We start from the raw sequence: 144,179 nt of genomic DNA, 5'->3' as shown, positions 1-144,179 counted from the left end.
ATGGAGCATCAAATAGGAGTTTCCAGAAGATAGGATTGGAAGTGTAATGTCTAACTTTTGCTATGTTCCAAGAGGGAGAGAGGTCAGATTTAGAGAGCAGCTAACTAGTCTGTACTGAAATATCCAAAAAGTCATTTCAGAGCAGAATACAATGTATAAATTCTTTAAGCCCCAGTTCAGGTCATTTTCGTTCCATAAAAATTTGCTTGGTTACCACAGGCCTCAACAATTCACTCCCCCTTCTAACCTTTTTATCTGTACCGTGTGTTTTGACACTTTATCATATTGTCTTCATATTTCTTTATGAAAATATGTCTCCTCTGTTAATACTAGAAGTTCTTGAGAACAGAGACAGTCTTAAACTTTGTACTTCCTATCTCCTACCCTCTCCCTTGTCATCCAGCACAATGCACTTAATAAAAGCCATTAAATGAAATAAATGTGATTCATTAATCTTGATGAGGTGAGTTCTTTCAAAATACTAATAAATGTAAGCTATATTATGGGAATGGTGGGAGGGATCATCTGTTTTGTTTTGTTTTTTTTTCCAGTCCCACTGCCAAGGACAATGCCTGGCATGTCAAGGGCACTCAAAATTATTTGTTGCCTGAAAAACAAAAGTTCTATGATTGTACATTCTGTGATCATCATAGGGCCCTGCTACTTTTCTTGTGGTCAAATATATAAGACAAATTCTAGTAGAATAATTAATAATAATAATAATAATAATAATAGCTAACACTTCCATAGCGCTTACTGTATGCTAGACATATAGAAAAACTCATTTAATACAACAATATTTTGATAGTTATTAATGTGAGTTCCTTGTATATATGTACCTTTTGAGCCAATGCTGGCCTTTAGGGAGGCTTTGTGTAAATTAGAAAAGGCACCACAGGCTGCATCTTTCACTAATCTATATTATCAAAGAGTATCCAGAGCAGAGACTTGCTCATAAATGTTGAATGGATGAATGGATCAATGAAAAAACTATATTGTTTGAGTGGGTCTGAGTGATAGTAATTCCATTTACTTTACTTTTTTTGTCTGATTTTTTCTAATTTTTCTACAATGTTAATATGTCACTCAATATATAAACTTATTTGATAGAGACAAAAATCTATAAATAATAAGTGAGAATAAAATGCATCAATCTGAGTGAGTACATTTTTAATTAAGAAAGAAAATCAATATAATGCTCATATCTAATGTATTTTAATTTCCAAGATATATTCTTTCTGTGATAGAATTTATAATTACAAATGGTCACTTGTAAATCTTTTTTTTTTAAGTTATTATTTATTTATTTGAGAGAGAGAATGAGCAGGGGGAGGGGGAGAAGCAGACTCCCAGATAAGCAGAGAGCCAAACACAGGGCTCCATCTCAGGACCCAGCGACCAAGACCTGAGCCAAAGGCAGATGCTCAACTGACTGAGCCACCCAGGTCACAGGTCATTTGTAAATCTTTTCATACTTCATTTCTGCAGTTGAAGTTTGTACAAGTTGAGTTAAATGATACTTATAATTAAGTTTTCATTTTTAAATAATTATTCAAGTTACATAAAAATCATACAGGGGATTCACATGTACCTCTCACTGAATTTATCCCAATGGTAACACCTCACATAACTATAGCAAAATATTAAAACCAGAAATCAACATTGCTACAACCACAGACTTAATTCAGATCTTAGATATTTCAAATATTCAGATTTCACTAGTTTGTTTGTTTTTTTTAAAATAATTTTTATTCATTCATGAGAGATATAGAGAAAGAGGCAGAGACACAGAGAGAGGGAGAAGCAGGCTCCCTGAAGGGAGCCCAATGCTGGACTCCATCCCCAGACCCGGGATCATGACCTGAGTTGAAGGCAGATGCGCAACCACTGAGCCACCCAGGTGTCTCCAGATTTCAATAGTTTTATGTGTGTATTATGTAGTTTCATGAAATTTTATCACATATGTAACCACCACCAAATTAAGATATATCTAAAGAATATAATAAGAGTATTTTAAAATTAAAATATCCCAAAAATAAAATTGTTAAATCTCTTTCTTAATGTTTCATCAGACAGTTGGTAGAATTATAATTAATTGCCAAAATAATTTGAACAAATAGGGAGTATTCTCACCATTTTTCTATTTAAAAATACATTGAAATTTTAAGGAAAAATTCATTTTAGATGCTCCCAGGGATTTCTCTTTTTAGAAAGGAATCTGGAGGAGAATATTTACACAATGAATAATCATCTCTTATTTCTAATCATGTTTTTTTTTTATTATTTTATAAATAAAAATTAGCAGTTTGAAACTTCAGAATGTTTATTCATGTCTTAAAGAACAGATGATGCAATGTAAGTACTCTGCCACCAGGTGGTGGTCCCTCCAATATTTGTTTTGAGATTCACATCAAAACTAGGGATGATTTTCCGTTAAACTCAAGGAAATATAACCTTTCATGCTCTTTATATTTAGTTACTTTAATAATCAGATTTAGTCTAGCATTCAAGGACCTCTACCATCAGTCTTAAATTTCCTTCTCAGGTTCATCTTCTACAGTTTCCCTGTATAAGAAACATTTGCTAAGCAGAATCTGGTATGTTCACTATATCTTATATATGTTTTTCCTCATTACACTTCTGTTTTATATTCATCTTTTTTTAAAACTAGTGCAGGAATATAATGCCTACTACATAGAGGGAGCTAAATGAATGCCTACTAGAAGACTTTGCTTATTCATTCCTTGTATCTAAAATGCTTTGTCATCTATCTAGCTTTAAAACTCCTCCAATGAATGCTCAATTTCAGCATCACCTCTTCCACTCTTCCAACATCATCACAGTAGGAAGTGATCTTTTCCTGCCATACATAAGAAGTACTCTGTTTTTAGCACAAATATGGCTCTTCCACATTGCTTTAAGTTGTAGCTTTTTCATATTAATCCCATATTTTAATATTCCCTTTGCACAGTATTTGGGTATTCAATGACTGTTAGTTGAGTTAATGCACTTCAATAACACATTTTAGAGAGAAATTTGAAAAAGGAAATCCCTATACCTATTATCATTTTTATTGATCTTTAAATTTTCTTTATTATTTATCCTGAATCTAACTTGAAGTCAAATTCCCTGCCTTGTTGTTTAAAAGTCAGCAAAGTGTCAAGTCTTCAAACATTGGATGGGCTGGAGTCAATATTCCTTAACATATTAACACTTCCTTGAGATACTCAGTCCTTCTGTTGGGCAGTTATTCATTCAGCCTCTTTACAGTTTATCCCACTTACTACTTGAACCAAAGAAACTCTTCAATTCTAGCCCCCTCTGCTCAGGAGTCTCTCTGCTTACTGTCTAAGCTTACTTTTAACATCTAACACTAGAATCTTTAAGAAAAACATTACTCTTCTTTTTTCTTATTAAAAAGAAACATTACAAGCACTAGCTATGTTTTTCTTTTATTAGAATTAGTAGCTAGGTGACCTTGAATTGTATGTCCAATAGATCTTCTTTCAGAAACACTCTAGTAATAACTTGAGTTCCCAACCTGTCCTAGCACAGAGTTCCCAGAGCTGCTTCCTGAAAGAGTTTATGTTCTTCCTAAAGAAAAGAACATTTTAAAATAAAACTATTTTAAAAATGAGGTTTGGGGATGGAAATTTAAGGCAGTTTCATGACAGTAACATTGATCTCTTTTGGCAGTTCTGATATTTATGTATTGGGTTTTCTCAAAGCTAGGTCACCTTTCTCTGCAACCATTTGGTCTGTTTCAAAAAGTGATTTCCTAAAGACCAAAAGACTACCTTTTTCTATTTAGAGTCCAACTTCACACTGTCAGAATTTAAAATTCTCTAGACTCCCATGGCAGAGCTGCTTTAGGTCAAAGTACAGCCAGAAATAAATGCCCAAATCTACCCTCAAAAGGGTCTCAGCCTTCAGAAGGGTTAACGGTACCACTTATGACAGACTCCATAACAGGTCCATTCAACTGTTGTGATTACAGACCCCCATATCTAGATCTCAGACTTGGCTTTTGTTAGTTCTGCAAATACTGAATTGGATAAATATTTATTCAGCACTATGCCACATACAGTCCTGGGCTCTGAGAATGCAAATTTAAATAAGACGTGATTCCTACCCTAGAGAAATGGACTATATTCTGGTAATTTCGTTACTCTGCCAGATAGTCTACCCTCACGACTATGTTTTCCCTGGTCCCTGACTCCTAGCCTAATGTCACCTAAATAATCGATTTTCCAGACATCCTGAATTCTAGAATGTTCCAGAGCTCACTGGTGCTATGACCTGTGGACTAAAAGTTTTTCTTAGAGTCTTAATTCATTGAGATCTGATACACACCCAACAGAAGGAATAAAAATGCTTAGCAAATACTAGATAATACTAGATCTGTGCTCACTCTAGGGATCACAAATTTCCCAAAAGAATAAGAGCAGTAAGATATCATCTTAAATTGGTGCTCCACATGCATGCATTTTAATGTGCATAATGATCACTTGGAGAAGTTGCTAAAATGCAGATTCTGATTCCTTAGGTCTGTGAGGGGGCCTGAGACTCTGCATTTCTAATAAACTCATAGCTAATATCCATGCTGCTGGTCCATGGATAAGCTTTAAGCAGCAAAGCTATATGGTTTTTTCCCACTTCTGAATGAAAGCAAATCCATGAGAGATGTTCAGGATCCAGTCAATATGGTCTTAAATTCAGAAAAAAAAAGGTAAACATTTTTAAATGAATTTAGTCAACCAGTAGAAGAATTAGATTTTTAAAAAGTCAGTAGCAACTTTAGTGGGTATGCAGTGGACGATCAGAGTTCTCTCTACCTAATCAAAACATAAAATTAAAGGAAACTAAAAACTGTATTGCAGCTTGTTTAAAAATTCAAATAGACTTACTATATGATTCAGTGATTCTGCTTCTGGGTATATGCACAAAAAATTGAAAGCAGAGACTCAAAGAGTTACTTGTACATTCATGTTCATAGCAGCATTATCCACAATAGCCAAAAGTTAGAAGCACCTCAAGTATCTATTGACAGATAAATGACATACCACAACATGGACCAACCTTGAGGACATGATGTTAAGTGAAATAAGCCTGTCACAAAAGGACAAATACTATATGGATTCATTTATATGACGTACCTAGAGTAGTCAAACTCATAGAAACAGAAAGGAGCAAAACAAAGTGAATGCCATTGAACTGCACACTTAAAATGGTTAAGATGATACATTTTATGTTATATGTATTTTACCATAATTACATTTTTTTAATTAAATGAGGTTAAAAAAGATTTACAGGAGAGTGTGAACTATCCAATGAAATAACATTAAAGATATCTTTGGAGTCAGATTTGTCTTACAAGAGTTCAAGTTCAAACCAGCAGTAGAGGAAATTATAAGATTCCTCTTTATTCAATTCAGACAGAAACTCAATTAATGGTATGACTTGTACCCAAGATTATGAACGATAGGACTAACTTTTTTATAGGATGTGAGTGTTGTGAAGACCACAAACCAGAATTCAATACACCTGTCAGCATTGAAATTAGAATTACCCTGTTTATCTGTAATCCTAGGTTTTGTGTCCTCGCCAAAATCCCCTGGGTCTAATTTTCCTGGAATAGATAGCCACAACTTTCTCAGAAAGATAAAATTGTTCACTGGTGGATAAATGTCTTATAACTCTAAGAAGTCTTTTTTAATTCAAGAAGATGTATTAAGTAAATCAAAACTCTATGAATAATTTGTGTAAAGATTACTCTGCAGATTTGGTATTTAAACTATTTGTAAGTTAGATAAATATCTTTAAGATTCAGCCCCGTGATCAAATATGTAAACTTGGATTTATAACCAAACATGCAAAATATGTAATTAAATAATTGATTTCAGTTTTCTTATTTTAAGTTGAAAGGTATGTTTATTTAATTTCAACATTCTTGAAATGATTAAAAAAATGTTGTTCACTATATTCATAAATTTTAATTGTTAGACATATTGGCATTCCAATATGTTTTACCTGCTAAGTTGAATATTTATAAATGAAACTTGAATGTATTGAACTTATAAACACAATTTTAAATGTTTAGAGATGGGATCCCTGGGTGGCGCAGCGGTTCGGCGCCTGCCTTTGGCCCAGGGCGCGATCCTGGAGACCCGGGATCGAATCCCACATCAGGCTCCCGGTGCATGGAGCCTGCTTCTCCCTCTGCCTATGTCTCTGCCTCTCTCTCTCTCTCTGTGACTATCATAAATAAAAATTAAAAAAAAAATGTTTAGAGATATTAAACTAATGAACTTTGGAAATGAACTGATTATTAAAGGTATTTATTGTGTTCTATCAAAGTTGATTGAACATTGATCAAAGTAATTGAAAATAATTGCTAAGATTTACTACATATGAAAATCAAAAAGCTTAAGTTAAGTAAGATTTTGAATTTAATACTGTTATAAATTTAGTGTTAATTTCAAAGACCAAGGAAACATCAAAATCTTTTCTGTGCTCAAAAACCCACCCAAAAACTTCACATTGACGCTCCTAAATCATCTTAGACATTCAGCCTGCTTGATATGATGAGGGAAGTAGATTCCAAAAACTTGTTTGATGGAGTTACATAACCTTTAAATATTTCCTCCTTCCATTTGCAGTGGTTGCACAGCCAAAACTGATTAAAAGGCTTCAGGCAACACTGAGGCCCCCATAAGCCTGTTTAAAGTACCCTGGGTCTAGAGAAAGTCTGAGAAATTAGTTGTCAATGCCACACTGAGCGTCAGCAACCAACTGTGTGGCATGAAGGATTTGAAAGTCAGAAATCAATTATGTAAATCATAGTTGAGGAATGGAAAAATATCAGTTAGAGCTTGCATTGGGATAGCAGCCAGTCAGATGGATCAGAAGCCAAAAACCAGACAAGAAGCTCCTTGAGAGCAAAGAAAGCGTTGTTCTTGCTCACTGCTGTACCCAGGGGACTTCAGGCAGGGATCACATCTTATTTATCTCTTCCATCATCAGTTCCAGGGGCTCAAATATCTGTTGAATGAATGAAAGACAAGACAACAGACTTAAAAAAGATTTGGTAAGCAAAAATTAATGGAGAGGACAAAGTAAAAAGAATGCTCTGTGTACAAAGACTTTAATAACCAAAGAAATTAACATTCTGCCCCTTGATCTGCCTTCAACTGTGGTCAGCATGGATTCAACAGGCAATTGAAAATAAAATGATTGGGAGGATTTGTGGAAACTACAGCTGGTAGACATCACTGAAAATCTCCATAGACCTTCAGCAAACCTGATTTCTGAAATAGATAGAGTTTGTCATTCCCTGAGATTAGTATTTCTGGGAATGTTCTTTCCACCATAAATCCTGTGGGATGGTAGTGATTATAACTTGAGAAAAAGATGTCCATGGAAGATTTCTTAAGCAATTAATCCCTAACCCTAAGATATTCAACCTTAGTTAACTAACTTTTAAAAGCTCCCTGGATGGGATCCCTGGGTGGCGCAGTGGTTTGGCGCTTGCCTTTGGCCCAGAGCGTGATCCTGGAGACCCGGGATCGAATCCCACATCAGGCTCCCGGTGCATGGAGCCTGCTTCTCCCTCTGCCTATGTCTCTGCCTCTCTCTCTCTCTCTCTCTGTGACTATCATAAATAAATAAATAAAAAATTAAAAAAAAAATAAATAAAAGCTCCCTGGATGAGCCTATATTCAGCTTAAAAACAAACAAATATATGAATAGGTGTTACTTTCTGCCAAATAAAAGTGAGAGGGGATTCCTCTCATCAACCAAATTTAAGAAATGTTGGTTAAACAAAAATAAACACAATGCCTTTTTTCCTTTGTAGGACTCCTTGGAGTCAGTAATATTTTTATTTTCGTTGTGAATTTTTAAAGAACGTATTCCATCGTTTTCTAAATCTTTTGACCCTTGATTCCAAAGTGACTTGAAGAAATAATGCTTCATAGAACCTGCTTGGGTCCTTAAAATCAAGCCTAAATCAGGTTTGAAAATCAGGCTAGTGGGGATCCCTGGGTTGCTTAGTGGTTTAGCGCCTGCCTTTGGCCCAGGGTGTGATCCTGGAGTCCAGGGATCGAGTCCCACATCAGGCTCCCTGCATGGAGCCTGCTTCTCCCTCTTCCTATGTCTCTGCCTCTCTGTCTCTCATGAATAAATAAATAAAATCTTAAAAAAGAAAGAAAGAAAGAAAGAAAGAAAGAAAGAAAGAAAGAAAGAAAACCAGGTTAGCGAACAATTCTTCATAGGACCTCACTGAAATTTGGCTTTGTGAGATATAAAATTTTATTTAATGTTTTAGTTCATTGATTCCATTGTTGGTGAAATTTCCCCTTCAAGTATAGCTCTCAAAGGTTAATGATGCAACTTCACAGAGAAATTTTAAATGTAATGCCAATTTTTAAGGACTTTGCAGTAATAGATGAAGTCTGCATGGGACTCACATTTTTCAAAGAAACTTTGCTCATTTATTTAGGTCTCTCCAGTACTCTTGTGAAACAGTCATGATGCACAAAACAGCAATAGAACCAGAGCTGTGGCACCTTATGGACAAGTTACATCTCAGCAATATTTCTTGATTTACAAGCCAGGCTGTGTTATTTATTTCTGAATTGGTTTTGTCTATCAGCTATGTAAATGTTTATTCACTACCCTTATTAAATGTGGTATAAAAAGAGGCCATGATTATACACTAAAATGAATATTTAAAGAATTAAGTTGATACTTGAAGAATTTTTCACAGACAGAACAAGTCTAGCAACCTAGCAATTGATCAACCTGGCAATTTTAATTCAATTTTTTTTTCAAATGAGTTGCTCTCTCACTCAGAATATGCAAAGTGTATTTCTCCCATTTCCATGTACTTTACTTTCTAAATCAATGTTCTCAACTTTCATAAATGACATAATCAGTTAAACCATTTCCCCTCACTGGTCTATCTCTTGAACATTAAGCTATCCGGATGGTTCAGCAAGAATACAATCCAACATGATTTAGATGTTTTCTTTTTTTCTTTTTTTTTATTGGAGTTCAATTTGCCAACATATAGCATAACACCCAGTGCTCATCCCATCAAGTGCCCCCCTCAGTGCCCGTCACCCAGTCACCCCCACCCCCCGCCCACCTCCCTTTCCACTACCCCTTGTTCGTTTTCCAGAGTTAGGAGTCTCTCATGTTCTGTCTCCCTCTCTGATATTTCCCACTCATTTTCTCTCCTTTCCCCTTTATTCCCTTTCACTATTTTTTTATATTCCCCAAATGAATGAGACCATATAACGTTTGTCCTTCTCCAACTGACTTATTTCACTCAGCATAATACCCTCCAGTTCCAACCACGTCGAAGCAAATGGTGGGTATTTGTAGTTTCTAATGGCTGAGTAATATTCCATTGTATACATAGACCACAGCTTCTTTATCCATTCAGACTTAGATGTTTTCTAAATAATTTTTCTTTCTGACGTTTGAGTGAAATGTCAATAAGTCTGGGCCTCGCTCACACAGGATGTCAGAGTCAGAATGAAAAAGCATCCTAAATTCTTGGTTCTTCAGGTGACCAAATCTAAACCATTCACCAAACATCTCTTTTTGTAATAGATATTACAGGAAATGTTTCATTCCTAAAGATCCCCCAAATCAGTTGGCAGTTCCATACTTTGAGTACCTAAAGGATTCTAAAGTAATGATAGATGCTGATATAAATTCCCCAGCATTTCAATTTCCTCTCTATAGACTATAAATATGAAATTTTGATGCTTACAGGATAGGAATTTTATTTTATTCATTTCATATTTTCCAAGCACTTGGTACAGTGTTTGGCCCAAACTATGGGTTCAAGAAAGGTTTATTATTCTTATTAAGTTCTCTGCCTGACAAAAATAAATAAGTTTCCATCATTTTTTGGCCCAATCCCAGCATGAAGCTAAGGCACTAGGATAAATCTAGCCCCATGATATATAAAATTCCTTTCCCCAAAATATTCAGAGCATCGGATCAGCTGACGACACATAGGCCCGAGATAAGAGGGCACCCATCAGGGTTTTGGTGTTTTGGTTTCATAAAAACCTTGAGAAATTCTGTTTTGAAGTTGATATTTTCAAAAAAGTTCTTTGAATTTTTTAGAACATTTCAATCACTGCTTTTCAAGGGAAATTTTAGTAATTTTTTCCAACTGCATGGAAAGCTGTGCTATGCAAACAACAAAGATTTTTTTCTTTTGAAAGTTATTCATGTCCTGCTTCTAGGATTGCCAGGGGAATTGAATTTTCAAAAAAATTTAACCAAGCTGAATTACATTGTGCTAGAAACAACCTAAACTCTAAAGTTCAGAAGTTTTATGTTTCCTTCTCAACTTAGAGCCCATGGTTTTCACATGAGTTCTTAAGTTAGCCATATAAGTTTGCATGACCTATAGCCAAATTTATCTTATTTTTCAGTGTGTCTTTATTTGTCCTAATTTTTATTTTCTTACTTTTGTCTTATGTGAGTAATACAAAAGGGTTTGAATTCGCACATGCCCCTCAGCAATAGGGCAAACTCAATTTGTGATAAATCTATATCCAACACTTTTTAAGAAATCACTTTTTGGGGGTGCCTGGGTGGCTCAGTGGGTTGAGCTTCAGCCTTCAGCTCAGATCATGATCCCTGGGTCCTGGGATTGAGCCCCACATCTGACTCCCTGCTCAGCAGGGAGCCTGCTTCTCCTCCTGCTACTCTGCCTGCTTGTGCTCTCTCTCTCAAATAAATAAATCATTTTAAAAAATGAAATCACTCTTTCACTGCATTTCCTCTTGCTTGCATGTTAAAATTTTTCCATAATTGCCTGTGTTATTATCTATATTTTAAATAAAGAACACTGAAGTTCAGCATCAAGCAAGCAGCTTAGTAGAATGACTCTGCCTCAGACCTAGAATTGTTCAGCTCCAAGGCCTACTGGCACTCTACTTTCCAGTAGTTCTCAAACTTAGGTGCATAAAATCACCTGAGGTAGTTTCTATAGACACACATTCTCAGGCACTATTTCTGGGGTTAGTGACTCAGTGGATCTTCCTTGGGCTCAGAAATCTGAATTTTGAACAGTGATCCTGATTGGTTGTAAAGCAAGTCATCCACTTGCCAACTAATTGGATCACATTCCAATTAAGATTTGACTACACCTGCTTCCTCTCATCTGCCTCTAGAGATGAAGCAAGATTATACACATTCACTGTCTCAGCTCTACCACCAATCACCATATGGTATAAAACAGAATAAACCACTTTCCCTGTTTGAATCCTGGTTTCTTTAGCCCTCATAAATAAGAAAAATTGTATTCCCCTTACCTCAAAGGATTGATATAAAGATAAAACGACATGATGGATACCACACATTTATAACAGCAGAAAATGTGATTTAAATGTTTTAAAGCTATTCTAATGAAAAAAAAAACATAAAATGCAAGCTTATTTGTATGTTATTAAAACACACAGGGGAAAAAATAAATAAAACATACTGGGTTATCTGATCACAATATTGCAAAGAATAGTTAGACATTCAGTCTACATTTATAATCAGTTCAACCTACTTAGCCTTCATCTATAACCACTATGGAGTGCAGAAAACCCTCTGCTAATGCATGCACACACATTTGGTTGCCACTGCCAAGTTAGTAGCAGATTTTCCATTGTCTCCACCCTAGACATTACCAAAAGATTAAAGATATCTCTTTTTAAGACAATACAGGTGGATTAACATCCAAGTGTTAACTGTTAAAACTGTTACTAACACTCCCATCAACCCACATAGGAATTGTAGGACCCCCACCGCCATCACCTAGATGACTCCTTTTTCAGGTGTTTGGACTTCCACTATCCTTTCAGTGGAAGGAAAGTTCTGAAACAATTGGTATGACAAAAGAGACTGACACCAAACAGACACAGCTTGATTTCATGGCACACCACATGGAATTTTTCTAAAAATGAAGAAACTTTAGCATTTCCTTGTTATTTGGGGCTACAAAGCCATAAGCCTCCCACCTATCCTGGTCGGCTTTGAAATGAGCAGACCGGCTGGAAAACAAGAGGCAATTTGCATGTGAAGAATAAACAAACAGAAGTCTGCTGCATACCATGTCAAAAAAAAAAAAACAGAGTTAATGTCTTTGTTTAGAAAGCAGAAGCAGCAAAGTTTAGCAGGTTAGTAACACAGCATTTTTCTCTTCCTGCCTCCTAATACATATTCTAAATAAAACTGATTTGACCTCAATACATCATCAATAGCCTTCTCCCAAGCCTCACTGATTCAAAGCTTTTGCCCACTTCAATATATCAGGCACAAAGCATCAAATGTCTTAAGTAATGATCTCACCATCTCCCCTGCACTCCAATCATGAAATCACTTTATAGTCTATAGCATCGAGTCTATATCACTTACTTTCCACAAATTTTTTCCTCTCTCAAATTTCCAATTATCCCTCAATTTGCACTTACCTCCCAACCCCAACCCCTACCTTATATTCTGGAATTGGACCCCTGTTACTCATTATGTGTCACCCTATTATGCACTAGTGAATTGGATTTACTCAAACCAGTCAAAAAGTATTTAGCCATGGGGCATCTTGAGAGGCTTAGTTGGTTGAGTGTCCAACTCTTGGTTTCAGCTCAGGTCATGATCTCAGGGTCCTGAGACTGAGCCCTGGGAGGGGTTCCACACTCAGCAGTCTGCTTGTCCCTCTCCCTCTGCCCCTCCCCCACCATTAGCTCTCTCTCTCTCTCTCTCTCTCTCTCTCTCTCTCATAAATAAATAATCTCTTTCTAAAAAGCATTCAGTAAGACTCCATGTACTTAAAAGACAGTGCAAGGTCAGTAGGGAGGGATTCCAGACATTAAGGTTTAAGGAGCTGATCTCTGACATGGATAGCAAGACTTTGATTCACACACATAACCACGAATACATGCCAAAAGGACAACTTAAGTGGTCACTAAGATCCATTTTCTCTTTCTCCTGAGCACACACTTATTTATCTTCATGTCCTGGGAAAATGAGGCCATATGTCTGATTGCTGGCTAGAAGACTGGGACAAAAGTGATCTATACCTCTTTCAGGCCTGGCTTATAAAAGCTTATGATTCTCTGCACTGTTCCTTCTGTCTTCCTCCAGCTACAGAAGATTCAAGAGAGAACTTTGGGACAGTACAGTCTAAGAGAAATATAATAGAAGTCACACGTGGAGTTTTAACTTTTCTAGTAGCCACTCCAAAAAGTACAAAAGTAAAAGTGAAATTAATTTTAATAACATATTTTATTTAACTTAATATGTATAAGATTATCATTTCCACATGTAATTTAAAAACTATTAATTCAATATTTTACTTTCTCTTTCATTATATGAAGTTTTCAAGATCTATGTGTATTTCACACTTCCTGTACATCTTAGTTCAATAGTGCATCCATTTCAAATGCTCAATAACCACATGCAGGCTAGTGACAACAATGTTGGACAGAATAGCTCTAGGGGATGGTGAAGTCTCAAGATAGAAGGAGCTTTTTCTTTCTTTTTCTTAGCTTATTCCACCACTAGTATTCCCAATAAAATGTTGAATAGAAGTGAAAGCTGATGTACATTTATACTTTCTGCCTTAAGCATCTAGTCCTTCACAACTAAAAATTATGTTAGCTGTAAGTTGTACTATTGAATTCAATTTGCATAAATTTTGTTTAGAATTTTTGATGTTCACAAGGAATTTGGTCAGAAGTTTTCTTTACTTCCTATATCTTTGTCTAGTTTTGGTATCAGGGTAATGCCCAGCTCATGAAATGAGTTAGGAAGTATTTCCTCCTCTTCAATTTTACAGAAAAGTTCACATAGAATTGGCATGAAATGTTTTTGTAGTATTCACCAGTAAAATCATCTAGGCCTAGAATTTTCTTTATGGAAAAGTTTTTAACTTAAAAATTCAATCTCTTTGATAAGTATAGAAATATTCAGGCTACCTGTTTCATCTTGACTAAACTTTGGTAGTTTGTGCATTCCAAAGAATTTTTGATTTTGTCAAAGATGTCGAAGCTATTAATAGAGTTGTTGATAATAACCCCTTATTGTTTTGGTAATACCTGTATAGCTTTAGTGATACTATCTTTTGGATTTCTATTATTGGTAATTTGTACCTCTCTGTTTTTTTTTTTTTTCTCATCAGTCTCTCAAGATGTTTCTCAATTGTATTGATCTCAAAAAAGCAGCCCTTAATTTCAATTATTTTCTCTATTGTGTTTCTATAATGTATTTCATTGATTTCCAATATGGTCTTTAGTTTTTTCTTTGGGTTTTATATTTATTTCACTTTTTCCAGGTTTTTGTTTTTTGTTTTTTGTTTTTTGTTTTTAACTTTTTCTAGTTTTTAAGGTGGAAACTAAGGTCATTGGTTTAAGATCTTTCTTCTTGGGACGCCTGAGTGGCTCAGCGATTGAGCGTCTAAATTTGGCTGAGGGTGTGATCCCAGCTCTAGGATGGAGTCCCACATCCGGTTCCCTGCAGGGAACCTGCTTCTCCCTCTGCCTGTGTCTCTGCCTTTCTCTGTGTGTCTCTCATGAATAAATAAAATCTTTTAAAAAAAGACCTTTCTTCTTTTCTAATATGCGTTTAATGCTATAAATTACCCAAGTACTGCCTTAACAGTATTTCATAAACTCTATATTTTGTGCTTTTGTTTTCTCTCAGTGCAAAATAATTTTCCTTTAGATTTCTTCTTTGACCCATAGGTTATTCAAAAGTATGTTATTTGATTTCCAAATGTTTTTATTATAGTCCAGAGATTTTCTCTTATTAATTTCTGAATCAACACTATTGTCACAACATATTTTGTATGACTTAAATACTTTTAAATTTATTTGCATTTGTTTTATGGCCCAACTCCGATCTACCTTGGTAAATATTTTGTGTGCATTTTCAAAGAATAAACATACTTCCATAATTAGATAGACTGTTCAACAAATACTAATTAGATCAAATTGGTTGAGTATTCAAATCTTTTCTAGTCATACTGAGTTTCTATTTGTTTTGTCAGTTATTAAGAGGGGAATGTGAAATCTCTAACTATAATTGTGACAGTGTCTATTTTTTTCTTGTAGTTTTATCAGTGTTTATCGTTCGTTATTAGGTATGTGAACATTTAGGATTACTATATCCTCTTGATGAAACGATTCCTTTATTATTATGAAATGACCTTCTTTATCACTGGTAATAGTCTTTGCTCCAAAATCTACTTCTTCTGATATTAATATAAGCACTCTGGGTTTTTTTTTTTAATTACCGTTTCCATGTTATATCTTCATCTAACCTTCATTTTTAAATTGACTATGCCTTTATGTTTGAAGTGACTTTATTGTATATAGCATATTTGTTAGGTCTTGCTTATTTTATCCAATCTGACCACTTCTGCCTTTTATTTATTTTTAAAGATTCTATTTATTTATTTATTTATTTATTTATTTATTTATTTATTTGACAGAGAGTGACGGAAAGAATGCAAGCAGGGGAGCAGGAATGGGAAAAGCAGGCTCCCCACTGGATGTGGGGCTCAATCCCAGGAACCTAGGATCATGACCTGAGCTGAAAGCAGATGCTTAACCAATTGAGCCACCCAGACACCCTAATTTCCACCTTTAATTGAAAGTTTAGACCATATTTATGTTTAATGTGAATATTAATATGTTTAATCTGTCATCTTGCTATTTGATTCTATTTCTCCAATCTGTTTTTCTTCCATTTTCCATTTTTCCTTCCTCCTCTTGTATTATGTGAGTTTTTAATGATTCTATTTTATCTTCTTTGTTGGTTTATTTGCTGCAACTTCTTATTTTATCATGTCATAGGTAGCTTTAAATATTTACATCTTTATACATCTTTAACTTATCATAGTCTACTTTCAAGTGATAGTACATCTTATATAATGTAAGAAATTCTAGCTATCTCGCTTTACATGTCTCCACTCTCAACCCTGTGCTATGGCCATTATGCATGTTACATTATCATCCCCTACTACACTGTGAGTATATATGTTAAAGTAGGCATGTTTTAAGGTGATTTATATATCAAGAAAATATTTTGTATTTATTCATGTTGTTACCATTTCTGATAATCTTCATTCCTTTATATAGATCCTTATTTCCTTCTGTTACCATTCCCTTCTGCCTGAAGACCTTGCTACAATATTTCTTTCAGTAAGCATCTACTGATAATAAATTGTTCAAATTTTGTTATATCTGATATATTCAGATACTCTGACTAATTGCCAAGATTAACACACATTCTCAAAGGTAACTTTGTAAAAGTCCCTTTCTTTTTTTCCCCTAAAACTTTTAAGTTGAGTTTTTGCATTACAAATACATCTCTTGCAGATTAAGTCATCATCCTCATCGACAATGCCATTTATTGAGCACTTAATATTTTCCAAGAATCCCAGTGAGTACTGTAACATACAGTATCTCATTTAATCTTTATAATAAAGATGAAGAATTTTTATCCTCACTTTACCTATAGGAAAATTAAAACTCAGGTAGATTATCACTGTCAACTTTACACAATAGCAGAGAAAAACGAGGCCTTTCTGGACTTGTCTCATGCTTTTTAGTCAATATCTTACACTACCCTACACTACCACTGTAAAGATTCTTATTTTGCTGGTTTACCAGGAAGTTAATTGGATGAGATTCTAATTAACTGAGGTACAGCAAATCTTATTAATTTTAAAGCACTAGCAATTGGAATTCATTTTATGGCAGATCTTATAATTTATCTTAGAAATCTTGTTGGGAAGTTAGCTTTCATGATGCAGCTATGATTGCTTCTGCTTGTACATTTTTTAATAAGATAAAAAGAGCACTATTGTCAAAATTTGAAGAATGGACATCTATACCTTGAAAGAAAATTTCAATAATAATAGTAGGATGTAATTTTAAGAAATACTAAATCACCAAAATTCTTGATGATGCAGAAGACAGTGTTATTCAGAAAAATACAAACATTGACAACTCTTAAGTTTAAAAGTTATTCCAAATAAGATAGACTCAGTGTGAAAAGACTTAAGAATATCTTGAACAATTCATTTTGCTTATATTTCTCCTTTATCTGCATGCCCAAGTGTGATTGAATATAAAATTTGTGTCTAAATAGATATCAAAACCTGTTTTCAATATATATAAAATAAATGTTTAAGCACTAAGGAAGTATTATGTCATATATAATTCACATATTTTTCTTTCTTTGTGATACATGACATGAGGGGGCATGTTAATCATCAAAAAATGTTTAAGCACTAAGGAAGTATTATGTCATATATAATTCACATATTTTTCTTTCTTTGTGATACATGACATGAGGGGGCATGTTAATCATCAAAGGCATTTTAGATACAATAAAATGTGATACATCACTGGACAAGACATGGCTTGTGAGTTTTTTTCCAAATATTAATAGAATCAATGGTATCCGTACACATTATAGCCCCTGAACACCTTGTGAAAGAGGATGTATTTTCTTAAGATAAAGAATCAAGGTTGAAACTGGGCTGTACTCTGTGAGTATAAAACATAATACTGTTGAATTAGATTCCCAAACTCGGCCTCATTAATATTATATTAATGTGTGATAAAAAGCATTTCTCTCACATAGAAGCTATTTTGCCAAATTTATTGTTGTTTTATTCTTCCTTTTATTCTTGAAAGTAGGGGGGTAAAGTATAGATGAGGCTTATTAAATAATTCATAAATTGACCCTCTTGACCTACTAGCAAAATCCTTAAGCATGAAACTTTTCAAAACAAGAAGAAAATAAATAAATAGGACAAAATCCCAGCTAAATGCAATTCCCTAAAGAAAATACCTAACATAGAGTAAGACTAAAATAGGTCTTTCTCTTATTTCCATAAAAATAGTCATCTGGGACGCCTGGGTGGCTCAACAGTTGAGCATCTGCGTTTGGCTCAGGGCGTAATCCCGGAGTTCCGGGATCAAGTCCCACATTGGGACTCTTTGCATGGAGCCTGCTTCTCCCTCTGCCTATGTTTCTGCCTTCTCTCTGCGTCTATCATGAATAAATAAATAAAGTCTTTAAAAAAAATAGTCATCTTCTAATTATTGAATCGAACTCCAAGAGATATACCTCAGTATATCTTGAGAAATCAACTGTGTCAAGCTATCAGTAGTATGTTGGGACAGGGGGGATGCAAATGGTATGCCATGGGTGCAAGCAATAAGAGATTATGTTGTCTATTGAAAATCTTAAAACAATAGTAAGACCAACTAAAAGTTAGTCTTCGTTTCTTTATCACCATATACCAGCAATTCTGAACAATGCTAGTAATACTCCTCCTTGCCACCATAAACTACTCTTACACATCATTTCCCCTTGGTTCCCAATTGGATCATCAGAGAAAGAAGAAAAGAAAGAGAAAGAAAGAAAGAAAGAAAGAAAGAAAGAAAGAAAGAAAGAAAGAAAGAAAGAAAGAAAGAAAAAATAAAAGATGCTTAGGGGAGAAGCTTGTCAATCATTCCAGATACCCTACAGAAGTGTTAACTGATTTCTAGTATATAGAAATCCAAATATTCACAGAGCTACAGCTTCATGCAGAAGTTTTCTTTAAAGGTTTCCCTACCCACACTCATACAAGATTAAGAAAATTATTAATATCAAGCATTTGTGTAATTAATGAATTAAATTAAAATTGGCAATAACACACTTCCTTCTTGTTCTTTTCTGTCATACACCACACCCTAAGGCGGAAGCAGATCTCACACAACAGCTTTCTCTGCAGCCTGGAGGACTGCTTGGCACCTGGGTAATGAGACAAAAGCTTTAAATCGAAGGGTTTTGAAGCCATACAAACTGAAAAGTAACACAATCATTGGTCAGAAACCAAGGAAAGTGGAAAAGTGGTGATCTTTATACATATAATTTGCATTCTTCTGGTCCCTGGATTTATATACACAGTTGGTAATCAGTGTTGATAAACTATGTTTTATATACTTTTGGGGCTAGTTGCATAGGAATATGTGTGAGCTTTATTGTTGTTGTTGTTGTTTTTTTAATTTACCCCTCTGGAACCATGTGGGTAGACAGGTGTTAGGGTTAAAAATTCATATGGTATGTGATAGGATTTTGGTGAGGAAATGGAGCAGAAGGGATGGACATTTTAACAGCTTGTGAGGTTTTAGAAGTGAAAAGGGAAGGGGGAGAAGTATTTTGCCTATTGAAAAAAATCATTGAAATATACAATTGTGCATACCAAGGAATCGCTCCGAATCAAAAAGGTCTAGCTCTTAAAGTTAGAGAAGAAATAAAAAGTCAAAAATATTTTATAAGGACTAAGAAACTATGTAAACTGAGGATTTTTTTTCTCCAGAGATTTTTCTAACAAAATAGCCCAAGGACAGATTAATTCCATTATTAATCAATAAATCAATGTGAGATACCACCAGAAAGAGAAAACAGATTCTTGTTGGAATTTTAGTTCTTAGGATAACTTGTCTGGAAAAAAAGATAGTTTGTTTATATCTATTCATTTATTCTAAAAACATTAATTGTGCTCTTCATATATGCAAAAAATTCTACTGGTGACTAAAGTATACCAAGAGATTTTTTTAATTAGTAAAATCCTCATTTAATTTATAAATTAATTATAATTAATTGGTAATAACCTCATTTGATTTATAAACAGGAGATTATGTAATAATAATAAACAGTTGTTATTTTTGGAATCCTACGTATATACCTTTGGATAGGCATTTTACAGGGTACTTTACAATACTGACAATAATGACACAGTGAGGCAGATATTTTTAATTCACATTTCACAAGAAATTGTGGCTCAGAGAGTCTCAAAGATCACAGGACTGATACATGATGGAATCAAGATTTGAACCCCAATTTTGTTGGCATTTTGTTATATGAATAACAGCAAAGGTACATGTCAGAAACACACTATCACAATACAAAGTAATTAAAAGTACAAGGGAATGAGAGAAGTGCATTTTCAATCATTTTCTTTACATCCTTTTATGTCTATATATGCCTATATCATTAGCATTAACTTTTACTTTTCCATTTACTCAATAATTTATTTAACAAACATCAGTTGAGCTCCTACTGTCTATCTGGCACTATTCTAGTTTTGGAAGGCATGGCCCTTGCCTTTATGGAGCGTATATTCTAATGTGAGAGTGGAGCCAATAAACAAACAAGTATAGTATCAGGTAGTGAAATATGCCATGAAGAAAAAATAAGTAGCACAGATATAGAGAATCAGTACTATTTAGAATCAGACCATTTAGAACAATCATCAAAGGGAACAACCTCTCTGGGGAAATGTCAGTGAAGATGCTGTAGTATAGTGAATCATGTGATACCTGGATAACAGGAAATACTAGTTTAAAGGCTGTGGAGAGTTCAAGTACGGCAGGGAGGGCCAGTATACATGTGGCTATAGCAGCATGAGTGATGGAAACAGTAACGGAACATGAGGTCAAATACAGAAGCAGGTTATATATGAACCAAGTAATGTAGCTTCTTGTGTGTCATGGGATTCTTTAATTTTATTTATAGTGTAATGAGTAGCTATTAGAGAGGTTTGAGCATGGAAATATCATACAATGCACAATTTTTAAAAATCACCCTGGTTGCTACATGAAGAACAGACTCTATAGGAGGCAAAACTTGAGGCAAGTAGACCAGTTAGGAGATTGTTTCAGTTCTGTAGAAAAAGGATGACCTCTTCAATACATGGCTCTGAGATGTGGTAATCTCTATGGGAAAAGAGTGAATCTTGATCTCTAATACACATAAGACACAAAACTTGGTTTGAAAAAGCTCATAAGCCTAAATGTGAAAGTTAAAAATATAAACTTCTGGAAGAAAATATAAGAGAATATAGCCATAACCTTCACATATCCAAAGATTTCTTTAAAAGAACACAAACAACAACAACATAAATAAATAAACAAACCTAACCCTTAAAAGATTAATAAATTGGACTTCCTTAAATTTAAAAATATCCATTCATCAAAAAGAATAAATTAAGAGAATAGAAAGTTACATGTATGTGTAATCCAGAAAAAACATAGTAATAGTAATCCCTAGATAGTAATAAGGCAAAGAAAAATAATATAATCATAGAAGTGATAACTTATCATCTTTGTCATATTCTATCAGTTTCAAAGGAGTTACAGTTCCCACCAACATTCAATCCATTACACAAAGGCATGAGAACCAGGAGGCGAGGACTGAGGATCCTAGTAGATTCTGTGCATCACATATCCCACCCTTCTTACACAAAAGGAAGCCTTCTATACACACTATTCTCACCTGGCTTTTTTTTTTTTTATGACACTATGTATTCCGTTGCTCACTCTAAAACAGGATATAGAAATTTTTCCCATTCTTTTTTATAGCTTCAGAGTAGCCTTTGGTGTGAATGTGCCATATTTTTTTTATCAGTCCCTTATTAATGGACATTTTGGTTGTTTCCAGTCTTTTGCTCTACATATACCATGGTAATGAATAGCCTTGCACATACATGATTCATCTTTCTGTTTTGTTTTGTTTTATTTTGTTTTGTTTTGTTTTGCCAGTTTACCTATAAGATAAATTTTTAGAAGTAATTTCTTGGTCACCGGCTTAATGCATATGTAATTTTGTATTCCCTTCAGTAGTATCTGAAAGTGCCCATTTCCCCACATCTTTGCTAACAGAGTGTGTTCTTAAACTTTTGGATATCATATCTCATTGTAGTTTTCATTTGCATTTCTTCAAGAACAGCTAACGCTTAATAGCATCTTTTCATACATTTTTAAAAAGATTTATTTCTTGGGATGCCTGGGTGGTCAGCGGCTGAGTGTCTACCTTCAGTTCAGGCCATGATCCTGGGTCTGGGGATCAAGTCTTGCATCGGGCTCCCTGCAAGGAGCCCATTTTTTCCCTCTGTCTGTGTCTCTGCCTCTCTCTGTGTCTCTCATGAATAAATAAATAAATCTTTTTTTAAAATTTTTTTTAATTAAAAAAAGATTTATTTATTTATTTGAGAGAGAGAGAGCAGGGAAGGGGCTAAGAATGAGGGAGAAAGAGTCTCCGATAGACTCCCCACTAAGCACAAAGCCCCAAACAGATCTGGATCTCATGACCCTGAGATCATGACTTGAGCAGAAATCATGAGTCAGAAGTTTAACTGACTGAGCCACCCAGGTGCCCCAATGTTTTCATTCATTTAAGGCCATTTGTGTTTTTATGAGTTTTCTGTTTCACCCATTTTGCTGGCCTCAATTTATAGAAGCAAATTTATAGTGGAATAATTGCCTTTTGTCTATGGTATGAGATACAAATATTTATGCCTTTTTGTTTTGTTTAGATGTTTACTTGCTTGTTGTTGTTGCTTGCTATGCAAAATGAATTTTTTTTAATGTATGCACATAAATGTGTCAGTCTTTTCTTTATCACTTCTAGATTTCAACCCATGGCTAAGAAAGTTTTCCCAGTCCACTTAAAGGATTTCACCTAGTTTCATCCAGAGATTGTACTTTTTTAACCTTTAGACCTTTCTTTTAGAATTAATCTTGGTAAAAAAAAAATTAATCTTGGTGTATAATATGAAAAATAAAACTAATTTTAATATTTTCCATATGCTTATCTAGTTGTCCCAGCTTATTTGAGATGCCATATTTACTAAATTTCCCTGTGCACCTGGGTCAATTTTTTATCCTGTTCCAAGGATTTCATCAAGCACCAATATACAGTGTTTTAATTACTGAGATTTTTTTTCACTGCTTAATGTATGGTAAGTTCAGTATTCCTTCCCAAATGGCCTTTCTTTTTTTTTTTTTGTGATTTTTATGAGTTACTCTTGCCAATTTATTTATTTTCCCAAATAAAGTTTTAAATAGAGTTGTCTATCAAAATAAAGAAGCAACAACAAAATTAATGTCATTTTTTCCTATTTGCTTCATCTTTATAAATTAACAAGAACAGAATCCCTTATGCTGTGAGGCTTCTCACCGAGGAAGAAGGGATAACTTTCCATTCCTTCAATTCTACTTTTTAGACATTATCATAGTTTTCTAGAATAACTTTTACTGATTTCTTATTAGGCTTCTGCATAGATATCTTATTCTTTGCCATTGTAAATGGGATCTGTTTTTCTACTATTTCCCCTAACTGGTTATTTGAATTTATGTAGGCTATCAATTACTAAACAGTATCTTTAAATTTTATTTTATTAAATTTTCTAATTATGTGTAGTAGTAGTGTTTTCTATCAATTGTTTTTGCTTTTCCAAATAAATAGTTATATTCATATGTAGACAAAAAGGATTTTATTTCTTCCTTTCACATTTGTATGTATCTGTTTGCTCTCTCTTATCTAAGTTCACTGAGTAATGTATTAAACAGTACATAGCAGGCATCCTTGTCTTTTTCCTAACTTTGGTAGAAAAGAAAAGCCTCTGGTGTTTTCCCATTAAGAGAGATGTTGACTATTGCACTACTAGGTATTTACCCCAAAGACACAAATTTAGTGATCCAAAGGGGCACTGGTACCCCAATGTTCATAGCAGCAATGTCCACAATAACCAAACTGTGGAAAAATCCAAGATGTCCTTCAACAGATGAATGGGTAAAGAAGATGTGAGATATATATATAGATATATATATAGATATATATATATACACACACACACAATGGAATATCACCCAGTCATCAGAAAGGGTGAATACTTAACATTTACATAGACATGGATGGAACTGGAGGGTATTATGCTAAGTTAAGTAAGTCAATCAGGGAAAAACAGTTATCATATGGTTTAACTTATACAAGGAATATAAGAAACACCGCAGAGGATTATAGGGGAAGAGAGGGAAAATGCAATGGGAAGAAATCAGAGAGGGAAACAAATCATAAGAGACTCTCAACCATAGAAAACAAACTGAGGGTTGCTAGAGGGGAGGTGGGTGGTGAGACAGGGGTAACTTGGTGATGGACATTAAAGAAGGCACATGATGTGATGAGCACTGGGCGTTATATGCAACTGATGAATCACTGAACTCTACCTCTGCAACTAATGATGTTTAGCCAACTAAATATGTTGGCTAATTGAATTTAAATTAAAAAAAAAAAAAGAGGGGCACCTGGTTGGCTCAGTGGTTAAGCATCTGCCTTTGGCTCAGGCCATGATCCTGGAGTCCCGGGATCGAGTCCCACATCGGGCTCCCTGCATGGAGCCTGCTTCTCCTTCTGCCTGTGTCTCTGCCTCTCTTTCTGTGTCTCTCATGGATAAATAAATAAAATCTTTAAAAAAGGGCAGCCCTGGTGGCTCAGCGGTTTAGCGCTGCCTGCAGCCCAGGGTGTGATCCTGGAAACCCGGGATCGAGTTCCACGTCAGGCTCCCTGCATGAAGCCTGTTTCTCCCTTTGTCTCTCTCTTTCCTCTCTGTGTATTCTCATGAATAAATAAAATCTTTAAAAAAAATGCTTTAAAAAAAAAAAAAAGAAACGAAAGATAGATGCTAACTCCCTAGGGCTGAGGTGTGAATGTGTATATAGGTGAATGTAAAGGTAGGTACATAATCAGGCTAAGGTAGTAACTACCAATTGATAACTGATTGTGTATTTTTCATATTAACAATTGTTGAATTTTTTCAAATGCTTTTTTCCTGTCAAGTGATAAAATGTATTTTCTCCTTAGCTCTATTAATAATTTGTTGAATATTAATGGCTTTCCTATTGTTGAACTGCCCTTGTATTCCTGAAGAAAAATCCCCTTGATCATTATGCATTTTTTAAGGATTTTATTGATTTATTTTAGAGATTAAGAGTGGGTGAGCATGAGTAAGGGGGAGGGGCAAAGGGAGAAGGACAAGCAGTCTCTGGGCTGAGTGCAGAGCCCAACATGGGGCTGGACCCCCATGACCCTGAGATCATGACCTGAGTTGAAATCAAGAGTCAGATGCTGGACAGACTAAGCCACCCAGGCTCTCTGATCATTATGCATTTCTGACTGTTCTTGGAATCTGTTTGCTATCTCCTGATTTGTAAATTTGGCATTGATAATCTGTAGTTTCTTTTCTGGTACAATTTTTGTTGGGTTTTTGTATCTATTTATAGTTGTTTCATTAAAAGAATTAGGAAGCTTCCTTTCTTTTACTAAGCCCAGAAAAAATATAATTAGCTTTGGAATAGTCTTGTCTCTATATATTTTATAAAATCTTTCAGCTCATACTCATACCTCGACTGGAAATTGGAGCAATCAGGTAGAAAAAGAATATGACTTGTGCTGGCTACGTCAATAAGGTGTTGCTGAAAAGAGAGACTCTTCAGACTGATACAGTATCCTTTGAAAAGAAAGAAGATTAACAGCAAGAATCTTTGTTATAAGAGACCTTTTTTACCCAGACCAAGACATTCAAGGCTACTATGGATCATATTAATTATGCATTTTTCAGAATTTGCAAAAACTTAATAGACCATTTTAAGACAAATAAAGTGTAATCAAAAGGGAGATGTAGAAGGGAAGGATATAGGGGAAATTAAGCTGTGATTTGGGAAGGGTCAGAGCAGTGGGGGAACATGATCTGACAGGCTTCTCCAAAACCTTCTTGTAAGGTGCTTCAGCCTGACTTAAGTACTATCTACATTATGAACACCAGGTATAGAGAAAAAGCTTAGGGGCAGGCATTATAAACCTGTTGACCTAAGGAACAGGGACAAACTAAAGCCAATGTTAGGAGGATTAGGGAAATGGACAGAGTTGAAGCCAGTTGCTAAAGAAGAGAAACTACAAAGGGAAACAAAAGTGAAGACTATGATGGTAGTCTACATTCAAGGACCATGACTGATTAAGAACACCAAGATTGGTGAATAGCTAACAGTTGGAAGAGGAATTCAATAAAGTAGCAAGACAATTAATTCTTTACCTGCTGCCCCCAACAAATAACACCCACAGAAAGTGAGTGGATCAAGTGGTGCATGCTCTAGAATAAAAATCGCTCTGTGTCTATTTTAGTTGTGGTCATGGAAAACAATGAACAAGGCAAAGACTTCTTTTGGGCTCACCAAGAAACATCTCCCCTGCAACAGCAGAGAGATTCCTAGTTCTTCCTGCCCAGGAGAGAGAGACAGTGAAATTGATTGTCAGATCCTGTGGCACCAAATCTGGACACAAACTCAAGGAAAACTTACCTGGAGTAGGCACTAGATGCAGCAGCAAGAAGTGACACAATGTATCTCCCATTGGGGAGGACTGAGTATATTTTTAGTTGCAATCTAAGATGGCTCTTAAAATCATAAATGCCAAAAAGCGCACAGGTGCTACCGTGTATGTTGCAATATGTATGTCTTACCTTGAGTGTGTAAAAAAGCAGAAGTCAAATATAGCAGACTGTTACTTTATCTTTCTAGCAGCTCTTATCTCCTAGAAGAAAATTCCTCTTTTCTGATGGAGAATCTTTATGTGTTGTTTAGATAGGGCTGACCTCACCTTTTCCTCGCCTAGGTTCTGGGTACTGGGGATACAGCAGTGAATGAAATAGACCGAATCCCTGGCCTCTTGGAGCTTTCATTCTAATCATTAAAGAAAAGCAGTAAACATAAAAATTAATTCATTTCAAATATGTCTGAAACATTATATACTAAGAAAGAAAGACATAAAAGGGAGATGGAAGTGAATTATTTAATGGCTCAATAAATGTTCTGGAAATAACATTTGTTGGATTTTTATGCACAATACACTCAATTTTGAAATGTAGGAAAACACAAAACAAAAATCACACATGGGATGCCTGGGTGGCTCAGTGGTTGAGCATCTGCCTTTGGCCCAGGGTATGATCCTAGAGTCCCAGAATTAAGTCCCACATCGGGCTTCCTGCATGGAGCCTGCTTCTCTCTCTGCCTATGTCTGTGCCTCTCTCTCTGTGTCTCTCATGAATAAATAAATAAAATCTTTTAAAAAATAATTCTTGAGTAACTTTTGCAGATTTTTCTCCTCTTGGGGTGCCTGGGTGGCTCAGTCAGTTAAGGATCCAACTCTTGGTTTCAGCTCAGGTCATGATTTCATGGGTCGTGAGATCAAGACCTGTGTCAGGCTCCTCAGGCAGTGGGGAATCTGTCTGAAGTTTCTTTCTCTCTCTTTGCCCCTCCCTGCCCCTTCTCTCTCAAATAAATAAATAAACCCTTAAAAAAGAAAAAAGAAAAATTTCTCCTATCAAAAATTTATTTTTTTGAAAAGTTTTCTCCTACATTTAAAGCTTATTTGCTCAATACTGAAAATATTTTGAAGCTGATGTATTATAAACACCAAAATATGCCTTTCATCTCATTTATAAGATGTTAAAGAGATCAGCAGATATTCCAAAACTCATTTTTCTTTATGTAGAACTGTCAAAGTGGAGTCTGTGACTTTTAAGTATCTTAAATCCATCTCTGCAGACTAGTTCTACTTTTTTTGAGAAATATACCATTCGTGTGTAATCATTTGGTTTCAACCCATGTGCAGAGGAAACAATAGAAGGAAAGGTTTGCCATGTAATCATTTTTAAAGAATACATTTTAAACCATATTCACAAAAATTCATGAAGCTTTAAGAAGAAAAAAAAAGATTGTATGTCATCAGCTTAGCCATTCCAAATAAGAAAACTCATGCATTAAACATCGCAAAAGGAAGTAATACAGCTTTAGTTCAATCTGTAATTTGTGAGCTATCACAGAGATTCTGGCTTGGCACCACTCAGAAATGTTCACTGAATGTCATTGTAAAGGTTTGAGAGGACTCTCCAAGGACCAATTAAAGGAATGGAGAACTAGGGAAGATTGCTCACCAGTAGGAAAAAGCAAGAATAATGGTACAAGATGGATGTGGTTTTCCAATTTTCTTGTTTTGACTGTAAATATGGAAACCCAAGCCAAAAATAAACAATAATAATAAACATCTCATCCCGTTATTTGTTTGTGATCATTAAAAACGGATTTTCATGCACTCCATTCTGTCCTCAGCCTCTCTAACTCCAGTAGCCTTCACCTCCAAACATCAAACTAAGTCATTGACTACATTGTCACTGCTCCTTTACCATGTGTGAGTGTACACATACACACACACACACACACACACACATACACACACACGTTTCGAGCTTATGTTCATTTTATTAGCAAGCAGTATATGACACAAAAAAATAGAGACCAAAAATTCTTATTTAAGTATATGGACAAATTTTTTTAAGAAATATTCTTTATCAACTTAAACTCATTACTAACCATCAATTTTTATGTTTTATGTATTATATGCATGGCCCATTCATACATATATTTTAGCTTCTCAAACAATTCAGAGCATATTATAGAAACACAAATGTTGATTTAATAATTAGTCAGCTAAAAAAAAATAAAAATAAAAAAAAATAATTAGTCATCTAATTGAATAACTGGACTGGTTGGACTATGAGTTTTTGCTATGTCTTTTAGAAAAAAAGTCTTTCTTGGGCACCTGGGTGGCTCAGTGGTTGAGTGTTTACCTTTGGCTCAGATTGTGATCCTGGGGTCCTGAGATGGAGTTCCACGTCAGGCTCCCTGCAGGGAGCCTCCTTCTCCCTCTGCCTATGTCTCTACCTATCTCTCTGTGTCTCTCATGAATAAATAAATAAGATCTTTATAAAGAAAAAGAAGAGAGAAAAAGTATTTCCTCTTTTTTCATATGTATTGTTTACCCAAATCCAGCTGATATTTTCAGAAATTTAGGGAGAAAGTTGCTGACTAGGTTCATTGCACAGAATGTTTCCTTTTACTTATGGATTTATCTAAGTCTAGAATATGAATGGAGGAGACCACAAAAGAAAGAAAGACAGAATGGATAGAAAAGCAGGTTCCTACAAAGTAGGAAAGCCTACTGCCACTTCCAGTTAGAATAATAAGAATTACCACAGAGCCTTGGGTTGAGCAAAGTCCTGGTCTGGAGATAGTAAAGTGGTGAAGCAGAAAGAGCCCTGGGCTGAGTTACCAGACATGTACTTTCACATGATTTGCCTTTCCTGTCTGAGATCCAGCTTCTTCATTTGTAAAATTAAGGGATGAGCCATGTTTCATTCCAGCTCTAATTTTCCATAATTCTAACAATTTCCCTAAAGTGCATACTTGGCGGCGATTTATAAATACCACAGATACATTTTGCACAGACATGCCAAATATCGAAGTGAATAAATATTCCTTGAAGATGTTTTTTTTAAACTTTGCTATGACCAATTGGTATGTAAAAGACTGAGTTCCACTCTGTAAAATAAGAGTGAACATGCTTTGTACAACTACTATAGAAATTGTTAGAATACTTCATTATCAATTTACAGGTCCTTTAAATTTAGTAAACTATAAGCTCCTCTGGGGCAGTACTGTTTCTTAGTCATTTTTATATCCCCAAGTACATGCTGTTTAGCATGAACAAATTAAATGTTTTTAATAATTAATCTGAACAGCTTAGCCAGGCTGGAGAAAAGCACATGGAAGAAAAACGTGACCAATCTGATTTCCAAGGCATGACCAAAAGCTTTGAGGGTCCTCAGTGTTGCCTGGAAATCATACTATATTTCCCTAGCTCGTCCATGCTACACTCATAGAGTTCTATTTCCTACTTCATTTTCTATCCTCTAATCCTCCAACACTTCCTGCCTCATACTTGCTCCAAAAGAGAACATTCACAAGCTCCCAAATGCATTCCTATCAGCATCTGTACCATATGATAAGTCTTCCTGTTACTATTAAGATTGAACTTTTTATGCTCTTGGGCAAGTCAACGAGCCCACCTATACAATAGATCCATCCTCTTACATCAATACAAGAATAATCATTCCTTCTGGGATTCTCCTCACTCTATTGAATCACTTGGATTCTTTCTCTCCACGGGATCGTTTCCATCAGTGCACAAACATATTATTGTTTCTCTCACCTTAAAAAACAAAAACAACAACAACAAAAAAAACCTCTCTCTTGACTCTCATTTCTGCCTCTAACTGCTGCCCTATTTCATTTTTAAATTTATTATTGAAGTATAATTGGCATACAGTATTATATTATTTTCAGGTGCACAATACAGTGATTTGACAACTTTATACATTATGTTATGTTCACAACAGTAAGTGTAATTATCAAGTCACCATAAAACATTATTACAATATTATTGACTATTCTCCCTGTTTTACTTTTCTTCCCTGTGACTGATTTATTTTATAACTGGAAGTTTGTACTTCTTAATCTCTTTCACCTGTTACACGCATCCCTCCTACTCCCTCCTCTCTGTTTGTTCTCTATATTTTTGAGTCTGTTTCTGTTTTGTTTGTTTGTTCCTTCATTTGTCTTGCTTTTTAGGTTGCACAGATAAGTGAAATCATATGGTGTTTGTCTTTCTCTGTCTGACTTATTTTATTTAATATAATACCCTCCAGGTTCATCCATGTTATTGCAAATAGTGGGTTGCTTCCATATCCATACCTACCTCAATAAATTTGTTCTCAACCTCCTTTGTGGATCTCTCTTCTTCTTCTCAGACTAAATAAACAGTGGTGGATACCAGAGCTGAGGTTTTGGGCTTCTCCTTTTCTATTTCTCAATGTTATCTTAGCCAGATCCATGGGTTTCTAAATTATCAAATGCTCATAATTCAAAAATTTAAACCAAATTTATAATTCAAGAGCCAAACTCCCCATATCCAAACTTGTATATCCAATTGCCTTCTTAACAACCCCACTCTGAAGTCTGATAGGCCTCTGAAACTCAATACATCCTCAAATCAAAGTCATAAATTTCTGCTTCAAGCTGCTCTTCTCTTAAGCTTTTCCATCCTGAATAATTATAACTCAACATTCCAGTTGCTCAAGCCAAAAACTTGGGAGTCATTCTCGAATTCTTTCTTTCTCTCACAACTGTAATCAAATCCTATTGAATACAGTTTTAAACTATATTGAGAATACAACTGTCTCTCATACCTACACCTTCACCAATCTGACTGGGACAACCATCAACTCCCATCTGAATTATTGCAATAGCTAATTCTTTCCCTGTGTTTGTCTCAAGATAATTTTCATATAGTAGCCAGAATGATGCCACAATATCAAATTAGGTTAGAATTATGCAATTTTGTCTTATCTCACTCAAAGTAAAAGCACAAGAAAAATAAATAAATAAAAGCCTCATCAAAATCATTTGACCCCTTAAAACTCCCCTGACTTCCTCCATTTTCCCCTGCTATATCCCACTCAGCCACAATGGTCTGCTTTCTGTACTTTGAACACTTCTGGTACATTCCTATTCAGGTCTTGGCACCTGCTATTTTGTGCCACCTATCACATTCCTCTCCCACATGGCTTGCTCCTTCTCTTCCTTTATGTCTTTACTCAGATGTCAACTCAATAAGATCTTCCCTGTCCTACTTACCTAAAATTCTAACCTCTCCCCACTAACCTCCAGCAGGTCTCTCTCCCCCTTTCCTGCTCTATTCTGAAGCAAAGTAGGATCTTCTATAGTTAGTAAATGAACTGAAAGAAAGGAAGTAACAGGGGAGCCTGAGTGGCTCAGTTAAGCATCTGCCTTAGGCTCAAGTTGAGATTCCAGGATCCTAGAATCCAGCCCACATGTGTGTTCCTTGCTCAGCAGGGAGTCTGCTTCTCCCTCTCCCCTGTCCTTCTCTTCACACAAGATCAATAGCTCACTCTCTTTCTCTTTCAAATAAATAAATAAAATCTTTATTTTTATTTTAAAAAAAGAATGGAAGTAGCAATAACACACAGTCAGTATTAGAGATAATTTTTGAGAAATGAAACTTACTTTCAAATGCCTCCAACAATCATGAAGCATTGCCGAAGAGAGAGGACCCTGAAATCTTTCTACAATTAATAAATAAGAATTGTCTGTAATGAGTATATAAACTTTTTGGAAACAATTGGATGTTATTAACATACTTAAAATAGTTTGAAAAAATTCTCAAGAGATTATTAACAGATGTAAATATCACAGAATTAATGATTGTTCATCTTTGCTATAGACAAGCAGGAATTTATTCATTTCTCTGTCATAGGAAGATGTAGGGGGGATCCCTGAGTGGCGCAGCAGTTTAGCACCTGCCTTTGGCCCAGGGCATGATCCTGGAGACCCAGGATCGAGTCCCATGTCAGGCTCCTGGTGCATGGAGCCTGCTTCTCCCTCTGCCTGTGTCTCTGCCTCTCTCTCTCTCTCTCTCTCTCTCTCTGACTATCATAAATAAATAAAAATTTAAAAAAAAAAGGAAGATGTAGGAAAAAGAGGAAGCAGTTTAAATCTAAATGGAATTTTATTTTCACCAACCAAGAAAGGAAAATTCATTAACACACTGAAAATATAGACATAGCACCTACCTATTACATGCACAGTAGGGAATTAGTAAATGGAAGTCCTCTTCTTCCAGTGTATTACATATATTATTATATTGTAAGTATTTTTACAATTTACTATCTAAACTATTTATCATATCATAATCAGTGTTTTCTTAAGCAACCGAAAATGTCGCACATATACAACTTTCTGCAAGAAAAAGATTTGATCACTAAATAAAATAAAACTTAAGACTTTCTTTTTTACTCATTTCACTGTTGTTGTTGTTTTTCTTTTTTTTTTTTTTTCAGGAAAGGGGATTTGCTACTTTGACATTACCTTCCTGAATTATCTTATTTAATTACTACTGCAGATGTTTAACACTTTAAATAATAAAGGGTCTAAAACACAAAAATCATGAACACAGTAATAGCTGAATTCAAATTTTAAATTGCACCCTGGATTTAAGCATCAAGGAGGTGGTAACTTGGTTAGCTTCTCATCATATCATGTAAGTAACTGTTGAATAAAAAGAAATGCAATCATTATTTTTCTGAAGAAAGAAGATGTTGGGCCACCTTCTGATGATTTCTTAGCCTGGAGGGAAGCTTCTGAATATAAGCTACTAGAATGACAGTGGAGAACTGAAGTTCAGCAAAATCTGGAGAGATTTAGGAAAACAAAGAAAGATGTTTTTGTTTTTGTTTTTGTTTTTGTTTTTAAAAGAAGTCTGAAATTAGTTCTTAATCCAGAGGGCCAAACTCTCCTGGTTTCAAATGAGCTCTTGAACTACAGTCAAGCTGCTCAAAATGGGGGTTGCCGATTAAAATGTCTAGGAAGCAGAAAGTGACTTGCTCCTTCTGTTTGTTTTAATGATTTACCCTTCCTCCGGACATTGTATTACTTCCTTTCAAAGATGTGGCTAAATCTATTGTTTAGTAGACAGAGGTTTTTCATTTACCCATCAAAGCACCTTCCCTCCTTCTTTTCAGAGTATTGTCCAGGGGTGCGTCCAGGAAGATGAAACAAAGGATATAAGGTCAATGGTCACAGGCAGAAATTAGCTACAGTTATAAAAATAAGTAGTAGATATCCAGTGGTTTTGACTTTCTGGTCTTTGAAGATCTCCCTGGAGAGATGAGGAAGGGAGAAGATATCCCTTTAGTTCTTACAGAGTTTTCCTCTCTAGTTAGTCATAAACTTGAGTGACAGAGAAAAGATGATCCAAGGCCCCTGCTGCTCCTAGAAAAAGAAATCAGTATAAGAATGTTTTTACATACTCTTGCACAAAAACCATCATTATGTGTGTGTAACCTCTTGCTGCACCCCAAACCAATCCCAATTAAAGTAAGAATAGTACTAAAAATCACACTGAAAATCATTTCTCCAACCTCCACAGTGTTTCTTTTTCTGAATAGAAGAAATAATTTCTCCTTTCTTTCTTTTGGTAATACCCCTGTGCATTTCCACTGGTAGATGAAGTAAAAATCTTGAACTATTTTACTAGCCTCCATTCCATGACAAACTGCCATATAATGGATGTCACATGCCCTATATTTTCATAAAAGGCTGTGAACCCTTCTTACAAATATAAAATATTAAATGTAAAAGTTACATTTACCATTAAGATGGATGAAGATGAATTTTTCATTTTTATTAGTCTATTTGCACTTGTGAAAAGCCAAGAAAGGGGATGAAAATAAAATCTATCTAGAGTAATGATGTTATCACATAATTGGTCTTGAGCCCCACCCAAATCACAAATTTGTGAAAGGTTATCTCCAAGAAGTAAACATCTATATTAGTAGTTCAGTTGCAGGGAACACAGGTCAACTATGTATGAGTGCATGTGCGTATCTGTGTGGTGTGTTTATCTTGTTACTTTCTATACATACACTTTGGAAGGAAGGCCTACTTCATCACTATGCAAACTATCCAACACATTCCCACTTGCTTCAGTGACAATGAGAAGTCAGATAAGTCATAATTTACAGACCCTATCCTCAACCAAATCTCAGCCCCCAATCCAATCTATATATTAGATTTTGCTCTGCTTTAGGTTATATATATATAATTGCTTTTGATTGGCCTAAGAAAACATGAATCACCTGACTACTGTCATGATATTTATGTGCCCTCTCTTGTGTTTGTCACAGCTAAAAGAAGATCATGGCTAGGCGCACTGTTTTCTTTTACTCTACAACTCACCACCACCACCAAACATACACTTTGGCAAGGATATGCTTGTAATCCTCCTGTTACATGGCATTTATCAGGAGCATTTCAAAACCTGCTATGGTATACATGGGTAATCCTTCATCATTTGCATTATTAAACCAATAAAATCTTGCCGTAATCTAAGCATCCTTACCACAGAGAGAACTCACTGTAACTTAATAGAAAGCTTATTTTAGGAAAAGTAAAGTATCACTGGTGAAATGTGACCTAAGTGCTGCTGAAAAGTTCAGAAGATGAGCTGAAGTCCTTCTAAAGAGTACACATCACATCCCTGAAGATGATAAGGCCAAGGCCTGAGATCCAGTGTTTTCTTTAACAATTCAATTACACACTGAGAATTCTTTTTCCTTGCCTTGATCAATGACTTTACCTTCTGTATAGTCAGCTATTGCCACAATAATGCTGCATAACAGATAACCTCATATTCTTGATGGATTACATCAACAAGTATTTGTTTTTCTTGTTCACAGGAGTTGAAGCTTTGTTGACTCAGCCAGACTTGGTCCTAGGACAAGGGATGGGTCAAGCTGGTTCCATGAGTCTGATTCTGGGGTCAGGTTGAGGGATAGCAGCCACCAGGACATATTTACCTGCAAATGGCAGAAGTCCAGGAGCAAAGCAAAATTATGAAAGCATATTCTAGACTTTTGTAACACTCCATGGGCCAAAGCAAGTCACATGGCCAACGATGACATTGAATGAAGCAGTATACTCTACCCTCAGTAAGAGAAGAGAGTGAATATGTGTTGAAGAATAATCCTAACTATCATATCAACTGATATCAAAAGTGAGAAGAATTTTAAAAGAAAGAGTAGTATGGGGAGGAAATTCAGCTACTTGCAACAACATGGGTGGACTTTGAGGGCATAATGCTAAGTAAGAGAAGTCTAAGGCACATACTATATATCACTTATATGTGGAACCTAAATAACTTGAAAAAACAGACTAGAATGGTGGTTACCAATGGTGAGGCAAAATTGGGGAGATATAGTTTAACGGTACAGACTTTTAACTAGTAGATAACTAACGCACAGCACAGTGATTGTAGCCAACAATACTGTATTATAAATTTCAAAGTTGCCACCTGCCTGGGTGGCTCAGCCGTTGAGCATCTGCCTTCGGCCCAGGGCGTGGTGCCAGAGTTCCAGGATCAGGTCCTTCATCATTTCCCACATCTGGTTCCCTGCAGGGAGCCTACTTCTCCCCCTGCCTGTGTCTCTCCCTCTCTCCGATTCTCTCATGAATAAATAAATATTTTTTTAAAAAAATACATTTCAAAGTTGCTAAGAGACTTGATCTTAACTTTTTTAAAAAAGATTTTATTTATTTATTCATGAGAGACACAGAGAGGGGCAGAGGCAGAGGGAGAAGCAGGCTCCCTGCACGAAGCCTGGTGTGGATCTCGATCCTAAGGATCCCAGGATCACAACCTGAGCCAAAGGCAAATACTAGACCACTGAGCCACCCAGGTAGCTCTGATCTTAACTTTTATTACTTTTATTACCACAAAGAAGGAATGATACTCATTTGACATTATAGAGGTATTAGATAATGCTACATGGCAATCATGTTGCAATACGTAAATGTATCAAACCAACACATCCCACACCTTGAACTAACACAATGTTACATCTCAATGTTTTTTAGAAAAGAGTAGCATGGGGAAAGACTTTCATTGTATCTCATAGATACATGAAATCATACTCAAAATCTACTTTTTACTGTATAGTGAACAGTCACATTTGATAAATACATAAGGAAAGTATAATGGGAACATTTGGCTATTCCCAAGGAGATCCAATAAACCCCAGTATCTAGAGTTTCCAAACAGAGAGTGGCATGATTCAAAAGTGTCCATCCCATTGACATCACAAAAATGGTCATACAGTTACTCACTTAAGGAATCTGCTCTGTTCAACAGTGTGCTTATATCTTTAAATTAATACTCATTATAGGAAATGTCTACACTACTCAAGTAAATGTAACAGAGCCTGCGGAACCATGACATGGCCTAATCTGTCTTGACTATAACATACTGTCCAAAGTTTGTATATCAATAATAGCAGCAGCACAAAACAACAACACACAGCCTCCCTCATTAAAAAATATTGGAAAGAAGCAAGGTCTTGAAAGAGATAAAAGGATAGAGGGATCATACGTCCAGAAGCAACTGCATCACGCCAGGTCTCTGGTCAATGATACTTTATAAATGAATTGGAAGTCCTAATTCTGCTTTAGTTTAGAAATCTGATTATCCTAGAGCTTGTAAGAAATCAGCTTTAATCCTCTTTTAAATGTCATTCAACAGGTTCTCTGTTGTACGTGGGATGCAAATGAATTTCTCTTATCAGATCTTTTCTAATTCATTTTCCTTCCACAGGACATTCTCAGAAATAATTTAAGACTGGACTCTGAAAATTGTTCCAATCTTGAATAACATATGTTTGAAGCATATTGTCTCTCCAATCAGCAAATCACTCCTGAATCATTATTCAAAAGCAGAAATCCTAGTTACTCTACATGAAAATTAAACATAAAATTTTTCTGACATATTATGTCCACATCTAAGGGGCTCTCTGTGTATTTCAGTGTCAGCTCAAGATGAAATTTTAAAATCCCAGCATTGTCTACTATATTCAAAATACACCAGATTTTCTTGTTATCCTTACAATTGTAGCCAAGATCGCAAGGATTTGGGGGATGTAACTCAAGTTTTGCCTTTTTCAGATAGAGAAAAATAGTGCTAGCCATGACTCCTCAGACAAATCAAAAGGAAAAAGATAATTGAAATGGAGTCCAAGTCATAGTTTCAGGCCCAAATCTGTAAGATAATGTGGGAAAAACTCCATCTTTGTAAATTATTCTATGGTGGAAAACAAATTTTGCTTTTGTTTTGATAATTAGGTCCTTTAAAGAGGCATAGCTGCTTAAATGTGCCATTAAACAGTATGAATTATATATATATATATATATATATATATATATATATATATATATATATAATATGTTCAGTCTAAAACTAAATCCATATAGTTGTTGAATCTAATTTAGAGATTTAAGATGAGATTTATTAAGTGTTATTAACCATGTGTGGACCTTCTAAGAAAGGCTTGGGATGTGTGATTTGTATTTCTCTCATTGCTTAGAATGTAGACAATTACACAGGTTAAATGATTTCATTTACCCTACACCAATGTTACCTTTTTGATCTTTAAATAAGTTATTCATCATTGAAGATCAATATTACATTTAGAGTTAGGAGGATGTCAGTAATTGTCAGTATCTTTTACCCCTAAGATAGAGCTTTTTTTATATCATCCAGTCATTTTATTATTATATATGTATATACTAGATTTTATTATATATAAAATACAGATGCAAAATGGATAACCATGTGAAATTGACATGTGTGATTCCCAGTATTTTAATCCTAGTTCTGTATTTTAGGAATTCCCTATTTTGTAGTCCTGTTAGGGGGGAAAACCTGTCCCTTGATGGAGAGCAAAGAACTAGAAATCTGGATACTTGCTTTTTTTGGCCTCTTACAACTAAGCAAGATCCATGAACTAGGACTGGTCAATCAGACATAACTCTTCTAGGTCTGATTCCCAGAGCTTCTAGCAGAACAAACCTTGGAAGTGGTGGAGAATGCATGTTGGAGGTGGTAATAACGGTTCAGGATAGCCTCCAGTGCACAAAAAAGCAGGGGTAATCTTGCCTTCAACAGAATGGTTCTAGACATTATTTATGTCTGAGGTTCACATTTCTTGGCTCCTTTACCTTGCCTTTTCTCCAACTTAATTTATTCAATCTTCTGGTAACTCAGTGAGCCACTCAAAATCTTTTCAATAACTCCTTTCTGCATAATTAGCTAAAATCTATTTGGGTCGCTTATGACAAGGAATTTGAGTAGTCACACAGTCCTGTGAATAATGGAAGACTTGGGCTTTGCTGGAAAGATATCAAGGTATGAAATATGTTAGCTGTGGTACCTGGCAATGTTTGAGGGAACTATGACATACAATCTTCTGGTCTTAATTACCTTAATAAAATAGTAATAGTTGGTCATCTAGCATTAAACTAAGTAAGTAGTGGATAGCTCTCCCCTGACATACTTCTTCCACCATTATTTACTGAGCTCAGGAGGCCACTGGAAGCCTGCCTATCTGTTCTATTAAGTAATGAGGTAGATTTTAGGTAAAGACTTAAAATACATTCCTAAAATTATATTCTGTCTACCAACACATAGGATCATTGCCCCACTCCTACCTCTAAAAACAGACTATAAAAATCCTATGCTTGTTTTTCTCAATTAGCTTCCTTTGGGAACAAAAAGATTATTCCCTACCCTTCTATGCCCTTCTCTGTACTCCACAGTAGGCTCACCTTGTAATATGAACTCTGTAACCATTATTTTTTCCCTTTGGATTGCTCAATGGGTGGCAACAATGGCACAATGTCTTCAGCAGAAACTGTTGCTCAGCTCCTCCTCAGAGCCCCCTTCTATCTGACTCAGCTCTCACCAGTCTCTGATAACATTATTTCCTTGATTTTCCCCTTTGATCTTAACAGTAGTCTCCTATTATTATGTCTACTGATTGTTTTTCCTAGGGTAACTCAACATCCTTCATTCCTTTAACCCTAGTGACATCTCTAGAAATAGTCCTTCATGAAAGTCTCATTATCTGAATCATCTTAGCTGATTTTTTTTTCCCCACCATAACCCTGACTGACTTGGCAGTCCGAAGATAGAGGCTAGATCTTAATCACCTTTTAATCCCAATGATCAGCAATATGACTATCACACACAAAGTTCTCAGAATATGTTGATGGGTCTGAACTAAGCATACAAGGAACGCTCCCAGACTGCTTCCATATTTAGACTATATATGTCTGCTTTACAGTGAGTTCCCAAAATCTATTTCATTGTCACTCCTAGGACTCTTCCCATTGTGTCTGGAGCTGGGGTGCTGGAGTAAAACAGCATGGAATTTGAAGTTAAGCAGATGGGTCTGTGTAATCTTAGAAAAATCATTTAATTTTTCTCAATCATTTAAATTCTCAGAAATAAAACTGACGTTAAAAGTCCGAATTGATTATTTTATAGGCTGAACTGTTGTACCAAATAAAAATAAAAATACAATAGCTTTTATAAGAGTAGTTTATTTCTCTTGCACATAATAGTCCACATACAAAGTGGCTTGCAGTGTGGAGCAATTTGTTCAGTATGGTCATTTAGAGCAAGGTTTTTGTCCTCTCGTTGTTCTTTTAAACGTGGGATAGTATTTTCCTCTGCTTGACAGAAGCTGATTGATGACTACCATACAAGTGGCTAAGCAAGAATATGGAAAATGTACAATTTCCTTTAAAAATGTTTTCTTCTTTTTCCATTTTTTATTGTAATAAGATACACATAACAAGATTTAGTATCGTAACACTTTCAAGCTTACATTTCAGTGGTATTAACTGCATTCATATTGTATAATCATCATCATCTATCTCCAAAATATTCATCTTTCAAAACTAAAACTCTAGACCCATTATATCATAATTCCTCATGACCTCCTCCCCCAGCCTCTAGTAACCATCATTCTACTTTCTGAAACTATGACTTCTTCTCCTTTCCCTTCTCCTCCTCCTCATTCTCCTTCTGTTTTTTTTTTTTTTTCCAGATTCCATATATAAGTGAGATCATACAGTATCTCTCTTTCCATGTCTGGCTCATTTTACTTAGCATCATGTCCTCCAGATTTATCATGTTGTCACAAATGGCAGCAGGATTTCCTTCCTTTTTAAGACTGAATAATACTCCATTATATACATATAAGATTAATACAATAGTTTTAATTTGAACAATAATGGAGGTAATAAAAATCCATATCTACACACTAATAAAAACTATATAAAACCTAATAAACCTAATAAAAATCCATATATATGTATGTATATATATACTTTTGCACATACACACACACACACACACACACACACACACACACCACAATTTCTTCATCAATTCATCTGTTAGGTTGTTTCCATATCTTGCTATTTTGAATAATGCTGCAGTAAACAGGGAATTATGTGTATCTCATTCAGGTAGGATTTTATTTACTCTGGATGTATACCCAGAAATGGTATTGTTGGATCATATGGTAGTTCTATTTTTACTCTTCTGAGGAACCTCCATGCTATTTTTCATAATAGCTATACCAGTGGCCCTGTGTGTATCTGTGTGTGTGTTTTGCTTGACAAGATTCTAAGAAAATGAAACAATCTCAGACTCTGGAGTAAAATAGTTAGGCTTAAATCCTGACTCATATCTTTATCATACAGGCTGTGTTGGGCAAGTGACTTAATCTCTTTAAGCCATTTCCTCATGTATGACTTTTGGAAAACAATAATGAATACTGCATAGAATTTTGGTGATAAATAAAAAGACAATATATATAAAATAGCACAGTATCTAGAACATAATATGTGCCAAACCAATCACTATTAAGAACTGCATTTCTGGGACGCCTGAGTGGCGCGGTGGTTGAACCTCTGCCTTCGGCTCAGGGCGTGATGCCAGGTCCTGGGATCGAGTCCCGCATCGGGCTCCCTGCAGGGAGCCTGCTTCTCCTGTCTCTGCCTCTCTTTGTGTGTCTCTCATGAATAAATAAATTAAAAATATTTTTTAAAAAAAGAACTGCATTTCTGCGAGGCTGAATAAGGCAAAGATAGGTCTGTTTATTTCGCAAGAAAGGCAGGTCAGAGTGGGATACCATGGCAGTCAGTTGTTAGACCAAATAGCTTACAAGTAGTATTAAACCTCATAAAGATAGTCATATTGTTATGTTGACCTTCACCTAGGCTGAAGATGGCATAGGACTTTAATATATCTAGTCGAGGACATCAAAGGAAAGAGAAACACAGAAACATGCAAAAATAGGAAGAAATAAAAAATGACCATCTTGAACTATAAAATTTTGTCTGAAGGATATTACAAAACTCTAGCATCACTTATTTCTTCTTCCCCACTTTAACACTTTTTTATAATACTATAGGAATTCTTAGGCTGAACAAGAAAATAAAAAGCTCCAAAGCTTTTATCCAAAGCAGTGTGCCCAGGTGGCTCAGTTGGTTAAGTGTCCGACTCTTGATTTTGGCTCAGGTCATGATCTCAAGGTTGTGATATCAGGCCTGACTTTGTTCTGCACTGGGTGTGGAACCTGCTTTAGATTCTCTCTTCCTTTCCCTCTGCATCTCCATACCACCCCCATTTTCTATTTTAAAAAGGGGGGGGGGCTCCAAAGCAAGAATCTCAGCCCACAGACAGGATGGAAGCCTTTTTAGTTTTGTAATTCATGCCATATCTCTTCCACAGCATTCCGTTAGCTAAAAAGAATAACTAAAATCAATTTAGATTCAAGGATAAGCAACACACACACAAACACACACACACTTCTTGATGGAGACTGTAATTAATTTTGCAGATAAGTTTTAAAACTTCTATATGATGTATTATTATATTTTTGGACTCAGGTCCTAAGTGGTTATATTATGTATTCTGGGCTTATGCTGAATTTACCACATACTTTGAAATTTAAGACTACAGCTCAAACAGTATTTAAACAAAGTCATTATATGGCACATAGTATATATTTTTTAAATTATTATAGCACCCATTACCCTAAATTCTCTTTCCAGAATTTGTAAATAAATATGTATCAAATGTAACAGACAGAATATATTAGAAAAAAAAGTGTTTGTCATAGCAAGAACTTTCTCAAAATGATTGTTAAAAATACAAATTAGATGTAAATGCTATGTATTTTTGTAGACAACAGATGATATTAAATAGTCCTGTAGATGTTTCCCCAAAACTCCCCTCCCTAGAATTACCAGTGCATTAGAAATGATGTACTTGCTGAAAAGCAGTATCCTTAACTTATTTTTTTTAAGATTTTATTTATTTATTCATGAAAGACACAGAGAGCAAAGAGTGAGAGAGACACAGGCAGAGGGAGAAGCAGGCTCCATGCAGGGAGCCGGACATGGGACTTGATTCCGGGTCTCCAAGATCACGCCCTGAGCTGAAGGCGGGGCTAAACCGCTGAGCCACCCAGGCTGCCCAGGATCCTTAACTTAAAAGCTCGTACAATCAATTTTATGGTTCACATATTTGAATTATCATTATTTTGATTAGGATTTATTAATCCTAATTCACTCCAGATCACATCTAATTTCTGAGTCTGTGGTACTCTATTTGCTAGATCATTGCTTTAGAAAAACTCAATTTATTGTTCAATGACAAGAATATTATCTTTATTTAAGGAAGATTAAATAGAGTTGGTCTGAAAATTATCTGATGTAAGCAAAATTCACCAAACTTGACTCTAGCCTTGGTTTGTTATGATATGATCCACACTTCTACCCTAAAGTAATTCTCTTATCCAGTTATCATCCAAGCAGTACCATGGGAAGTTGGGGTTTATACTTTGAATGCAAGTATCATTTCCCTCCTTAGAGCAAAGTAAACATAGATTTTCCTAAAAGATAAAGGCTTAAAGAATAAAATAGAAATGATACCCATGTTCTAATATAAAAGTGGGGAAAAAATTATCTGTCAAACAAGAGTTAGAGGTTGAAAATGTGAATACATTATTATGATTCTATAACTTTGATTTTTAATGCTGTATATCAATGCTTAAGCTATGACCATATTGTTTTAGAATATCCCTCTCCACCAAGTCCCAGAAAACTAACCTAAACCCATCTGCCCTAGATCATGATGTCATATTGGTTATATTTTGACATTCATATAATTGATTTTGCATTCTTAACTTTTTTAATATGTGAATATGATTTCCTCAACTGGATTGTAAGTTCCCCAAATTCTGAAAATTATGCTTTATACACTTTTTAATGCCTTCCTTCCTATCTACTGAGGTATTGAGTATAAATGAGTGTTTATATAGTTTTTTGGATTTAATTAAATTTTTGAGAAGTAACATGTGTAATTTATATCTAACAGAGGGCAAAATACTAGGTTTGAATACCGGAATCAGTTTAATTTTGTATAATAAGTCTTTTCAAACAAAACAAAACTTTGATGATAAATAAATCATCCTGATCCTGATTAGTTATTAAGAAAGCAATAATAGGGATGCCTGGGTGGCTCAGCAGTTAAGCGCCTGCCTTCAGCTCAGGGTGTGATCCTGGAGTCGCAAGATCAAGTCCCACATCGGGCTCTCTGCATGGAGCCTGCTTCTCCCTCTGCCTATGTCTCTGCCTCTCCCTCTTTGTGTCTCTCAAGAATAAATAAAATCTTTTTTAAAAAGCAATAATAATCTTTTACATTTTGACAAAGAATTAATTATTCAATAATAGTACAAATAAAGGCGATGGGAATGAAAATAACAGATAAACCATACATTGTCAGAGAAAATAAGTAAAAGCTGAAATAATCTGATGATTTCAGCTCTGATTGTTGACCAAAATTTCCATATTATTTACCTGTATTTGAAACAAACTAAAAAGAGGGATTAAACGAAGACATCTTTTTTTAAGATTTTATTTTTAAGTTATCTCTGCACCCAATGTGGGGCTTGCACTCATAACCTGGAGATCAAGAGTTATATCCTCCTCCAACCAAGCCAGTCAGGCACCCCAAAGAATGCACATTTTAACTTAAAAAAAAGTCACAATAGGACATGCAATGAAAATTTTAGAAGTTGAAGATGTTCAGTTAAACTCATTGAAGGTCAAAACATGAGGAAATCTTAGATGCCTGATTTACCTCCTTAACATAAGAGATGAGGATCAAAGACCAAAAGATTTGCTATGAGTGTGAAAATCAGTGACTGAACCAGGAATAGAAAAAACACCTCACTCTCTGTAAGTCTGCTTTTTACCACAAAGTGCACTTTTTGCCACAATAGAGAGAAATTCATTCAACTATCATGTATAACAATGCACACTGGCCCAATTATAAATGCTGTTATTTTGAACATCCCTAAAAACCTTCTTCTATTCCAACGAATGCCTCAAATTGACCATTTATCTTCTTTTCTCACCACCTGCACAATGTATCAGTAGAGTCTTTACTGCTAACCAATTTTCTGTGTCATATAGTATGTCACAGACAGAGGAAAAACCCAAACTGAAGTGGACCCTTCCAATCTGAGGCTACCTTTCATCAGTAGATAAAATTTGCACAATCAAATGTTGATTTCATAGTCAAATATCTTGTTGTATTCTTAAAAATGAATTCTACTAATTTTTTTAAATGCACTTAAACACAATAGTTTGTATTCCATGAGCATTCTGGCAAAAGAAAGCAAGAATTAACCCAAATTAAGGGCTTCTTTCATTAATTTGGGATGTGTCCCAAATATGTAATCAGAAAATAATTTCAGAAAATATAATATGAGTAAAAACCAGCAGAGTGCTCACACAGAGTAGTTAATCAATGAACATGTATTTAATGAATAAAATTATTTTTCTAGATGCTATTAGAGTTTTGATCCCTTTTGCCTGGGGACTTACTGTCCAGTAAAATTAGAAGAACCATGTAACAAAAATAAGTAGGAGCACCAAAAGGTAAATTATCAGGGCCAGATGTAGATGCATAATACAGACAACAATGCATGCTCCAGTAGTTCAGTGAAAGAAGAAATGTTTGGCAGGGGGTGGGGACAAGGATGGCTCATATAACTGGACTGGATGTTGTTGCTACAACAGAAATGTCTCAGAAGAAAATAAGAATGATTCTGCAATTAAATCCTTTGAAAGTTGTTTCGCTGTTTCCATATAGACAGCTTTTGAATGCAATATGTAGGACAGCTTACCCAACTGAAGTGCAAAAATCCTTTTCAAAAAACGCATTTTCCTTATTACCTGAGGATCAAATAATAAATAATAATAATAAATGCAGCTTGAGGAGGAAAAGCCACACTCCCATTTATTCTTTTTTGTGTTTTACCTTAAAAGAAGCTTTGATATTTTTATACATCAGTCAGCATCCAGCTCATTTCCGTGCTGGTGTGTTAACCTTCTCCCTCTGGACACTTGGGATATTAATATTATCCTCTGTAACAATCAGCAGAAGAAATAAAGCATTTACGCAAATACTGCAAATTAGATTAAACTGCAGTTCTGATGTAACCCTGTGACATACAGTTTCTTGCGAATTAAGCCAAATGTACAAGCATTTAATGACTAATCCTTTTAGGTATTTTAATGCCCACATGAAGATTTATTGAGGAGAAAGGGAAAGCATATGCGGTTTTCCGTTAGAGCCTGCCTGCGGGCGGAGGATTGAGCAGATTGGCTTTTTTTAATTAATATTTCAGTTCTTTGTGTTTTGGCGGGCAGGTTGCACGTGGTCCTGGTACTGAACGGACAGCTCCTTTCTCTTAGGCTGTGCGCTGGGGGCTAGCAGTCTATGTGGGCAGTGGCAGACCCTGGAGAGAGAGGAGAGAAAAAGAGGGCTAGAGAGTGAAATCAAGTGCTGACTCCCCCCTCTTCCTTATACCCCACACAGCCATAGGCTGGCCTCCTCCAGAAATTAACCTACTGATCTATATTGGTAAAATTAGTTATACTAGAAGGCTTCTCAGTTCAGCCACAAAAGAGGAGGAGAAAGCTTGTCAGACCCTCCTCCCTCCCCTGGGCTTACTACAAACAACTTTTCTGATGCTAGGAGGAAACCTTTGAAGATAAAGGCAAGTTCGCCTACACTTTAGGAATCCCTCCTGCAGATGGGAGGATTCTAACTAATGAAATCTCCAGGATCACATTTGTTTTTAATGTTATGAAACCTTGTTAAATAAAGTAATACATGCTTGTGTGTATGTATGCACATGTACGTATATGAGTATATACATATGAGTGTGCATGTATATACGAGTATGTACATGTATGTATATAGGAAAGATGGAAATAGATGCATAGATATAGATGGACATAGAGCCTGATCAACCAACTTAAAAATATCAATGATCTTGAAAAGTTTCTTCTATTTATGCCAATTGCATATTACTTTCAAACAGAATCTGAACTTTGTTTTAAAGTTCATCAGGGTATAAGAAAAAGATGTAAACAATTGTGAGCTATTGGTAACCACACATTACATTCATTTAAGTACTTTGTAACATTAAAATGTTTTCACAGAAATATGAGCTGGAGAATTTAAGGATCTTTTTGATGCTATGTTCAACATCAGTGCTTATATCCTCCAAAATAAGTCTCCAAAATAAAATACGTTAGGTGTATATCAAATGTATCACACATTTTTGTCAAGCTAAGACCTAAAACATGCATTTCTATTTACATTTCTTCCCATATGGGAGATGTAACTATTGCTGCTCATTTGTAGTTCTCCCCTTCTTCTGAGAATATGGGAAGATGATATTCTCCCCTTGCCCTGTAGTTTACCACAGCCACGTGACTAGATCTGCTTAGTGTGTTTCTGAGACAAAAACTTTATTTACTTGTGCCAGAACCCCCAGACTCCTTCCCAACATAATCTTATGGTAATGCAGAGATAAAGATCTCACTAGATCCCTGAGTCTCCCTATGGAGAATAGCTGCCCTGGTCAGGTGTCCAAATCCCCAGTGAATTGTATGTATGTTTGAGGGAAATAAACTTCTGCTATGTTAAGCCACAGATATTTGGAACCTATTCGTTATCACAGTGCAGCATGTCCTAAGCTGACTAATAAGCTCCTTTAAAGAAAAAAAAAATAGTAAGTTTCCCAAGGTCAGAATTGTCAATGATTGACCTTTCTTGGTACATTATAAACCAGTGCTGTTCAACATAAACAAAATGCAGGTTACATAAGTCATTTTAAATCTTCTAATAGCTACATTTCATAAATATATGAAAATCAGGTGTGTATTTTATACTTACAGCACATCTCAATTTGGACCAACTTTGTTCCAAATTGCCAATGCCCTCTAGCCAAAAATGACCAAACACATACTTGTAGTTGAAGAAACTATAGGGAGTCATGGACCATCTTGATAAAGGGAGTTAAAAATAATAATCTATCATAGGATTTGAAGTTAGGCTGGGTGATTTTAGGAATGGCCCAAGGAAGTAGAGGTTCACACTGGACTGAGTATTCTTAGAAAAAGGGAAATTTGTTTTTTGTTTTTTGTTTTTTGTTTTACACTGAGGGAAGACTAAAGCAAAAGCTCTGATTAGTAAAGAAGCAGTAGTCACTCACATCAGCCAGGAAAGGAGGATATTGGGTATTTTCATGTGTGAACAACATTCATGTCTGTGTTGATTACAGAGTAGTCTTATTTTCATGTAAATCTGTCATGGTCACAGAGTGGCCCTGTGTGATGTTGATGATCTGTGAGATGGTTTGTATTTAACAGAACACCAAGACCTCACTGGGAGTGAGGCCAGTCTGTAGTAACACCATGGCCTAGCTGATAAAGCTAGTTCAACTCCTGGATGTCAGAGCCATTTGAGGGGTTATGGGATTAGGAGGAGGTAGTTTAGTTTAGTTTTTTCTCAAAGTGCTTGTATTAGTCTGCTAGGGCTGCAATAACAAAATATCACAGACTGGGAGGCTTAAACAACAGAAATTTATTCTCTTACAGTTCTGGAGGCTGGAGTCCAAGATCCAGGGGTCAGCATGTTTGGTTTCTTCAAAGCCTTTCTTGCAGATGGCCACCTTCTTGTCTTGCAGATGGCCACCTTCTTGCTGAGTCCTCACATGGTCTTTCCTCTATGGGTACACATTTCTGGTTCCTGCTCCTCTTCTTAGAAGGACATGAGTCATATTAGATTAGGGCCCTGCTCTTATGACCTCACGCAACCTTAATTACCTCCTTAAAGGCCCCATCTCCAAATATATAGTCACATTTGGGGTTAGGGCTTCAATATATGACTTTTGGAGGGAACAGTTCCATCCATAATGGTACTCCGTAGCCACATGTAGCTAAGCATAAGACAGTATAATTATAGACAATTTGAAATTGATTGTGTCTATTTACTAGAGACTCACATTGGCTGGGGTCATTTCTCAGTAGAATAAAAAAATTTTTTCAAGTTTCATCATTAAAAAGAACTCTGGATTTTTTTGGGTCCCTCTTTTCATTATGTCCTTTCCTTATTATGTAATGCACTGATTTCATGGTAAAGAGGTCTGTAATTAGGTTTTAAGATGACCCAACTTTTCACATTAGGGTGGGGTTCCATAAGCAGTTAAATAAAGTGGGTGAAACATCTCCCTATCCTTTAACATTTCCTAATTTCCAGTCAATGAATCACTTCTTGAGAATAGATTTTATAGTGTCATAGGAACCCTAATTCTGTCATTCCAAGCCAGTGAAGCAGCATTCTTCCAATCTAGCAAGAGTTATAAAAGAGCCTATGTTTCATGCTAGATATACCATCTTGGGAGGGGACAGGATGAACTTCCTATACTTATTTCATAAGAGGCCAATAGTCTTACTTTTCTGTGGAAATATGAGTAGGTTCCTTGTTCTATGGAAAATCACAAATTTTGAAGTGATCTTCAGTTTGTTGATTTTGAAAAGGGAAAAAAATATGGTTAGCATGAACAATTTGAAATCCCAGACCTTTTATAACAATCCTTTTGAATTACGTTAGCCATCATGATCTACATAATGATGGTAAATAAGTACATTGTCAAGGTATACAATTTTTACATCTTGAGAATTTTGAATTTTGCTGTCAACTGTACCTGAGACACACTTGACCTTGTAAACGAAAAGTATATTAAAATGATGTCTCTCTAACATTCTGCATTACTACTACTACTGCATTGCCAGAGTCCAGATAATTAATGCAAGAGCTTCCTCCTCTAACTCAAAACTGGATGTGCCAGTGCAGAGCATCTGCATGTGCTTAGTTTTGTCACCATCTAAATCTTAGCATTCAGATTGGAACACACTCCTAAAAGACTAATGCTGTTTCAACGTATTTAACTAGGGAAAGAAACCTGTTCTCTTTAACTGCTGGCACATAAATATATGAGAAGTAGATAGTGTTCAATCATACAAAGAACCTTACACTGTATTATTTATCAGAATGTCTACATTCATTACAGATATCTCTAATATGTGGTGCATATTTAATACATCACAGTCTATACCTGTTTTCAGTGTCTTATACTAGAGAGAAGTCTCAATGCTAGATTTAGTCTCTAATTTTCCAAAAGCAGAGCTTGAGCAGTGTTATTCTTACATCTGAAGATTTTCATTAACCCACACCATCCCCACTTCACTGAACTTAAAATGGACATTCTATGACATATTCTGTTCTCAGACAGATTGAGAGGATACTCCCAAGGGGATGAGACTCCAAGAATCATTAGATTAGTTGTCTTCTTTTCTGCAGTAACTTCTTCAGTAAAGATATTTTATCTAAGGACAGAGAGAAAGAAAGGAAGTGAGTGATTGAGAGCAGGAAAAAAAAAGTTAATAGTAAGAGGATGACCAAAGGTCACCATTCAGTGGTGATCGGGTATTTCTGGAATGGCTACTTCCATCCTTTGCAGAGAACACTGAGAGACAGAGGGGATTCAGGAGGATGCCTATAGGTTCCTCAAGGCCTTTCATAGCACCAGAATGGAGAAGAGGCCTGAGAAAAGTTGTCCCTTCTGAATCTAGACCTCAAAAAGATAGTACTCTGACATGAAAATCAGTAGAAATGTTTACAATGAAGACAGACAAGCTAGAATGGAGTGTTGGAAAGGGTGGGTCATGGAAGAGAAGCAATCCTGTTCATCACTAGTAGGATTGATACAAACCCATGGAAGGATTGGCCAAACCAATCATTTTAAAGTGCATTATCAATTACAAAGTTGATTCATTTATATTCATCCCCACTTATTGTAAACTGACCATGAAAGAGGGCAGAGTAGTTAGGTGACTTGCCTGATGTCACAGAGCCAATCAGCAGCAGAATCTATGCATCCTTTGCCTTCCTCTACTTGCTCAAAGGGAAATCGAAAGAGATAAATTCATCCTGGCAATTGTCTTTTGTCCATATGATGCCCATAACCAGAAGTGACTTGGGGAGAAGGGGCATTACCTCATGCAACCAAAAATGGCAGGACCAAAGTAGGAAAAAAAATTCTAATGGAACGTCCTGTTAGGTAAGATATGTAATAAAGCAGACTGGTACACATTTCTGGACAATGTCCCTGAACATTCCAGGCAGCAGACAGATAGTAGGAAACAAAGGAATAAGGTAAATATGGATGGACCAGGAGTTTCAAAACAAAACTATTCAAGGGTAAGTAAAAGACAGACGTGAGGTCTAAACAGCATGCACAGAGCGTGGAGATTCGGCAAGATTACATAATGAAGTCAAGAAAGTGTAAAGGCAAACAGTAGCACAGCCAAGTTGAAGAATAAAGGGCGATTGCACCAGAGATTAAGATAAATAAAATAATAAGGCATTGTTCCAGTACATAAGGAAGAAAAGGTCAATGGAAAAATAAAGGGGACCTCTGAGAGGCTTGCTGGGGTAATTGACAGAACAGGAAGACAAAGCTCTTTCAGTTAAAAAAAAAAAAAAAAGTAACTGGAGGCCTTGATTGCCTCAAAGCTCCTCAAGGCTGCTGGCAGGGAGAAGAGGCAGGGGCTTAGGGTCAGCAACCAGACACATCAACACAGGTCAGTTAGAAGGTAGGCAGTGAGATATGTACTAGGGTGACCAGAACTTGAAGTATTACAAGTGAAGAAGCACACACACTGTCTCAGGCCCCATGTCACTGAGAAGATGCCCAAAACATGGAAGTAAAAGAGAGATAGAAGCCTGTGGACATTGGAAGGGAGGATTCCTAAACCAGGACAGAATTCCAGCAGGGCATAAGGGGCCCTGGGACAAAAATGGGGGCAGAAAAGTAGGAAGAGATGAAGAAGAGTGGAAGGGAAGGAGAAAGGGAGGGAGAAGGAAAGAAGGAAGGGAAGAAAGAGAGAAGAGAGGAAGAAATGAAACTCAAAATTTTAAAAGACCAGAAAGTTAATTAATCCTGGAGCAAAAACTCAAAATAATTAGCCATAAAGGAAAAGGAATTGGGGTGTGAGGAAGAAGGACTGAGCTATCCATTTTCTGGATCCTGGGTGAGAGATTTTGGATGGAGTGGATGAAAGCCTCTGAGTCCTACCTCCAGCCCTGGCCTTGTCACATGCTTAGCTGTGTGACTTCAGCAAAGGGTAGGACCGGATGACCTCCTACGTCTCCCCCAGCTGGATTTTCTTTGGTGCCATCTGTCCAAGGGCTGCAAAAACCAACTCTAGGGAAGCAAGTGTGCCCTGCTAATAATGTCTTTCTTCAGTAACCTCCTTAGCAACCCCTCTCCTTCCAAACAATAATACCCAACATTTCTTAAGAGCTTCCCTCGTTCCAGGTTGATAATAATAATAATCATCATTATTATTATTATTATCTATTCCTTAGCTTATCAGCACACTGAGGTTCAACTGAATATATACATCGTGAGGCTCAAATGAATATATATATATATATATTCATTTGAGCCTCACAGTGTCCTGATAAGCTAAGTGTTCACAGTCTTTCCCATTTCACAGGGGAGAAAATTAAGTCACTGGCTGAGGTAGGATCGGGATTGAAGCCCCAGGCCCTGTGGTTACAGGGGTTGCAAGTGGGTCCTGGAATCTAGCGCTGGATCCAGAGAGGCAGTCACCACCCTTCTGGGGGAGCAGGTGCTGAAGAACTGGCGGGATCCTCAGGTCACCCTCGCGGCCTGGCTCCTGGCTCCTGGCTCCAGGTGCGTTCGGCACCCGCGGCAGGCCAGGAGCCACTGACCCCCAGGGACCGTGACCGAGGGGTCAGGGCAGGGGTCAGGCTCTGGAAGCCTGGCACTCAGTCACCACCAGAGAAGAGAGGGATGAGATCAAAGAGGCTGGATTTGGGGCCTCTGGGAGTCCGGAAGGCATCAAGTTGGCACTTCTCCTGCTGCAAAAGAAACCTGGCCCCGGCCGCCAGGTGGATGGTTTCTGTCAGGCGTCTAGAATGGAATGGAGAAGAGGGAATGAATACAAAGGAGGCAATTAAAACTCTGGGAAAGTTTCGATGCAACAGCACGAGCCAGATGTAACAGTAGGACACCTTGGCGATCACTCCTACCATTTTAAGCCTCACTTTCTCGAGGCTTGCCTACCTGCTGGGGGGCGGGAGAGTCTGCAGCAACCGCCTAGTGCTTCTGTCACCTCCACCCCGGGGAGGGGCACTTACACCTCGTTACCTCCACCTAATATTAGTACACAGAGACCTACCTCAGAAGGTTGTTGTCAGGATAAAACCACACGATGCTTGTAAGGAGCCTGACGATAGGGGATCCCTGGGTGGCTCAGCGGTTTAGCGCCTGCCTTTGGCCCGGGGCGTCATCCTGGAGTCCCACATCGGGCTCCCTGCATGGAGCCTGCTTCTCCCTCTGCCTGTGTCTCTGCCTCTGTGTGTGTGTGTGTGTGTGTGTGTGTGTGTCTCATGAATAAATAAATAAAATCTTAAAAAAAAAATAAGGAGCCATAGTAAGTGCTCACTAAATGCTAGCTCTTGCTGTTAATTCGTTGTTATTCTTCGCTCTATAAAAAACAAAGTCATGACTACGCAAGTCCTCCCTCCTGGAGTTGTAGGGAGGGGAGCGTTCTGGGGGCCAAATGAGTCAATACTTGTACAGGTGCTTAGCCAAGGAAGGCTCTCTTCTGCGACCCGAATGCCTCAAACACCCCTTGCGCCCCACAGGGTGAAACACTGATGAGGGGAGGGGGGTGCGGACGCGGGAGGACAGAGCGCGGCCCTTCCCGAACTCACGCATTTCTCTGCGGAAAGGAAGGAGCGAGTTTCCCCGGGGGATGAGCCAGCGAGGCCTTTGGCTGGAAAGGCGGCCCCTCGCCTCCAAGAGCGCAGGCAGCGAGGAGGCCTTTCCCGGCTCGCGCGGCTGCGGGGGGTGAGCGCCCCGGGACGCCGGGGCTGGCGGGGCTGGTCCCCTCGCGCCCGGCCGCGCCCGCCTGGGTCCCGCTGCGCAGCGGGGGCAGCCGCAGGGCGAGGTCCCTGCCCTCCCGCAGGACGGCCTCAGCTCCAAGTTCCGCTGTTATCCAAGAGAAGACTTGAGACGAGAGTCCCTCTGTTTGATTTCGGCTGATGCAGTCGCCAGGCTTTTTTAATTGCTCGCAGATGCATCTTCTCTGAGCGGTTTACGGACCCCGTGTCGCCTGCCCGCTGCAGCGCTGAAGCGGGATACTGATCCGCGGGAGGCTTCGACAAGCCGAGCGGAGCGCGGGATGGGGTCGGGCGGGAGGAGGTTAAAAAAAAAAAAAAAAAGTATGTAAGTAAGAAAAAGGAATTTAGAAAAATCAGTGACAACCCTTAAACTGAAATGACTAGAGAGTCTGTTAAGAAATGTTAATCTCTCCTAAATACCCCAGAGCACTTTTTTTTTTTTAAATGGTCTGCCTTTTCTCGTCTGGAATTAGGAAACATTTTACGCAAAGTGGCCCTTCTGTTGTCGACATTGGGATCGGGGTCAGGGGAGAGACTACCAAGAGAGAGTAGAAGAGTTAGCACAACCTGACTGGAAAAAAGGACGGGAGAAACCTTTCGGAAGACATCCAGCATCAGTATGAGCTCAGGCTAATAGAAGTAGGAAAGGCCAGCGATTTGTTCTTGGCTGGGGTGGGGGTCTGACCTGGAGTGCCTAGGCGTGAATGTCCGTGCTGCCCACGGCTTTTCTCTTCAGATATCCTGGCACTTGTAACTGGGCCAAGTTTTAGCTTCTTGGCTCCTGACCAGAATTTTCCTGGTATTTGGAACACTCTTCTCTCTCCATCTTGCATTCATTATTAATGAGGAAAAATGAATGAACCAGGGATCGGAATACTGTGTGATGGACCCAATAGATTTGCCTTTTAAGGACTTGAGGATTGCCCCACCCCCCTCCCACCCACAGCATCAATGACTAGGAAAGGGTAGAGGAATCACACCAGAGAAGGTCTTTGGATAAGTCATTTCCATTGTCATTAGAATCCTGAGCGATTGGAAAACTTGGACCCCCTTCCCTAAAGGGCCCTGAGAGCTTCCTTCATTGTTGGCTGCTGGAGATCCCAGGCTGAACTCAGAAGCTTATCCAGCCACAGTGGAGTCACTCAGAGGGATAGGGACTCGGGTATAGGTGGAAGGGTACCTGAGAGAGGATAGAACCAGATACCCATAAGATGGGACAGAGCAGGGATGCCTGGCTGGCTCAGTTGGTAGAGCATACCACTCTTGGTTCTGAGTTCAAGCCCCATATTGGGTGTAGAACTTACTTGAAAAGAAAATAAGAAAGGACATAGAAGTCATTGGCTTTCTTTGGGCTCTCTAGAGGCCCTTCTGCTCTTTATGTGCATCCAAAATAAAAAGTGGAAGGAAGGGATTGGAAGGGTTAGGAGGGGTACTGATACTCAGATTGACACCTCTTATTTTGCTTTGTGGAAAGAATGTCTGTCTACTATATTGGATCTTCAGTGCTCCACTCTCTCCACATACTAGTACCCTTCCAAAACTGGGTCTTTGTAATCATGAAAATTATCTCCTATTGTGCAAACTCATGTCTGGGTTATGGAACTGCATGCCCAACTGGAGCAGAACACATTAAATTTCACTATTAGATAATGTACACACATGCTCTGATAAGGCATAAGTTTAATGAATTCAATCTCATCTCTACCTTCTTCTAAGGAGGACGGAAGAAAGGAAAAGGAGATGGAAAGGAAGATACTCTGGTTGATTCATAGGTGTGAATATATCCAAGGAAATAATTTTGGTTAAAAATGTCCAAATAATTACAATCTTTACTCCATTTCACTTAGCATTATGCAGGCAGTTTTGTGGGGAAAATCTATTTAGGCAACAGGAAAACACACAAAATCTGTTTGGAGGAGCAAAGGAAATCCCAAGAAGGAAAAAGAAAGAAGAGTGGGAGGAGGAGGAGAAGGAAGAGGAGGAGGAAAAGGAGAAACACGTGTTTAATAAGGTTAGGGTAGGTACTTGTTTGCTGGTAATTGTCCACCAACTGCAAACACACAGTGGGTGGCAGATCCTTCCAGTAGAGTTGTTTCCGGTTGGAAGAAAACTGAAGGGACCTGAGCTTCCCACACCAGCATCTGAACTGCAGGAAACAGTTCAGAAAGTCTCTTTTCTAGCTCTGGATCCTAACCAAAACAGTAATGATAGATAAAATGATTGCAGATTCCTAAAGCGACTGCGGTAGAACAATCCCTCCTGGAGTGCGAAGCATGGAATCAGAAGGCAGAACAGAAGCGCTGGGTGCTAAGGGAGACCCTTCTTCAGCGTCTAGGGTGCGAGGCTGGCGGGGGTTCTCCTGTGCTTTTTGAGCTATTTCGCGTGGGCGGGAGTCGGCCTGGCCTTGGGCTCAGGCTGGGATGCTCACTACCGGTTTCCCGAGGGAGGGAGCCCCAGGCGATTGTCACCGTGTCTCCAACTCGCCGTGGCCAGTTAATTCAATTACGCGCCCGCTGGAGAATGTGTGGCCAATCGGTCTCCCAGAAAGGGGCAAAGCAGAGAAAGAGGAATTAGCTTTGCTGAAAAGCCCAGCCTTTGGGTCAAGCAGGATGGCACTTATTAATTGCTCAAGACTATTAATTGGATGGGAAGGGGAGATGGTGGGGGGTAGGGGGGACTGTCTGACAGAAACAAATCCCACGCGCGCACATCACACACACACACACACACACACACACACACACCAAGCACAGCACACACCTGCCTTGATGAGTTTCTTTAGAAAAGGGGCGCGCCGTGCAACCCCAGAGCAGATGGAAGAGAGAGCTGACCAGTATGTGCATATGGCGCGGATGATTTCCCCAACTTTTCTTTCAGGGACAGACAGCTTTTTTTTTTTTTTTTTTTCTTTTTGTTGGGATGAGGCGAGAAGGAGCAGTTGGCCAAATGGAGTTTCCCTACAGTTCAGACGCTGGTGTGGGAAGCTGGGACACTGGAGTGGGAGGAGAGCTTTCCAAGGCAGATGTGGGCTCTGGCAAAGTAGAGACTCTTAAGCCAAGATACGCACTTTACCCTTTTGGCTTCGTTTCCTTTAAATACAAACACAAGTTTGTTTTTTCTCATTCTGCGAGATCTATAGTTTCCCCTAATTCCACCGGGTTCGAGACACAGTAAATGAACCCTGGACACCTTTTATCTTGGTATCTAGAAGTCACTTGGGAAAATGAAATGGGGATAGGGAGTGGAATGGAGAATTAAAAGACCGCCCCGTTCTTCTGTGGGGTCCAGAAGTATTCAGAGGGAGGAGACAACTAGAGGTCATTCTGTGGATGTACTCAGCTCCAGGCCAGAGCTCATTACCAGGAGTATCAGAAGTGCAGGGACTGCGTGTGGATCTTCTTCCAGACAGGGACAAACCTAGGGACCAAGCCCACTGGCACAGCAGGCACAGCAGGCGGCCACCCCACCCTGAGCCTCATGGCTGTTCCCAGGGGAGAGGGTTTTGCTTATGCTGCCTGGACCTAAGGGGGGAGGGGGGGAGAAGGTCCCTTCACCTTCAATGAAGACATATCTGACAGTAGAGGAGTTGGGGGAGGGGTTTGCAGCTTGTCTGAGAAGGGGGCTTCCTTTTCCATTTGAGCTTGGACAGGCAGGGAAACCAACATTATCCACCTGGAAAAGCGTGCACGGCAATTCCCAAGATAACCCGAGATCTCTACGTGTTCCCAGGGTGGGGGTGGAAGGGTGAGAGGGGTGTTATACCTTCAGAGAGACAGGAGTTCCTGGGGTAAGGTCGTGGGGGCAGGCCTCAGCTCCCACAAATAGTTATTTATTTCCTCTGTGGATGGAACATAGAGGCCTCACTCAGTCCTGACAAACAAAAGATTCCTCTGCAAGCATTTTGGGATTCAGCCTCTTAGTGCCAAGGGTACTCTTCTTACCCCCTCCTACTTAAGATCAAGTTGGGCATTCTTTCTTTTTATCTTCATTGGGCTCTCATCCTGACTTCATTGGACCAAAAAACAGAATTTCAAGTGGGGGGGGGCACTTGTGCACCTTGAAAAAGGGAGCAAGTGTTGGCTGCTGACCCTTGTGCAGGGCTGAAGCATCACGGATCTCCATTTCAGACAGTGCATTTCAATTCTTGTCGTGTGCCTTTGTCCATTTATATAAAGCAAAGAGCGCTGAGTGACAGCCCCAGTTAGCCTGCATGAGCAGATCCTAATAAACCCTCCCAAACCCCGACCTAAAAAAAAAAAAAAAAAAAAAAGCCACATGCCTGTTTGCCTGCGGCTTATTATTAAGACACCTTCTCAGCTTAAACACTTAAAAGCTAACCAAATGAAATGGCAATTAAGACTAAATTACCCCTTCTATCTCTGAGATGAGTCTGTGGGGCCAGCCAGTTCTTATGAGACAAGGTTGGAGAGCGGGCTTTGCAAAGCCTCAGTATTGCGGGCAGGTGGCCACCGCTACCCCCTCCAGGTGCTAGAACACTTGGTGAAGAAAGCTGAATTTTGAACGAAGTAAAGCTCAAATACTGTTTGAAAGTAGAGAAATCCACCAAACAGACAGGGTTGTGCACTGCTTCCTTCCTGCCCTTTGTAAAATATAACTTTCAAACATAAAGGGTTGTTTTGGAGTAATGGTGTTCAAATACCTGGTGTCACTGTTAAATGGTCTACAACCCCCCCCCCACCCCCGCAACCCCCATCCAGCACTGTTTCAGAAAGGAAAGAAGGAAAACACAAAAGAAGGGGAAAATGGGCTGGGTTGGGGAGTGCAAGACAACGTTTTACCTAAATGTAGAATCTTGTCATACGTCTTTATTCTCTTGTATTTTTCTTAAATATACTGCCAGTTGCACCATTTCTTTATGATGAAAACTTGGGCTGTCCACCGTGGCTATTTATTTTAAAAGCTGCTGAAAGTGTAAGCTACCGCAGGGTGTTGCCTTAAAAAAAGGGAAAAGAACCCAAATTCGATGTAAATATGGGAAGAGCAGTATTGTTTCCACTTGGGGAAAGACAGACACCCCAATCTGGGTGAAATTGATTTGGGTGCTTGTTGGAAAAAAGCAGCTTTCAGCATCTAGGGAGTGGAACCAATAGGAATGAACACTTACTCGTGTAAAAGGAAGCTTTAATTAATATATATTTCTATCTCTAATATACACACATCGGGGCTGGATCTTTATCTTCACAATAAAATGTGTGCAAATGCTCTCTGTAGAGATGAGTCCCCACCTCAGTCGGTATAGAAAAGCATGATAAAGGTTGGAAAAAATGGATAAAAATGTTGAAAGAACCTCCAGTTCCTTATTAGGCGAAGATACAATATTTATTCCTTGTCTCCTGGGATAAATCTCTTCTGCCTATTGTCCTCCCAGTTCTCAGTGCTGATGCTTAATTTTCAAAACTTCTATATTACCAAGGGACCTACGACATCAGCCAAAGAAATACTCAGCAAGTACAAAATCTGTTCCAGGGAGCTGCTTTTGTGCAGAGGGAAAATTTTGTTCCTACAGGTTTTTAAGTGGGTACGAGGCAAGGAGCTATCTGATCCGGGCAAAGCCATTACAATTTAGATCTCTATCTATAGAACATTTTTTTTTCCTTAAAAAAAATTGGAAAATACAAGAAGTTTGGATTTTTTTCCCGATTCTTTTTTTGGAGGGGGAAATTGCATCGTAAGCTTTCGGAGAACCCAACATGTCAACTACCTTTCCGGGACTAGTCCACGATGCCGAGGTATTATTACTTTTTTTTTTTTTTTTTTGAGCGCGCGTGTGTGTGGCGGCCGCGGCGGCGGTGGCTGCGGCGGTGGCAGCTTTCCCTGTCTCTAATCTATATTGGACCGTTACGTTTAATTATAATCTGGCTTTCGGGGGAAGTTAAGGAAGGAAAGGGGAGAAAGTTCGTTATGACATCTGTCGCCAGGAAGGGCGACTCTCTGCCACGTTAAGAAACATTTGCCATAATGAGGGGGAAAACATAATCCTAATAATAAAGAAAGGGAGGAGGGGGTGAGGAGAAAGAGATAGAGATTGGAAAAAAAGATACTCAGAAAGGCAAAAGTAAAGAGATTGATGGGGGGGCGGTAGGTGGACAAGGGGGGTGGGGAACAACGCACCCCTTTTGGAATGGGCTTATTCTTAGGAAAAGTGAAGCAGAAAGAGGGGGGGTCGGGTTCCTTGCCCCAAATGGTTAAGGGAATGAGCAAGTTGAACGCTTTGCACAGACTGGATTTTGTAAAATATATGGATAATGGTTTCGAGCAGCTCTAGCGGAACACCTCAGCAAGGACAGGCGCGGAATCCCGGGGTTGGGATCCGGTTGCAGAGGCGAGGCGCCGGCCCGCGCTCAGAGCGTGTGGGCTCTGGGTCTGCGCCCCGCCGTCCCGGAGTCAGTGGCAAACCTGGCTCCCAGCGCCCAGCTCCCCGTGCAAGTTAGGCAGGGGCTGTGTGTGTGTGTGTGCGTGTGCGCGCGCGTGTGTGTGTGTGTGTGTGTGGTGTGCTGTGTCACCCGCACCTATATAGGGTGGGGGATTTTTTTCCGCCCTCTCGACTGTGAGGACGAGGCCGCCCACCCCCAGTTCGCCTGCTCGCAAGGGCTCTCTGGCAAAGGCGCGGAGCCGGGGCTGCGGCTCGGCCCCAGCCCTGCGTGCTCGCTCTCCTTGCAGAGCCAGAAAAAGCTCCTGGCTCCGGGAGAGCGGCGCCTCGGTTGCAAAATGACAAACCTCAAGTTTTTCTGCTCTCCCTTTTCCCCCTCTTCCTTCCAGATACGTCACGACGGATCAAACAGCTACCGTTTGATGCAGCTTGGCTGTCTGGAGTCCGTAGCCAATTCCACTGTCGCCTATTCCTCCTCCTCTCCTTTAACTTACTCCACCACCGGCACCGAGTTTGCGTCCCCCTACTTCTCCACTAACCACCAGTACACCCCGCTCCACCACCAGTCCTTCCATTACGAGTTTCAGCACAGCCACCCGGCCGTCACCCCCGACGCCTACTCTCTGAACTCGCTCCACCACTCTCAACAGTACTACCAGCAGATCCACCACGGGGAGCCCACCGACTTTATTAACCTGCACAATGCGCGGGCGCTCAAGTCGTCCTGCCTGGACGAGCAGAGGCGGGAGCTGGGCTGCCTCGATGCCTACCGCCGCCACGACCTGTCCCTCATGAGCCATGGCTCTCAGTATGGAATGCACCCAGATCAAAGACTCCTGCCAGGGCCCAGCCTGGGGCTGGCCGCCGCGGGAGCAGACGACTTGCAGGTAAATAAGCATGCGGCGAATTTGTCTGCGCCCTCCCCTCTTTGCCCTCCCCCTCCCGCTCCGTGCAGGCTCTGACTGTAAGCCGCCTCTCCCCTCTTCTCCTCTCCACTCCTCTCCTCTCCTCTCTTCTCTCTCTCTCTCTCTCTCTCTCTCTCTCTCTCTCTCTCTGACACACACACACACACACACACACGCACGCACACACACACACACCACTTATTATGGAAAGTTATCAAAACAATTAGAGGAGGGGTGTGCCGTTCTGTCACTCTCATTGGATCAAGGCATTTCACCTGGACGCCTGAGAGTCTGGCTAACTCAGGGCCCCCACTCTCAGTCGGTCTATACAGAAGTCGGTCGTGAATCCTCATTTCTATCCCTGAGGGGATGGGGTGGAGGAGATCACCGAGGCTCAGTTGAGCCAACTGGGCTCTGAGTAAGACCCGATTAGATCTGCGCACCCTCAATCTCTGCCTTGTGCTGGGTCTACCCGCGTGTCCCAGGTGTTTGTCCCAGACTGAGCTCGTGGGAAACTACTAAGAATTGGGGGACTGGTTTGTTCTGCGACTTTGTTGGGCTCTAGAAAAAGTTTCCCCGAATGTACTAGATTGCTGTGGGAAGTAAAGAATCGCCAATGGAAAGTCTCAAAAATTTACCCCAAAGAATCTGCACAACGCACTTCACCAGGTTATGGATTTGAGCCTAATTCTGTTTAAGGAGCATTCAATCCCACCACCCAGTTGGGTAATTCACAACTTTATTTTCCTCACCAGGTTATTAACTTTTACGTCAGATACAATTTCTTAAAAAGAAGGAAATGAAATAAAGAAAGAGGGGAAAGAGAAGAGAAATAAGAAGGGAGGAAGAAAGGAGAAAAGGAAAGAGGAAGGAAGGAAGGAAGGAAGGAAGGAAGGAAGGAATCAAGATATTATGGAGGCCATCAATCAGATGATCTCTCTCCTGCTTTCTTTCTTAATGTATTTTTGCCCATTCTTTGCCAACAATAGAATTTATAATTTTGCAAACATATTGTCACAACCACTCTTCAAACAAATAAAATCACAAATATTCAAAAAAGAACTCAAAAGATGTAAATTTGTAGCTTCTTTTGGCTGAAAGGACAGCAATAGCTGAGTCCCTACTTTTTCAGTCCGCACAAAGCTGGCCACCTCTCCACAGTCTCCACAACGAAGGGGAGATACTCCAAAAGCACGAGTTGGAGACGTAAGAGATTCCTTGTTGCGCACAGAAAATCTTTTCCCCTCATTTACCTCTGAGCAAGAGATTATTTTAAAATTAAAGTGAAAGCCCTTACTGTCCCAACAAAGAGCCGTGGGCACAAGATCGGCACACAAGAAAAGAGATTTGGCTCCATAAACCTTGACTTTCTACATTTATATTCACAAAATAATTTTATACGCTCAGAACATTTTTACATTTTTCACAAGGATCCCCTTATGTCTCAAGGGGGAAAAAATCTGCCATTCAATGCTTAGCTCAACTAAAACCTATTTACTCCTTTTAATAGCCGCGTCTGCTGCTGATTTTTTTGTATCTGTACAAATTTTTTTTCTGTGCTAGGCACAAAGCCGGGCATTTTTCAAAAGAGGGGATTAGAACATTTGCAAGCACCAGACAAAGAGCGAATCCCGTGCAAAAGAACACCGTAGTTTATCCAATTTTCGACTTAGTGCCATTCAACTGGTCATTTATGCAATGTCATCCGACCAAACAACATGTTTTACTTATGAGGGGGGAAAGTTTGTTAAGTGTAGAGACCAAGATTCATTTCTTCTAAGAAAATAAACATCTTAACAGTGCGCCAGAGAATGGGAGGGAAAGTGGTTCACTCTCTTGGAGAGGCTTGGGGCCCTTTACCCTCTACATTTCGGATATTTTGAGACTTTTTTTCAGTCTATGTCTGTTTTATATTTTTAGTCTTTCTTCAGCTTATTGTTCATACTGAGGGAATATTCATACTGGGAGAAACACTTCAAGATCCTAGAAGAAATTGAGGAGTATGATATGTGATATATTTATGTATCTATGTCTAAGGCATATCTATATATGTATATATCATTGTGTGTATATGCATATATATATGTATGTATATATATATGAAGCAAGTTGTAAATCTGGCAAGTTATTTTCTTCCACTCCTGCTGGATTTAGTTGGCAGAATGAAAAAGAAAGAGAAAAAAAGTAATAGCTACTTTTAACAAGAGAAATAGGGAGGGGATGTGTGGGAGAAACCCGTCTCTCTCCTTTTATTTCTTCCTTTTTAAAACATTCATCAGCATATGCCTCATTTCAAATGCAACAAATGTAAATATACTTTTCCCTGCACAGAATTTTAAGTGAAAGTCCAATGGTTTGCATGGCGGTCTAAGTCTGCCTAACAGATGCAAACAGTCTTGTGGCTTCAGTTCCATCTTTGAGTCCCCTAAAAAGATTTGCTATGGCCAACAAAGGAAACTGTCACACCTTTTCCCATCACCGCTTTAATTTATGCTCAGTCTCCAAGTTTTTTTTTTTCATATTGATTTGATAATCACTTTAAGGCAGAACATTTAAAATAAGAAAGAGCTCGTGAGTAGGTTGAAAAGGGGGTCTTACAGGCCTGCCTCAATATGGTGAAAATGGGGAAGCGAAAGGGAGCCAGGGCTGTAAAGGTTGTTTTGTAAAGTGGGTTTTTATTATGCACCGACTCTCTCCGCATTTACTTAACTCTTCACGGGCTGTTGGGTAGGTTAACACCCTTCAAGGCCTCTTTCATGTCCAATACCTCGTTTGTTTGTAAAGGAAAATGAGCCTTTAACACATTTCAACTCAGGGGAAAAAAGAGAGAGAAATTTTTTATTTTTCTTAATCAAAAATCAGCAAACCCTTTCCTTCTTCCCAGCTCACATGATCCCTCAATCCATTAGGAGCCTAAGGATCTCCTGTGGGTGAGCCTGAAGGTGTTTCCCCTCTAAGACATATTTTGGGTAGGATACTCCTACTTCTGTGGTAAAGCAGAACCAACATCAGATATCTTGAAGCCTGCACTTGAAATGGCTCCTCTGAGCTCCCAAGAAACCCACAGTGCCAGACTTGACACTCTTAGTATAATTTGCACCACGCAGAAAGTGCCGTGGAAACTGTCTATATATGTGCTATGTGCCTTGATGGAGACTCAAAGGGCTTCTCATTCCCTTATGTCAAGATGAAAGGCACTCAGGTGCTTTGAAGTATAATATTGTATGGTACTGCAAAATACATACCTTAAGATTTATACAACTTTTAGATTGTGGTTTTTCTGGTACTTTTTTCCCCTTAAAATCATGTGTGCTGCCAAACTTGCTCCAGCTCAATGGTTACTTTCAAATGTCTACTATGGGGATATGGGGTTCGGGAATGGGGCAGATTGAGAGACTTAACTCATGTGGTCATACCTATTAGTATTTCTTTGAGTGCTTTTAATTGTTTTTCTTTTATTAAGGGTTCCGTGGAAGCCCAGTGTGGGCTTGTTCTCAATGGTCAAGGTGGAGTGATAAGAAGAGGTAAGTGATGTGTTAAAATGAAACATTCTTCTCTCATCTGATACTTTGTTTTGAAGATCTAGTGGTGCTGTTAAGCATCAGATCCCTTGTCTGATGATTAAGAAAACAACTGCTCATGGTCAATTACTTTTGTCCCACATAGGCATACTCCCGTCCTCCATTGAGGCCTGAACCCAGCCTGGGCCCCAAAGAGCTGTGATAGAAGCAATTTGTTGTTCTTCATGGAACAGTGACAAAATCAAAGTTGAGGGGTTGGGGGAGGAGAAAAAAGAAAAGAAAAGAAAAGAAAGGGAAAAAATCCTTCTCACACCTCTTTTCTCTATCACCACATCCCCAAGCAGAATTTCTGGTCCCTTTTAGCCCTAAATGTGCCAGCCACAGCCTGGGTGATTGAGGTGATGGTGTTAGCTTGAGGCTTTGAAGGATTCTATGAAAGGCTAGATTCGTTGAGGCTTCAGGGAAGGCTAATGAAACACCAATATTGTAGCTGCCCTTATTTTTCTAAGTGTCCAGAACATTTCTTTCTTTAAGGGAGGTGGGAGGAGGAGGTGGTGTTAACTGTACCGGATAAAGCTTTCTTGTTCCCATCTGTTGAGGAAAACATCTGAATCCAGAGTTACCCATGGAATTGGAAGGGGTGGGGGAGAGGCAAGAGTTGAGAGCTGTTGATTTTGGCTCAGACACTGAGGGGGGCTGCATCTCAGATGTTCCATTTTGACAAAAGGTTTTGAACTATGACATTTTAAGGGCCTCAAGGCAGTGCAGATTTTGCTGGCTTCCCCACTTAACTGTACCCAGAGCCTCTGAAGCTTATTTTCCTAGCAAAGCTGAGTAACCCGAGGAGCACACAAGGCAAGGGGACCAGCTGTTATCCCAACTTCATACGAATTAATAAGATGTGGCCTATTCACCAGGGCTAATTCCAGCTCCAGGGCCGCAGTTGTCTTTAGTAACTGAACTACTAAAGACCGAATCACTTCTGATGGCACCAAATAAATGTCCTCCAGTTCCTGCCCATCCCTTTCAAAGCTTGTTGAAAGATTCCACTGCTTTCCCGAAGAAAGAAGTGGATTCTTTCATGTTTAAACTTCAGGCTTTACAACTGGGTGTCCGATATGAAATTCCATTTAAATCGAGGAGGAAAGAAAACACAGATTGCCTTTCTTTTGGAACTGGACAATTGTCATAGTGGGTACTTGGAATAGCCCTTCAACTCTGTTGTTTCACTCAATGGAGATTGGAAACTATTAAAAAAAACAACAACAACAACAACAGTAGTGTTGCTCCATAAGGATTTTTTTTTTTTTTTTAATGAGTAACATCAAGCTTGTCAGCCAGGCTAACTAACATTCAGCCATGTTGAAGCGATATGAAATAGTCCCAAGACTGGTGAGAATTGAATTAAAATACACATACGGTTCAAGGGAGGGGTTAAAATGCATAGTGAGAGAGGTGTCTGGTGAGACATGCTGATCTGGGTCTGTTGGGGCGGTCACGCTAAAGGTGAGGCTGAGCGCTCAGGGCGCACGGAGATGTCGGTGGTGCTGAAGGACAGCGCCACTAATTAGCGCCCAGAGCCGGCTCCTCCCAGAGCCCGGCTGGCGCTACTGCGGTAGACGCGCTCAGTTCGGCACTGGCTCCTCGATCACCTTCTCAACGCTTGGAAATTGCATCAGATCTTACAGTGGCTGGCTGAGGGTGGGAATTATTTGAGACCGAGGGCGGGAGCTGGAAGGGAGGTGGCTAGGTAATCAGTTGAGTTTTTGGAGATTTAGGGGACACCCCCTCAGCATTCCCCACCACCACCAAGAAAGGCCTAGGCTCTTGGGGAACTACAAAATGGGAACTGTGGTCCTGTCCTATGAGGGCCACAGAAATGGTCTTCCTTAGGTAATGTTTTATTGTTCTTGTAGGATTCGGTGTCACTTAGTTTCACCTGAAACATCAGTGTGGATCCTGTTATTTTAAACCAAATATTGATCTTTTAGGAGTCCAACATAGCTCCAAAGAGAAAGGGGCGGTAACTTGGGGCTTTTATCTGTATTGTTTGACTAAACCCCAGACCTCCTCCCCCCACCCCCCACCCTGCAAAGGAATTCAGAATTTAGCTGCTGAGTTTATTCCATTTCCACATGTCTTAGAGAAAGGCCAATTAACTTGGTTGAACCCCGGAGACCAAGTGTGTGTCTGTGTGCGTCTGTTACTCTGAAACAATCAATGTTCATGACAATTTACAAATGGATAGCAAGGAAGTCTTGCTTAAAAGGTTTTGTACATCCTGCAGGAGTCTGCCCAGCCCCTCAACTCAGGACTCCCCGTTTTCGAAGAAGAGCTAAAGAAGCCCCTTCTCTCTGTTGTCTTGGTGGTGCACTGTATTCTTACTACAAATAGCTCAAGTCACCTTTGTTCATCACAATTCAGAAGGACACTAAGTCAGGCAGTCTGCCTTATTGCCATATTGTGTAATGTTTTGTTTAGATAGGAATGTTCTGTTTCTCTTCTAATCCATGTTTACAGGTGACTCTCCACAGGAAACATGATTTCTTGAAAAGCACAACTTTTTGCTATCTTTCCTCCCCCTGCTAAGTTCTCTGATAAACTTACATTTCCAATGATTTCCAGAATTTACTGTGGGGAGGAACAAAACAGATTTCACTTGCAAAGTCTCCTGAGTACTCTTCAAGAAGAAAGACCACAAAGTGCCCACATGAGTTCACCAGGGAGAGGCTATCCTGGTTTGCAGTGTGTGTGTGTGTGTGTGTGTGTGTGTGTGTGTGGTGTTGAGGGTGGGGGGGTTGAGGGAGGTGCTCAGTTCTTTAAATTTGGCCATTTCTGTTTACTTTGCAAAGAACAAAATACCACTTCTCTGACTCACTTCGATAAGTGGCAGTCATATTGTTTTTGCCTCTAATGAAGGCCTGGTAGCCAAAGAAAGCGCCTAAGAGGGGCAGCGGCAAGGTAATTACCACCTAGATAAAATATTTGCCACCGCCTCGGAGGTACAGCTCCCGCGCGCTCACTCTCGCTTAATGGTGTGCACGATTTTGCCCGCAGCCCCGCCACTCCAACCATCAGAACCAATAATCTTTACTTTACCCTGCGCTCGAGTATCGATAGCTTCTCTCGCCTCCGGCTTCGGCTTTGATATGTTAATATTTCTGAGTAGCAAATTCTGCAGAGATCATATTAATGTTGTACGTACAGAGTGGAGCTTTGCCTTCGTTGAATATTCAGATACTGGGTTTCAAAAGGCATCTCTTGAAGAAATGAGGCTTCTATTTACAGGAGTCGTCTGTGTTTTTAATCATTAAAAAAAGAAAGGAAAACCCACTCTTCTTTTCCCCATGAATCTTCTGAGGCTCCCTCATGGCCTCCTCCCCTTTGTCAGGCGCTGGTCCCTTTCATTTCTCGCTCTGAGAATTTAATAGTAGAACAATGTTGATGACGACGACGACGATGATGATGATGCTAATAATGAATGGGTCTAGATTGGAATGGCGGGGGTAGGGGTTCAGTTGGGTAGGGGACTGTGGCCTTCAGACGAGGATGGAGGTGAGACGAGAGGACTCAGCTTTCCCATAGTTGGGTGAGAAGTGACATTTTGGCCCTGGTCTTTTTTGAGAAATCGGGATGGCAAACTCAAAAAAAAAAAAAAAAAAAGGAAGAAAGAAAAAATGAAAAAAGTGAAGAGGGGAAGCGCCCTTGTTTCGCTTTGTGATCACTCTGCCTTGCAGCCCCAGGCTAATTTCAGACGCTTAAATACCGCCATAGCCTCTGGGCCACGCGGAGAGGGAGCGGACCCGGCCACGGGCAGGCAGGAGCGCTTTCCGGATTGCCCGTGGCTACACAAAATACAAACTACTTTGAATCAAAACATTTTTGGGGAATTAATATGATCTGAACCCTGCACGTTTTAAGAGAGCTGGAGTTTGTCAGATTGCTTAGAGGTGACTGGCACGCCAAGGAGGAGGCATTTACGCTGAGGTACAAACATTGTCAGATCTGATTTAATTTTTTTAAAATGCTTCTGTGAAATGGAGTTTAGCATCAATCACCCAGTCTGCCAATAACCGGGTGGATGCACCTGACCGCTTTTCCCTTCTACAGCCCCCACAGCCGGCTGCCCACAGGCTGCTTGGGCAGGAGGATGGATGAGCTGATTCTGCGCTTTCAGTTTTGCGAGGGCCCTGAGCTTTGGAACTCGAGTTAGAAAGAGACTCGGGCTCTTTCAGCGGCTTCCAGAAGGAGTTACATTGGAGTAGGGTGGGAAGCCTTGTTCCTCTTCTTTTGTCAGGCCCCCCAGAATCTCTCTTTACTAGAATCGCCAAAACTCATCTCTAAAGCTCATCCATTTTGAAAATACAGCAGAAACACACCTCTCCTGCCTCGTTAGTCCCCAAATACAGATGCTGCAGATTTGGAATCCAATCTTCTTTATATGAAGACTAAAATTCATATACCAAAGGATCTATAAGCATGGTTTCTTAAAAGCCTTTTTTTTTTCTTTTGCAGGGGTAGGGGAGCACCTTTTCCTTAGCCTACTGCCTTCTCTCTCATTTCTTTGTTGCTTTGAAAATAACAAGAATCAAAACACTCCCTGCATTGAGAAATGGGGATTAATTCACACACACACAATTACACACCCACTGCCACATTAAACCAGTAAGTCTCTTAGTGAAGACCTCCCTTCTTTTGTTCTGCCTGGAATCTGCACTGGGAGGAGCGTGTTCAAACCTGGTAATCCAGTTATACCTGTAAGGGTATATCCTTCCCTCAAACAGCTCAGTTAGCGGCTGATGCATCATTTGAGGCCTATTTGATTGCAATTAAACCACTATCCCTTTGCTGCTTGATTACAATTAGTATCTGCTACGGGGGGTGGGGAGGAGAAACGAGGGGATTACACGGGAGGTTTGGGATTGAGAAGGGCGAAGGGCTGGAGAGGAAGCAGCAGCGAATGATCCTACCCCACCCAGCTCACACGCACACCTCACAGAAAGGCACCCGCAGAACAAACAGGGACAGGAAACTCCTATAATCGCTTACACATTTTTAATGTGTCAGAAAAAAACGAGCGATCACTGGAGATGAAGAAGGGGAGAAAAAAAATCCCTGCCGTTTGTATTTCTTTCATTTGAATTGTAAACATCTGTTTGGCTGTAAGGCGAACAGAACATTTATTTTGCTCTCAAGATTTGGTCTAATTATGTCAACACCGAAGCGGCGGGGAGTGGGGCGGCGCTGCGGCTTTGGAGAGGGAGAGGCTGCGCGTCAGGGCCGGGCGCCCGCAAGCCAGCCGCGAGGTATCGCACCTGCCCAGCGCGCGGGGCCTCCAGCCATCGCCCGCTCTCTTAGAGAGGAAGGCACCCAGAGGGGGCACGTGGCTCAGAGGCAGCTTTGGGGGCGCCAGGAGAGCCACGGTTCCTTGGAGACGGCCGCGGCTGTTTCCTCTGCCCTAATTGCCTGGATGAGACGAGGAAAAGCGCGCTCAGGCGTCGGCGCTTGTCCTTGTATTCCGCAGCGGCGCAAAAGGTGGGTGGGGATCCTGTTGCGCCCCGCAGCTCGCACCCCTGAGACGTGGTAGGTGCTCAACGCAGTGGCGGAGTTGAGTGGGCTTCACTCAGGTTGCTGAGCACAGGTGCGTCCATTTTCCTTTGCTGCTCCCCACGCGCTGGGGAAGTGAATGGGGCGGGCGTGAGGATCCCCATTTTGCAAAAGGACAGACCAAGGCTCAGAGTTATTCCTCAAAGGTCGCATGGGTCGTTGAGTTGACCAGCCTCTTACTCGCAGACCATACTGTGTCTGACAACCCAGCGCCAGGTGTCTCCAGCCACACCAGAAAGGGCAAAGCCCCGCCTGGTTTTCCTTTGGCCTCATGAGATCAAACAAGTTCAGGCAGTTGAAGGATCTGCATTGTGTGTTTTTCATGCCTAGTTTTGTCCCCTGCAGTTTCTTTGGCTGACATTTCCCTGTTGCTATGGCAAAGTTATCCCTTTTATGATAGTCATGTTCTAGACTGGTGACCTTAAGTAGATAGTACCTGATTTCTTATGCCTGTTTCTACAGCTACAGATTTGAGTTAGAAATGGGAAGCCCTATCTCCAAATTTCAGTTTTGAAAATAGTGCCCTCCATAGAAGTTTTACTTCTGGGCACTATGAATACCCGGATTGTGGGGCCAGAGATACCTCTAACTGGAGTGCTGGATATAGAATGAACGCTACATAATTTCAATAAGAGCCAACATGCAACAAAGGCACCATGAAGGACTTCAGCTGGTAACACTGGAGATGAGTACTATAAATGGCTTGGCATGGTCAACTCTCCTAACTTTCCTTTGAAATCTCATCATTGCTATCTGTGGTCTGGATCCCCTTAAAGAATCTCTGAACCTTCATTCTAAATGCAAAAATCTGGTTATGTTGACCCATTACTCTTTTCTTCCTCCCCCAAAAATAAACCACTGAGAAGAAAGATACCAGGTTCTCCATGCTGCTGTAAATTCTACAAGTTGCCAAATCTTTAGCCAGGACGAGAGAGTTCCCCAAGGCTGCAGCAATGCCAACTATCAAAGCAACAGAAATTCCCTTTAAAGATGCTGTGACATAAAAAATAAAAGCCTCTAGAGTTGATGGCTAATTCTGAATACAAAATAAATCCTCCAGGCAGTTTGTGTGTGCATAAAGCATACTCTTAATATGCAGCCTGTGTAACTTACCTAATAAATGCTTATTTGAGCATAAGCCAAAAGCCCAACCTGGATGCAGGAAAGACCCGGAGCCTGGGGAGATAGCACTTGGGTAGGTAGCAGATCCAGTGACTTCCCTGGGAGCAGCTGGCTTTCAGCACATGGGATTCACTTTGCCAAAAGGGGACAATTTTCCAATTGGAGAAAGCCAGATTTAACTCCTTTTTTTTTCCCCAAAAAAATATTTTATATTCTTCTGTGGCTCCCTAAATTAGGTTTCTAACCCACTATATATTAGAAAAGGTCTAAAACTGTGTCCTTCTTTTCCCTTGGCTTGCTGGGAAAGTAACACATGCACAAATATTCTTCTCTCATAATTTACTTGAGAACCATTGGATAAGATTCCTTGTGTCCTCAGTTGTGTATTGGCTATTGTACAAGTGAAGAGGGCTTATGTAAGAATGTAAATTTGCTTGTGATTCCATGACTGTGGGTGGAGGCCCATTTTCAGAAGAGAGCTCTTTGAATTTTAATATAGACATGATTTCTTAATATTTTTGCTTCACATGACCCCACAATGACCTAAGTCCTAAAGTGATCAGGGTCCTGAGCCTGACAGTATGATGCTAAAAGCCAGCTTCATTGATATATTCTTGTTCATCTCAACTTTTGAAAAGCCATATAAGAGTTTATTTGTAAAATGCATCTTGTATCTGTAGGTATAAAGGGAGAGAATCAATGAAAGGATAATGGTAGTTCCAGGCCCCCAAATCTGGGAAAACTATGATGATGATGATGATGACGACGATGATGATGAGCTTTAAAATTCTCTATGACAATGAAAATTGGGGAAGCCCAGGTGAATTTGTGTCAGGAACTCCTGAGGAAGGCATTTGCATGGTTTTCTGCTATGTTAACCACAAGTTTAATGCCAGGAAAAGGATTTCAGTTTGACAGTTTGACAGATTGTGACCTCTCAGATTTCAGACCGAGGGCCAGTTTCCAGACACTAACATTGGGAATTTAGCCAAGTGTACAGGACTTGTCTTCCAGTTTGGAGAAGGCTGGCTACTCCAATATTTGCAATATCCTCTCTTCTGTTTTGGGAGATCATTCAAGGTGATCACCAGCCTTACCAATGTCAAGGAGAAAGACATTTGTCCCAATACTTTTAGGGGAAACTTGGATGACTCTAGGGCAGCCTCCAAGAATTCCAGGTAGTACAGGGGTAGAAACACTTTAAGAGTGAGGTAAAGTTAACCTGTCTCTCCACTCAGATCCAGGACCCCTTCACGTTTTTAAATATCCTCCCAGGTTCCTTAGCCACAGTGCCCAGAAAACACAGCTAAATCTGAATGCCAGAAACCTCAGCAATACATTGTACCTGAGCGGCCTAGTAAAGGAGGGGAGGAGCTATGTGAGAGGCAAGTAGCAAGTCCTAGACAGGGTTTCTCAAACTTTAATGTGCTCATGAACCTCCTGGGGATCTTGTTATAATGCAGATTCTGACCCAGAATGTCTGAAGTTGGACCTGAGATTCTGCATTTCTAGCAAGCTCCCAGGAGATGTCAGTGCTGCCAGTTGAGGGTAGTCCCTTTGAGTAAAAAGATTTTGGGCAACACTCTCCTGCTTGTTTTTCTTCTTCCACCTATTTTTCTCTTTTCTCCCATAGAATTTGACCTTTTTTTGGAGATGAGTCTTAAGATCTCCCATAGTTGAAGAACCAAATGTGTGCTCAGGAAAGCAAGCCTTGAATTTGAACTTGCCAATGAACCTCATAAGCTTGGCCTTCAGATTGTTCAATGCATGAAGAGGCCGCCTTAAATGTCAGGGCTGTGTAGCCACCATGTTAGCAGTATGGACTTTGGTCAGGATTTTTGCAGTATGGGAGAACTGGGCAGCAGGAAACTCTCTTCAATGATTATCATCTTGGGTCCTCAAGTCTACTTTAGGTGCCTGAAGTTAGGGAATGTACTCTGTTACCCTAGAGGAGAGCAAAACTCAAGGGGCTCTCTGGAGCTTGGAGACAAAACGATTCTGCTCCAGGGGCCCTAGGATGGCAAACTTGCTTTGGTGACTTAGCTATTAGCAGTTATCTTTGCATTGTTTCCTAATAGTAATAATGATAATAACAACAACCAAAACAATAATATCATTAGCCACTAACATTTAATGTAACCATTACTACGTTCTAAGTCCTGTGCTGTATTTGACTGTGTATGCCAATCCTGAGATCTTAGCATGTGGTAGAGAGATGTGACCTATCATCCACACCCACATGGGTTGAAAATTTATGACAATGGGCTGATTATTTTTGGTGGTACCTGGAAACTGAGTTATTCCAGTACCTACAGTTGGTAAGTGGATAAGCGAAAAGAGATGGACATTTTCAAACAATTCGGAAAAGAGATTTCAAAACTCTTGTCTACATTGTAAGTCATGTGTAAAATATATCCATCCATTGTATATATTGCACATACATGCATACTCAGAGAAATGAAAAAATAATACATACCCTCTGTGGGGTTAACTGGTGGAGTTTGGGGTTCTTTGAAGTGTGTTTTGTGTGTGTATATGTCAAAATTAGCACTGATGAGCCAGCCAACACTAGATAGGATGCTAATTTTTGCTAAAAATTGTAACCCCACAAACATGTTTTATATGATATTTGAAGGATAAAGTCTTTATTGTTATTTGAAAGGACATCTTCAGAGGAGCTTTCTGAGATGATCCAGGTGATGTATACATGAGAATAGTTGTTGCCATGTATTCCCAAATCCCAAGAAGTGCCTTGATGTTAACTGTCTTTCGTGCAATTATCTCCTCTCGCTGTCACTAATATGTAATATATTTCCCCCCCCCCTTCAAGGTGGCACATGTGTGGTCAACCCCACAGACTTGTTTTGCTCTGTCCCTGGCCGTTTGTCCCTTCTCAGTTCAACTTCCAAATACAAGGTGACCATTGCTGAGGTGAAGAGGCGCCTCTCACCACCTGAATGCCTCAATGCTTCACTCCTGGGAGGCATTTTGAGAAGGTAAGAATTGTTTTCTGGCACATTGTATCTTCTAACTGTACTGATACAATACTCCTCAGCCCTCTGCCTTTAGGCCTTTGGTCTCACGTTGAATTCCCCACCTGGTCACATCCTCTCATCAATTCCCTTAGAATGTGAACTTTCAAAACCCAGTTTTTATTTTGTTTTTGGGCAGAGCAAAATCCAAGAATGGGGGCCGCTGCCTGAGAGAGAAACTGGATAGGCTTGGCCTGAATTTGCCAGCAGGAAGACGGAAAGCAGCCAATGTTACCCTCCTTACTTCCTTAGTTGAAGGTATGATTTTTCAGCTCTGCAAGGTAATGGTAGAAAGTTAACAAACTCAGATTTGTCGGGATTATGCTGTTTCATTTTTTGTCTATAGTATTAAGCAAGACAGTTAACAGTTACAGGTGAATTTCCCAGTTAATCATGACAAAGATAACTAAATTAGACAACATAAGGCTTAGATAATTAAAATGTCATTTAATATACTAATCCTGGCAAAAATAAAGAAGAAGACAATGCAAGATTTAAGTACTTCGACCAGTATTTTCTAAATAACAGCAAAAAAAAAAAAAAACTGGCTTTGCTACTGTCGTTTTTATTACTATTTATCTTGGAGTTCAGGTAAATCTGGTTTACCTAATTATTATGCAGTGCAACATGCTCTATAGGATAAGTAATCACCCTTTATATAGTGTTCACAGGAGTCTAGGCAGGATACCAAGCCTGAGAGCATATTGTGTTAATCCTAGTAGGCATCTCTTAAAGTACAGTGAAGTTCCATAGCTTTATGGGTGGATAAGCTGAGTTACAGAGGGGTTAAGGTTAACCAGTGATATAGAGACAGAGGCAGTAATATATTCCCAGAAGGTATTGTTTTCCAAACTTACCTTTTCCTTTTTGTTTCTTCTGTAAGGACTAAACTACATAATCTTATTCAAACTTCTTTTAAGAAGAGGTATTATTGGAGGCTTATTTTTAACGTTTTGGGGGAGCTTTTGAATGTCAAAGGAGAGTTCTTCCATAACCCAGAATGCTATTATTTTAAATCTGAACAAAGGGGGCTTTTTATCAAAACTCACCTAAACACACTTGTGAAACTTTTCTTGCCTTGGTTACTCTATTGTCTATAAGGCACTATAGGAAGTGAAAAGTAAGGGAAACATACGCAAAAAAAAAAAAAAAAAAAAAAAAAAAAAAAAATCTTGCCTTGGGCAGCCTGAGTGGCTCAGCGGTTTAGCGCCACCTTCAGCCCAGGGCCTTATCCTGGAGACCTGGGATGGAGTCCCATGCCAGGCTCCCTGCAGGGAGCCTGCTTCTCCCTCTGCCAATGTCTCTGCCTCTCTCTCTCTCTCTCTCCCTCTCTCTCATGAAAAATAAAATCTTAAAAAAAAATCTTGCCTTTATCCAGATTATCAATTCATACCATTTACTGTATAACTTTGTAAACCAGCATGTTCTAGACATTTGCTTTGTTCCCTAATTGCAGTAATGACAACAACAACAACATTATTGACCACCAACATTTAACTGGTATTACCATTACTATTGTCCTATGTTTTGTGATGTGTTTGCTTGTGTGTGCTGATACTGAGAACTGACGGATGGTAGAAGTTGACCTGTCATCCGTTCATATGGGTTGGGAGTACTGGGGAAAGGATGAGGTAGAAAAAAATGACACATGGGTTGATTCTAAAAGTAGACAGATTCCTGTTAAATTTAAGTAAGAAGATAATTATAGCTATTTAACAATAGAACAAAACACTCAGAACGTAAGGAAGTGCATTGAAGAATCATATGAGTGGTAGGACTTGATTGGCTCTTAAACCCAACTCTGCAGGAAAATCAACTTGGGAGGTTTATAAAAAATTTTTGGGCCCCTTCCCTAACCATTTGAAACTCAATCTCTGGGGGTATGGCCCCAGACATCTATTCTTTTTTCAACATCCCCAATGATTGTAATGTATTATGATGTTTAAGGATCATTGATCTAAATGTTTCTTGAAATCCTTTCCACTTCCTAGGATGGACTGGCTGAATTCTCATAAAATTTGTAGTAAGTGTGAAAATTAAAGGCCATAACAAAGACCATTTTCTGTAGTGTCTGTGAATATACTGGCCAATATATCTGAAGAGCCATACATAAAAGGGTATATTCACAAGTCTTCTTACTGATTTTTATGGTAACCAAGCACTGAAGTATCCTGTGTAGGAATCATGAATCTATGCTAACAGAAGAAGTACAAGTTAAATATGTGAACTCCTAGGATGATCTTTGTGGTCTTGCTGTCAACTCTTCAACATACCTTTCCTACCGTAGAAGTATCTAGCTAACTGTGTTCTATTCATTTGATGTGTGTTCATGGAGGAGTCACATCAGCCTTGGCTGATGAAACCTAAGATTTTATTCTTTCCAGACACTTTAATTGGATGCTTTTGAAATCCCCTAAATCCTCATGATGTAGAGAAATACATTTTTTATTGTTTAATTCTAGACACTCACTGTGATGGAATTGAGGAAAACATATTTATTTATTTATTTTAAAATATTTTATTTATTTATTCGTAAAAGACACACACAAAAAGAGGCAGAGACATAGGCAGAGGGAGAAGCAGGCTCCATGCAGGGAGCCTGCCGTAGGACTCCATCCTGGGTCTCCAGGATCACGCCTTGGGCTGAAGGTGGCGCTAAACCGCTGAGCCACCGGGGCTGCCGAGGAAAATATATTTAGAGGCAAAAGGACCTTTTGCATCCCTTAACTCTCCATGTATTATAACCCTCAAATGCATATGCACACTATCTCTCTGTCTCTCCACCCCCACACACACACTTAAAAGTTTTACTATGATGTGTTATATTCTCTGATTTTTATATGATTCCATATTTTTGTGTTCTTTTTAAATGCTGATTATAAACCTACTAAATTTATTTCAAAACTCATACTGAGTCATGATCCACAGTTTAAAAAACTGTAAGTTGTCTTAGCACATGGAGAGAATCTAATACTTGAAGAACAAGGATATGCCATCTAAATTAAAATAGGATTCATTTTATCGCTGGGCTGACCTGAAGAGCAGTTGTGTTGTTGAGGACTCTCCTGTATATTTTTATTCTCACATTTTGGTTGGGTTGGTTATGACACCTGATGACTCTTTTCCATCCAGCAAGATGCCATTTTGTGCAGTAGGCACATAGTCTTTGGAATCCTGTAGATGATGCTAGATGTATACAGAATAATGGTGACTTAATTCTGACTTATCAAAACCCCTGGAAGTTTGACATAGTTAATGCTTCTCTTCAGTACTTTAAGGATTTTGGTCCTTTTTTTGCACTAATATGGGTCTGATTCAGTTCTTTCAGATTCTTTAGTGAAAGGGCAGCTGTGCTGGGTGCCCACTCAGGCTCGGTTTTTGTCTGCTGACTCTCTGAATAGCGCCCACAGAGAATAACTTTCTCTGATTGTTTGCTTGGTGGGGCAGGGCCATGCAAAATTACTCACATACTTCCTTAAATGAGAATTCAGCAAAGTGTTTTTAAAAAGTTCCCTCAAAATGTCTTAAACATTGCCTTTTGGTGACTGTACTCACTAGCTAGAAAACACTAGATAATCTTCATGGTAGGATCACCATTTGTGTTATTGTTTCTGGTGCCCATTTTGACAAATGTTTAGGTCACAGAGATGATAACTCCTAAGTCGTGTGGGTGTGGGGGACTAGTGAAGGAGTTAACTGAAAAGCTGGCTAGCTGTTCAGAAATGTTTAGTGTTTGTAAAGTTTGCAACAATGAACAGCGTGCCATTATCCCAATGTAAAAAAAAAAAAATGCTTGTATAATTTTAAGTGGTAAATTAAAAACTTCCCCATATTTACCAGTTGGTGCTTGTAAGACTTTAAACTGACCATATCTTTGGGTGAAACTTGTCTCCTGTCAAACATGTATTGTAAGAGCCAGCAACATTTCAGATTAATTTTTTTCAGAAATTCTAAAACTATATTGCTAGTCATCAAAAATCGTCCATCAGTTCTTATGGGAAGGAATAGTATTTTTTGACCATTCTTATTGATATTTCCCATTTATCTCCTAGATTTTCTTTTTTTATTTAAAGTTTATTTATTTATTTTTAAGGATTTATTTATTTATTCATGAGAGACACAGATAGAGGCAGAGACATAGGCAGAGGGAGAAGCAGGCTCCCTGTGGGGAGCCTGATGCAGGACTCGATTCTAGGACCTTAGGATCAAGCCCTGAGCTGAAGGCAGATGCTCAACTGCTGAGCCACCCAGGCGTCCCTCCTAGATTTTCTTCAATAACCCATATGTATATTTGAATACCAGTATCTAGTAATATAGCTTTTCTTAAATGACTCTCTTTTTAAAAAGCTTTATTTTAATCCCAGTTAGTTAACATATAGTGTAATATTAGGTTTAGGTGTAAAATATAGTGATTCAACAATTCCATACATCACCTGGTGCTCATCACAAATGCCTTCCTTCATCTCCATCATCTATTTCATCCCTCCCTCTAAACCCCTCCTTTCTGTTTGTTCTCTCAGTTTGTTCTCATAAAGAGTCTGTTTCTCGGTTTGTCTCTCTCCCTTTTTATTCCTATTGCTCATTTGTTTTGTTTCCTAAATTCCACATATAAGTGAAATGATACAGTAATTCTCTTACTCACTTTCTCTTACTGACTTATTTTCCCTAGTGTTATACTCTCTAGCTTCACCAACGTCATTGTAAATGGCAAGATTTCATTCTTTCTTTGGCTGAATATTCCATTGTGTGTGTATGTGTACATGAACAACCAATCAACCAATGAACACTTGGACTGTCCCTATAGCTTGGCTATTGTAAATAAGACTGCTATAAACATAGGGGTGCATGTATCCCTTTGAATTAGGGTAAATACCCAGTAGTATGATCACTGGGGCAGTAGGGCAGTTCTATTTTTAACTTTTTGAGGAACCTCTATGCTGTTTTCCATAGTGGTTCCACCAGTTTGCATTCCCACCAGCAATACACCAGTGTTCTCTCCTCCCTTCATTCTCTCCAACACCTGTTGTTTCTTTTTAGCCATTCTGACAGGTGTAAGGTGATATTTCTCTGTGGTTTTGATTTGCATTTCCCTGATGGTAAGTGATGATGAACATCTTTTCATGTGTCTGTTAGTAACCTGGATGTCTTCTTTGGAAAAATGTCTATTCAGGCCCTCTGCCCATTTTTAAATTGGATTATTTGGTTTTTGGCTGTCGAGTTGTATAAATTCTTCATATATTTGGATACTAACAGTTTATCAGATGAGTCATTTGCAAATATCTTCTCCCATTCTACAGTTTGCCTTACAGTTTTGTTGATTGTCTCTTAACCTGTGTAGAAATTTTTATTTTGATATATCTTAAATGTCTTTTAAGACTGTTGATTGAGACTCTTATAGAGTTATTTCTCAAACATCCTGATGGTCCAATATACTGTTAGTATCCAGTCACACACCTCACCCCACCCCCATTTTGGTACAGGGTTTAAGCACAAATGAGCTAATATCTAACTGGCTTTATTCCTCATACACTAGACTTAGAAATAAATTTCATGAATGTCAGCCTTCTATGATGTCATAGTAGTTGTCAGCCCCCTTCTGGGAAAGATTTGAATACAGCATTGCCATTGGTTCTGTTTTGGTAGAAATTTCAAAAAAAAAAAAAAAAAGTAGTGCATGGATACACTAGTAGGCATTCCATGCAGAGATGATATAAACTTTGTAAAAGCAAATGAACATTTGTTTTTCAAAAACTCCCCCCAGTCGTTGGCATAACAGTAGTTTCATCATAATAATCCAAATTTCTATGCTTGCCTTGGGCTTTCCATCATTGTTTTTAATTGTTTTATAATAACTTTCCCCTGTATTTCTTTTAAATGGAGTTATTCAACTAATAGTGCCATCTTAAAATTGTTCTTAAATCAATATATTAAAGTAATCATTTTAGGGATTATTTTAAGAATTTAAAGGAGAGGGCTATTTAATGCAAATGTATATTTAAATAATTCACAGCATTTCTGATATCATTGTACCTAGTAACTGCTGGAATGAAGAACTTGAAACTGACTTCACAAAGTTGTTTGAAAATGAAAACTTTGATAAAGCAGATATTTAGAGTGGGGATTTTTTGGGCCCATATAACAGACATGTTTGAACTAGACTGAGATATGAATTTGAATTTGAATTTGAATCCACAGTCCCCAGAATGTAAAGTAGATAATATTCTCTTTTTATCCATATGCCTTCATCTAAGGGGTTTTAGATATATAATTAGTAGCTGATATAACTTCTTGTTACCCCCTTTATCATAAATTTGATGTTCTTTTTGTTTCCTCTGTTTTAATCATATTTCTGTGACTTCTCTTCTGTTTCATTCTGGTTTTCTAACATCAGAGAGATGTTACTCTCTGGAAAATATTGTGGGTTAGAGTTGTTTAACCCAATACACATACCTTTCTGAGGAGATCTTGGTATAATCTTCTATAGTGGAAATACTTCTATCTTTGAAAAACATTCAAAGGATTTGGCCAATATTATTGTTCTCATTCTAATATCCCTACTATTTATTTATTATTTATGAATCAGCAGCTTCTATTAGCTGCCCTCTCTGTGTTTTATTGCAGAACAATCTTTGCAGAGTCAGTGGTTATTAAAATAAACATGAGGATTCAATGATGTAATTATTCCTACCCATTGCTCCCCCCTCATGTGAGGTTTTCCAAGATGGTTAAAGTTGTAGAGTGTTGCTGGAGGGAAGTTTTGTTCACTGGAGTGGGTGCTTTCCTGGGACAGTTCTGCTGAATTTGCAAAAGCTCATGTAACATTCTTGGGCAACACCAGGCATTCTGAAAGCACTGCTTACGTCCATTAACATAAATACCTTGACTTGCATTCTGTTGTGATGGGGTCAAATCGTGTGTGTGTGTGTGTGTGTGTGTGTGTGTGTGTGTGTGTGTGTATTTCAAAACAGTATAGAACAGAGGAGAGTGTGAATATACACCAACAAAAGAAAGGGGACCATTTACCAATATTGTATATAATTTCCATTCACTCTTTTTGAGTTTAAATCCTTTGTTGCTGTTGTTTCATTCTTTAGTTTCAAAAAATGTAAGCTTCTAGGCCTTGCCCTGAACTTCTAACTTAATATGAGCTAGTTGTCCCACTTGCAAAATGTGTTATCCCTTCAGCAAGTATGTCTCTCCTGCTCCAAATAAAGTGACCTTTGAAATTTTGTCAGATTTTGAGCTGGTTACTTAACCTGACTCAGCTTCATTTTCTTAGTTTATAAGTAAAGATTGTAATATCTGTAATGGTTAGGATGATGTTAGCTATTATAACAGTTAATTCCCAAATGTTCAGTGGCTTAACATGGTAGAAGCTTATTTCTCATCATAGTCTGATGTGGGAGTTCCTCACCAGGGGTACTTTCTCACAGTTTCATTCAAGGACCCAGAGTCCTTCCATCTATAGTTATTTCTTTCTCTAGGTCCTAGGAGTCCCATTCATTGAGCTCACAATAAGGAGATACATGATGACAAAAGTACACAGCTTCTTACTCACTTGGCCAGGAAGTGACCCATATTACTACTGTTCACAGTCCAAGAACTAGTCATGTGGCCACATCCAATCCCAAAGGTATGGGGTATACTAGAAAATGTAATCTCTAGCTGGACACAGTCTTCTCAGCAATGATGCTGTATGGTATGTAAAGAAAGGACAGATCTTTGATGCTCCTCACTCATTGCTGCTACATCTGTCTCATACATCTTATGTAGGATTAAATATACTCACAGTCTAGAAAAACTGACTTGGCAATGAACTCTTTCCAAGAGAAAAGGTGTAGTGACTGAGTATAGGTATATCAAGTTTTCTTGCCTTGACTAATGTGCTTTTCAAACACTCAGTTTCTACTTTATTTCCGTTATTGACATTTATCAAAATTCATAGGTATTTTAATAAAATTATAGACTGTAGTTCTTCCTGTTATTGTCTATATCCTGCTGAATAGCAAAGGCAATTTTGGAATTGCCTGTGTTTTAATTTACAACAAATATTTGAATTTAGAATTCAATCTCTCTTAAGAACGGAATCAGAGATTAATTTTACTTTTGAATTAATATGATTTTAGTAGATAATTTATTTAAATAGTAGAAAACATAAAAGTTACAAAAGAGCATATAGTAAAATATCTGCTCTTTACTCTATTCCCTAGTTGTTCAGCTCCCTTCCTGGAGGAAAATAAATGTTCTATTAAACAAATGGGTTCTCTATTTCCTTCCGAGGATATGTGTATGTATGCATGGGATTTCTTAATTTTTAAAAGAAATTATAGTATTCTATACACACTATTCTGCTGTTAGGTTCTTTTTGCACACCTTATAATAGTGTTTTTTCTCAGGGATTACCAGTTGTCCATTCTTTTAAACACTCATGGTATTCCCTTGTTTGAATGTCTCATAATTTATTTAGCTAGTTCCCTATTGATTATTATATATATGTTTACAATCTTCAGCCATTGCAAATTGTGAATTATACAATGAGTAACCTTACATTTACATAAATAATTCTGCAGATATGCAAGTACATTTATTCAATAAATTGCTGGGAATGTTGCAGGATCAAAAGATATTCGAGTTTGTAATTTTAGCAGATTTTGGAAGATTGTTCTCCATAGTGGTTAAATGTTTATGACCCCACCAGCAAGGGGAGCACCCTATACTTGAGCCCAAAGAGAGTGCTATCAACTTTTTGATCTTTGCTAATTTGATGGGTTAAAAAAAATGCACCTCAGTTATAAAGGAGATTGAGTTGAGTGTTCCTAGCAGAATTTAATGAACTTAGCTGTCTGTTCATTTACTTTGTCCCTATGAGGCATTTTTAAATATTTTTTCTTATTGATTGGTGAATGCTCATTATATATGATAAATCTGGCTGAATGTCTCTAATCTGAGTTGCAAAGCCTCCCCATCACTAGCTTTGATTTGTCTGTTTGCTGTTAGGAGTTTTTCGTTGGTTTTCTTATTTGTTTAGGTCTAAGTCATATAGGCTTTTTGATATTGGTATAACTATATGTCTCATACATCTTATATCATGGTTTTTAGTTTTAACTGTAATATTTTAAAAGTCTTTTTTTATTCCAAAGCTATAAAAGAATTCTCCCATGTTCTAATTACTTTGTGGTTCTATTTTTTATGTTTAAATCGTTGATCCATCTGGACCTTGTTTTGTCGTTAAATGCATGATATAGATCCAATTTCATTTGTTTTTTTCCAGATGGCCACCCAGTTGTCCCAACACCTTTTATTGAAAACTCATCTTTTCGCTACTAGTATGAAAAGCAAGCTTCATTTTACACTACATCACTCTCCAAATACACTTTTTCAGTAGATTGACTACTTCATTTCCTTAGCAGGGCTCTTGTTTCTACTTCTACCACCCATTTCCATTTTTTTGTTTTTATTTTTTAATATTTATTTATTTATTTATTTATTTATTTATTTATTTATTTTTCTATAGGCTCCATTCCCAATGTGGGGTTTGAATTCATGATCCTGAGATCAAGAGTTGCATGTTCTACCAACTAAGCAAGCCAGGCGTCTCTCCTTTTCTTTATAGAATTTATACCATATGAGCCAGATAAGGCACAACTCTATGCAAGGGTGCAGATAGACAGAGGTCTGTATCCTTTAAAATTGACTTTATAATGACTATCATCCTTTTGTATAAGCCACAGAATACTTGTATTTCGTGAAGGTATACGGCTAATCCCTACTCAATGCTTTCCCTTCAGCTTAGGACAGTAGGTTTTTTTTTTTTTTTTTTTTTAGATTTTATTTATTTATTCATGATGGCCACACAGAGCGAGAGCGAGAGAGGCAGAGACACAGGCAGAGGGAGAAGCAGGCTCCTCACAGGGAGCCCAATGTGGGACTTAATCCTGGGACTCCGGGATCACGCTCTGTGCCAAAGGGAGCCACCCAGGCGTCCCTAGAAGCTTTCAAAATATGCACATACTTAGAGTTAATTGACATGGGGTCACACCTGTACATTAAAAACAAAAACAAAAAAATAAAAACAAAAACAAAAAAACCCAGGTTATGGGAGCAGCAAGTGTTGAAAAGTACATGTATTGTCTATTTTAAAAAATGGCTGGCTCCCTTGATGTAATGATACACTCTATTTTTATGGATTTTCTAATATAGTTCATTCTTTCTAACAATTCTCTTTGTTCTAGTTTTTCACTGTTTTCTTTAGAAGTTTTCACAAGACTATTGTTATAACTAACCAATAAGATATTTGAAAGCTTGTTCCTTTGACAGATGTTTACTGAGTACCTCTTATGAATCAGTTGATACGCTAAGTGTAGGGTGTGGAATGGGAAACAAAACTATTGCTTTGAAAAACAAAGTGTTGGTGTTTAAACAAAATCATCTTTAAACTAGGAAACTACCACATTATAAGGCACTTATTTATGTCATGAGATTGTATTATATGTAGTGCTATAGAGTACATTCCTTTCAAAATAGTTTGGGAAGCCTATAATATATTAATTTTGTCCCTCAGCTCTAGAGTTTACTATAAGTTGATATTATATGACAGTTTATTTAATGGAATATCCAGTTTTAAAAACATTCCCAAATTTTCTTTTTTTTTTTTTTTAAGACTTTGATTTTTAAGTAATCTCTACATCCAGTATTGCAGCAAGAGTCACATGCTTTATGGACTGAGTCAGTCAGGCACCCCTCAAGTTTGCTTTCTAATAGGTGCTTCTTGGAATAATCCCACAGACAGATTTGAATATGCTTATTTCACATACATATAAATAAAATTGAAATCATAGATATGTGACTAGAAGTTAACACATATGAATAAAATTGAAATCATAGATATGTGACTAGAAGTTAACACATATGAATTGTTGCTTTTATTGAATAACATTGGGTATTGTGATACTAAGCTAAATTGTTTTTAGGGCAATATTGTTACAGTGGCAGTTGGTAAGAATCACCTGGTGTTAACAATATAGAAGTATCCTTTAGTGCAAATTAGTGTACATTTTCCCTAAATACAATAAAGGAAGGAAAAATCCTTAATGACTTACAAATGGTTGAAAACTAGCTGCATTTATTTCTATTTAAAAATATATTTAGATCTTCTTCTTGTTAAATAGTGTGGGAATCCAGAAATTCAGTAAAAACAAGCGATCCAGAAAACATTTTCCCATTAACTTTCCACTTCTAGGCTGCATCAGTGATGGACATTTAAACTTTTCCTAAAATTTTCCCATAGTTGGTCACTATTTGCTTTTGAGTGTGAAAAATGAGTGCCCTGACATCAGGGAGCAAGTCCTTTTTTATGCTCTTCTCATATTCTGTAATTTTACTTCTGTTGGTTTGAGACAGTTATTCAGTATGAGTCACCCACTGCTGATGTCATTATTGAAAAAATGAATGCTTCTTAGGGGTTTCTACTTTTTTTGGAAGCAGGGTAAGCCCTGCTTCACTTATAGATTCTAAAGCCTTGCAATTAAAATACTCCTGTGCAAGCAATAACCCTTAGCCCCAAACATCCATCCTACTTCTAAAATATTCTTGAAATGACATGATATAAAATGGTCATACATGCTAAAGTTATTGTATTGCTTCAGTTGTGTAAAAAAGAGTGGAGGGGACTGGTTTATCAAGTTGCACAGCATATTAAAATTTAAAAATGGCTTACGCCTGTCTTGCAAACAAAGAACTAGGGCATCCTACCTCATCTCACAAAGATATGAGTTGACACAGCAATATTTGCCATATGGAGATAGAAGGACAAATGTTCTCCGCCCTTCCCAGATCATTCTCCCACCAGGTCACCACACTTGCTTGTAGTTCACATGGGCATCTTGTCCCACCACAGACACCAAGAAATTCATTGATTGTTATCTTCATGAATCAGTCAGATCCCCTAGAATATTGTTCACATGTTTTTTAAAACTTTTTTTAAAAAAGGTTTACTTATTTGAGTTACAGGATGTGCACATGTGAACACACATGTGCATGAGGGAGGGGCAGAGGGAAAGAATCTTCAAGCAGACTCCCCACTGAGTGTGGAGCCCATCGTGGGGCTCGATCTCACAACCCATGAGACCAAGAGTCTGATACTTAACTGACTGAACCACCCAGGCACCCTTTCATGTGCTTTCTTGATCCTAAAACTTCTATTTTTCTTAAACTTGTTGACTCTAAGATACCTGCTGTACAGGATTTAACTACAGATTTGTCAACCTTACTGAATATCATGTGTGTTGTAATTCACTGATTCATTCATTCATTCATTCTTGGGCCCCCACACACAAAGCTTTTGTGTCATAATACACATTTTTAAACTACATATCAGAGTGTCTTCACTTGCCACTTCTTTTGATGTAGCATTGCTATACATCCAGTAACAATGTTACATTGCAAGCAAGAGAAAGCAGTAAACAGAACTAAGGGAAGGAAGGATCTGGCTGTCAGTGTAAATGTAAATAGCAGCTGTTCCATTCAAACTGTTTTAAAAACTACCTCCCGGTGAGAGCTTTGCATATAATGGGCCAGAATCAGGTTTTAGCATAAAATTTAAGAGACATGCTGCCACCCTCCTGTTTGCACTGCTTCACTTGTCCCACTCCTGCATAAGCAGTGGAGGATAAATATATATAATAGTCTATGAAAATGTTATCCAAATATCCCTTTCTGTGACAATATTGCAATATGCAGATATATCAATATACACAACTCCACATGCTGTACAAAGATGACACTGTGAATGGATTATTGTGTTAGTGGCAAGATACTTGTAAGTCCTAAGATCACATGAGCTTATTCTCTATCACATGCTGTGGCCACTGTTTCCGACTTTATATCTCAAGTTTGAAATGTCTTGAATTATCTCCCTTCTGTCATTTTTCTAGCAAAAGTGATCATATAGATGGCATTACAATGTCTTAAAATCTTTGTGCCATTTTTCTGTGATATATGCATGGATTTTCTTTCCTAATAAGTTAGGGGGATAAACTGCTGGTAATAAGCACTTTAAAAATATTTCTTCTAAAAAAAAATATTTCTTCTACATTGCAGCTTTATCTAAAACTGTGGCCCTTCAATAACTATCACTACCCAAACTAATATAGAGACCCTCTCGATGTAGTTATGTCAACTTCCTATTTAGAAGGGATGACAAACAATCTGTTTCCTACCACGTGAATATGAAAGTCTTAACTAAAAACCTGCCACTGCTTTGAAACGGGGGTGGCGGGAGGTGGAAATCATGATTGGTAATTCACAAAACATTATCTAATTCCCCATGATGACCACCTTCTTCCCCTTTAAACTTTTGGAAAACATTTTATCTGTAACACTCATTTGATACTTATAGTACAATAGCTTTTGTTATATATAATATCAACATAATGTCAGTAAACATGAACTGATGGTAGTGTTCATATAGGAGGCAATATAAATTATAAAATGCTACTGAGGTGTTTTTCCTATTATTATGGGTATGATCATCATTGTCCTGGAAACACAGAGGGCCCTTTTATATCCTTTATCACTCCTACATAGCACGGCACCTTGAGCAAAAGAGGTGCTCAGTATATGTGCAGTGAAAGCTTGCTTTTTTTTTTTTTTTTAAGTTTTGATACTCAGGTGAAATTTGGGTTGAGCTTTAAAATCACTGTTGTTTTCGAGTTTGAAATACATTGCCAAACCTTACTTTGCCGGTAGACCATTTTTACCTTTTTTCTTACAAATTTACTCAGGTTTAAGATTTTTGTGAAAGACCAAAAGTTATTTATGATATTATTGTCCTTAAAAAGCGTTCTGTTTTTAATAATGTACATAAGAAGCATTGTGCAGTGTGCTGAAAGGTACTGAAGCCTGCCAGAAAGCCAGACAATGCTGGTACTATAATCACACAATATAGTGTCCTTGGCAATATAATGGTACAAAATTGATAAAATTCATTTATCTCCCCTTTCCGAAGTGTTCCAGGTTCTTTGAAAAGTTACTTGGACCCTTTGTCAGTATTTTGATAGATCTCATGGGAAAGATATCTGAATATTTCAGATGCACTAAGATTGAACAACAACAGAATGGCAAGCTCGTGGAGCTTTCTCCCTAAGACATTAATGTGTAGGATCTGAGAAGCCAAACTGGTATAATGGTCAGAGACTCTAGGGAAGTCAAAACTCCTAGAACCTTCCTGTTTTCCCCATCAGCCTTTCACAAACCTCCGCTTGCTAAGTAGCTTCCCTGTTTCTGTTTCTCCTCTTCCTACGCCATACCCCACCCCAAAAGTCCTTTCCCTGGGATTATTTAGAATAAATAGGAAAAATAATCCATCTGACCACAAGGAGGAATGAGGCTTGAGGAAAACATAAAGTGTTACTCTTACTGAGTTTAGACATTTGTGAAAAACTGACTTTTATTGTCTGCCAACAGGGGAAGCTTTACACTTGGCTCGGGATTTTGGCTACACTTGTGAAACAGAGTTTCCAGCCAAAGCTGTAGGAGAACATCTTGCCAGACAACATATGGAACAGAAAGAACAGACAGCAAGAAAAAAGATGATCCTAGCGACCAAGTAAGCAGAATGGGAAGTCTCTATATGCCTTCTCTCAGTTTTTCCTTTTTTTTTTTTTTTTTTGAGTGAGGGAAACAGTCTAGAAGGTACCAGTTCTGTAAAGCAGGGGTTCTCACACTTCAGCAGTTAGATGTATTACACATGGACATCCCACCACCCCCAGCCTTGCACCCATAGCAAGATTTACAAACTGCCTTTGTTTAGTGATGGTTCTATCTTTGACATTGATAATGGTTTTTGGAAAACTCTCCAGAATATGCAGGAATTCTTAAGAGAAAAGTATGTTTAGGAAATGTAGATTCCAGGCAATTGTGTCATTAGCTGCTATGTGATTTGGTCTAAACCACTCAGTGCACCTTAATACATGAGGGTGAAGATCTCAAATGAATACACTATGAATATTTGGAGAATATGACAAAGAGGACCCAGATGTGTGAGGCATAACATGGAGACCTCTGTGCCCAAGGATTGCCATCAGTGCCCCCATTTTTTCTGATGTATAATTAAACAAATGATCCCTATCCTGCCCCACCTGCAGTGGTGATACTGTTGAAAAGAAAAGGTATCATATATGAGAAATCTTCTGAAAAGTGTAAACAGTCCAAAGTCCAACAAAAATGTGAATTAAAATAATGACAGAGATGACATAGTAATGGGGAAGCTTGGGTAAGTTGAGTCCATGTTTTCTCAAACTTGGAAGTTCTTTGATAGGGAATGGAAGAACTACTATTTATTGTGTGAAAACCCACAAAACAGTAAATATGGCTGTAAGTCATGGTCAAAGTTTTAGAGAAAAATCTTTCAGGCTGTAACTAATTCATACTCTCTTCTCTTTATTAAAAAAAGCTACGCTACATAATGGACTATTAATAATCTTACCTAATTTCTGAACTATACGTTCAGATTTTAGAACTCATAGTCCCAGGTGGGTTAACTTATCATTTCTAAATTAGTTTCTTATTTGGAGAAAACTTTTAGACAGAATAAAGTAGACAGTGTTAAAGTCATTGTTTCTTAGAAACTGATAGAAAATGACTTCACATGTTGGTTAAAATTTAAATGGGCTCAATGCATAAAAAATGCAGTATTTCTTCTACCAACTTTTAATGTCACATAGGTTTTTTTTTTTGTTTGCTTGATTTTACAAGTTTAAGAGTTTAAATGGAATACCTGCCACCCAAGAGGCTTGTCCAAGGTATTAAATACTTTATTTGGGATCTGTGCTACTTGTGGCTGGCACTGTTTGGGTTTACTACTTGTGTATTTCTCTTCTGAGAGTAACTTAGATGATTCATCTTGCCCAAAAGAGAAGGAAAACAAAAGGTGGTGGCAAAAAGAGACAAAGAGTAAAACAAGGAAATAAAGGGAGAAGGAACAGAAGACAAAGAAAAATGAAGACTAAGAGCTAGAGAAAAAAATTAGAAGGCAGGTATAAAATGTGGACTTAAGATTATGGTATAGGTCTTATTCTGTGCAAGTTCCTGCAAATGTGCTAGTAGAAAGAGCTGAAACTGGATGTTTTGTGTGGCTTATCTCCTGGGGGAATCTTAACTTCTGTTTTGCTTCAACTCATGCCCTCTTCCAAGGGAAGACCCAGAGAGGTTTTCATTAGTAATATTTCAGTTTCTCCAGGAAGAACCGAAAGTACAGATAGCCAGTCTGAATCCTTAATATAATCTTGGAAGAAATAAAAAGACATATTATACAGATCCAGAGAAAGATACAATGCAAGAAGTTAGGTAGTATCCTCCAGCTGTTCCCAAAACATAGTTTCCTTCTAGCTGGCAGGAGTATATAGATTTTGCCAATATGTGTACCCACATGACACCTGAATGACACTGTTATCCCCAGATACAAATTATCCAAGAGAAAACACCTTTATGTTTTCTATCTCAAAATTAGTTGGTCACAGTTTCATTGTGCATATTCTAAAACTTTCACTCCCTAACCCAGAGAAATCCTTCTTCTTGTCACCCTTTCCTGAGAAGGGTTCCATAGCTGCTTACCTCTACCCCACAGCAATGCCACCACTAACATTCGAACCTTCGGAACACAAATACCCATTTTCTTGAGAGTTCCCATAACTCTGTTTAAATGTCTGTGCATTCAAACTGATGTGGAAATTTTGTTTTCATAGAAGTCCAATGTTAGTGGAACTTGAGGGGATTAAGAGAAGTACTTCCATATTTGTCAAAGTTATGCTGAGATGTCTATTTTAGAGTAGTGGATTCAACTCAGGAGTAGTATTTTCCTTCTACCTAGGATCCAAATAATGTCTATTTTTAGATGATATTTGGGACTTTGGTTTCATAAAATATTACAAGAACATGTACTTTTCTTTGATCCCTCTGCCCATAGCTGGACATTTGCAAACCATTAAATAATCAAGAATTGAGCTCACTGATTCCAATTACCTTATTTTGTAGAAGGGTAAAGATGTCAAAGCATCTAGAAATTAGAAGACAGCCTGTATAATTTTTTTTTAATATTTTTGGTTGCTTATATCCATCCCATCTTCTTATTAAACAGTGTGAGACAAGAATGAAAGACTATGTAGTCATAGTAAGTATATACAAGACAAGTAGTCATCAATATAACTGGGGTTGTGTAGGAATAGCATGCCTTTCCCGCAACATATGAACGGATCTAACGTGTTCTGAACAGTTTCTAATTTTCTAATAGCAAAGCATCAGATATTTTTAATTAAAATGCTCAACGTTGAAATTAGCTTACATGGATACTCATTACATTTCTAGTTAGCTCACCTTTGTTCACAAGACTGTGACAATTGCATCAAAAATACATATGAAATTCATAACCTTTGAATGAGAGATCCAATAACTGACTTCCATTATTGGATTGATTTACATGTTTCTTTTTTACCTCTATGAATAACAGATTCAGTTGTATTTAGTTATGTTGCCAATTGTATATGGGCATTGACTAAGGCCCATTGACTAAGGGTCTAGCCTCCTAATTCCTCCTACTTTCTTGTGTTTTGTTGATTAACCAAATATCTTGGTGTAATTAAACAATTACATGGGAGGGACAGAAACTGAATTAGACCATTTTTGAATTCTGAAAATGTACTAGACAAAACATTTGATTCATGGAAAACACATTTACACTTCTTCATTGAATTTAGAACTAAATATGCTTAATATTTGATCTGTATTAGGGTAAAGCAGAATTGTTAACAAGTTTTAATTGTTATCATAACAATAATTGTCAAAAGGAGAAACACAAAACCTGAAATTCAGACATCAGCTTAAAAATTATGTCCTTAAGGACAATGACGTAAGTGATAAAGTTAGAATTTATGATTCACTGAAGATCATCTTGTGTTACATAATTCATAATGTGACATTTTGTTTTGAGAAATGAGTATTTCTTATTGTGGCTTTATAAATAAAATTTTAAATAAGGATGAAACTAGTCATAAAAATAATAACTCCGTAACTGTCATAATGAGATGATGATCATAATCGCCTAAGGGGAGTCTACAAAATTGTCATCTGTTTTTAAGTCGAGAAGCTGTCCTAAGTCAGTGAGTTAAGAGCAGCAGAATCAAATAGCAGAGGTTAAGAATTCTGGAACTTTTCCTGGTACAGCTTCCTGTGTGGTGTAGCTAAATTGCTTAGCATGAGTTAAATATTTCCACACTTTGCCTTTTCCTCATTTCTTCATCAGCTTTAAGTTTATTATAACCTGCTGTAATGTTTATGCAGTAAGGAAGTTTATTTACCAGCTTCTAAATTAATTTATTCAATTATCCAAATCACTCCTCTGTCATACTACGAGAAGTAAGCAATGTTTGAACCTTTATTTGAATTTTTAAATATATTTTAATCTGATATATTAAAAGATTCATCTTTAAATAGCTCCGATATTTTTTCTGTAATAATAGATTATATTGGTGGTCTACCACATAGTAATTTATGTCACCAGTCTGAAAAATGATTAGCATGAGTCTGGATTTAAAATTTATTTAGAAATTTCCCAAAAAAGTAAAGATAACAGTATATCTAACTCTATTAAAAACATAAAGAACAACAGATAATGATGTCCTACCAAATGACATCATTAGATGCCACCAACTGGCATCAAATAATTAGTTCAAATTTCTATTCATCTATTGAAACATAGTCAATACACCTGAAAGTCAGTCAACTAAGCCTAACTCAGAACAGAAAAAGTGACAAATTAAGATCAAATTTTCTCAATGAAAATATACACATGTAATTGTTAAAAAGCATGCATTTAGATGCTATATCTCAGAGACTCAACTAAAACATTAGCTAGAATATATAGAGAATCTTGTTTGATTTAGAGCAGGTCAGGGCTATCTCTTGCAGAGGTTTTTTTTTTGGGGGGGGGCGGGGGTTTGTTAGTTTTTTCTCTCCTAATGACCCACTTTTACTCCCAACTGTGTTCACAATGAAAAAGACAAATTCTATGAAATCACACAATATGAAAGTAACACTGGCGATAAACCTGAGGATTATTGCTCAAAAAAAAAAAAAAAGAAAGAAAGAAAAATCACAAATGATCTTCAGAAGAAATTTTAGGTACCTAATAGTAAAACTCCACTGACTTTAACTCAGTGATAAATTATTTGTGCTTCAAGATATTTTGTCACTTTTTGGTAATTATTTGTTAATCACACAAATGCTTTGGAGAGTACTTAGTGGCTGGGTTCATGAAGTGACATTCACTTGGAATAATTTGACTATTTTGTACTTGTCTTTGGCTACATTGATAATTACAGGCGGGGCTAATGATTAGATTTTTATGACTACTACCTATTGTAAATCCAGGCCAAAAAAAACCTAATCACTATCACATTATCCCTTGAATATGGAGCAACCTCATGGTAGATGATGTATTCCTTTGAGCAATTCCTTACCTGTCCTTTACTTCATTCTTTAATTACTGTATTAATCTAGTGTTTCATTGTTGTTTTCAAACAAAAATTATTTTCTTCATAGGTTTTGATTCTTTAGAATTATATCATTTAGACTATATATCACAAAGGCTTTACTGCTTTTCAAAATATACAGTAATGTGGTAATTAAAACTGACTAGAAATCACAATTATTTAATATAAGAAAACCAGCAGAAAAATACTCTTCAGAGTACCTTCTGCAAGTAACCATATTATATGGTACATAACAATCACATTTTGTGAGGCTAAGGGGCTGAACTGTGATAAATGATTGTGTACTTTTTAAAAAAGATTTTATTTATTTATCATGAGAAACACAGAGAAAGAGAGAGAGAGGCAGAGACACAGGCAGAGGGAGAAGCAGGCCCCGTGCAGGGAGCCTCATGTGGGACTCAATTCCGGGACTCCAGGATCATGCCCTGGGCTGAAGGCGGCGCTGATTATGTACTTTAAATATTAAAATTCAGTTCACAAGAGTCTGAATTATAATGAAATGCTGGTAAGCAGGATTTTCCAAAGTCTACTTGAGTCATGCCTCTGAAAGAAGTCTGTAACTTGATTTAAACTTTTTATAAATGTGATATCCCCTCCAAAAATCATATTTTAATTTTTTAAAAAGCAATGATTAAGTGTGATCCTTTCATATAGATCTTTTCCTATGCTGAGGTTAATTTATGAATATTCACCTTAAAAATGATCATTGGTTTTGTCAGTGCTCATGGGATGTTAATCACTTCAAAAGTATTACAGCCATCCTATAGTGCTTGGGAGCAAAGATGCCATTCTGAACTTCATCTGTATTTTGTAGATGGAACTTTGGAGGTTGCCTTATGAAAGTTTATCTAGTCCTCTTTTATTTTATTTATCTACCCATCTAGTCCTCTTTTAAATGACAAAACAAAACTTTGGTAAGGTTTGTTTGGTAAATATCATGGGATGAAATTAAAGCCCTGTGTTAAGAGTTCAACTTCAATGATGAATCTTTCATTTTAGACAAATTTGTAAAGAATTCCAAGACCTGTTGAGCCAAGATAGATCACCACTGGGATCTTCCAGACCCACTCCAATTCTAGACCTTGACATCCAGAGACACTTAACACATTTCAGGTAAGACTGGTTTTCCAATTCCCTCAGACTCTCTTTTAAATTCTTAAACCATCTTTATCAACCCAGACATTTTTGTATTCCTATCACAGTTACGTTTAGCAATATCGCTTCTATATTCATATAGTGACTGACTAAATCTTTTGAAATTGCAAACACCTAAGATCAAATTATAAAAACAATGCAGGAAGCATTTTAGATCAGAAAATTTGGTATCTTTGTGCAATTTTCGGGAAATTATGACTTTGAAAGTGAACACTATTATTTCAAGTAATGGCACTTTTGAATCAGGATTCTGAAATCATTTAAATACTTCTTTATCTTGGTGAGGCACATTGTTGAATGAACAGATGACATGACACAAATTAATGGGATATTACACACTGATTTTACAGGGGTATGTTAATAATTTCTGCCCAACTGGAAACTGAAAATGGTTCTTAAATTAGACCACACAAGTATATTTTAAAGCTCCTAGAATGTGTTAGTGAAAGCATACTTAAAATTTTATTTTCTGAGATGCTTTGAAAAGTAATAGAATTTTTTCTAGTTAATTTATGCCCTAGGTGTAACATTGAAAGGAACAAGATAATTACTCAAGTAATTTCCAGTTTTAAAGCTCTAAAATTCTAATGCCTTATATGATATTTCTCATCAGTGTAAAAAATATTTTATCCTCTTTTAATTATCATCATTTAGTTTAAAAAGCAATGTTAAGCAGGGGTCCCTGAGTGGCTCAGGTCTTGATCTCATCAGGGTTTTGAGTTCAAGCCCTGCATTGTGGTCCACACTGGCTATAGAGCCTACTTAAATTTAAATAAAGCGAACAAACATAAACAATGCTAAACAAAGACTATTTGTTTAGCATTACATTTTTTACAATGTACATGTAATGCACATTACATTTTTTAATGTTTTTAGTACCTCTCACTGATTACAATGTACATGTAATGCACGTTACATTTTTTAATGTTTTTAGTACCTCTCACTGATTACAATGCTGTTGAGGAGGATACTCCATTATATAAAATAATGGATATTTAAATGAGTTGGAATTTTATCTGCAACATCAGAGACTTTTAAATAGAGTATTTTATTTTGCATATGCCACAAGGCTCTTCAAGATGTAATAGATCCATCTTAGAAGACTAAACTTGGGGTTTAACTTCTAAAAATGTACCAGAGTACCAAAAATATATCTTTTCTCCTCCCACTCAATTGGGTTAGTGAAAGTGAACGGAATAAAACTGGGAAATTACAATGCCCAGAAGTTAAGAGGAAAAGGCTTTGGAGCCAGTAAAACCATCTTCAAATCCAGACCCTCATACATGTGAGCTGAGTTGTCTTGGGGTAACATGCATTCTTTCCAACCTTTGATTTTCCCTAGCTTTAAAAGGAATAAGAACTCTTCCATTATATGGTGGTAGTGAGCTAAAATGAGATAATGAGTATAAGTGTGCCAGGCTGGCTCAGTCAGTAGAGCATATGATCCCCCCTTTTTTAAAAAATTTATTCATGAGAGATAGAAAGAGAGAGAGGCAGAGACACAGGCAGAGGGAGAAGCAGGCTCCCTGCAGGAAGCCTGATGCAGGACTCAATCCCAGGACTCCAGGATCATGCCCCTAGCTGAAGGCAGACACTCAACCACTGAGCCACCCAGGCGTCCCAAGAGCATGTGACTCTTGATCTTGGGGTCTTGAGTTCAAGCCCCACATTGGGCATAGAGATTACATTAAATAAGGGCAGCCGGGGTGGCTCAGTGGTTTAGCGCCTACCTTCGGCCCAGGACGTGATCCTGGAGACCCGGGATCGAGTCCCACATCAAGCTCCCTGCATGGAGCCTGCTTCTCCCTCTGCCTGTGTCTCTGCCTCTCTTTCTCTGTTCTTCTCATGAATAAATAAATAAAATCTTTAAAAAAAAAAAAAAGAGAGATTACGTTAAGTAAATAAATGAAAAATAAAATGAGATAATGAATATAAAGTAAGCCTTTAGTGAATGATTGTTAACTCCACCACCAATTCAGGTTTAGAAGGTATGGTTTGCTCCACTGTCATATCTGTACAAATATTTTTTGTATTTTTGTATACACACTAAAAATATAATTTTTATAGATGTCTAATTCAGGACTTAATAATTTGTATATAAATTCAAATCTGGATTTAAGGAAGTTTGTTAAATTACAAATATACTCCAAGGAAGAATTTACTGTAAAACATAGAGAATTCAGGTTTTATATCATAGCTACCAAGTTATTTCCAATTACAGGTGCCACAGCCTTCATCAGTGAGCTGTCCCTTTTTTCAGGATCAAAACAAAATACAGCATCAATGTGTAAACTGAATATTAGTGACAGTATGAAATAAATAGGCAAACTGTTTGTTTGCTCAGCATAGGCACAATCTGTTAATTTGTTGATGCTTTAGTTAGTTGCCAAATTAATGCCACAGAACTCCTTAGAGAAAACTTTCACTTCTAAACTTGCGCTTAATGTTTCCTTCCTGGGCTTTATTTGTTCTTATTTACCTCCGCACCATGCAGAATATGGTAGGTAATAAGCTAGTTTGGTATTGCCCAGAGAAGAGCTAAATATATTGAAAATTACTCCCCCCATCCTCAATGAAAAAAAGTGATCATATTTTAGGTGTAAAACTCTCAAGATTATGTATGGCTGCAGGTCCTCAATCACAACAATTTGAAATACACAACTATACCTTAAAACAATTTAACACTACATGGTATATCTATGTTTAAAAGTATCACCTATATGATTTTGGTATCATTATTTACATAGTAATATATATGTGCATAAATGCAATATATTATTGTTATAAATGTTATGTATTAAGTACTTTGACATCAGAAAGTTCTGATTTCCTATTTGTTATGCCTTTTTAATATTTTCCAGATTTTTTTTTTACTTTGCTTTAACTATATTCCAGATTACTTATTTTGATGAGTCGTTCTAATTTCATAATAGAAGATAGTAAGATATTAGAAATCACTTAACTTAGGACAGCCCAGGTGGCTCAGTGGTTTAGCGCCACCTTCACTCCAGGGTGTGATCCTGGAGACCCAGGATCGAGTCCCACATCCGGCTCCCTGCATGGAGCCTGCTTCTCCCTCTGCCTCTCTGCCTCTGTGTGTGTGTGTGTGTGTGTGTGTGTGTGTGTGTGTGTCTCATGAATAAATAAAAATGTTTTAAAAAAAAGAAATCACTTAACTTAAATTCACTTTATAGCAAACTTCCTTTTGTGATCTCCTATTATTGTGATAAAAAGCACTTAAATGTAAAATTTACCATCCTAACCATTTTTTTCTTGACCATTTTAAATGTACAGTTTAGCAGCATTAAGTAAATCTCCCAGACATTTTCATTTTGCAAATCTGAAACTCTAAAATCTTTAAACAACTCCCCTTTTTTCCCTTCTCCCCCTCCCCCTAACCCATGGCAGCTACTATTCTACTTTCTGTCTTTATGATTTTGAGTACTCTAGATGCCTCATAGAAGTGGAATCATACAGCATGTCTTTTTTTGTGACTAGCTTGTTTCACTTAGTATAATGTTCTCAAAGTTCATCTGTGTCGTAGCATATGTCATAATTTCCTTCCTTTTAAAAACTGAATAATGTTTCATTGTATATATATGCCACATTTGCTTATCTATTCATTCATTAATGGATATTTGGGTTACCTCTACCTCTTGGCTGTTGTGAATAGTACTGCTATGAAAATGGGTAAGCAAATATCTCTTTGAGATCTTGCTTTCAATTCTCTTGGATATATACCCAGAAGTAGAATTACTATATTATAGAGTGATTCTTTTTAATTTTTTGAGAAATTGTCATAGACTTACAACATATGAAAGAGATTTTTATAATAGAGGATTAAGCAGAGTAGAGGTAATTTCCTGGGGTAACTAGGAAATGCTTTCATCTTTCTATCTTACAGTACTTGGCACATGGTATATAACCAATAAATATGTTAATTGTTTTTCATAGTGGCTGCACCATTTCATTTACATTCCCACCAATAGTACACAGGGTTTTAATTCCCTCACATCTATGCTAACACTTTTTACTGCTTCTGTTTTTGTCTTTGATAGCAGCTATTCTAATGGGTATGAGGTGATATCTCATTGTGTGTTTTTTTTTTTTTAAGATTTTATTTATTTATCCATAGACACACAGAGAGAGGGGCAGAGACACAGGCAGAGGGAGAAGCAGGATCCACGCAGGGAGCCCGATGTGGGACTCATTCCCAGGTCCCCAGGATCACACCCCGGGCTGCAGGCGGCGCCAAACCGCTGCGCCACCGGGGCTGCCCTCATTGCGGTTTTGATTTGTATTTCCCTAGTGATGAATGATGTGAAGCATATTTGCATAAACCTGTTGACTGCTTCTATGTAATTTTTGGAGAAAGTCTGTTCAAGTCCTTTACCCATTTTTAATCTGGTTATTTGCTTTTTTTGTGGTTGAGTTTTATTTTTATTTTGTTCAACTTGCTTTTTTTTTAACTTTTTTGTTGTTCAGAAATTTTGGTGTTGTTCAGCTTGCTTTTTTTTTATCTTTTGTTCCTATGCTTTTGGTGTCATATGCACAAAATCCTTGCCAAATCCAAAGCCATGAAGCTTTCCTCCTGTTTTCTTCTAAGAGTTTATAGTTGTAGGTTTTATGTTTAGGTCCTTGATGCATTTTGAATTGATTTTTTGTACATAAGATAAGGTAGTGTCCAACTTCACTTTTCTGCATGTCTTAAACTATGTCCTTTTAAACAAAAGATACATGGTTGACATTTCCAATTAAAACCCAAATTGAAGTCTCCTGATGTAGACCAAGTTTAAATGTATGTCTTTTTTTTTTCTTTTACTGTGTATTTATTAAAAGAAGCCTCAATAGAATAGTTTAATAGAACAGTAAAGGTCAGCTTCCTGCCTGACCTTGAAAAAGACTTTATACTTTTTAAGTGTTGCCCTTAAACCTGGTTTCACAGCAAAATCTCTCTTGGAGCTTTTTTAAAAATCTCAAGGACAGGAGTACACTGTAAAAGATTTAATTTAATAGGTCAAGTCTAGCATTGGACTTGGGCATCTGTGTTATTTGCAGAACTCTTAAGTTGATCCTGATAGTTAGACAGCCTTAAGAACCACAGCCATAGTATGTTTCTAGACTATTAGCTTTTTTTTTTTTAACTTTGGAAGAAAAACAATTCTAATTCATTTTTAAGGTGACACTGAGAATTATATAAAGTTCTGTCTTGTATACTAATGTGTTAAAAGGATTCTACATTTATTATTCAGCTAATAATCTGGGTAAAAACATGTCAGCATGGAATGTGCCTCTTTCATAATTTCCTACTGACAGCAGTACCTTTAATTTTGATAGAAGCATAACTCAAGAGAAAAATGAGTTAGAAAGGAAGCATAACACATTTGACTTTGAAAACAGTACATTGGCAGAGTCTGATTTTCTACTGTTTTTGCTGAGTTCTGGCTGGGAGAGAAGTAAGGAGAGAATGTGATTGAATAGACATAGAGAATGCTCTAATTAGTAACATCAACTTTTGCTATTATTTTACTTGGTCACAATATCCCTCCCAATGCAGACTACTTGAATTACACCTTACTGGGTGTGTGATTTGGTACCTTGAGGACTATGGGTTACTTTCAGCCCATTGAATATGCCCAGGTAAAGCTAGGGAATGATATGACCTCATAAAGCACAGATAATTACTTTCAGTTTTCTGTGGTAGTTGACATAGCAGTGTGCTCTGGAAAACTATAGCAGTGACCCTTCTCACAATCCATAACCTGGAAAGCTGCTTGTATCCATCAAAATGACAGAAGTCAGGTTTATTCATTATTTATAATTTACTGAGTACCATCAAAAGTGTAGAGGACACAGCAGACACTACAACACCTACTGGAAGGGGTACAGAATTGATTGAAATCTGCAGAACCCGCAGATACAATTCCCAGGAACAATGGTGGCAATTAGACCAAGGTGGCATGGGGCCTCGCAGACAGGATAGCCTCAGCTCAGACAGAAACCCAGGTGCCTAATTTTCTGCAATATTAGGAATTCCCCTCTTTGCAATCTCAGGAAATCTTAGCAACTTTTCCTTTCTTGTTCTCTTACATTCCCATAATCACCTTGAATCTGAAATAAAGCAAAAGTATATCTGACAACATAAATAAAAGAAGGGAGTTAGACTATCTTTAATGCTCAGGGGCAGGAAAAACACCCTATCAGAAAAATGAGGAAGTTTTCTTTCTCAGCATCCACCTTAGGATCCTGAAATGTTCTTGTTTCTTGCATTTTAATGTGGTAATGTCAGTGGTGCAAAGATTGGGAATAAAAGATTGTCCCATACTTTAGGAACTTGCAATGTGGAGGAATATTATTTACAAAAACTTAAGAAAGGGGATCCCTAGTTGGCTCAGCGGTTTGGCGCCTGCCTTTGGCCCAGGGCGCGATCCTGGAGTCCTAGGATGGAGTCCCGTGTCGGGCTCCTGGCACGGAGCCTGCTTCTCCCTCTGCCCCTCTCTCTCTCTGTCTATTGTGAATAAATAAATAAAATCTTTTTAAAAAAAAAACTTAAGAAAATGTGAGAGTTTGTAATATGAGAGTTGTAAAGAAAATATGAGAGTTTGTATTAAGCACAATACAGGTAATTACCTAGGATAATTAGGAAAGGTGTTTATCTATCCATAGTACCTAGCACATAGTATGCACCCAATAAATATATTAATGAATGGATTATGTTAATATCTCTGTGAGGTGTGGGATGTATTCTCCACTGGGTTTTTCCCAGGGCCATGATGTTTTAATTGAACCATGGGCTAGGGAAGTGAAATGATTGATATACTTAATTCTTCTCTTTCAGTCAAAAAGTGAATTGACATCAACCTTTTTAGAAATAGACCCTCTTACTCCCCCCATAATTCCTGGGAATAAGAAATGTATAGGTACTTCTCAGATATCTGTACATTTGCTGGTGATTACATCTTCTTCATTGATTCTCAATGTTGGAAGGCCCCTTACATTTCCTACTTTCCTTCAACATTTGGATCTTCTTTCCAGCATCCTTGTCAGGTTGTCACCCATTCCAGGCTTAAAATTCTTCAATAATAGACTGCTCTTTTATTGCCTAGACATCTCTTCTATCTCCAACAACGCTATTTGAAATGCCTTCCTTCCACTGAGGCAACATCTATCTCCCTAATGTCCCACTCTTTGGGGGCCTTCCACAGTCAGTTTAATTCTGTTTCCCTCCCAATTTCTAAAGACAGTTCTGGTGTCTGAGTTTTCTCTTGCTGGGTGAGTCATCCCCCTTTTCTTTAGTGTTCCACATATGACATGAATTCCAGTCAACTCAACTACTACCTTCGGAGTGCTGTATGCTCAGCAACACACTCAGGAGCGCATGTGTGTCTCTACTTGAATGTGACATGTTTGGTTTTCTCCAAGGAGCCTAACGTGTGTGTAGGTTTTGTTTTTTGTTTTTATTTTTCTCATTTTGGGGGAATGGGAAAGTGGTAGGGAAGGTAATCGTCAGTGGATAATTTTATTAATCCTGTGAAAGCATTCTTGAGTGTCAGAAGAGAAAGGAAGAAATGTCAATTAAATTTCTAATCTCAAAAGAAAACATCATGAAATAAATTATACAACAAGGCTTGGCATTTAAGAAATATTATAAGCTTCCTTCAGGATGTTATGCCAATTCAAGAGGACTTCTAGGACCATTTTGTTTAAGAATATTCAAAATAATGGGCCTGATTGTGAAGAAAAAAAATCCAATATTTCCCACTTCAGCTCCTTTATTAGGGTTGAAATTAAACTTTAAAATTTAAACTTCAAAAACTGAGTGCCATTCCCAGGTGCATAGAAAAACATACCTGTAAATGGTCAAGTTTTATTCACTAGTTAAATACAGAGTTTCTATTTACATAAGAGTAAAAATAGTCTCCCTTGAAGTAAAATTTTCACTAGTAAAAATTAGACTAAACATAAAACAGGCAACAGTTTTCACTCCCTTAGCAGATAAGTGGAACCATGATGAATTTCCTTTATGAATCTACATTAAATTTAGTTACGTTCATTTAACATTAAGCAAGATATTGGAGAATTAAATCAGTTGCCAATATTTATAGTACTTCACAAGTTGCATGGCACAAAACCAAATGCTGCAGGAGGTACATATATAAAAGCATTCCTTGAAGGTCACTTGGTGATATTTTAATGGATTTTTAGGTGCAGCACATAGGGGACTAGTAACTCAAACAACAGAAACCAGAGGCAACTGTTTCTAACAGGTTGCATAGCTGGCACCATAAAAACAACATGGGTGAATATGTGGGGCGTACATAGTTGGTAAAGAAATTTGGTAATTTTTTTAAAGATTTTATTTATTTATTCATAAGAGACACAGAGAGAGAGAAAGGCAGAGACACAGGCAGAGGGAGAAGCAGGCTCCATTCAGGAAGCCTGACGTGGGACTCGATCCCGGGTCTCCAGGATCATGCCCTGGGCTGAAGGCGGTGCTAAACCACTGGGCCACTGGGGCTGCCCGAAATTTGGTAATTTTTATTTAAATAATTTCTATCTTTGTTGAGTTATGGATTAGGGGATGGTCTGGGAGGCGGCACAGGATTGTGGGAAGCACTCAGGATGGGTTCCAGGGACTTGAACTCGGTTCCCCTCTTGTTACCAGCTTATAGTGTGGATTTAGAGGAGACATTTTACCAGTCTGAACTCTGCATGTTCTTCTATAAATTGATACAGTTAATCTGGATGATGTCCAAGTCTTCTTCTAGACCAATGATATTTTACCCCATTCTCCATTTACTGCTCTATGTTAAATTATTATTTATGCCATGTTTCCATATGATCTCATTTTTTCTCTTTGTTTCAGAAATTAGTTCCTTAAAAAAAAAAAGTTGACAATTGAATAAAATTCATCTAAAAAAGCTCAAGAGCCCTAGGCTTAGCATTTCCATTCCCTTATTCTACATAGAAAATATATGATAGGGAGAAATGTAAGGAGATGGTTAATTTATTCCAAAAAGCTCTACTCCTATATGCAAAAATGGGGTGCAAATGTCAAAAATGTCTTTACCTTCAAAAACTTGACTTGAATGTGATGGAGTTTGGTGTTTCTTAATGCATGTGCAATAATTCCTTAACCTCCTTTGCTAATGAGCTGAAGTAAAATGGATCACAAGGACTCAGTTCCCTTTGGAACCTTAGTAAGTGACTGAGAAGAACAGGAGGAATGTGACTTTAGGTTGGTAAATGGGCAACACATATCTCAATCTGGTAGACAGATTCAGGGCAGTCATAAATACAATTCTCCAAAGTGAGCTTTTGGGTTTTGTAGAACTCTAGTCCCATGAGATGCTCCTTGAAAGTGTCTCATGGTCAAGTGTTTGACGGTTTAGGAAACCCTACCTATTATAATCTGTTTGAAGTATGCCAGTTACACATCAGCATATCGAAAGCTCCCAGACCCCTTTTTGAATGGAAGAAATGCTCAGCCCCCTGTTTCCAAAATGTGATCATAAGAACTTTTTTTTTTTTTCCAGTTACTCTTAACATCCCATGAAACTAAAGTTCTACAGAAGTTCTGGGGGAAATGCTGAAGTTCTTAATTCTCTTTTTCCTGGGAAGGATAGCAGACATGGTAGTTAGGTGTTACTTCTTGGCCCTAAGGGAACATACCCAACTCCCTGGCTGCATTTAAATTGAATAGGTACTGTTTAAAAAATACTGATGTTTTGGAGCATCCCAAACTAATTAAATCAGAATCTCTGGAGTGGGACCCACACGTGGTTTTTTTTTTTTTTTTAATAAGCTCCCCAGGTGACTTCTATATGTATCTGGGATTGAGAACCACCAGCTGAAGGAAGCACAGAACATTTGTGAGTGCTGTCAAGGCCTTGCTAATGAGTAGATTTCAATAATTTCTCACCACCAGAGAACTGTATACCTTAATTATGCACCTTAATTAAACTACATTTTAAAAGTACTTGGGGAAATGGGACAATATAATCTATGTGGAAAATAAGCATGATCAGACAGTTTTTCTTTTCCTCCACATCCACAGCCAGTTAGGCTACAAAGGATAGATACCATCAAGTTTTAGGAAGATAAGCCCCAGCTATTTTCCTCGGGGTGAGGTCTCTGTCCGTGGCCTATATTCAGGGTTTGTGCTGCTCCAGAGAGATGAAACACCTTACCCTCATAGCTCTGATAAGAAGTAAGGCTTTACAGAGAAGCCCCACAATCCTTTGCTGGTGTTCTCCAGGGGCCATCTCCCAGCCTCCTGCCCTCACCACTGTTCTCATGAGTGGAAGAAGGCATTTTTCTGGCTGCCACATAAAACCAGAGTGGGGAGTACAGCCTAAGCCTGAGGCTACATTTGGATTTAAGCCTGCAGTAGCTGAATAATCCAGGAGGGAAAGAGAAGGAGGCTTGTCTTGCCTTTAAATCTTGCTGCCTGCATACCTCCTGGAGGCCAAAAAACAGAACTAAGGTTGGTGGCAGTGGCATCTGTATGCAATGCGGGAAATCAAAGATCCATGATAGCAAACACCCATTGAAATGATGAAACATAACAAAATAATGAGAAATGACCCAAACTATTTCAACCTTTAGACACACCAAAAGAAGTAGAGGAAGAGATGTTTGCTTGTCAAACATTTTCCAGGTAGAAAGTTGAAATTTCACAAAATGAAATTAGCTCTTACTCTAATTACCTAAATGATAACAGTGGGCTATTTTCTACTGTCTTCTAGTTTGTAGTATAATAGTATCTAATTAAGTCCAGCTTTTTGTATCCCAAAAGAAAGCTATAAAAATCTATCCATCTTTGTCAGACATACCTGAGTACATCTGGATGTAATTAGATACTATTTTTTTAAAAAGTAAAAAATTAAAAATAAATAAATAAAATATATTGAAAAGGAAACAGCAGCCTTATTATTTATTTTTTACTTTTTTTTTTTTTAAGTAGGTTCCATTGCCAATGTGGGGCATGAACTCACAACCCTGAGATCAAGAGTCCAGTGCTCTACCGGCTAGCCAGCCAGGTGCCCCACCTTTTCAATACATTTTATTTTATTTTATTTTATTTTATTTTATTTTATTTTATTTTATTTTTTTCAATATATTTTAGATCAGTATTTCCTTAGTATTTGAGAAGGATTACTGGATCCTAGGCCCAACTCTTGCCAAGATAGGAAGAATTCAGGGGAAGATTCCATAGGAATTTGCTTTAGGCTGTGTTTTAGAAAATAGTTTTCGTGTTTTAAATTAGTTTGAACAAATCAATTAAAAGTAATGATAAAGCATTTCTGAAGGACAGCTAGAGCAATACAGAAACAGTTTTGTAACATTTCAGTAGCATACAACAAAGCTAGTGAAATATAAACCATATTTACTTAGATTAAGGAAAGTAAAATAGCTCTTGTTCCTTAGGTAGTTGTTTATTCAGAATTATCTATTAATTTATATTCCAAGTAAGCACTGAAGCTTTGGAGGTTTTCACAATAAACATATGAGGCCTTAGCTACAAGCAAAAAATGCACTTAATGAGAGATCACAAGGTATGAAGAGAAGTTTGTGAAATTTCTATTACATGGAAGTTTCCTGATCAATTCTCATCACCCATGGCAAGTAGTTTATAAATATAAACACTAAGTTAAAGATGGATTGTTCCTAACATATTATTATCAAAACCACACGGGAAAAGGAGAGAGGATTATAATTTATCCTCTTTCTCAAATAACAATTTCTTCTTTTCCATTTTCTATTATTACCTCTGTCATTTCTGTATCCATTTCTTCATTTTTAACCCTACTGTTAGAGAATGCAGTTTAAACCGTTGCAATATATATTGCCTTAAAAAGTTAAAGTCTGGGGTTCCCTGGGTGGCTTAGTGGTTTAGCACCTGCCTTCAGCCCAGGGTGTGATCCTGGAGTCCTGGGATCGAGTCCCACATCAGGCTCCCTGCATGGAGCCTGCTTCTCTCCCTGCCTATGTCTCTGTCTCTGTCTCTCTCTCTTTCTCTTTCTCTGTCTCTCATGAATAAATAAATTAAATATTTTTTTTAAAAAATTAAAGTCTAGGGTTCCTAGTTGGCTCTATCGGTTGAGTGTATGCCCTAAGCTCAGGTCATGATCCCAGAGTCCTGGGATCCGGCCCTTCATGGGGATCTCTGCTCAGTGGAGAGCCTGCTTCTCCCTCTTCCTCTCCCTCCTCCTGCTACTGTACACACTCTCTCACTTGCTCTATCACTCAATCTCAAGTAAATTAATGAAACCTTAAAAAAAAGTTAAAGGGTATAATTAGTAGAACTTATCCAGGTCAAGCCCATTGTTCAAGGAGAGATAAGAATGCCACTTTATGTTTTCATTTTAATTAATTAAATTAATTAAACATATAGAGAGTTCTCCACTGTTAATAAAAAGGTTGTTTTAATTTGGGTCTGTTTTTGATAGATCAGAATGTTATGAAAATAGGGTCTAGATGGCACTTGCTAAAGAGATCCCAGCTTCTGCATTTCTTCCATGTATCTTAGTAGTATTTATTACACAAGCCTTATAAAGTTAGGTAGATTAAGAGAGCATACATTTAGCTGATTCTGTGCAATAGAAGTATTTTTATGTGATGGAATACTGGAGAAGCTTCTTTTGTAAAAATTCCCCAGGAAAAGCTCCATAAGTTAGCCTTTGATAATACTAGTGGGAGTGGTCTTTAATCTATACCAATAAGGTTCACTTAACAAGGTACATCTCCACAAGGAAGCTTCCTTCTTCTCAAGCTAAAATTGTTCCATTGTCTGGGTATTACTTTGCAGACCTGTGAATTAATGTTTACCATCACCTTCATCAGATGAGGAACACGAGGAATTAGAGAGGATAACATCATATCCAGGAGTGGATAACTCAGAAAGACCACAAACATCTTGATTTCAAGGCAGTGATCTTTACCTTCATTTTCCACACACCTAAATGTTTTCATGTCCTTCTCTGAATTAATGCAACAAACTCCTTCCAAGTGAGAAGCCCGACATGGGGCCTGAACTCATGACCCTGAGATCATGACCTCAGCTGAGATCAAAAGTCAGATGCATAATTGGCTGAACCACTCAGGTGCCCCCAGAATGCCACCTTATAAAAAGACAAAAAAATAGTATAAGTCCACAAGTACACATGCACACACAGGCATACTCTCTCCCTAAAAAGGGTGGTTCTGCACTGAGCTATCCCTCCAGTTGCTGAAATGAGAACATACCCTGACACTTAGGGAGAAAGTCGACAGTAGGACTTCACCTTTTGGTTCCAAGCATAGTCAGTCTTCCTGAGCTAAGCTAATTTGAAAAGATGGTTTATGTTGCAGAAAGATGCTCTTGAGAATGTTAATTGGGGGAATCTAGCAGAATAGGAGTTTTTAAAACCATGAATAAAATTAAAACAATGACTATTAAATAGAAGTTGCATTTACTCTGACATCAGGTGCCATCAACTATAGCAGTCTGGATTTTCCCAGCGGGTAATTGTGTTGCTCACAGTCAGTTGTCAGAACCTTCCTGCTCCTCAGTGTGAAATTAGTAATAGGAAAATGAAACCAATGAGCTGGAATCTAGTTAGAAAAGAGAGAGAGAGGGAGAGAAAATAGTTGAAGGTAAGTATAGCTTATAAGCCTGACTAGCTGTGATCCAAACATCAAATTTTGAGGTGTGAGTTTTTTGTTTTTTGGTTTTTTTGGTTTTGTTTTGGTTTTGGTTTTGTTTAAGCTTAGATTGACTGATTTGCTGAGCCTTTCCCTAAGAACTAACTGCTCTTGGGTTAGATTTCTCTGACAGCATACAGCAAGTGGATATGTTTTCCTTAATCTCCTAAATTTCACACCATTCATTTTGGCCCACCACCAATGCTTTTTACCACATTAAGGTATTTTGAAATTTTGGTTCCATTATCCAATGCAGGAATTTCCCTCTCTATTTTAATACCAGCACTTAAATCTAGGATGCCTTCAATCATATTGTCAATTAACATGGCAAGCAGAGTGAGATGAATGGGAGAGTCTTGTAGCTCTCCACTGGAAACACCCTTCAAGGTTGGCAATGCTCTAGGTCTACATGTTGCACATCATTGTCCAACCAGCTGTGAGTCTACCTTAGATGGCCCTCCTCTAGCTCACTTGTCCCCTCAATTTATCATATGATATTTGGGGAGATTTTGTTAGATGCATTGCTAAAATCCTATAGTAAAGTGCATTGTTAGTCCTTTAATAATACTTCTTTTTTTAAAGATTTTATTTATTTATTCATAGGAGACACAGAGAGGCAGAGACATAGGCAGAGGCATAAGCAGCCTTCCCTTGGGGAGCCCGATGTGGGACTCGATCCCAGCACCCCAGGATCACAACCTGAGCCAAAGGCAGATGCTCAACCACTGAGCCACCCAGGTGCCTCTAGTAGCACTTCTATTTTTTTTTTTTAATACAATTACTGGAGTGCCTGGCTGGCTCAGTCAGTAGAACATGCAACTCTTGATTTCAGGGTTGTGAGTTGGAGCCCCACGTTGGGTATAGAGATTAGTTAAAAATTTTAAAAAATCTTTTAAAAATGCAGCTACTTTATTGGGCTCCTTACTGAACCCATGTAGCCCTTTCATGTTCACTTCCCTTTTTAAAATGTTAACACTTCAGAATTATAAGCCTCCATTATATGAATAAATGTTGATAAATCCATTCAATGGAATACTTTACCAGCAATAAAAAAATAATGTATTGATAAACACCACAACATGGAATAAATTTCAAAATTATTATGCCTAGTTATAACAGTGCGTTGACTTTATTATTCAGTTTATATGACAGTTGAGAAAAAGCAATAACTACAGGGATAAAAATTAGAGCACTGATTGCCAGGAGCTGGAGGAGAAGGGGGTTGGCTGACAAGGAACATGAGAAAATGTTTTGGATAATTGTAGTGGTTCACAACTTCATGGCTTGTCAAAATTCAACAGTCTATATTCCTAAAAAGGATAAATCTTACACTATGTAAACTTACACTTGTACCTGATTTTTAAAATGACCCATTTCAGGGGCACCTGGGTGGCACAGTCAGTTAAGCATGCCACTCTTGGTTTCTGCTTGGAGTCGTGATCTCAGGATTGTGTGACAGAGCGCAGCTCTGAGTTTAGCAGTCTTCTGGAGATTTTCTCTCTCTCTGTCTCCCTACCCCTCTGTTCCTCCCTAATCTCTTTCTCTCTCTAAAAATAAATAATTTTTTTAATGTCCCATTACAAGAAACTTGTTAAGAGATGAATTAAATATAATTTAATAAACTAGAATTCCTAAAATCTGTCTCTACCTTCCTTCCCCCACTCTGCTTTGATTATTAAGGCAAGTTACTCTGATCTCTTTCATACCTCTCCTCCCATCTTCCAGAATTTTCAAAGATTACCTAATAACCCCAGTGTCTCAGAAATACATACCTGTTTTCTTGATCCTGAAATAGGAGTTTCCTATATTTTAAAAAAGTCTCAACTCTATTCATTATATCATTGCTAGTTTTAAACATTAAACTCTTTGAAAAGAAAGCAAAGCATCTTAATTACCATTTAATCTTTCATATGCTAACGTAGCACCATCTCCCCTCCAAACCTTGGGCCCTTTTCTGTAGTATTTCTCTTCCCCATTCTTGGAACCTAACTTCACACTGAATCCTACTACCCTGGGCTTCAAAGACTCCCAAATGAAGCCAGGGAAACTTTAGCCTTTTGTTAAGTCAATCATTCCAGACACTGAGATATCCCCCTAAACACACACACACACACACACACACACACATTTTCCCCTGAGGCTCCTGCCTCAGTAGGTCACCAATTGCTAAGTGCTGGCTGTTCACAAATGTAAGGAAGAGTGTAGGTTGATGGTAGTACTGTTCCCAACTCATTTCTGTTTTTGTTGTTGCTGTTTGTTTGTGGTTTGTTTTTAACAACTCTGTATTTTTTTTTAATGAGACTATAACTTTAGATTACCAATTTACAGTAAGAGCTCAAACTGTAAAGTTTTAGAGATACATTTAGTATCTTATTTGCCACTATCTTAAGATCTAGCATACTTTGATTATCACTTGGGCTGTGAGACCACCTATATGACTCCTAGTCTTCTTCCTCCCTTTGGTGACTGACATCTTACCCTCATCTGTCTTTGTCTTCCCATGGTTTTTTCAGGCTCCAGTTTTATAATTGGGGAAGGAGGAGAAATATTACTCCTTTCTCCTAAAAATTCTATTTAAGTTCTCTCATCACTTTGGCAAGCTTCTATCCTTTGGCAGGAACACATCTTTCAATGTATTAATCAAGGGACCAGGAAACTAACATTTTTTTTTTTCAGTATCATCCAAGGAGCTTTGATGGGTCAGTGGACTTTAGATCAGCTGAAATGTAGAGGGAGGACAAACAGAGGTGCCTGAGTGGGAATGACCATCACAGGTTTGGGGATAGAGAAGAGAGGAGCCTGAGATAAGCCTTTCAACAATAAGGAAGTAGAACACGTGATTTCAAAGGGGGGGAGGATGGAGGCCTGAGAAATGAAATATGATATGAAATCTGATACAGCATTTATATCAGCTACCAACTTCAACAATTTTTAAAATCTGGCATGAAGATGACACATTGAGCACAAAGCTAGTTGTCTTTTACTTGTCTTGTTCATGAGGATAAACTTTTAGATGAGTCTGAATTTAGAGGAACTTCTAAATTTTGACTACCTGCTTCAAACTGCCATGGCTATTATTTAACCCAGGTAATATTTGCTTGTGAAATGCCCTGTCCTATTAATCTGATGAAAATATATGCGAATGCCAAGTATAATATCAGTATTAAGTCTGTGTCTGAAATATAATATTTTCTAAAGACAAAAATTGATCTCCATTACCAAAGATTTTAGAGATTTGACTAACAGATGACCTCAGTTTATTTTCTATCTGGGATTGAAAGTTGGCCTTATCATTTCTGGGTTGTTGTTTTTTTTTTTTTCTATAGATTGTTATTCCTTTTCTCCTTTTTGTATGTCACTATGAATGAAATATACACCTATTTTTCTGGAGTGGTTGGGGCTAATAGAATAGCATAATGTTTCCAGAAATTCCTTTTAATCCTGTGATATCACACTATTTTTCTGTGTGATTCTAATACAATTTTAGATTACTTTAATTATTTGGATTAATAAACCTCACTGGAAACTGCTAGAACAGAACCTATCTTTTTTTTTTTTTTCAGAACCTATCTTTTGATTATCATTCTATATAGTGTACCATGTATGTTTTTTGATATGCAGGTACTATTAAATGAAGGAAACTAATACAATCTGCGTAAGGTTTTCCATGTCGAAGGATAACATTTCAAGCAGTTACTTCCTTTTTTTAAGTTTTGTTAATTTTTATTGAGGTATAGTTAACACATAATGTTATGTTAGTTTCAGGTATACAACATAAGCAGTTACTTTTTTCATTTGAAGATTCCATCATCAATTTTAGATTTCTGTGTTGAGCTCAGGGTCTTGAAATTTCCATAACCTTCTCTCCATGTCCTGGGTTTAAAGAAGAGCATTAGTGCCTGTTGTTTAAAGGTTGGGGTTGGAAAGAACTTGCAGGTGTCCCAAGTCAGAACATTGTCATCTTACAAAGCCAAATAACTTCTTCTGGATCGCAAAGTGCCTCAAGTCAGAGCCAGTGTGAACACCTGGATCTCAGTGCAGGGCAAAGATGACAATGCATCCTGCTGACGATCAGTGCATATTAGAGAAGCAAGAAAGGACATGAGCCAAGAAAGGAGCCCGGCTTAAGAATCTTTCATTATGGTGACAACTCTTCCCCACATGGAGAATTAAGGTATTTCTATAGGCCTACCCACGTGGTACTTGATTCTTAAAAACCCAACCTTAAAAAAATATATACATACATACCCCAATCTTAGAAAAGTGAGTAAGAAGAATTCTCCTCTTCCAGGCCTACATGCCTACAGAACAAAATTTGAGAAACTAAGCTAAAACTGCCAACAGACTGTGACTTCTAAAAAAAAAAAAAAGAAAGAAAAACATGTCCACATCCTAAGAACATAAGTGCAGAGGCAATACAGAATATTCGTTTTCTTGGGCAAATTACTTAACTTCTCTGAGCATTAGTTTCTTCATGTGTAAAAATGGAAATAACAGTACCTAATTTTTAGTGTTGTTTCCAGGATTATATAGGGTGATACAGAATAAAGCATGGAGAACAGGGCCTGGTATATGTTCAGAACTCAAATATTGGCTTTATTAACTTTAATATTTAACCTAGTGAAACTAAATTCTGCATACTCTGTCATAGATAAAGAGGGTGTCACCACCAAGAGGACATGGCACTATAGAGGAAAATAAAATTCATCCAGTGGTAAAAAGGAGTTCAAAACAGGAATAAAGCATAAGCAGAGAGGCAGTTTGTAACCAGAGCCAAGCATTTAGACATTAATGAATGGCTTCAGTCGGTTGTTTTTTGGATGCAGCCATGATTAATTCTTCCACCACTCCAGTCAATTCCATTTGTTGTCCAGGTTCCCTGTTAGATCTTAAAGCATATGGATTGATTCGCTTCTAGTTATCTCATTGAGGAATGGAGCTGAGGTTAGTGTTCCTGCTCAGCAATGCAAGATACTGTAGCAAGGATATGCAGATGCTTGAACTATGTTGTCTTATATTTCAAATCTTTGGTGTGCATCGTTGTCTAAGCACTGACCACTCTTATTTTCCAAATTATTGAAGACTGAAGATTTTTTTCCTTTTTAATAAATGTAAATTATGACCTAGGCACAGGGCAGGCTTTGTAAAATGTTCAGATGAAAGATGCTATCAAAAAAAAGAAAGATGCTATCAACCATGGAGTTTAATGTGAGACACGCAGAAAAGTTTACTCTTACCATGAATGTCCGACAGCCAACAATATCTACCATTTATTGAACACTTGCTATATAGGTCTGGCACATCTTGAGCCCTTGTATGGACTAATATAAGCAATTCCGTTTTATAAATCCTATTATTATCACCAGCACGGCATATTAGCAGGCTGCCTTGGACCCTAAAACCCTCCTTTTGCATTGTTATAAAATCTCATTGTTTTTGCTCCTAAAGATTACACATACCTTAAGAGGGGTAACTAGCTAGGTAATGTATTGCGGGGGATGATATTTGTCTTATTTAAAAACCTCTAATGTCATAACAACATTACTAGGAATTCTGAGCAGTTACCAGCTTTCTTAATTGAATGTATAATATGTGTACACTCCATTGCATATAACATATGCATAATACATGCCAAGCGTATCTTCCTATGTTATTACAAGATGTTAATTATGGGAGCAACCCGGCAGAGTCTCACTTCAGAAACAGTTGACCAAATGAACAAGCTAGGTGGGTTCCATTCATAAGAGTCAATTTATAATTACATTATTTTTCAGCTTAGAGATGGTATTTGTCATGATTAGAAGGCTTACAGATGCTGAAGTTGCCAACAACATTCCTTATATTTTCTCATGATTTATGATTATTAATTAGCTCCTAAAACCCAAACATAGAGTGGCTTACATAAGGTAGAATTTTATTTTTCTCTCATTTAGGACATTCAAGGTGAGTTGGTTACTTCCATTTTGTTCTGCCCCCACCACCAAGGTGGTTATTTTTCATCTGCAGAGCTGCCTGACTATGTTGGGAGAAAACAAAGAGCAGTCAACTTCCTTTGAAGCAGGTGGAATCACATACAACACTTCCCCTCATGTTCTGTTGTGGGAAGGTTGGTCCCATGTACAAACCTAACTACAAGGAAAGCTTAAAAATGTAGTCTCCAGCTAGGTCACTGAGTAGCCAAATCAAAGTTTGTTACCATGAAGGAGAGAAGAATGAAGTCAGAGGAACAGCTAGCCATCAAACACACCCATTTTTTATTTCTTCTTATGTGTTCAATGCTCATACATGCATATATGCCATTCTTAAAAATGAGATGATTCCCACACACAGAATGTTGTCTTTTTGGCTTTCTTAATGAGATAGAGAATCAGGGCCAAAATCACGTATTAAACAATGAGACTTGCTGATCACTAGTGTATAAAAAGTCTATCAATGACAAATATTCTAAATGCGTCCTGAATTTCTTATGATCAAAAGCAATACGTTGACTTGTGTTCTTTCTTCCATAATGCTTGACACTCTTTAGGAATACAATAAATGCCTGTTTAATTGAATGTTCTGGCTCAAATGGTTGTTCTGTATCATACTGTAAGTTGTTCATTTCTTTCTCCCTACTACTTCTCATTTCCAGTTTGATCACTCATGGCTTTGGGACTCCAGCAATATGTGCAGCCCTAAGCACTTTCCAAACAGTCCTCAGTGAAATGCTGAACTACTTGGAAAAACACACTACCCACAAAAATGGTGGAGCGGCGGATTCTGGCCAAGGACATGCCAACTCGGAGAAAGCCCCCCTGCGGAAAACTTCAGAGGCTGCCGTGAAAGAGGGCAAAACAGAAAAGACAGACTAGCTACATCAAACAGAATCTATTTCTAGAGAGTCTTGCTGCTGATATTTTTTCTAATATATATATCATTGAGGGTGATTAATCTTCAGTGGACCAAATCTCTACCCTCCCCCAACCCTCCATAAAAAAACAAAAATGGATATGAAAAATGAAACAAAAAGGACAAAACCCAAAAAAAAGAAAAAAAAGGAAAACAGCAGTGTAACTGTGTGATGAAATTGTCACTTTTTAATTTTATGTTATGATAAACTCTTTTTGTGCACGTAATTTATTGTTCCGGATTATATACATCACAGTTTTTAAGCACTTCTGGACTCTGGAGAGGCAGCACATGCTTTTTCACATCTAACTAACTGATGCACTTTCTTATCCAGCTATGTAGTTAGGGATTAGAAAGCATGACCAACTGGAATCTACCACCAGTGCTTACAGCTCCAGTCTTTCTTCACTTAATTCCCTGGTAACATTAACTAGACCAGTCTGGCAATTAATCCATCAATAAATGCTTTGGGAACTGAAAAGGGCAGTCACGAATCTTTGTCCTGGGAAGTGACAGGAATTCTAAAATTTTGGTCACCCCTAGCCCACTTAACTACCAGTGCCTTCGTGGTATTTAAAAATTCCAGAAAACTCTGCCCTCTTTATGTATGAGCATTTCCTCCCCACCATAGAACCTCACCTTGCCCATAACTAAGAAGAGCTAGCATAATATTGAAGAGATAAGAGATGAACTCTTCAATTCATTTTCTTCACATCCCCAACCTAACAGTTCAAGGAAACAGACTTGCACTTAGGAGTTTGGGGCAGGATGGATACAGGAAAGGGTAGCTTTGCTACTCTTGGGCTCCTGAAGGAAAGCAGTGTTGTTGTGTTGCCTGGAAAAGCATGGAAATAGGAACAGTGATGTTTCCAGGAGTCCTTGCCCCTCAGAAACAGGAGAGGAGCCCAGGAGACTAGCAGCGGAGGCCCCTTGAAGCGCTGGTGGCCAGTGATTGTGTGGTTAAAATAAAAGCCCTTCTTTTTCTATCTTTGTGCTTCTTCTACATGCCGGATGGCTATGTTCTAAACCTTTAGAGGCACAGAAGCATTCAGGTCTGTGTTCAATAAAGAAGACAAAACCAGAATGATCAGAGAAGACTTTTGCTTTTAAGATCCTTCTTTTTTTAGAGCTTGTTCTTATACCTTCATTGTCCTTTAGTTAAGACACTGAAAACAAAAGGTTCCTGGCTACAAAGGCCAGGGGCTAATTGAATGAAAGTTTGGTCCATTTAAACCTGAATGTGTTAAGAAACCTGACTGGTACCATCGTAGTGACCTTTCTATTGTTAACAATTTTCAAACTTCTAGGCAAATTAAGATGTAGGTCATCGTCTATGAAAAAAATATTTTAATAATATATGGACTCCTGATATGAGTTTAGCATGAAAATATTGTCCTCTTACTAACACATTTCAGTTACTTTCAGAAAGTCTCTGCCATATTATAATCCCATGGGGAATATTAGTATTATTTTTAATTGAGAGGAAATTACTCAAGATTTTTCATGGAGAGAGCACACAAAATATTTTTACCTAACAATAATTCTTAAAATCATTTGATCTTTATCTTCAATCTTGTACAGAAAAGCACCATAATCAATGAAACTCTAAATTTTCTAGACTAAATTCAACTAAGAGAAGACACTACTAAGGAATTCTATGATAAAGGAGTTTTATAGTTACACTGTAGAAGAGCTTAAAATAAATGTAAAAGTAATTAATTGTGATTTCATGTGTTTATATAGTTCCACTTTTTTTTTCATTTTACCATTATTCATGGATTAAACATTTTTTTGAAATAAGATAGAATAAAGCAGGGATTCTGCTGCAGTTCCAAATGTCATGACAAAATAAATGATTCCATTTTACATGAAATTTCCCATATTGTAAAATACACACATGAAATAAAAATGATGAATATTTCAGTTTAATAAGTAGTAAGAAGGCTCTATACAGATAATACAGGCTACTGATTCCTTAATGAAATTTCCACATTAACTTTCTTTTATTCCTTTTGTTATTAACAATTACATATGTATTTAATATGGCATTTTGATATGCATATCTGCTAGATATTTAATGTAGTTATATACCATGTCAAATGTTCACCAATAATCAGATGAAAAATTAGATCTGGATTATAGTACCACCTTCTCCACCCATAGTTGTGACTAGCTGGGGTTCTTAACACCTCAATGGGGTGTTATTATCTATTAGCCTTGGAAACAAAAGTATAACTATAAATAACTACAGTGCATATTATTTACCAGGATTCTGGGTGTCTTAAGAGCCTTAATGGACAACACCCATTATTTAACTTAACCAGCCATTAGGCCATAAATGAATTGATGGACTGGTCATGTTTAGAGTCATTTATTATCATAATCTAATAGACATTGTTAACATACCAACTTTTGCCTTGTATATAATAGGTACTCAACACTTTTTAAATAAATGAGTAAATGAATGTGTGTGTGTTCTTTGTCCAAGATGGGCCAAAGGACCTACTACTTTTTATTTTTTTACCCCCAATACCCATTGCTTCAGTCTGGCTTGCTTCTTCCATAGTAATTTATAAATAACTCTTTTTATTTGAATAAGATAACATTTCCACTATATCACATTAGTTTCAAGTAGATATATTCAATATAGAACAATAAAGAAAACTAGGCAGGTATCTGAAGTTTAACAAAAGTGAAGTTATAATCAGTATCGTAATTTATGGTAAAGGTAGCTCGTAAAAATCTGTTTTATTCTCAGTGTTTTAATAAGCAATAAAGCAATGGAAAAGTTTTTCAGGTTAACTATTACTTGCCCAGAAAAATTGTCCAAATCTTTCATACTCACCCACAACTAATAAATGTACAGTTTTCATATTTAAAACTGAAATATTAAGCCAAATTCCTAAAAATAAACATCTAAGACTGTTTCAATAACCAATTTAAATGCCACCTTTATGGCTTTTTGTTAGAGTTTGACTCTAAGTCAAACTAAGTCTAAGTCTAAGTTTGACTCATTTGACTTAAGCATACTGGTTCTAGAAAAAATAAGTGAAACCAAATTACTCTATATTTTTCTCCTCTAGAAAGATCAGAGCACTTGGTAAGATTCCTAGTCTATTCTCCTGCTCCCTTCCTTTCAGATTCTTTAAGAATAGGGATAATTCTATCTGGTTTTGCCATTCCTTTTTCCTTTTCCTTTTTGGAAGGTATATTCTCTGTAATGTCTAGGACAGAACATGACCCTTTAGCACAATATAAGCATCCTGACCCTACTCTGACAGTGATAAAAATTTGACCTTCTGTTGCTTTTAAGATAAATGTGTCGATGAATTATTCTTGTTAATGATAAGTAAAATAATATAATTCCATTTCCCCATATGTTCTTCTTTTTATGCCTTGCTGGAGGCATTTTAGAGCAGCACAATTTTAAAAATGTATCAGAATCCTTTATATGAGGATCATACCATGTCCTTACAAAAGCCAAGTCAATACACAAGAGGTGGCATGGCCTAGTGACTAAGAGCATAGATTCTAAAGCCAAATAATCCAGTTCAAATCATCGCTTTTTCCACTTGCTACTGTGTGACCTTGGGAAAAGTGCTGAACCTCTCGGTACATCCATTTTCCCATCTGCAAAATGAGGATACTGACAGATAACCTACTCTCATAATTATTGTCAGAACCAAAGAGTTAATGTATCCCATCTGCTAAGAGCAAATAGGGACATAGTGCTGTGTGAATGTTAGCTATTGTCTTTAATACTTAAACAATTTTTAAAATCTAGGTATCAGTTTCTTCTCAGTTTATTGGACCCTTTCTATATGCCAGGCTCTATCCTAGAGGCTGAAAATACAGAGTAGAATAGAATTTTTTTTTTGCAAGCTTCTCAGTCTCCTGTGAAGACTGCAGCCATTAGAATATGGTAAGTCAAAAAAAAAAAAAAAAAAAAAAAAAAAAAAAAAAAAAAAAAAGAATATGGTAAGTATCCTAGTGAAAATGTGTATAAGTTGCCCCAACACAAACCAGAGCACTGTCCAGGAAATTGGGGAGGAGGGTGTCAACGGTAGAGGGGTGGGGGTTATGATCAGAGACAGGGAAAGATGATCAGGACAAGAGACATTATGGTTCTGGGTGAATTAAAAACGTTTGGGGCAGGATGCTATTTTGAAAACTAACAGATGCACCTTGTATTTCTGGTTATTCCTACCTTCCTCCACATTTTTGGGCAGCTAACATTTTGCCTGTACTGCCTCAAGGCAGGAATGTGACCCAGTGGAATGCAGGTAATGAAAGAGTTGAACTTTTGTATAAGTTTGCAGTTTTAAAGTCTTAGACCCTAAGGAGGAATTGAGGTTTAAAAGCATCTCAGTCAGGAGTATTTTCTTTCCTGCACACACACACACACACACACACTGGAGACCAGAAAATAGTCCCTAAGATCAAATTTCTGCCACATTAAAAATGAAGGCTCGCATATAAAAATTATGTCACATTACAGAAAAAAGAGTCATTTCTCATATATTCAAACTAGCAAACAGACGTTCATACCTACTACACTTAAAAACTATACTTCAGAGGGATGCCTGGGTGGCTCAGCAGTTGAGCTTCTGACTTTGACTCAGGGCATGATCCCGGAGTCATGGGATCAAGTCCCACATCAGGCTCCTTGTGTGGAGCCTGCTTCTCCCTCTGCCTGTGTCTCTGCCTATTTCTCTCTGTCTGTCATGAGTAAATAAATAAAATCTTAAAAAAAAAAACTATACTTCAGTTATTTCCCATTTACATCACAGAAAATTCAAAAAGAACAAGACAGGAAATTTTGAAATAGTAATCCCTATAAGAGGTAGAAAAGAAAAAACATAATAAACGTATACATGTGAGTTATTGTCGAAGTTTGATGTAAGTTTCAAAGCTATTCTGTGTTTAACATTGTATTTCCTCAATTATTTCTTTCATGTTAAGAAGTATTTGGGGAAAGGAGCCTAAGGTGATATTTATGTTTAGTGTTCCAAGTCCAATCAGGATGTTCTTGCTGTCATTAAAAGTTAACAGTATGCATAAATGTTGGGATCTTTTATCTTCTCACCCCACGCATTCTCCAGGGGCAATATCACCTTGTACCATGTTTTTATTTGTGGCAATGACCAATAGCCATCTAATAAAGTCCAATGTGCCTTTATCCAGGGTATATGTCTATGCAGGGTTTGGTGACCTTTTTCTGTAAAGGGCCAGATAGTAAATATTCTAGGTAATGCAGGGCATGTGGTTTCTGCTGCAATAACTCAATTCTGCCGTTGTAGCATGAAAACAACAACATACAATATGTAAACAAATGCAGGTGACTTTTCCAAGGAATCTTTCTTTACAAAAATAGGTACTGAGCCAGCTTGATCCTGAGGATTGTAGTTTGCTAAACCCTGACCTAGATTACATTTCTCAGCGCTTCTTGATGTTTGTAGCTATGTGCTTAAGTCCGTTCCAGTAGAGGAGTGGAAGTGATATTTGATACTTCCACATTTTACAAACAAAAAACAGCCACGTACTTGCCTCCATGTTATGTCCTCTTCTACCAGCTGCCTGAGATGATGATGAGTCCCTAGAATAAAAATTCTCAACCTTGGCATTAATGACATTTTGGGCCAGATAATTTCTTATTGTGAGGGGCTATCCTGTGTGTTGTAAGACGTTTAACAGATCCTTGGTTTCTACACTAGATGCCAATAGCATCTCTCCTAATTGTGACAATCAAAATTGTCTTCAGACGTTGCTAAGTGTCTCCTGGGGGACAAAAACACTTCTATTTAAGAACTGTTTTAGAGATGTCAGAAACACAAAATGGAAAACATCTGGATCCCTGAATGACCATGTGGAAGAGAAGTACATGTAAATCCAACCTACACTTCTATCACATAAAGCCACTGAAATTGTGGGGTGGGTAGGAGTGTCTATTTGCTACTATTCAGTAGCCTAGCTTAACATAATGCTGATGCATTACAGATCCGTATCATCATCCCAGACTATCCATGTAATCAACTTTCTATGGGTATCTCCTTATGAAAAACAGCATCTGCAAATATATATATATCAACATATATCAAAATAGTGGTTTGTAATCAATCCCCTCTCTCAATCAATCTTCCCCTTCTTGATTTTTCCATTTCTGTTAATGATGCCCTTATATAGTTGCCTAGGACAAAAACCTGTGAGTTATCTTAATATATCCCTATCTCTACCCCTTCCTACAGTTAATCACTAGGTTCTGATAAATTAAAACAATAATATTATAATAAATTAATTTTTTAGGACCTAGTGATCAACTGTATGCGAAAGCCATTTTCCTAGTTTAAGGCAACATCCACTCATGACTACATTCTTGCAATAGCCTTCTAATGGTCTTTCCAGCCTACAGCCCTGCTCTTCTTTAGAAAAATCATTGTAAAAAGTAACTCTGATTTGCATATCCTAAATAAAACTCTCCAAGGCTTGCTGTTCCCTTAAAGTCAAACTCTTCTAGAAGACATGATATCCTTCTTACCTGGTCTTTGGTCCCCCCTCCAGCTTCCTTCAGCTTTATCTTATATCTGGGCTTCCCTCTTCGCAGACAGTCCCTCCTCTAGTCCACCACATACACACTCAATAGTCCAGTCATATCAAACCTCTTTGAATTCCTGAAACTATCCACAAGCTAAGATTGACTAGTCATCTAAGCTGCGAACATTGGTTCTATCTAACCACTGTAACCAAGACAGCTTCTGCTTATGTTACAGGTATCAGCTTAAAAATCACTAAGTCAGTGCAACTACATAAGTTTTCTGTTGCACATAACATGTCACCACAAACTTAGTAGCTTAAATTAGCTTCCATTTATTAGTGCCATTCATATAGGTCACAAGACCAACCAGGCTCAACTGGCTTTCTGCCTGGTCTCTCGTTAGACTGAACTCAAGATAAAAGTGAGGCTGGGCTCTTATCTAAAGCTCTATGGAAGGGACGCCTGGGTGGCTCAGCAGTTGAGCATCTACCTTCAGCTCAGGGCATGATCCTGGAGTTCAAGGATCGAGTCCCATGTCAGGCTCCCTGCGAGGAGCCTGCTTCTCCCTCTGCCTATGTCTCTGCCTCTCCATGTCTCTCAGGAATGAATAAATAAAATCTTTAATATAAAATAATAGATGGCTTCCCTGGGGAATTCTATCAAATGTTTAAAGAAGAAACCATACCTATTCTACTAAAGCTGTTTGGAAAGATAGAAAGAGATGGAGTACTTCCAAATTCGTTCTATGAGGCCAGCATCACCTTAATTCCAAAACCAGACAAAGACCCCACCAAAAAGGAGAATTATAGACCAATATCCCTGATGAACATGGATGCAAAAATTCTCAACAAGATACTAGCCAATAGGATCCAACAGTCATTAAGAAAATTATTCACCATGGCCAAGTAGGATTTATTCCCGGGACATAAGGCTGGATCAAGACCCATAAAACAATCAGTGTGATTCATCATATCAGCAAGAGAAAAACCAAGAACCATATGATCCTCTCAATAGATGCAGAGAAATCATTTGACAAAATACAGCATCCATTCCTGATCAAAACTCTTCAGAGTGTAGGGATAGAGGGAACATTCCTCAACATCTTAAAAGCCATCTACAAAAAGCCCACAGCAAATATAATTCTCAATGGGGAAGCACTGGGAGCCTTTCCTCTAAGATCAGGAACAAGACAGGATGTCCACTCTCACCACTGCTATTCAACATAGTACGGGAAGTCCTAGCCTTAGCAATCAGACAACAAAAAGACATTAAAGGCATTTAAATTGGCAAAGAAGAAGTCAAACTCTCCCTCTTCGCCAATGACATGATACTCTACATAGAAAACCCAAAAGACTCCACCCCAAGATTGCTAGAACTCATACAGCAGTTTGGCAGTGTGGCAGGATACAAAATCAATGCCCAGAAGTCAGTGGCATTTCTATACACTAACAATGAGACTGAAGAAAGAGAAATCGAGGAGTCAATCCCATTTACAATTGCACCCAAAAGCATAAGATACCTAGGAATAAACCTAACCAAAGAGGTAAAGGATCTATACCCTAAAAACTATAGAACTCTTCTGAAAGAAATTGAGGAAGACACAAAGAGATGGAAAAATATTCCATGCTCATGGATCGGCAGAATTAATATTGTGAAAATGTCAATGTTACTCAGGGCAATTTACACGTTTAATGCAATCCCTATCAAAATACCATGGACATTCTTCAGAGAATTAGAACAAATTATTTTAAGATTTGTGTGGAATCAGAAAAGACCCTGAATAGCCAGGGGAATTTTAAAAAAGAAAACCATAGCTGGAGGCATCACAATGCTGGATTTCAGGTAGTACTACAAAGCTGTAGTCATCAAGACAGTGTGGTACTGGCACAAAAACAGACACATAGATCAGTGGAACAGAATAGAGAACCCAGAAATGGGCCCTCAACTTTATGGTCAACTAATATTCGACAAAGGAGGAAAGACTATCCACTGGGTGAAAGACAGTTTCTTTAATAAATGGTGCTGGGAAAATTGGACATCCACATGCAGAAGAATGAAACTAGACCACTCTCTTTCACCATACACAAAGATAAACTCAAAATGGATGAAAGATCTAAATGTGAGACAAGATTCCATCAAAATCCTAGAGGAGAACATAGGCAACACCCTTTTTGAACTTGGCCACAGTAACTTCTTGCAAGATATATCCACGAAGACAAAAGAAACAAAAGCAAAAATGAACTATTGGGACTTAATCAAGATAAGAAGCTTTTGCACAGCAAAGGATACAGTCAACAAAACTAAAAGACAACCTACAGAATGGGAGAAGATATTTGCAAATGACGTATCAGATAAAGGGCTAGTTTCCAAGATCTATAAAGAACTTATTAAACTCAACAGCAAAGAAACAAACAATCCAATCATGAAATGGGCAAAAGACATGAAGAGAAATCTCACAGAGGAAAACATAGACATGGCCAACATGCACATGAGAAAATGCTCTGCATCACTTGCCATCAGGGAAATACAAATCAAAACCACAATGAGATACCACCTCACACCAGTGAGAATGGGGAAAATTAACAAGGCAGGAAACCACAAATGTTGGAGAGGATGCGGAGAAAAGGGAACCCTCTTGCACTCTTGGTGGGAATGTGAACTGGTGCAGCCACTCTGGAAAACTGTGTGGAGGTTCCTCAAAGAGTTAAAAATAGACCTGCCCTACGACCCAGCAATTGCACTGTTGGGGATTTACCCCAAAGATTCAGATGCAATGAAACGCCAGGACACCTGCACCCCGATGTTTCTAGCAGCAATGTCCACAGTAGCCAAACTGTGGAAGGAGCCTCGGTGTCCATCGAAAGGTGAATGGATAAAGAAGATGTGGTTTATGTATACAATGGAATATTACTCAGCCATTAGAAATGACAAATACCCACCATTTGCTTCGACTTGGATGGAACTGGAGGGTATTATGTTGAGTGAAATAAGTCAATCGGAGAAGGACAAACATTATATGGTCTCATTCATTTGGGGAATATAAATAATAGTGAAAGGGAATAGAGGGGAAGGGAGAAGAAATGGGTAGGAAATATCAGAAAGGGAGACAGAACATGGAAGACTCCTAACTCTGGGAAACGAACTAGGGGTGGTGGAAGGGGAGGAGGGGGGGCGGTGGGGGTGACTGGGTGGCAGGCATTGAGGGGGGCACTTGAGGGGATGAGGACTGGGTGTTATTCTGTATGTTGGCAAATTGAACACCAATAAAAAATAAATTTATTATTAAAAAAATAAATAAAATAAAATAATAAAATAAAATAAAATAAAATAAAATAATAAAATATAAAGCTCTGGGGAAGAATCCACATCGTTTCCAAGTCCATTCGTTTGGTTGGCAAAATTCCAGGAAGTTAGAAAAAAACTTCTCCTTTTAAATGGCTCACATGATTAGATTGTGTCCACCTGGGTGATTTCTCTTTTGATTTATTTAAAATCAACTGATTAGTAGCATTAATTACATCTGTAAAATTCCTTTATCACCTAAGTTGTAATGTATTTATGAATGTGATACTATATTATATTCAGAGTACAGGGGATTAAGATAGAAATCTTGGAAGTTCATCTTTAGAATTCTTCCTGCTAAAGAGACCTTCTCTGATTCTCTAAACCAAGTTGCTTTTCTCTCCTTTGTGCTCCTCTGCTACCTTTTATCCTAGGCATGTCACTTATTAAAGATTTTTTCCATAATCTTTTAATTATCTTTCCTACTAGATAATCCCCAGTTTCTTTAACTGTAAAATGATGATAATTATAGTATTTACATCATTGGGTTGTTATAAGAATTAAATTTTCCATATAAGGGGCACCTGGTGGCTCAGTCAGTTGAGTGCCTTTGGCTCAGGTCATGATCCCAGGGGTCATGGGATTGAGCTCCAGGTTGGGCTCCCTGCTCCTTGGGGAGCCTGCTTCTCGCCTGCCTGCTGCTCCCTCTACTTACACTCTCTCTCTCTCTGTCAAATAAACAGAGTCTTTAAAAAAATTTTTTTCCATGCAAAATAATAATAACAGTGTCTGAAACATAGTAAGTGCCCAAATGATGTTAGCTATTAATGTATTACTGCAAATAGTGGAATTGTGTTGGTTTTTAAAAAATTCTATTTATTTAAGTAATCTCTGCACCCCATATGGGGCTTGAACTCACAGCCCCAAAATGAAGTCTCATGCTCTTCTGACTGAGCCAGCCAGATGCTCCAGTGGAATTAAAACTAAATATCATTAGGTTTTGAAGAGGGAATCATATATCTTGCCTGTCTTTGTAATTCCAGCAACTAGTCCAGTACCTACCTGGCAGGAACAAATGATAGGCAAAAGAATGAATATGAAATTCAGTGTTAATCCAAGTTCTATAGAGAAAATATATACTATACTCTGAAAGAAATGGTGACAAATAATAAATTACTGGAAGCTCTAGGAGTGTTTTGGATTCACAGTGCCTGAGTGGAAAGTGCTAGGCACAAAACATCTTATGCATTAACACAGAAAGTCATTATCACACTCAACTCTCCAGTGTATAAATCCTGGAAGCACATTGTTAAAACTACAATTTTAAATAAAAGAGCAATGGAAAATAAAACTGACAACTTATTGTCTCATCTACAGCAAAGCATTCTTTGTACAAATTATATCCTCAAACACTACTGAAATCTATATAAATGCTTATTGTTCCTAATTATCCTAATTATCTATTTGAAGCCTATTTACTAACACAGTAGATTTTTTTTTTTCTGAGGGTAGTTGAGGGGGTATAGGAAGGCTGCATTCCCTCTCTGGCTTCATAAATGCTTTCTCTAATTAGTTAACTTCCATTTTAGAGTGGATAAGTTTTTGTTTTCTTAATGAATGATAGAATTCCACTGGAAATTATAGTGTTTTATCCTAGAGGTTATAAAGCTATTATAATGACTTTGCGACAGAAGACTGTTGTAATGCTTTTACGGAAAGGGATTTGGAGAAGATTGCCTGTAACTTCCTTAGAATGTGAAGGAAAAAGCACCCTGTGTTCAATGCATAGCATATATGTTTTCCCCCTGTTGTCTGGCTAAATTTACTCTATATGATAGTGTGTATTTAATAGACATATGGACATATAATTCCTGGAACACATAATGATAACTGGAAATTCTGGGTTTCATTGCAAATTGGTCAAGTTAAAATTCTAATTATCAGCAACAAATCATATTTAATCAACAAAGACTTTATTGAACCCAGAAACCAGAAATTTTTAAAATAAAATCCTTTCACAGCCTTTATCAGAATGAAGACCAATTAAACTCATTTACTCATTCAACAAATATTTATTGAGACTTGATATATGCCAGTTGCTATGCTAATCATTTAATAGAAGATGTTCCATACGTTATGCACTAGAACTTCAAATCTTTTTCAGTCCTTTAGTTTTTTTGGTCTTATTTCTTCAAGATTCATGGGGATCCCTGGGTGGCTCAGCAGTTTAGCGCCTGACTTGCGCCCAGGGCATGATCCTGGAGACCTGGGATCTAGTCCTGTGTCGGGCTCCCTGCATGGAGCCTGCTTCTCCCTCTGCCTGTGTCTCTGCCCCCCGCCTCTCTGTCATGAATAAATAAATAAAATCTTTTAAAAAAAAAGATTCATATTATTTTCAAGTCCTGGATCTGAGAACTCCTGCTCATCTCCAGTGACTATAAGTAGCAATTCCCATTATGTATTTAAGTCTTGATCACAGACTAGAAATACTTTATTTTATGCATCTATTCATTTATGCTTCTAGACTCTTCAAAAATAAGATTTAATACAGCTTTCAGGACTCGTACAAATAATAAAATACTATAAGTTAGAAATAGCTGAGAAATAAAAAAGCAAATAAATGGTAAAGTAATAAAAATAGAGCCAGAAATGAGGCTAATAAAAATAAAATTATGAGTATTTGCTACATACAGGTGGATAACAAATTTAACTCTGAGCTTTCTTTTTTGTTTTGTTGTGTTTTGTTTTGAGAGATAAAGTGGGGGGGGGAGTAGAGGGAGAGAGAGAATTTTAAGCTGGCTTCATGCCCAGTGCATAGCCCAGCACAGAGCTCAATCTCACACCCCTGAGGTCATGACCTGAGCCCAAATCAAGAGTCAGACATTTAAATGACTGAGCCACCCAACACCCTTTAAGTCTGAGCTTTCTAATAGCCATTGAAAAATGGAAAAGTTGATCATTTATTCAGTTCACTGTGTTTTGTTTAAGGTTAAAGCAAAACAGTTGCTCAGCAGAAATATAACTGACAGAGGGCAAAAAGAGTTTTCAAAGGAATCCTTGGAAAAAGGTGTATGAACCACATTCTTTCAGCAGATTGGAGTTTCTCAACCTTAGCACCTTTAATGTATTGCCTGGATAATTCTTTGCTATGGAGGTATGTCACATGCATTAGAGGGTATTTAGCAATTCCTGGATTCTCTCAATTTGACGACAGTAGCACTGCTCCCTTAGCTGTGATGACCAAAAATGTCTCCAGACATTGCTAAATGTCCCTGGAGGCCATGCCCCTTGCCAAGCTTTGTCCATTAAGAACCACTTTAATAGGTCCCACAAAAGAAAGACTGTTTCTTAGACAAATGGCATTATAGCAAAACATAGTTCAGTGAAAACAAGACCCTTTTTGGTCAGAACAATAGTCCAGTTACTCAGCCTTCTACTGGCCTGACTTAAGCCTGGGTTATATTTAGAGTAACTGATATACATCAGTCAGTACTTAAAAAAGACTATTCCTCTCAGCTGACCTTCTAATGAATATTGGGTTGCAGTGACTTCAAAATTGTCCTTCTAGGGAAATACTACTTGATATTTTGCTTATTGATATATTGATGATCCTAATCATCCCACCTTCCTGTACTCACAACCCTTTTGGGGTTTATACTAATAGTACTACCATCCAGGATTATGGTGAGGATTAAGTAAGCAAATGCATGCAAATTGCATACTAGAGAGCCTTGCACATAGAAAGTTATTTTGCGGGCAGTTTGGCAAAGTGTAGGAGTGAGGGGGTGCTGGAGTCAGACTACTTCAGTTGGGATATGGGCTCAACCACTCCTTGCTGCGTAACCTGGAGAGTTCCATAACCTCTCCAAATCTTGTGTAAGGTGGAATAAATAATATAAGGAGAATTAAAAGATAAGTCTTGTGTCATACTTAATATATTCCTGACTCACAGTAAACATTCGTTTATCTATGATTTTATAAAATTAATTAATAAGTAAACAAAATGGCAGAGATTTAATTTAGACAAAGGTGGGACAAACCTCTCTAATGGATTGGAGAACAACCTGAAGGATGAATAGTATTTAACCAGTCCAAGGGGGAAAGGTACAGCATTCCTGGTAGAGGAACAGTATTATGAGTGGGGAGAGAACTTGGAGTTTATAGGAAGGGTCAGAGGTCAGTGAGGTAGCTATACAGCAAGCCAGTGGCAGGTGAGCCAGGAGTAAGGGTTGTAGAAATGTTCTGGGCTGCATGGCCCCACAGAAGATCCTGTATTCCATCATGAGTACAATAAGCACCTACTGAGGTCCTTTCCAGAAACTGGGGAAACCAATTGAGGTTTTCAGTCATTGTAGCCTCTTAACATCTACCGTTTAGACCACTTATCCCACTCTTTCTTTTTTCTTCCAGCTTGCTTCTAGTTGGAAAGCAGATAGGTGATATGGGGAGCTTGAAAATAAGTGTTTTAAATCCTTTTTCAGGGATGCCTGGGTGGCTCAGTTGATTAGGCATTTGCCTTCAGTTCAGGTCATGATCCCAAGTCCTGGGATTGAACCCTGTTTCTGGTTCCCTCCTCTATGGGGAGCCTGCTTTTCCATCTCCTGCTCCCCTTGCTTATGCTCTCTCTCTCTCTCTGTCAAATAAACAAAATATTTTTAAAAATCATTTTTCAATAACAATACAAATATAATTTTTCAGAGAATATCATCATACTAAAACAACGTTGGGGACGCCTGGGCGGCTCAGCGGTTGAGCATCTGCCTTCGGCTCAGGGCCGGATCCCAGGATCCAGGATCAAGTCCCACATCAGGCTCCCTGTGAGGAGTCTGCTTCTCCCTTTGCCTGTGTCTCTGCCTCTCTCTTTCTCTGTATCTCTCATGAATGAATAAATAAAATCTTTTAAAAAATAAGTAAATAAAATAAAATAAAAACAACATTGATACCAAATTTAAAAATCTGTGGAGTAGAAATGGATTTTGAATTGGTTGTGATGCATGTGTAATTCATATTGGATCAAAACAAACTGCAATATTCTAAAAATCAAAATATAATTTGTATATGCCAGGATCCCTGGGTGGCTCAGCAGTTTGGAGCCTGCCTTTGGCCCAGGGCTTGATCCTGGAGTCCTAGGATCGAGTCCTGCATTGGGCTCCCTTCATGGAACCTGCTTCTCCCTCTGCCTGTGTCTCTGCCTCTCTCTCTCTCTCTCTCTCTCTCTCTCTCTCTCTCTGTGTCTGTCATGAATAAATAAAATATTTTTTAAAAAATTTATATATGCCTGAAACTAATATTAAAAATAACAAAATCTTATTAGAAGGGCAGGTATGTGCCCATGGGACCAAGTGATCAAGGAGTATCGGCAAGATCCCAAGGGGAAACTTTAATATTTGCCCAGCCCTCAGCACCCATCCTAGCCATCAGACACAGCGACACAGATGTGAGCAAGGTGATGCTCATCTTCAAAACACTTGCTGATGCCCCCAGTGTAGACACCCAACCAAAGATCATCATGGAGCCATACGTTTCAATGTCCAAGTTTTCTAATTCTTGGAAAGATGTTTGTTGATAGTGGCTCTGACAATCAATTAATTTATAAACATTAGCAACATCATCTTTTATCTTCAGTGTGGATTCCTTAGAAAGTTAATTTGATATTTTAGACATATTCCAAGTATTTCTGGAAACAATACTTGAGTGAGTTTTTTTGTTTTTGTTTTGTTTTTATTTGAGATATAATTGACATACAACATTAGTTTCAGGTCTGTGGAATAATGATTCCATATTTGTATATATCGTGAAATGATCACCACAATAAGCCTAGTTATGAATCCATCACCATTCATAGCCAAATGTTTTAACTGAACTTAATTTTCCATGTAGACAAAGTCCAGGGTTACCTCGGTGGCTCAGTTGGTTAAACAACACATTTCTGATTTCGACTCAGGTAATGATCTCAAGGTCATGAGATCAAGCCCAGCTTGGGCCTGGCTCCACACTCAGCATAGAGTCGGCTTGAGATTCTCTCTCTTCTCTCCTCCCAACCTCCCCCCACATACATGTGCATGCTTGTGCTCCACCCCCTCCTTTTAAAAGAAAAAAAAAAGAGCTACCACCTTGACCATTTTATAAATTGATTTTTAAGGAAAATTTTATTTCTTTTTTTAACTTTTAAAAATTTATTTGACACACCCAGAGAGAGAGAGAGAGAGAGAGAGAGATCACAAGCAGGACGAGCAGCGGGCAGAGGGAGAGGGAGAAGCAGGCTATCCAATGAGCAGGGAGCCCAATGTGGGACCCTGAGATCATGACCCCAGCTGAAGGCAGGCATCTAAATGAGCCACCCAGGCACCCGGAAAAATTTATTTCTGAGCACATTTTATCACACATAGTTCTTATCATTTTACTTAAGCACACAAATTCAACATAAGCAGAAAAGGCAGCCTTGAAATGTGCTAAAAGGTGTAAAAAAAAAAAAAAACTCCAAGTAGTCATAAAAGGGAGTATATAGAACCCTCAAAGCTCTTAGTCTGTTTGAAAACATGTCTGTAGACATGTTCTAATCTAATGTACTGAGGCCAGCTCACTTTGTAGACCCATTAAGGATACATCCAAGTATACTATTTCTAATCAAAGAAGCAGATGAAGTCTCGGTCTTACTTTGGCCATATGATAATTTTGTGGCCCATGCTTTGAGTTGACTAAAACAAAGATAAACCTCCTGGGAGATAATTCTGCATGGGTCTCTTGTGTTCCACACATTTTTTGTACTGACTGCTTTCATCTGAACTAGCTCCTTAAGGTTGTTTATATTGTGAACAGGGCCTGAAAAATAGATACTGTCTCCCTCTGAAGCAAAGAGCAGGACAGCCTTGGAAAACAGAGATGATACCTCCTGCTAGAAGACAGGAGAGTCATGCTTTTTTTTTTAACTGCCTTCTACAAAAGATTTATGTTTTATAAACATGGGTTTCCTCTCTTACAACACAACTGACTGTATGTATAGGTATCAATTGGCCCTCTTCACATTGTCTTGTGTGACCTAGGAATTGGCATAAACGGTTACATTCTGGATACTGCTATTATCATGAGTAATAAACTCTTTTGTCTCTGACCTATGAGTCTCATGTCTTCTGCTAGCCTCTGTGCAACTGTCGTAGGCTAAATTATTAGCTTCCAAGTAAAGTAAAATCTCAGACCATTTACAGTTCTTGACAAAACTATCCCCTAAGGATGATCTTCCAATTTATCCCTTCAAATGAAGCTCCGCATATAGGGAAATTTAATATTTTATTCATTGATGTATCCCCATCACCTAAAACAGTGCCATATATGAAGTATTCACTTAAATATTGATGAATAGGTTAATGAAATTGAAAGTGTTTTTTGGAAAACCCATGAGGGTTCTTACAAAAAAAAATTTCTGTCAATCTCAAAGTAAGAGTTCGCAAGAGAAAATGGTACCCTGTACCAAAGCATATTTGGAAAATATTTCTTAAAACTTGAAGCAATTCCGGGCAGCCCAGGTGGCTCAGCAGTTTAGCGCTGCCTTCAGCTCAGGATGTGATCCTTGGAGACCCAGGATCAAGTCCCACGTTGGATTCCCTGCATGGAGCCTGCTTCTCCCTCTGCCTGTGTCTCTGCCTCTCTCTCTCTCTGTGTCTCTCATGAATAAATAAATAAAATCTTAAAAAAAAAAACTTGAAGCAATTCCATTTAAATGAATATTAGCTTCCCATGACTCTCGTAACAAGTCCAAATACCTTAACAAGGCATAGAGACCATTCACTGTTTGCCTCTAGCCCCACCACCCACCACACTCATTAGAGATTCTGGGAAGAGTCTGCTCATTCTCAGCAACCTGAGAAGGCAAGTAGTACCACCTAGATCTTGCACTTACAGGAATGCTCTCTACCCAACACCTTCCCTTTTCCTCTCCCACCTATGAATCCTTTGCCCTTTAGTTTACATATCACATCCTTTGGTAAGCATTCTGTGATATCCCTCACCACTTCTAAAACTATCATCTAAACCAAATTAAATCCAATCAGAGCACATTCTTCTCCCATTCAATCCATATCATGTGACTATATTTACTTTTTTCATAGCACTTGCCACTATCTGAAGTTATTTTATTTGTTGAATGATTTATTTCCTGTCTCCATAGAGGTGGGATACCTGACACAGAATAGGTCATCAGTAAATATTAGTAAAATAAATAATCAAAAGCTAAACGAAGGGGCAATATTATAATTCTTTCTTTTCACCAGAGGGTATTTGCAAATTTTGGGGGAGTATTTGCATTTTATTCTACTTTTAAAGTATAGTTGATATATAATATTATATTAGTTTCATATGTACAACATAGTGATTTGACATCTACATGCATTATGAAATGATCACAATAAGTTTAAGCTACCATCCGTTACCATGTAATTCTTTATTTACTATTCTCTCTATTCGTTTATGATCTCTACTGGACTGTAAAGTCTACAAGAGAACAGAGACCTCGTCTACCTTATTCCTACAGTGCCTGGGACAGCAGAAAAGTTGGTGATGAAGATTGTTACATCAATCCCCTCAAACAAACACTAAGGTAAGAGGAGCTATTTTGAGAATTTGAAGTTGGAAGGAACCATAGATGGAATAGGATCCAGTCTCTTAGTCCTGTAAAAAATAAGAATTAATAGTATATTTAAGGTGATATAGTCTTTAAATCTTATCCACGATGCAAGCTGCTGTGTATATGACTTCGCTCAGGAAACCTTTCTTTCTTTCCCATCGTGGCTTGTCCTTCCCCCCTCATTTCCAGTTTCACTTTCATGGTGGCCAAGAAGCAGCTAAGAGTCTGTAACACCAGGATACGTCAAGGAGTTGTGATCTGCAGGAAAGTCTAGATCTTCTTACTTCTTTTACTTTTTATCTTCCTAATTAAAAATTGGCACAGCAATAACCACGGTGGAAGGAAGGACAAGGGAGGTGTGGGTATTTGTGGATGATAGAGATTTATACACATGAGTGACAGAAAATGAAAATATGATCTAACAAGTAGTAAGATCAAAGAGCAAGGACCAAGAAAACTTTCTGCATATCCTATCACATTGACAGGTTTGGCATGTACCAACAGCGTTCGGGAAAAAAAAAACAATCTATGGAATTGGGGCTCTGGAAAATTACCTCTGCCCTAAAAATGCCTCTTAAAGGTATTTTAAAATGTTTCTTGAATGACTAATAAACAAACTAACAAAAAACAAATAAATAAATGAACTTATCCTCTAAATATTTTAGTGACTATAAGGCACGGTTTTACTTTATTAAATAAACTAGTAACCCTACGGGAAGATTTATGTTCCCTATAACCTATTTCACAAGGAAATACAATACAGATAAAATATTAGCTAAATGTAGAAGATAATTAACAAAGACACTTGAAAAGCACAGGATTGTGTGGCGATGAATGCTTTTGAATTACACACCAATTACCAACTCCCTAAAGAAGAAGAAAGTTACAATGAGAAATAATTTTTTATCCTGATTCATAACCCCCACTTTTCCTCTAAATTTGTTTTTGGCAAAAACTCTCACGTTACTCTCAAATTTATCTGAACACCAAACTTCTTCCCAACTATCAGCAGGAGCTCCCAAGGCCTTGATAAGCTAGAGCGTGTATTCTACTGCCCTCTGCTGGAAGATGGGGTGAGTTATCACCCATCAACTAGATTGCCAGAGCCCGCAGAAGAAAAGGGGGCTTAATCTTTATTTATTCATTTAACAACTTGTTATTTATCACTTGCTAGCTGTTGTAGCACTTGATCCAGATTATAGATGGTAGGTAAGAATATTATCTAGAGACAGTCTTGAGTATATCCTGCAACTAGATAGATGTATTTACGGAACTAGGCTAAACTACAAACCTGCAGAATAAAACTGGGATAACACTTAAAATGATAAGCATTTGATGAGTGAGGAATATGGAAGGAGATGATCCTACATCATGTCCAGATAACTGATAAACTGAAGCTGCTCCACATAAAGAAAAGGCCTATGGGTAGAGCACAGGAAAATTGGTGTCAAATAATAAACAAATAATACACGGGTGGGTAAAGACCTTATCACAATTCTTTAATACATTTCTGTATTGACTTATGAGCCCTACTGAACTGCTGAGTCCAAGAGAACACTTAACATTTGATAAATAACTGCACACTACTGTGCCTTAGTTCACTGACCTTTAAAGTTTTTACTTCAACATGACAAGTCGACTGAGGGTGACAGTGTGTTTATGTGTATGTGTGAATTTTCTTCAAGTATGGTTTTTAGATTTAATCACATAATTTTATCTGAACCATGGATTTCATTCAAAGTTTACAGAAAGAAGGTTTATATGAAATATAATGGCTTAAAACTCTAATCAGTCTCACTTTGGGGACATGTTGTCTGTTCCCTTGCCAGCTACTGTTGATGCTCACTTTTGAATCATGCATCTTGACTCACGGATTGTGTTTGGGCTTGGACACTGGCACGGCAATGTTATTCCAATCACTGGGCAAGGAACTAGCATGGGTTTCAGATTCAAACAAACTTGGGTTTGAATCTCAGCTCTAACGAAACATGTAATAACTGTTAAAGCAAACATCTGCATAATATGTACCATGTACAAGAGCCTTCTGAGGGAAGTACTATTATAATCCTCATTCACCAATGAGGAAACTAAGGCACCAAGAGCCATAAGTAACTTTTATGGACTTAAGTCCCTGAATCAGTAGGTGGTGGAGTCAGGATTCAAGCCCAAGGCTCAAGGTTCTAGAATCCTTGCTCTCAACCCCACATTATGCCACCTCTCTTCCCTGAGTCGTATTTTCCTCATTTATAAAATGATAGTAAAAAGGGGCGCCTGGGTGGCTCAGTGGTTGAGCATCTACTTTTGGCTCAGGTCGTGATCCTGGGGTCCTGGGATCTAGTCCTGCATGTGGGGAGCCTGCTTCTCCCTATGCCTGTGTCTCTGCCACACTCTCTCTGTATCACTCATGAATAAATAAGTAGAATTTTTTTTTTAATTCACAGTATGGTCACATTTATTTCAAATAAATTCTCTCTCTCTCTCTCTCTCTCTCATTTCTACTACTACTACTATTACTACTACTACTACTACTTACAAACTGTCATAGGACCACCTGAATCTAAATTTTCTGAAGTCTTTGTTAAAAAGAAAATCCCTAGGCCCTACTCCTGATTTATAGAACCATGATGTTTAGGAGTGAGCCTGGGAATCTGTACTAACTGTGCACTCCCCCATTAAAGCACCCTCAAGTTTGAAAACTACTGTCTTAGAACAGGGAACTAAGGTTAGAACAGAGAGGGTGCCAAAGGACACCTCTGATACCTGCATCCCCAGGACTGGGTCTGTTCTTTCTTCTCCCACCATCCCTCTACTCCCAACCACTATAATGTCTCTCTCCTTCCCTTTCTGTCTCTCTGTTTCCTTTTTACCTTTTCTTTTCATGGTAAAAACGGGAGCTATGCAGGCTAGAAGAGACCTATGAATTTCAGAGCAGTATTTGTGAATGTGTATGAGTGTATACTAAGGCTCATTTGTTCTAATTGAGATTCAGTATCATGATACCTTTCCAACACTGGCAAAATCTGCATGGAAATCACTAGGTGGTTTGGGATGAATTAATCACATAGAATGATGTCATCTCAGGACTTTGTAGTGTCAGTGGGTTTCAAAGGACTCCTCTCTGTCCAGTCTGCTGAGAAAATGAATCGGAGGACAGAAAGAAGCACAGAAAAGGCACCTGTCCCCCTCAAGTAGTTCAAGCACTGCCAGAGAATCCAGGATAAAGGAAAGATGGAAGGTAGGAGATGGAAGGGCTAATTGAGAGTGCTGTAGAGGACCATAAAAATGTAACGAGCTGAGAGAAGATGGAACTCCCATGGGGCTTTGGAAAGGGAGAGAAAAATACCTTTATGTCACATGTGCATGACATCCCTGGCTCTTCTTTCTCCATCACTTATCTATGACCAAGATGGGTAGTCACGGCCCTAAGATGGTTTCTCCTTCCACTACCTGAAACTTTATACACACCCACAGTGGCTGTGAAGGTGACATTTTTCTACCTCTGGCATTCACATCTTAAGTAATGGGGCAATCTCATGATTCACCGAGATCTGGGCCAGTTCACTCTAATTGAACTAATTACCTATATTCAAAGAATCTACCTGTCCTAAATGCATAGAAAAAGTGAGAATCCATTTATTCTCATGAGTTGTTATTTAGAAGCAATGTAAGATTGGAGCCCACAGTAGAAATGTATTAGTTGCCAATCCTGGCTCATAAGAGCCCCCCTGGGTAATGTGGGTGTCCTCCTTAAAGTTTCTGTGGTATTAGGAGAGATTTCCTGGCACCAAGTCTCCAGCCTTGGTTACTCCAGTAACCGTTCCATAATATCTCCTCCTGTAGAGAATATTTACACTCTTTGGTTTCCTCTACCATTTGATGTGGTTCCTCCCAAGGATCAAAATGTTAATCTTCAGATCTTTCCTCATATGCCTGCTGCTCCAACCTGTAAAAGTAAATACCAAATGGGAAGGCGTCATTACCTTACTTGTGAGCCACAAAATTATATGGTTCATTTATAAACCCTCTGGTGAAATAGGCTTTTATAAAGACTGCACGTTGGACAATTTGTGGGGCTTTCCATTTAACTTCAGGTTAGTTTCTGTGGTACAAATGAAGGCATTCCAGCTGCACGTGATATCTCTATTTGAAAAAATACTCTTACCTTGCAAGTTCTTACCCTTGCAAATATTCCATCTAAGAGTCTCACCACCTATCAATGGGATAATTATTAATATAGGGTTGATGGGTAAAAGAATCTGGTCGCCATTCCTGCATCATAAGTTTGCTGCACTTCAGGCAAAATTGTCATATGAGTATACAAATTTATATAGTGATAAAGTCACGTTTATAGAGAATTCTTCACTTCTTAAAATAAATTATTAGCTTCCTTTTTTATAAAATGATTTTTAGTGCTTCAAAAATATGCTTTGTTTCACAAACACAAAACAGCAATTTTACTAACCTATTTACTGAAGCCTCATTTAATCACCTAAGAACATAAAATAAATAGGTGCTTCATATATATTTATGCATATATTTCTTTTTTTTAATTATTTTATTTATTTATGATAGGCACACAGTGAGAGAGAGAGAGAGGCAGAGACATAGGCAAAGGGAGAAGCAGGCTCTGTGCACCGGGAGCCTGATGTGGGATTCGATCCCGAGTCTCCAGGATCACGCCCTGGGCCAAAGGCAGGCGCCAAACCGCTGCGCCACCCAGGGATCCCTATATTTCTTTATTATACATTATAACTTCCATTTTTTTTTAACTTCCATTTTTTTATTTGCTTCTTGCAGTCAGACTAAACTTCTTCTAGCACCTTCTTGAAGATATGTCCATGGTCCTTTTTAATAATGAGCCATATTCTTGTCTAGTCTCAAAAGCACCCATCCAGTTAATCAGTAAATGTTTACTGGACCTACTATGTTCTAAACACTCTTCTAAGTACTGAGGATCTATCAGCAGATAAACTAATGTGCCAACCCTCATGGAGCTTGCATTCTAACGTGTGTTGCTGACGGAAGAGAAAGATCTAGGAAACATGTTTTAATTCTTATTGTCCAATTTATTTTCTATTAATTATTTCACTTGTCAGCCTCAGGGCTTTCCTTCCTATTAAGTGATTATTTTGTGAGATACCTTTTATCTGCTTCATTCAGGTGTTTTGAAATCTAATAAAGCACCGTGGATACAGAAAGCCATGTACACAAAAGAAAAAAATCCCACATATCTATGGGATATACTGAGGGATAGAGCCTTTGTTTTCCACCCTCAGGGAAGCTTTAATCTTGTCCAAGGAGATGGCCATGCCATGAAAGATATAAGGACGATTAATTACTAAACTGTGTGTTGCTGATCCCACTGCAATTGGAGAAATCAGCGAGCACCTGACTCACTGGGGGCTGATTCAAGGAGAAGGTGAAACTTGGACTGGTTCCCAAACAATATTAAAATTAGGGAGATTAAAAATAAAATCTGAGGGCAGTCCCGGGGGCGCAGCGGTTTAGCGCCGCCTGAAGCCCAGGGGGTGATCCTGGGGACCCCGGATCGAGTCCCACGTCGGGCTCCCTGCCTGGAGCCTGCTTCTCCCTCTGCCTCTGTGTGTGTGTGTGTGTGTGTGTGTGTGTGTGTGTGTGTGTGTGTATGAATGAATAAATAAAAATCTTTGAAAAAAAAAAAAAAGGAAGTCTTCCAGTTCAGGGTTTGATGCATTAGCTAGCCAGTGGAGGGCAGCCCGGGTGGCGCAGCGATTTAGCGCCGCCTTCAGCCCAGGGCGTGATCCTAGAGACTCGGGGTCAAGTGCCACGTCAGGTTCCCTGCATGGAGCCTGCTTCTCCCTCTGCCTGTGTCTCTGCCTCTCTCTCAATCTGTGTGTCTGTCATGAATAAATAAATAAAATCTTTAAAAAAGAAAGAGTGCCAGTGGAATTCTCAAGCATGAAGGAGAGCCATCGACAGTGCTGCCTTAGAAGGAGGATCTGTGCTGGAGACTGATTCTACTCTAAGTTGCACTTAAGAGTAGGCATGTCCTGACATTGTCAGCCTCCCTCACTGCCTTCCCTTTCCAGACCTAGTGAACTCCTAGTGAACTTCTAAAGCCTTGGAATAAGAGAAGAAACATCTGTAACCCCGGGATCCCTGGGTGGCGCAGCGGTTTGGCGCCTGCCTTTGGCCCAGGGCGCGATCCTGGAGACTCGGGATCGAATCCCACGTCTGGCTCCCGGTGCATGGAGCCTGCTTCTCCCTCTACCTCTCTCTCTGTGTGAATATCATAAATAAATAAAAACTAAAAAAAAATGAAAAAGAAACATATGTAACCCCTATGTATCAGAAGAAAATCATCAACCCTACACCTCTGGGTCTTCCATCTGTACCTATATGGGAAGATCCAAAAGGTGAAGCAAAAGTTTTGACTCAATCTTCCTCCACTAAGCTAAAGAACAATAACTTAGTCTTCAGCATATTGTCATTCTATAAGGCATTCCAAACTTGAAAAACTGGGGAAAAGATCATTAATGTAGGTTTGATATCTGAATATAATAAGTGCCTGGAGAAACTGTCTTCTTCAGAATCTCAGAGTAATATGGTCAATCAGTTTAGAAAGGGTTTAACAGAAAATCCAAAATATCAATGGCTTAAGTGAGATAAAATTTTATTTCTCTCATATAAAAGAAATTCAGAGGTAAGCAGTCCACCCGCCTCTGAATTTCTCCAATCATCAATGTCCAGGCTCCTTTCATCCTTCACTTCCACCATCTGAGCCCTGGCTTCCATCTTTAAGATTCAATTCATGGTCCAAGATGACTGCTATCATACCCACATTGCAGGCAAGCGGAATGAGGAAGAAGAGAGAAAAAGTTAAATGTGCCCTCCTCCTTGGCTAAAAGTCTGCTATCTTGGAGCACCCTTCCTGAAGTATCACATACACTGCACTGATACTTCCCTAGTCATAGGACTCCATGATCAGCTGAGCCTGGGAAAGAGAGCCTTTCGGCAAGGTTTATGCCTAGTGGAACTGAGTTCACCAAGGCTATACCATAACTGCATTTGAAAGCCTGAGTCTTTACAAATGGGAACAGAACACAGTGAAAAATAGAGTGCTCATTGAGGTAAAGAACAAGATGACTACATATTTTTCCCACAACTAAGCAAGAAGTCAAAGTGAGCACCAGCTACCAAAACTGGGCCTTTTTTTCCTGCCTGAAGCATGTGTTAATATACACTTAACTCATATTTTTCAAATATTAACATTGTACCTCATGTGCTCTCTCTCTATATATACACATCCATATACACACATATATACATATATGTATGTGTATATATGTGTGTGTGTATATATATCTCCTTTGGAGAATAAATTGCAGACATAATGCTTTATCCTTAAATACCTCAGTGTCTATTTCCTAAATTCAAAGACATTCTTTTATATAGCCACAGCACAATTCTCAAAATCAGGAACTTAGTATTGATAGAATACTATTTAAAATCTACATCTTATTTAGATTTTGCCAATTACACCAACAACATCTTTTATACCAAAAGTATCCGATCTCACATTGCATTCACTTGTCATATCTCCTTAATCTCTTTTAATATGGAACAGGTCCTGTCTTTCTTTTATGATATTAGCAATTATTTTATAGTATGGCTCTAAATTTTGTCCAGCATCCCCTCCTCATAAGGGAAAAAGAGAGACTAGAGAGGAGACACTGAGCAGACTCCATTTGAGCCAAATGATCAACATTAATATCACCAGCCATTGCACAGATTGACATCATTTGCTTTCTGATATGATGCAATAAGAACATATAATTTCTGTGCTATTCCTGACAAAAATGCATAAACTGAATCTAATGCCATTATTTTATTTCTTGTAATGTGCCAAAATCATTCAAGCAAAATAACTTCTTTTTCATGCTTTCCTTGTCTCTCTGTTGTAATTGCATGATGAACCATGTAAAATTATATCACAAATATTGAGTTCAACTACCTTATTTGCCTTAAGACCTAGATCATTTGCAAGAGAAGGGTGAGTGCTACAAAAAAGAATGCCAAGTATGTTTTCTTGCTCATATTCACATACCAGTTTCTGAGCTTCCAAAATGTGCTCCACCTTTTGTATCCAACTAATTATGTTCTCACTATTTCTCTGTATATAAATATGTAGACCCAGAATCTGGGACGTTGAAGGGAAAATTTAGTTCCCATCCAATGCTTCAAAATTAGAAAGACACAATATTGTTCATTGTGTTGTTTGTGAACCAATTCCTGAAATTGATTTAGGCTTCTCACTCAGATCAAAATATTTTAAGAAGATCTTACAGTATTTGTTAAAATGAATTTTCTATTTTTCCCACAAATGCCCAAGTATAACATTGCTATTATTTGCATAGAGAATGAAAGCTATATTTTTCCCATTGTCTAATAGCAAAGTATGGCAAAATTCAAATTTTCAGACCCATATGAAGTTTCAATCCTCATGAAACCCAAGCTATATGGAAATGAAAAGAAACATGTTTTCTTTATCAGCATTTGTTATTTATCTTCCTTCACCATATTTCATTCATTTTATTCCTTTCATTTTGTATCAGGGATTAATCTGTAAGTCTGATTTTAATTATAAATCCCCTTTATACAGAACTTTTTAAATATGATTTTTCATATAATGTATTCCTGACTTTAAAAACCGTGGACAGGGAATGTCAACAGCTTCTAATAACTTCCTTTTAAAGATTACATGAGTAATGATCCAGGGAATGGGGCAAATGAGAACCACTGGGGAAAAAAATCAAAGAGGTAAAAGCAAACATAAATCAGTAAGTAAAAATAGAGCCAGATTTGCTTTCAAAACAGAATAGTCTCCTCCCTAGTAACACGAGTGATGCTTCTCACTCACTGCATGGGCCCAGGATTGTCCCTTAACCTTGCCATTCTTCCTGTTTTCCCTACAGAACAAGATTGATAACCAGACCTCTCTCATATTAGGTCAATTTTAGGTAGCCCTCCTCCCAATTATTATGGTAAATTAGTAGAATGTGTTTTTTTAAACATATTTTTAATGAACCACATAATGAAATTTCATACTAGGCTTTAGTATTTTGTTACAATTTCTCTAGAATATGGTTTTAAACTAATTAGGTAGTGTTATTAAAACAAAGGTGGTGTTATTGCTGCTCTTTTTTAATCAATTCACTATACATAATATTTGAGTGAGTTACTCTGCAGAACAAAGATATTTGACTACATCAGTGAGCCAATTATGCCACCATCCTATGCACATTTCTGGTCACCTGGAAAATTGAATAGTGGTTTTTTTTTTCTTTTTTACTCCCACTGAGTGAGCTTGTTGGCTAAATAAACAAATTATTAGATGCACTTTGGAAGTAGGGACTCTCTCCATAACACAATCGTGTTAAGAAAATTCCATTTATTTCCACATTCCTGAAGTTCTGCAGTCTCTCTGCTCAAAACCCCTCCAAGCTCTGGTCAGCTTCCCTCTGGCCTTGTACACAAAGGCTTCAGGTCCCAAGGACAGGGAAGTCAAGCTGAATCCAATTCACCTTAAATCATTTCATCAGCTTTAGAACTGCACCTTCAATATAACCATAAAAAATATCAGTCCATCAAATGTGCATTCCAATATCATTAGCATGGTTTCTCACTTGCAGTTTGGAGGACCTGGTTAGGATTCTTTTTAATATTTTCATAATGCCTGACATCCATCTCTCCTGTGCCTCCCTGTGTTTTTCCTTCTCTCATGCTTCCCTTAGGTTTTAGCACTACATCCACCTTTTCCTAGCAATTCTCTCTGATTAAAATCAGTTCTGACTAGTTCTGGCTTTCCCTCCTATCCATTTTCCTTTTAGACTGGGTCAAACATTTCCATATATAAGTGGGTTTCAACCTCATATATATTGTTTCCCTAATAAAATAAATATTCCCAGGGGCACCTGGGTGGCTCAGTCAGTGAAGCCTCTACCTTTGGCTCAGGTCGTGATCCTAGGGTCCTGGGATTCAGCCCCACGTCAAGCTCCCTGCTTAGCAGAGCATCTGCTTCTCTCTCTCCTTTTGGCCACCCCTCCCCCTGCTTGTGCTCTCTCTTTCTCTCTCTCTCTCTGTGTCAAATAAATAAATAAAATATTTTTTAAAAAAGAAATAAGATATATATTTCCAAAGGATAGAGGAATCCTACTGCAATGACTTCTCATCTCCAGATTGTGCAGTGGCTAGTGCAGGTTGTGGGATAACACATACACTTAGAACCTGGCCTGGCACAGAGAAGCCCCGATAAAGGGT

The 144,179-nt window shown here is 37.9% G+C and overlaps 1 protein-coding gene across 1 annotated transcript; it reads left to right on the top strand.

Annotated features, from left to right (window-relative positions):
* Nucleotides 1-59,306: 59,306 nt before the first annotated feature.
* Nucleotides 59,307-115,409, top strand: TFAP2D (transcription factor AP-2 delta). The gene is made up of 8 exons (XM_041743001.1): nt 59,307-59,345; nt 60,376-60,873; nt 64,355-64,415; nt 73,972-74,137; nt 74,313-74,431; nt 88,637-88,778; nt 94,717-94,830; nt 115,190-115,409. The coding sequence occupies exons 1-8, from the start codon at nt 59,307-59,309 to the stop codon at nt 115,407-115,409; spliced, it is 1,359 nt and encodes a 452-aa protein (XP_041598935.1).
* The last annotated feature ends 28,770 nt before the right edge of the window (nt 115,410-144,179 follow it).

This window comes from Vulpes lagopus, chromosome 1, assembly GCF_018345385.1.
Source record: "Vulpes lagopus strain Blue_001 chromosome 1, ASM1834538v1, whole genome shotgun sequence".
Taxonomy (NCBI): Eukaryota; Metazoa; Chordata; class Mammalia; order Carnivora; family Canidae; genus Vulpes; species Vulpes lagopus.
Note: the sequence above shows the minus strand (reverse complement) of the source record. Positions and strands in the feature narration are given on the sequence as shown.

Coding starts and splice junctions, on each gene's coding strand:
- TFAP2D (XM_041743001.1), top strand. CDS start 59,307: ATGTCAACTACCTTTCCGGGACTAGTCCACGATGCCGAG. Junction 74,432..88,636: donor CCTTACTTCCTTAGTTGAAG/GTATGATTTTTC, acceptor GTCTGCCAACAG/GGGAAGCTTTACACTTGGCT. Junction 88,779..94,716: donor AAGATGATCCTAGCGACCAA/GTAAGCAGAATG, acceptor CTTTCATTTTAG/ACAAATTTGTAAAGAATTCC.